Genomic DNA, 120,411 nt, shown 5'->3' with positions numbered 1-120,411 from the left:
CAACTATACAGCACAAATAGATAAACATGTCAAGCATAACAGAATCCACAGGCCCCATCTATTGGTGTCACCACCCCTCCCTGACCCCCTGTATATCTAAATACCCCTCCCTTGATGTACCATTCCATCCTTCCTGATTAATCACTGCCTTACGTACCTCACAGGGTATCAGCTTTATGACACGGTTCTTTGACAAACTGGTGAAAAAAAGTCGAACTGAATTGGTTTAAATGACCAAATGATGTATTCCCACAAGGCACAAATGTTGGATGTACACGTACATGGCACAAACGTTTAATGTATTCACACATGGCACAGAAGGTGCATGTATTTGCACAACCCACAAATATTTGATGTATACGCACAAAACACAAAATTTGAACCTAAGCCAAGTTCTCACAATACGAAGATATGAAATATAGGAGCGTCCATTTCGTAAAGTGATTGAGTGAGTTTAGTTTTACGCCGCACTCAGCAACATTCCAGCTATATGGCGGCAGTCTGTAAATAATCGAGTCTGGACCAGACAATCCAGTGATGAACAGCATGAGCATCGATCTGCACAATTGAGTGAGTTTAGTTTTACGCCGCACTCAGCAACATTCCAGCTATATGGCGGCAGTCTGTAAATAATCGAGTCTGGACCAGACAATCCAGTGATGAACAGCATGAGCATCGATCTGCACAATTGGGAGCCGATGACATGTGTCAACCTTGTCAGCGAGCCTGACCACCCGATCCCGTTAGTCGTCTCTTACAACAAGCATGGGTTACTGAAGACAATTCTAACCCAGACCTTCACGGACCCATTTCTTAAACAGCTGCACCGAAAGATGAACACAAACCATACCTTCAGCTGAACTTTCTTTCAGGGACGCACAAAAACGGAACATTATAAATTCCTGAAGAGCAAAAGGCACCAATTCCGCACCTGCCTGGCTTTGATAAAAAAGTATCATTAAAAGATGATCAACCGTTTAAGAGTTATGTGCCGGAAAAAGACCCTATCAGTTATTTGCCTTTGAAATGACACATCTAAGGAAATATGAATTTATCAAAAGAATGCATTTTTGTTGCAAAGTCTTATATATACTGAACACCTTATGAGCTTACTCTCATTTCAACGTGTTCGACGTGTTGCCATGGTACCGCGATGTATCATTTGTTATCAATTCCAGCCTAGTAGTAAGGATTCCTAATAGATAAGTTGTTCATTAGTTTGAGATAAAAAGAGTGAGTGAGTTTAGTTTTACGCCGCACTCAGCAACATTCCAGCTATATGGCGGCGGTCTGAAAATAATCGAGTCTGGACCAGACAATCCAGTAATCAACAGCATGAGTATCGATCTGCGAAATTGGGAACCGATGACATGTGTCAACCAAGTCAGTGAGCCTGACCACCCGATCCCGTTATTAGTCGCCTCTTACGACAAGTATGGGTTACTGAAGATCAATATTCTAACACGGATCTTCACGGGTCTTGAGATAAAAAAACACCCTGATAAGCAAATTATTTCAATAGTTGACTAGTAAATATATACACTTTATTACTCGCCCTTGGAAGATACTGCAGTGTAATATGTTTACGGCAATATTACACGAGTGTAATACCGCTAGACATATAACGTCACATTTATGACGTCACAATGATAACGCCTCTGTCGCAGTGGTATTAGACCTTGCTTGACTCGCGGAAACTTGATGAGGGTCATCACACTGTAGGCAGTTTCTATCAGTTTATGTTGGAGGGTAATAAACAGAATCCTAAACTCGCTTCCGTGAAATATCATTTGTATTAAACTCGTGAAAGATTTAGTATCAAATCATTAACTCGTTTAGTAAAATTAGTATTACACGGAAGGCCGTTTAGTATCCTCTAAATATTTCACGTTATGATTCTGGGCAGAGCCCAGTCGTTTCATCGATCTTCTGTGGTTTCAGAATGATGGCGAAAACACGGGACACAAACGCTCTTGGTCGATGTCAAGTTAGAATAGTATACATATAAATGCAAATAGAGAATCCCACCCGAGTGTCTTTTGACAACAAAAATGTCACCATGAGTTGATAAAGTAACAAATATCCGAGACTTGCCGAGGGCATATTTTACTTTTAACAACGAGTGTTGATAGATTTGATATCAGAAGACACGAGGGTGAGATTCTATTTATCATTCAAAAAAAACACTCTTCATTAGTTTTTAATGAAAACTGTACATCTCTGAACACAGTACTGCTATTAGACTTGCAGTACAGTGATGTCATGACATTGTGACGTCATCAAGTTCATGACGTCATAGCATTGTCAGGATATTGTGCAAAATCTACTGTCAAAATGATATCTCCTAGGAGATATCATCTGATCTCACACAAGCAATATCCCCTGTGAAACACAGTTTTGGGTGATAAATAATATTAAATGGCATGTATACATAATACATTGACACTGTTACAGTGATCTTTGGGCTATACGGCTATGGTACACTGTACATCAGTAAACTTCATTATTGACGAAATATAAAATGACAACCGATGATACCTCCAGATACGTATTCCTGTTTGTGTTGCTTCAGTCGTCACTGAAGCGTGCGTAAAGTTTCTTTCAAGGTCTTACCGTGAGTAACAAAATGTTATGTCTTGTATAAATGTTGATAATCATGACGTTTTAAAAATACTTGACGACATTGAACGACACATTTCACAGGAACATGCACACTTACTGGGAACAAAATGACAACGCATGTATCCGCGAAGATCTTAGCTAGAATTGGTCTTGAGCAACCTATGCTTGTCGAATGAAGCATTTCTGGGCCGATGTGGTTGCGCACTTTCATGAACCGACCAAAGGTGTAACCAGTTTAAGTTCGGACAACCAAGTGAAGGATCTCACAGCATATCTAGCACCAGAGTTCCATTCCTTTTTGTTGTAAAACTTCCAGCGTTTTCACGTTTGAACGTCTCTGATCACCCGTGAAGATCCCTGTTTGAGTTTGTCTTCAGCCACCCAGCTTGTCGTAAGAGGCGACTAACGGGATCGGGTGATCATGATCAGGCTCGCTGACTTTGTTGACACATGTCATCCTATCCCAACTGTTCATTGTATTTATCATGTTGTCTGGTCCAGTCCGCTGTCATATAGCTGGAATATTGCTGAGGGCGGTGTTAAACAAACGTACATTCTCTGGTAAGGTTAATGACAACTTGTGAAGTTTTGCTAATTTCATAAATTGTACAAATCACATGGACGGAAAAGGGCCGTTCTCATATCGTGTTCTTTTGAAATGCCGGGCTCCCCTTCTACCGGAAGCGGTCATATTGTACAAGCCCTCATATCCTGATGCAGCAGGTTCTAAACGTTCATCGCATTGGTAAAACACACGAGTTGACCCACAGAAACCTACAGAACCCATGGAAATAGGATCCTGGCACGCCCAAGGGACATAACCTAGCACTGGTTACGTGTGTATAAACCTCTTTTTCAGGCCACTGAGTATATATTTGATAATACTTAATAAAACTAACGAGATTTAACTGCATCAACGTTTTGTTTAATCACAATAAAACGGGTGAAAACAAGTAGATATTTTAACGTAATTTGTTTTGACGAGGCCGGGGATCAATTCACCGATTTTCTGCTTCCCAGACAGATGCTGTGTCCCCTCGAGATAGTATAATAGATATGATTCATGCGAGATCCGCAAAGCATGTCCGCCCGGAAGTGTACAGATCAAAGATACCAAATAAGATGGGCAATGTCAAAGTAGGTGAATCATCCAAAGTGTTAAAGATAATGTTCGACTTTGCTGTGCATCTGTGCGCACACACACACACAAGCACGACGCACACATGTTCCTACACGTCCATGTCCACACCCACCCACCCAACATACAAGGAGCGAACTATACGTAAATAAAATATGATTTTAAAATGTTAAAACACCACCAACAACAAATTGCGTAAAAAATATATAAAAAATTCCCCTATCAAAAACTCCTTACATCGATGATACCGTTCCTCAGTAGCATATTTACAAGTAAGGTGTAGTTACTGCACTGTCGGGAGTTTCAGTACGCACGTTCCGCGCGTGCAATATATCTCCAACACCATGGACATCGACGTTGTAACGCGGAAGATGGTGGGCACATGACTCTCCTGCGTGATTACTGCAGGAAACGGGAACTGTCGGCTTATGGTGATGATTGAAGTACATTGGCGACGTATCGGAAACGGGATATGACGCTCTGCGGCACTTCGTTGTGAAATTTGGGAGATGTGTTCTTCAATGATTTAATGACTGTTTGTGTGCGAGGATTTCTTCTGCAACAGTTGTGGACGTTCTTCTAATCAGATTCGGATTTTCTCTTGAATTGAAAAGGTATTGTTTATATTTATGAAATGTTATTACAACACCCAGGTAAAAGCAGTGGTCATGGTGTTCCTTACTGAAGGTCCGTTCATAGTTTATGGCAAGGAGGGGTGATTATGATTTTTATGTAGAAGCATGTACAATATAAAAGACAGCCCGAAAATTTGCCTACAAAGTAAAGTGACACCCCCTCCCCAACATGTCATGTACAAAATTGATGCCCCCCCTACCTTCCCAGAACAAAATGGGTGGAAACACCCCCCACCCTACCCCCTTTAAAATCATCATCAAAATCCCACAAGCCATAAACTATGACTGGTCCCTAAAATACATACACCATGTTCATCACTATGAAGGCCGAGGGTTGGATTCCCTTGGGGTACAATGTCATGAATGTGTGAAGCCCATTTCTGGTGTCCCCCACTGTGATATTACTGGAATACTGCTAAAAGTGGACTAAAACAAAACTAACTCACCCATCTGTGATTAGTGTGACGTCAGTGAAATTCCCAAATTCCCACTATCTGATAGATTAATCCAGTTATATAATACTAGCAGACACATGAATTTCTGGGTAAACCCTCCAATATACACTTCACTTTATGATGTTGAAAATATATCATGCTTTGTAAAGTATACATAATTTTAACTGTTTGTTTGTCAAAACCTTGAATTTAGAAAGAAATGATTTTCTGAATAATCTTTCTCATTTGTATTTAACTCATGAAGAACTAGGTTAGAATGACCCTTCAGTAACCCATGCTTGTCGTAAGAGGCGAGGGTGGTCAGGCTCGCTGACTTGGTTGACACATGTCATCGGTTCCCAATTGCACAGATCGATGCTCATGCTGTTGATCACTGGATTGTCTGGTCCAGACTCGATTATTTACAGACCGCTGCCATATAGCTGGAATATTGCTGAGTGCAGCGTAAAACTAAACTCACTCACTCACTAGGTTAGAATTGGTCTTCAGCTACCCCTACCTGTTGTAAGAGTGAGCGAGTGAGTTAATTTTACCGACACTCGGCAATATTACACTCACCTTTGGCTAGGGATAATCTTAAATTAATGTATGTGTAGACACAATGAGCTGAACAAAGGGGACAGCATGGCAGTGATGAGTAGTGAAGACTCCTCCTAAAACACCTCAAAATCAGTTTCTAAATAAATGGAATTTGCTGTCCCTGACCAATGAGGATCATGATTGAAGATTAAATCATTTTTATTAAAGGATCAAGTAATCTGACTGTTGAAACAATTTGAATCACATATTTAACATGTTTAATAAAACAACTTTGTTAGTCTACAAACTCAGCCTTCACGATGTGGCTTATTCCAGCAGTTAGTTGTTACCTTGATTACGAAAAGGCTTGTCTTAGCACAATACATGGCTCTAAATATAAGTATTAAACCTAGTTTAAACCAAGGCACAAGACTAGGAGGCTGTCACTCATTAAAGCAATTGATTGATGCAGCCTGTTGGGCCTTGTCATCTAGGGTCATGCAGTTCTCTGAATTGTGTCTCTTGTGTCCCCAGTAACCTATTTCCATGGGTTCAAATCCTGTTTCGCTTCAATTCTTGGTGTGTCACAACCAAACTCATACTCATGGTTTAATCAGAGTGGTAAATGCCTGTAATCAGAGTGGTAAATGCCTGTAATCAGAGTGGTAAATGCCTGTAATCAGAGTGGTAAATGCCTGTAATCAGAGTGGTAAATGCCTGTAATCAGAGTGGTAAATGCCTGCAATCAGCATCTCTTGGCACCTTCTTACTCTCAGTGCTAACATGTCATGATATGGCATTAAATCCAACTCACTCACTCACTCACTCACTCACTCACTCACTCACTCACTCACTCACTCACTCACTCACTCACTCACTCACTCACTCACTCACACTCCTCACTCACTCACTCACTCACTCACTCACTCACTCACTCACTCACCACTCACTCACACTCCACTCACTCACTCACTCTCCACCACTCACTCACTCACTCACTCACTCACTCACTCACTCACTCACTCACTCACTCACTCACTCACTCACTCACTCACTCACTCACTCTCCTCTAGATGATAGGTTCCGTTGATGAAAACTTCTCTGATTCTCTGGAGATAACTTCTTCTTTTTGAAGCTAACCTAACCTTAGCTCAACCAACTCCATAGTGATAACTTATATTTGGAAATCTTACTTAAATAATTTCAAACAAAAGCAGTTATGAAGTATTCTATATTTATGAGGCTATGCTGAACGCCCAATTTTTCCAATTCTTCATGATGCTTGTTGTAAAAAATATTTAAATCTCAGCAAATAAGAAATTCCGAAGATTTATATGTGTCTTTGCAAAAACATTTAAATAAGAAGCATTACTCAAGCACATTTGACATGGTCTTTGTATCATGTATATTGTCACAGTAATTCAGAAATAGTTTCCAATGTTTGAATTGGTCTATTGTTCTGAAATTCCTTAATATACAAGACAGTTGTCACAAGGTCTATGTATTGGCAAAGTGAGTTAGTGAGCGAGTTTGGTTTGTATCCATTGTACCCATGTGGGACATCGAACATGGGCCTTCTGTGTGACAAGATTACACTTTAACCACAAGGCCACCATCCTGCCTCTAAAATTTTGAATCCATCAGCCCAGAATTAAACCACAGAAATAATAGCAAGACTATTACCCAATACACAGAAACACAAAAAAAAATTTCAAATATTGTTTGAAAAGCATATTGTGGTATTCTGGTAATACTGTGCAGTCCTAGCTGTCACTGTGCATGTTTGTGCCTTACGAAAACATAGCATTAAAGTATGAAATTATTCTTTTCAAGCCCACTCTAATTTTATTTCCTGTTTTACGGATCCGCTGGTCGTATTATTTTACGAATAAGAACAAAATAAACATTCATTTTCCACGCTCAAAAATAAAATCTGAATATTTATATTGGCCAAAACCGTAAACGTACAAGGAAATATTATTTAGATTGCTTTTTGCATCATATACACTTCATAAATTGCCAAAAGTAAAATATTTGAAGGATTTAAAAGGAATATTACTTTGACTGGTGATTTTTTTTCCCTCCTGCCTTTAGGTTGTCCGTGGACAAAAGACCGTAAAACAAGACATAAAATTGGCCTGGCCTAATAAATTATATAAATCATGTAAAAATTAATTGCAATAAAGTTTACTGTTGATTGAGGAGACATTGACATTGTCCAAGTTAATCTGATACAAACTATTCTCCCTCCTGATACTATTCCAAACTTTATTGAATGTGTCCACTTCCAACACTACAAAAAAATAACTTTCATCTTATAAAAACAATGTAAAACATTATCTATCTTATCCAGAATCAACATCTCCTCTCAGTTCCCCACGTTCGTCTCAAACACTTTGGCCATAGGTCATTCAAATTTGCAGCACCAACCCTATGGAACAGTCTTCCTACTCCCATAAAAAATGCTTCATCCCTAGAAGCATTCAAATCGGGACTCAAAACCTTCCTCTTCAAAAAAGTCTACAACCTATAAGACCCGTGAAGATCCGGGGTAGAATAGGTCTTCAGCAACCCATGTGCTTGCCATAAAAAGGCGACTATCTTGTCGTAAGAGGCGACTAACGGGATCGGGTGGTCAGTTTCGCTGACTTGGTTGACACATGTCATCGGTTCCCAATTGCGCAGATCGATGCTCATGCTGTTGATCACTGGATTGTCTGGTCCAGACTTGATTATTTACAGACCGCCGCCATATAGCTGGAATATTGCTGAGTGCGGCGTAAAACTAAACTCACTCACTCACTCACTCTACAACCTATAACTGCGAAATATTCTCATGGTCATTTTGACGAATTGTCATTTCTTCCTCTTGAACTCTAGTGACTCTTTTATATATGTAGCTCTTTGAGCATGCTCTGGATGGACTATGGCGCTTAAGAAATATCCATTTATTATTATTATTACATTGGCCCTGTTTGTTCAAAGTAATACAGATGTTTATGACACAGGGTGGTATAAATGTTATAACGTAGCACCTGCCTTGTTGCAGCGGTTCTTGTTGGCGCTCTCCCCAAGTGTTATGACATAACACAATAGCCCAGCCATACATCAATGTGCATCTCATTGCAAACAGATGCAGAACACTGAACTCATCTTGCTATTTTCACAATGAAGGTAATCTTAGTAAATACAATTGCCATGGCAACAGTTTTGGCAAGTACATGAACTAGGGGACAGTGTAAGGGGATCTAGCTAGACCTAGTTAGGGTACATTCCATGTTTATATGGCTGTGGGTGGAATCTCATGAAAGTATGATATAATGTGATGGTAGGACATGCTAAGATTGACTACAGTGCTGATCAGAAATAAGTGACATTATCTGTGTGTTCTGAGGGTAGTGATAGGGATCTAGCTAGACCTAGTTAGGGTACATTCCATGTTGATATGGCTGTGGGTGGAATCTCATGAAAGTATGATATAATATGATGGTAGGACATGCCAAGATTGGCTACAGTACTGATCAGAGATAAGTGACATTATCTGCGTGTTCTGAGGGTTGTGATAGGGATCCAGCTAGACTTAGTTAGGGTACATTCCATGTTTATATGACTGTGGGTGGAATCTCATGAAAGTATGATATAATATGATGGTAGGACATGCCAAGATTGGCTACAGTACTGATCAGAGATAAGTGACATTAACATGCTTCTACTCAATCAGCTGTGTATTGTCATTCCAAGGGTCTGAGTGAAATATCTCACCTACCTCCTAATTGTTCTAAGAACAGACAGGGGTATCGGTCAGTGTGCTAAATAGCCACTGACCTGCTAGCCTGTGGCTAGTAAAAATCCAGTCAGGCCAGTAAATCTCCCCAGTCACTGGCCCGACTGGGTAGTGAATTTTCATGGGGTCATTTTGTAAATATATCACTCTCTCCGACTTGTAAAGTCATAATACACTTTGAAATCATGCAAGATTATGGCCTGATAAAAATGTTCATCATATTAACATATTAATGATGAAACCCTGTCATGCCAACAATATCTTATTTTCATCTATTTTTATATTCTTTTGCTCAATTTCTACATTCAAATTTCGGGCTAGTGAATTATTTTGTGGGCTAGTAACTTTCAGGCAAATATGGAAACTATTTCACACACTGGCCCATTGTTTATGGTGTCATAATTCAGTCTTAAGAGTTGCTTCCCTTGGGCACACCAAAACCCTGTGGTCAAGAGTCAAAATCCTTGTTTAATACATGTTTTGGTTAGTCGGTATCAGGCTTGTTGGTTAAACCAAAGTGATATACCTGACATTTGCATCATATTGGTCTTTCTTGCTTCCCTCTTTCCTCATCAAGCTGACCACCCTGAAAGATACTGCTCACTCACTCACTCTCTAGACTTTCCATAGTATTGTAGACTTGCTTGAGGGTTTTTCAGATGTTGTTTCAGGGTCTGTATAAGAGTGAGTGAGTGTTCTATTCTAGCAATATTGCAGCAATATCACGACGGGGACACTAGAAATTGGCTCTACACATTGTAGCCATGTGGGGAATCGAACCTGGATCTTCGGCATAACGAGTGAATGCTTTAATTGCTGGGCTACCTCTCTGCCCCCTGAAATAGAGACAAGGCCTCTTGTGATACAGCGGATCTATCACAGAATGAGGCAATGCACACTCCCTTATATTGAACAATGATTTAAGACTATGGACCAGTTTTGTGCTGAATGTGATCAGACTAGCTATGTTACAGCTGTTTTTGTTGTTGTTCCTGTCAAGTTTATATATGCCTATGCCAGACATTATGAAAAGGCAGGAATATATGCTATAAACGATTTGGTAGGCAACATGTGAACAGTTAAAAAATATGTATAACTGCAAAACAAACATGAAATGAATGCCCATCAAACAATTTGCAAAGCAAACATTTTAGAATATGCAGGAATTTCAAAAACAGTTAAAAAAATTGTATCTTAACAAATACCACACTAAATAAAAAATCCTGCGTACCTTTTATTCTTTACCTTTTACAAGATCTAGTAAACCCACGTAGAGGATTCAGAATATTTTATGATGCACTACAGACAACTGGAACTCAAAATAGAGAAGTAAATGGGATTCAGAAGTAATCTGATAATGATTGGAGATATGTCTATAAAATACCTTTCAGGGTGCGTGTTAATGTCAAACATCAGTGGTTTCAATACAGTGTTATATTCACAGGTGTCTATCAACTAACAAATTGCTATAAAAAATGAAACTGATTGAAACCAATGCTTGTACTTTCTGTAAAACAAGTGTCGAAACCATAATTGACATATTCTATGAAGGTGAAATTGTCAAAGAGATTTGGAATAATGTTCTTGCATGGATTCAACATAAAACAGGCACTCTTTTTCACTTTGATAAAAAGGGTGTTATTTGGATACCCTGAGAAAAGAAATGATGTGCTCAATCGCATCATTATAATCACAAAATACAATATTTTCAAATCAAGACTAGCAAATAGACATCCTAACATTTCACATATCAAAAAAGATGTCCAAATGTCTTGACATAGTGGACTATTCACTGTATGTTGTGAATGAGGCAAGTCTAAATTTTCTTATGTTCTGAATATCTGGTCTCCCTGGGGCTCCTTTCAATTTAAATGTGTTCGTTTGTTACTGTCAAAATTATATATATTCAGAGACTAAGCATTAGTCTATTTGACTTTGTACGAAAAAAGGGTGAAATAAAAAAAAAAGTCTATATATAACAACTTTAAGTTATTGTAATAATCAATTTTACTTTTCTCTGGAATATATTTTTGAATTGCATGGCTGATTAGCTACAGCTATATGATAGAGTTAGGTGGTGCATAAAGTTTTCTGAGTAGAGTAAAATTCATTTACAATAATCATACTCACAACAAATAAACAAATATAAAAAACTGTTTTTGGTCTTGGCCTGTAACAAATAGGGCTGCGCAGCGCAATATAACCGGTTTACCGGTTCAGACATGAAAACGATACGTATTGCGATACGCTGATCGAAAACCGGTATTTTGACATGCATTCGGAAAACTTCGTAACACTCGGAAATCTTCGGATATTTCCGTTTTTTTAATTGTTCTTTTCCCTGTTTCATTAGTGCCAAATGTTACTTACATTTTTATTTTGTCATGATTAAAAGTTTTGATAAAAGGTTTATCAATCATAGTGATTTTGTTGTGTTTTTGCTATAAAATCAAGCATTAACTCGTTATAAGTAGTTTTTGTTAAAAAAATAATCCTTGCAATATATTGCAATACATATCGCAATATATGCTTCCGCATCGCAATATATCACAATATGAAAATTCTCTGCAATACCCACCCCTAGTAACAAACTAGTTACAGTGAACTAAAAGTAGTTCTTATCACTGTAGTGTACAGTAGTATATAGTTGAGGGGTAGTTATTTTTGCTGCAGCCTGTATGCAGCTTGACATTCTGTTGCAACAGCTACCATAGTAAGGGAAGACCTGCCAAATAGTTTGTGTGTGTAGCGTAGATATTATCACAGCATACTATCATATTACATACTGCATGCAAGGTAAGCCATGTTGTCTTGTCCTTTCAGATAGTCACCTTTTGTTTCCCCTTTGTCATCTTTTGTGTTTAAGTTGATGAAATTGAAATGATCACTGGCCTGCTTGTAAGAGACTCAAGACATGTCTCTACATATAAGTGGTCTTGTATCCTATTGTGGAGATACACAGTCACCACTGAGCATCAGGAAGTCAAGGCACACTGTTGCAGATGATGCAACTGATGTGCATGTCAGAATCCTTATTTGACAGACCGTGAAATTTAAGAGCTACGGAAACCTTATTAACCAAGAATGTCGACTAATTCCAGTGGTGATAACATCTAGCAGTTCCCTCCCAAATGTTTGAAATTCTACAGCTCCACGTAACCTTTAACAATAACAAGACTGATATAGGCTTCTGCTAATATCCATTCTTGGAATCGTGCATTCTGATTGGTTTGCCATAGGTTCCAGATCTGAGAACAATGGTATTGTTGATGACTGTATTACAGCTTAAAGGTCACTTGCAACCAAAAAATCAAACATAATTAAAACACACCCAATTATCACTTATTCATGACATATAATATACATTGCTGGTTATGAAAAAACATAGAAACAAAATTATAAGCGTACAATTGCAAATCAAAAGTGCAATATTTTGTACTTGGGTTTACTTCCCTAGAAACGAAGCAGCCGGGATACCGAACCCAGTCAGAGCGGGTGGGTGTGCACTCAAGTGTAACTGCTGGTTCATTTGCAGGTACCCTCATGGCTCATTGCGTGTGTATATATAGAGATGCTGGATTTTGTAAATACATGCTCATTTTTTGTGTATAACATTTTGCAATCAACAGACATCATAACATGCCATGTGTACAAGTATCACACCTTGTAATTACATAATGTGACAGAGACCGAACTCAGGGCATAAATCAATGCATTTTGTTTATGGTTTATAGCCTGATAGGTGTTAAGTTCAAATTGCATGTGGTCAGTGATTGAAGTTGTGCATTGAATATTGTCATTAGCAGACAGGCAGGCAGACACATAGGTGTCAAGAAAACAGACATTGAGTTTTGTCTGTGACAACAACGTATCTATATCACAGTTAGAAATTCTGTCAACGCTAAATAATGACATTGCTTTTAAGTATCTAACTGAAAAAGTGACAGGGTAAGAAGAACGTGTGGTGAAATAGACAAATGAAATTATATAAACAGTTAAATCGGTAATCTACTGTCATAACATATAAAAAGCTCGCGCCTGTGAAATATCAACAAAACATTAGAAAAATAGCTCACACCAAAGCCTTCACTGAGTATTGACTGGACAACCCGCTTACAAGCTGCGCGAACCTATTTCAATGCGCATGTGCTATGAGTGCAGCCCAGCTCAGCTGTTGAAACCACTTTTTAGTGAATCGTTTGAACTCCGATTTTGTGCGGGTTTTTCATTGCGTTATTTTTCAACTTTATAAGTTGAATTTGCATTTTTTATGATTTGTTTTGGTAAGTCCATACCGAAAGGTATCAGAATCTGCAAAGTTGTGTTTTACGTTGCATGTGACCTTTAATAAGACAAATTTATTCAATAGCATTTTCTTGATATTGTATTACATAAAATCATTATAGAATTGTTGTTCTGGAAACTTTATATGATAATGTACATGCTACATAAAATCAGGTGGAGATAATGGTTTATCACTTTTTTAAAAATCAAATATGGTTTATTTTAGCATAAAAGCTTAGAAAACCAAATTAATGTACAGGATCCCGATCCACTACGCCATTCGTAAGCCTATGGTAACAAGAGTTACGACAGGTCTTAATGTTATGAACGCTTTGTTGATTGGGACCCATGTTTACAAAACGGATATTATGGTTTTGATGTATAATGAAGATTATGGACAACAACTTCTTGTTTATTGTATAATGTTGTTATCTATAAATTGGTAATCTTTGTTATTGACTCACCAACTTCTATAATGCTGATGATACACTTATGATTGATGTATAACATTTAACTTTCAGTGTTGCTATTTGTTCAATAATCAGCTGTTAAACCTCACAGACTTCACTTGACCTCAGTTGACCTCTCCTCACCTTCCTGACCTAAACTGCTCTTACCTCACCTGAACCCGTGAAGGTCCGGGTTAGAATGAACCTTCAGTAACCCATGCTTGTTGTTAGAGGCGACTAACGGGATCGGGTGGTCAGGCTCGCTGGCTTGGTTGACACATGTCATCGTTTCCCACTTGTGCAGATTGATGATCATGCTGTTGATCACTGGATTGTCTGGTCCAGACTCGATTATTTACAGACCGCTGCCATATAGCTGGAATATTGCTGAGTGGGGCGTAAAACTAAACTCACTCACCTCACCTCACCTCACCTCACCTCACCTCACCTCACCTCACCTCACCTCACCTCACCTCACCTCACCTCACCATCTCACCTCACCTGCATACAGTAAATATGTCATAACACGTTGCATTTCTAACCCCTTAGTGGTAATTATGAAAACAAATTATAACAGAAGACCCAAATGAATTCCACTCTGAGGACATGAAAAGTTATTCCAACCATGATATGAAATCTTATCATACTAGGGCCGAGCAGATGGTTGACAAGTCTTTGATGTAAATAATGAACTCAATAAGACAACAAATTGGCTTGTTTAAGTAATTAATTTTCCATGTGAGATGTTTGATGTGAGACTAAACAGATGTATTTACAAGCAGTTTGTGATACAGAGAAAGTGTTCTAACACAAATAGCCTGCCCTTTACAACAACTTGTAATCGGAGACATTTCTCGGAGGACTTAGTGGGCAATTCATCACCACAGGCATATGACCATCTCTTGACTTGGCAAATAAACTCGTCTCTAAAAACAGCCTCTCGAATTGCCAAGTGTAGGGTACAGCAATCAGCCTGCATCAATGTTGTAGTTTCTCTGTTTTCTGTTGAGAGGTAACGGAAAGCTAAGCTTTGTTTTATTTTGGGTGTTCAGAAGAGCATAGCTCAACAGAATCTGGTTTGAGAGGCAAGCCGTCAGGTGGTGTGTTGTCAGACAATGACATATTGCACGCGCTCAGTACACTGGTAGGCGAGTGAGGTGTATATGCCTCTGTATACCACGCCAGTGAGTAGCTACGGAAACTGGTTATCATAGATTCTCTATCACTGTCTTCCAACAGCAAACTCTACACACCAGCTGGTCTGGAAACACAAAACTAGGAATTATTCCAAAAAGGTAACCATTTGTTTGTATTTTACAAATGTTGGTGTATATTTTGGTGAGGCGTCAAAACAGCATGAGGATTGTTGGTTGTGAGTTCAATGTGCTGAGGAAACTATTAAGCCTGGGAAAAGTGATAAAACTATATTGAGTTTCATGGCAGCTATTTTTTCTGTTAGTATTTATTTTACAGTGATATGCCTGACTTCCTCGGCAATTTATTTTCTTCAAACTGAGGGTTAAAGAAGAATTTATGAATAGAAGAAGCAGCTGAATTGTGGGTACTGGTTATCAAGAGTTCCAGTGTCTGAGACTTTGCTATTTGTATTCCAGAAGCGCTGGTGGTGTACTGACGGATTCAGCAGACCTGATTGTCTTTACAGGTAGGATAAACATACAATATCACATAGGAATGATGTGTCGGTATATTGTTCAAATCGCTGACTTTTATTATTTATTGACATTTATTGACATTTATTGAAGGTCGAACACATACAACATAGGAATGACATTACAGTATTATATATGTTGCTGTTTGTGTTGTTTATTTGAGTTTCTTTAAGCTTACTTCAGGTTACTGTTCCAAAGAATATGACTTTCAAATATGAAGAGAGGATATTTCATATTTGAAAGCCATATTCTTTGGAATATATATCTCAAGATGGTTTTCGAATTTCATTGAAATTTCTGTTAGCTTCCTCCATTCAGGTAGGTGTCTTAAAAATGATCTATCATGGAGTGATTTTGTTCTTTCTTAAATTTGGTTTAAGCTTCCCCCAATTATCTTTTTTCTGAATGATTGGGGAATATATTGTGTATTAGGGATAGGTATTGTTTTTTTATTGAAAATTATTCAAATACATAGAATATTCTTAAAACATCTCACAGAAATGATGTGTTTTTGTAATTGAATATAGGATTGTTTGTTTTGTATCTTTATTGATGGTTATTTAAGGGTGCCTTTTATGAGCTTGGATTTCATTTTAGTATTATTACGAATATGTGATGGTTATGTTTATCTATATACAGACTTTCTTCTATATCTTCCGGGCTTGTGGGGCGGTGGGGTAGCCTAATGGTTAAAGCGTTGGCTCGTCACGCCGAAGACCCGGGTTCGAATCCCCACATGGGCACAATGTGTGAAGCCCATTTCTGGTGTCCCCCGCCGTGATGTTGCTGGAATATTGCTAAAAGCGGCGTAAAACCAAATTCAGTCAGTCAGTCCGGGCTTGTATTTTGGTAAACATACACTATAGAGACGTGGAAGATGTTGGAGTTGATTGATACAGAACCTGAAACAGTAAGACTATTATGATGTAGTTTATATTTCTGAAATCAGATTTTAATCAAATATATTTGTCAGTTTCTCTAATATGATCTGAAATTCAGAAAATAGATATTTGTAAGAATGATACAAAATTGCCACCATTTTCTACAAATGTACAAGTTTGGCATGGTTTATTTTGTTAATAACGAAAAAAAAAATAGTGGTAAATGAAACGATGTAATTTGTAATGTTTACTCAGTAGTGAAATAAGAACTATTCTTAATTCTGAAACTTTAAGATTTCATTTTAAAATAAATTTATTTATTATGTATTTGTGAAGCTTATGAGTTATTATGACAGCTAGGTGACAAAACAGAAATACTGAGATTGGTAGCAAACCCCATGTTTCCTTATACTTGGTCGTTTCTAAAAATATTACTGCACTTGACACAATGAGCATGGGAAGCACTTACGTAAGTTCAAAGGCAAAGAAGTACGTCTGAGCACATGGCCAGGGAAGGCGTACTATCAGGATTAGTTGTTTTATGACGAAAGACATCTTTCCACCAGAGGATATATTTTTACTGATGAAGTTATTATTTTTTAAAAATACAAAATTTAATGTACTGAAATTTTGAATTTGAGAAATATGTTTCATCTTTAGATGACTTGAACCTTCCCCAACTTGTTTCTTAAACCTTCCCCAATGTTTGTAGTTTTAAATATTGGAGACCTTCCTCTAAACAGGATAGATGTTACATCACATAGCTCAAGCGTCATAATGCTTAGTGTATATTATTAAACCCCATAGTGAACACCATCATATCCCAAACATACCATCATATCCCAAACATATCATCATGTCCCATACTGTACATCATTGTATCCCACAGCATGTCATCATATCCCATAGTGTAATGCATCATATCCCACAGTGTACATCATCATATCCCACAGTGTACATCATTGTATCCCACAGCATGTCATCATATCCCACAGTGTACATCATCATATCCCACAGCATGTCATAATATCCCACAGTGTACATCATCATATCCCACAGCATGTTATCATATCCCACAGTGTACCTCATCATATCCCACAGCATGTTATCATATCCCATAGTGTATGTCATCATATCCCACAGCATGTCATAATATCCAGTAGTGTATGTCATCATATCCCACAGCATGTCATCATATCCCACAGTGTACATCATCATATCCCACAGTGTACATCATCATATCCCACAGCATGTTATCATATCCAACAGTGTACCTCATCATATCCCACAGCATGTTATCATATCCAATAGTGTATGTCATCATATCCCACAGCATGTCATAATATCCCATAGTGCATGTCATCATATCCCACAGCATGTCATCATATCCCACAGTGTACATCATCGTATCCCACAGTGTACATCATCATATCCCACAGTGTACCTCATCATATCCCACAGCATGTTATCATATCCCATAGTGTATATAATCATATCCCACAGCATGTTATCATATCCCACAGTGTACCTCATCATATCCCACAGCATGTTATCATATCCCATAGTGTATGTCATCATATCCCAAAGCTTGTCATCATATCTCATTGTGTATGTCATCATATCCCTCAGCATGTCATCATATCTCATAGTGTATGTCATCGTATCCCACAGCTTGTCATCATATCTCATTGTGTATGTCATCATATCTTATTGTGTATGTATCATCATGTCGCATAGTGTATGTCATCACATCCAACAGCATATCATCATATACCATAGAGTGTCATCATATACTATGGTGAATATCATCATGTTTCTTAACATGTCATCATATCCCAAAGTGCATATAATTATTTCCGCAAGTGTACATCTTCATATCAAATAGTGTGTCATCATATCCCCTAGAGTATAATTATGATTATGTCACATAGTGTATATCATGATATACTCTACTGTATATAATCATATCCCATAGTGTATATCATTATACTGTATATCATAGTCTACCCATGTATTGTCATATCCAATTGTGTGCACCAATGATTAACAGTAACTGGTTTCTCCAATGACAAATCTGAAGTGAGTGAGTATGGTTTTATGCCCCTTTTAGCAATATTCAAGCCATGTCATGGAGGGGGACACCAGAAATGGGCTTCAAGCATTCTACCCATGTGGGGAATCGAACCTGGGTCTTCGGTGTGATGAGAAAATGCTTTAATCCACTTGGCTACCCCACCCCCCGTGACAAATTTTAAGCCTTTCAGAGATCTTCGAAATATTCTGTTGGCTCCTGATCTGTCAGCTTTCAAAACAAGTTACATAACCCAACTTATTTTCAACTTGCATGTGAAACTTTAATGTCACACTGTCAGTATTCCAGTCAAATCCTAACCAATCAAACTACAACTAAATATGTTAAGAAATTTATTCTCTGTCCCTCGTCTTTTGGATACCAGCCAGCTAACTCTTTTACCAATTTCCTGTAATATTCTTGTCAGTGTCATGATAATTAAATATGTCAACTAAAATTCTACATGATAGTTCACTTTGACGATTGTCTGCATGCCACTTCTAGTCAGCAGTTTATATTTCTGTCCCTGGCGCCAGAAGATCTCTTGTCAATCAAACTGACGCTAATATGCAGTTGGCTGTATGTGAAATATTGCCCTATTTATCAGATATGACAGTGTTGGTGCAGTTTGATTTTCAGGTCTACTTCAAATTGACAAAATGCAAAATAACTGAAATATTGTTATTGAAAACTTAATTGTAGACATTGAGAAACGATTTGTGTCTTCTGATTGTCTTCTGAAGGTTTTTCTCCTATTTACAGTTACATTTAACTATCCTTCTGGGCTGAATAAGTTTACACTTGAAAAATTAATTTGACAAACAAATTGCAAATGGTATAAAAATATACTTAGGCTGAAATCAGTTGTTACAAAAAATGAAATATTAAGGTCTCAAAACACAGGTATGACAGTATACAGTAAACAATATCTCCCTAAAAACATTCTTGGTTGTTTCCATTTTACCCACCAAAATTGATATATATTTTCTTTTGGTCAGCACTGTATATGACATTACTATGTAAGCATATTTTCCCGGCTACCTGATTGGGCTAGAAAAGCATATTGACACCAACCCAGGTCCGACCAAACGTCATATTGATTTGAGTTACTAAATATATATTTTGACGTCAAACTATGACGTCATTCTATTGTTTACATGTCAGAGTATTGTTGACAAACATTATTGGTTTGTAGTGAAAATAAAATTACTTTTCTTGACTAAATGGACATGTTTTGGTTTTTAGAAGCTTTTTTCGGTAATTACATAATAAAACAATAATGCACTGGTGAATTCGGTCAATACCTGTTTTAATGGACCCGTGAAAAGCAATATTGACCTCGGATTTCGTCCTCGGTCAATATTGTTTTTCCCGGGTCCATAAAAACAGGCATTGACCTCATAATTATGAATCGGTTTTCATATTGTTTTCAGTTTTTGAAAATCATAAAGATCAACAGGATTATTTGTTGGCCTGACTTTTCCGCTCGTGTTTTCATAGTTCCGGATGTAGCTTTAATTAACACCAACTGGTTTGGTCATTTCCTACCTCAAATACTGCGTGAGTGGTACAGAGTGGGGATTTCAGATATACTCTACTTGGGGTTTATTTTCCAAAACGTTTAGGTCTTGTGAAAAGAAAAAGAAAATGGATTTCAGAATTTTAGTTTTATTCAACTACTGTGATCATTTTAATTCTAAATCAGGTGGGCGGTGGGGTAGCCTGATGGTTAAAGCGTTCGCTCGTCATGCTGAAGACCCAGGTTCGATTCCCCACATGGGCACAATGTGTAAAGCCCATTTCTGGTGTCCCCCGCCGTGATTTTGCTGGAATATTGCTAAAAGCGGCATAAAATCAAACTCACTCACTCACTCACTCTAAATCAGGAATACTATTTTGACTTTTTATGTCTTAAAAATGTTTTTAATTTTAAACATTTCTATTCCACAAACTACATTGACGGTTTGGTATTGTCTGTAATTATTGATTAGAGTAGAAATACAGTGAGTAAGTATGGTTTTACGCCGCTTTTAGCAATATTACAGCAATATCACGGTGGGGAACACCAGAAATGGGCTTCACACATTGTACCCATGTGGGGATTCGAACCCGGGTCTTCAGCGTGATGAGTGGATGAATTAACCATTAGGCTACCCCAACACCCGAGTAGAAATAGATAACCGTCAACTAAAATTACAGAATTAGAATGTTTTAGTCTTGGAATGTAAAATCTGTTGAAGAAACAAATTTGTTAAAGGCCACATGCAACCAAAAAATCAAACATAATAAAAACACAATTATCACTTATTCATGACATATAATATACATTGCTGGTTATGAAAAAACATATAAACAAAATTATAAGCGTACATCAAAAGTGCAATATTGTGTACTTGGGTTTACTTCCCAAGAAACGAAGCAGCCGGGATACCGAACCCAGTCAGAGCGGGTGGGTGTGCACTCAAGTGTAACGGCTGGTTCATTTGCAGATGCCCTCACGGCTCATTGTGTGTGTATATATAAAGATGTTGGGTTTTGTAAATACATGCTCATTTTTTGTGTATAACATTTTGCAATCAACAGACATCATAACATGTCATGTGTTCAAGTATCACACCTGCCTGTCTGTGTAATTACATAATGTGACAGAGACCGAACTCAGGGCATAAATCAATGCGTTTTGTTTATGGTTTATAGCCTGATAGGTGTTAAGTTCAAATTGCATGTGGTCAGTGATTGAAGTTGTGTATTGAATAATGTCATTAGCAGACAGGCAGGCAGACACATAGGTGTCAAGAAAACAGACATTGAGTTTTGTCTGTGACAACAACGTATCTATATCACAGTTAGAAATTCTGTCAACACTAAATAATGACATTGCTTTTAAGTATCTAACTGAAAAAGTGACAGGGTAAGAAGAACGTGTGGTGAAATAGACAAATGAAATTATATAAACAGTGAAATCGGTAATCTACTGTCATAACATATAAAAAGCTCGCGCCTGTGAAATATCAACAAAACATTAGAAAAATAGCTCACACCAAAGCCTTCACTGAGTATTGACTGGACAACCCGCTTACAAGCTGCGCGAACCTATTTCAATGCGCATGAGCTATGAGTGCAGCCCAGCTCAGCTGTTGAAACCACTTTTTAGTGAATCGTTTGAACTCCGATTTTGTGCGGGTTTTTTCATTGCGTTATTTTTCAACTTTATTAGTTGAATTTGCATTTTTCATGATTTGTTTCGGTAAGTCCATACCGAAAGGTATCAGAATCTGCAAAGTTGTGTTTTACGTTGCATGTGACCTTTAACTGAACAAATTATAATAAAACTGGAAAGAAACATGAATTCAGTACAGAATGGCAACAAATGATTTATATTCCTCTGTATTTTGGTTATGTTGACATTTGGCTTAAAAGTACTGTTATCTTCTAACCTTCAGTTGTACATTGCCATTTAGGAAATATCAAGATGTGTATTTTGTGTATCAGTATCATATCAATACATCATGTCTGTAAATCAAATCAAATGCAGCAAATTATGCACAGTCCTGAGATAGCACGCCAATTTAGCAGAGCATCATGATAAATAGCTAAAGCTGGGCCTGGTTCGAGGGAGACCTGTTTGGGTCTACGTCTACCCAGCATCAAGGTCAGGTTTCTGTAGTGGGGAACACTGTTCAAACAAACTGGAGGATTGGCATTCATCGTTATGTGAATGTACAGGTGATTAGGGGTGACTTGCAGCATGTGTTCCTCTCATTCCTCAAACCTGGGAGGTATTCTTTGGAGAAACCCAAGGGGGTAGACTGATGTTTTGTCCCAGAAATAAGCTATCATATCTAAAAATCATATCTACAAAAGAAAAAGTATATTATTCATAGAGACTACAATGCTAAGGTTAGATGCTTGGAGCTGAGGTAATTTAGACTTGCCAAATCATTCTAGACTTGATTTGGACCCCTTTCTTAATTTAGTCTTGATGGATGTTAAATTCCAGAAATATGCTATCATATTAATTGTATCTACAAAATAAAAAGTTTATTTTCTAAAAGGGGCACAATGCTTAGATCAGATGCTTAGAGCTGAGGTAATCTAGACTTGCCAAATCATTCTAGACATGAGTTGGGCTCCTTTTTAATTAAGTCAATATGGATGTTTAGTCCCATAAATAAAACTATATCATATCTAAAAATCATATCTACAAAATAGAGAGTATATTATCCAAATAGAGAACAATGCTTGGTTTACATGCTTGGAGCTGATCAATCTAGACTTGACAAATACTAGTAGTTCTAGACTTGAGCTGGACTCCTTTGTTAATTTCATCTCTAGGGGGGCGGTGGGGTAGCCTAGTGGTTAAGGCGTTTGCTCGTCACGATGAAGACCTGGGTTCGATTCCCCACATGGGCACAGTGTGTGAAGCCCATTTCTGGTGTCCACCGCTGTGATATTGCTGGAATATTGCTAAAAGCGGCGTAAACCACACTCACTCACCCATCTCTAGGGTCTGAGAAGAAGCTGCTGCCAGGAACACAAAGACATATATAGAACTGCTGAAAAGAGAAATTGGTCACTGACTGTATTTTTCCATAAAATATGTTCAGATCAGAGACTGGATGTTGGTGTATCTTCGTCTCTGCTTACAATGTTTATGATGAGCTTCATAAAGCGAGTGATTGAGTTTGTGTTTACGCTGTTTTCAGCAATATTCCAGCAATATCATGGCAGGGGACACCAGAAATGGGCTTCACACATTGTACCCACATGGGGAATCGAACCCGGGTCTTCAGCGTGACAAGCTAACGCTTTAACCACAAGACTACCCTACCACCCTTAATGTTATAAAGAACTGACGGATATAACAAACTGGCCACCTGCTGTATGTTTTAGTTGAAATGCATATAATGAACTATGGTGTTCACAAATGAAAATTGGGGCGGTGGGGTAGCCTAATGGTTAAAGCGTTGGCTCGTCACGCCGAAGGCCCGGGTTTGATTCCACACATGGGCACATTGTGTGAAGCCCATTTCAGGTGTTCCTTGCCGTGATATTGCTAAAATATTGCTAAAAGCGGCGTAAAACCATATTCACTCACTCACTCACAAATGAAAATTAGTGGTCCCTTTATGTTTGTTATACTGTAGTTTACTAGATTGGGGAACATGACCCACAGACCACATGTTACTGGCCTTCTTAATGATGGTATCCCAACTGCATAGATCGATGCTATGTTATGTATCTGTAGCAGGGCGTGGAGTCATCCCACAGATGACACCACGCCCTGCTACATACTCCCCCGTCAGCAGAAGGCACGTCCCGAGCCGCATAGTTGGGTACTGAGACAAACTTCATCTTTGATAAGTAGCGGAATAAGGATTCCCCAAGTCCTCTGTACTATTTTTTGAAAGCCTATTTCGAGGACTTTACTTCCGAAGTCTGACTATAGTGCAACACAAAAAAGCCCAATATTTTAGCAGTTTATCTAGTTTACCACCTTTTCCAGTTCCATGATATTTCATCACTAATTATTTTCATCTGCGTTTCAACCAGTACCACACGCATGACGTGATCTCAGGGCAATATGGCCGCCAGTTGGCAGCCATATCTATTAGGGCATCTAACCAAAGCCACATGGACAGGAAGGGAAACAAGTCTCGTATCCGAGTCCACGTGGAAGTATTGCCGATGTGTTTTTTCCCTTATCTTTTGTCTGGTCATGCTTTCTGGATTTCCCTCATCAAAGAGTTACAAGGTGTTGTACCACCTGCGTTAAATGCAGACGGCCAGCTGCTCTATGAACCTGAGGAGGTCATCTTGCTGCTTTTCTCAGTGTGGGGTTATTAACTCGAGGGGGAATGTTTGGAGCAGTGGCAGGTATTTAAAAAAAACAGGAAGGTGTGGTATGAACAGGTGAATGTTGCGTTATTGAAAATACTTACTGAAAATTGGTTGGTTGGTTTAGGCTGCACTCATCAATATCCCAGCTATATGGCAGTGAAAATGGGTTGATTTTGGCATATCTTCTGGGTAAGGGCAGCCATTGATTTGAAGGGATTGCTTTTTGTTTTTTTAATTGATGTGTGAAAAAAACCCTCAGTTATGCATTTATTTCCGTTTCAGTTAAATATCTCAGTATGGTCATCATTAATTTTTTGTGAAGAAAGGTAATCTTATATCATATATAAATGCTTGATTAGTCATTTATATTTATTTCACTGGTTAAAAACCACCTTTTTCTGTATAGTAACTATGTTTTGTGAAAAGTGAGAAAATTGTAACAAATTTGAAATGTTACTCGACAAAATGCGGTCTATGCACTCTCTTATGATGAAAAATGCTTCGGGAACCTAAAATGAAGAAACAGCAACATGACTCTACCTAAAAGATTTTAAGGACAGACAAATCTTTTTTCAGTAGTTGGATATAAAGTGAAATCTAGATGTAATGAAGCGTGTGTTTGGTATGTACAAAGCATGAATTAGAATGATGATACTAAAGCAGAACTAACTCTCCTATTTCCCTGTCAGTTTTACAACCAGCATTCCCATGGAGAAGATTTTGTATTTTAGATTTTGTGTTTACTGGCAAAATATAATGCAGAAAGTATGTTCACAGCATTTTTGCTGATTAGCTAAAAAATATACAGGGGTTTACCTTGAGTTCTGTATTTGAGGGTCCCTGGGACTCATACTCTTAATTTTCAGGGTCCTGGACTACAAAATGGGGGTCCCAAACACTTAAACATTATTATTAATGCTTTGTTGTAATATTGTTGTAATTCAGTTCCTGTTATTGTATTGTGTATCATGATCATCACATTGTTACAGTAATTAAATTGCAAATAATACCATAACCAAGCTAGTAGCAAACTTATTATTATTTGATTGAAATTTTTGCAAAAAGTATTTGAACTTTTTCTGCATCCCTGTGGATGTGCTAAGAAATTTCGTTGCGTCCATTGTCAATTTGTATGCGTATAGGACGCATGATGACGCAGGTTCCTGTAAATCCCTGAATATACAAACTACTGATTAAAGGACCCAAATTTGACTGACTTCATGCACCCCCCATCTGGACCCCCCATCTGAACACCTCTTATGTAAGAAAGGTGTGTTATGGTTAGTGGTTGGGACAACAGGATCAAGGGCTTTGCATTGTTTCACGCCTTCTTTGCTAAGGTCATATCCAGGTTTATGTATATGATGGTGTCACGTCAAGTCATCAGTATGCTAGTTTCCACAAGACTGTAAATGTCACGTCAGGCAGTAGTAAAAGTAAGATAAAGAAAAAAAAGAAAAAATTATGTCTGAATAAAAGTAATTATTCCATTGTTGTGACAAAAAATGTTTCGGCTCTTTGACACCTGAACGTGACCAACTTAGAGAATGTTATCATTTATGATGTAGATTGTAGATATCATATGTTTATTAGTTGTGTCTTGCATATAATCTGGGTTGATAAATTGATGCTGTATTTAGGAGCTGTAAAGGATACATAAATATGACAACATATGACAAGATATGTTTATATGCTATGGTTTTCAGCTTTGCTTCAGGGAGGTTTCTGGGGCGGTAGGGTAGCCTAGTGGTTAAAGCGTTTGCTCATCATGCTAAGGACCCAGGTTCGATTCTCCACATGGGTAAAATGTGTGAAGCCCATTTCTGGAGTCCCCTGCCGTGATATTGCAGGAATATTGCTAAAAGCGGTGTAAAACTAAACTCACTCACTAAGAGAGGTTTCAGAACTCAAGTCATCAGGCCCTGTAGCTCACCAGCAATGTTACATCATTATCCATCCGGGGCGGTGGGGTAGCCTAGTGGTTAAAGCGTTGGCTCGTCACGCCGAAGACCCGGGTTCGATTCCCCACATGGGCACAATGTGTTAAGCCCATTTCTGGTGTCCCCCGCCGTGATATTGCTGGAATATTGCTAAAAGCGGCGTAAAACTAATCTCAGTCAGTCAGTCATTATCCATCCAGTTTTCAAGATGTGGGATAAAAATTTCTTACAAAGTCAAAAATAGTTATTATCACAGTCAAATATCATTTTCAAATTAGACATACTTATTTTTAGTCTAATATGTTTTTTGAATGATTGAAAAAACAACAACATATACTTTACAACTACAACTTCATTTCTCTTGTTACAGACTCTTCAGAATTTTCCTTTCCCATAGTTTAATTGGACAGGAGGATGCAGGGTACACCTTTCATGAAAGAGGGACATTAACAATAGGTTCTTCTGTGTTAGAAATACCATTGTGGAAAATATATGATTCACAACTTATTAAAGGGGTGGAGGGGTAGCCTAGTGGTTAAAGCGTTCGCTCGTCACGCCAAAGACCCGGGTTCGATTCCCCACATGGGTACAATGTGTTAAGCCCATTTCTGGTGTCCCCCATCGTGATCTTGCTGGAATATTGCTAAAAGCGGCGTAAAACTACATTCACTCACTCATAACTTATTATGACCGGCAAGGGAGTGGGTAAGCCTAGTGGTTAAAACATTCGCATGTCATGCTGAAGACCTGAGTTTGATTCTCCACATGGGTACATTGTGTGAAGCCCATTTCTGGTGGGTGACCATGGTATTGCTGGAATATTGCTACAAGCGGCATGAAACCATACTCACTCACTCATTCATTCACTATTACCAGCCAACCTTCACATACATATGTAGAGTTAGGGAATTTTACATTTAATTGCCTAAACTGACAGCTCAGTAAGCAACCCACTAACCTACACACCCAGGGCAGAGTAAGTGTTCTCTACAAGCTTGCGGTGGCAGCTACCTCTGTAAATGAACATTGTTTATTTTGTGCGAAATGTATCCGACTGGCCCACTTTCAAAAGATACTCAAGGTCCAACCATGTACTGTACAATCATAGTGTATGGATCATAGTGTATGGATCATAGTGTATTGATCATAGTAAAGAAATACAGAACAGAATTTGGTTCTATCCAAGGGTTTTTTGGCAGTGAATGTAATAAATGATATTATTTACCTTTACAATAGATGAAGACGTTAATGAATTACATTTAAACAGCACTTGATGAAAGACAAATTTGTTCGGCAGATATATTTCTCTTAATGTACTGTAGTCAAAAGAAAGTGGTACTTGTCAGGAGCATTGGTATTACTTTCAGGAAAATTTATTCATGTCTTGATCGCCATAAATACTTGAAAATTTCTGATGCGGTGTTTCACTCACTCACTCACTCACTCCTGATGTTTTCAATATTATAATGCCATCCAGTTCTGTGCGGAGATTTTGTGAAATGCAACAAAATTGCATCACAGCCATTTGGCTGAGATCAAAGTGTAGTGTCTGTTCTACCACTGTGTGAGACAGTGACCCAGGCAGCCATTGAAGGTCTCAGGTGAGAAATACTTGGCAAACATTCCCGAGTTGTGCTTGACGTAAGAGTTGTTCTCCATGAATGTTGATAGAGGTTAGATGTTGTAATGTGTGACCTTTACCAGGTTTGTTGCACTCTCAGGTAATCTTGCAGCATCCTCACTGTGCTGGGATGGAGGAGATGCTTGTCTTGTATATGAGGGTGAAAAAGTTAGCAACACAAGTTTTGAGTAACTGATCATTTCCTGCAATTGATTGGTATTAACAAAGTGATTGGATGTTTGATCAATTCTCAATGACAGTATTGATGATAGCATTGATAGCAGTGGTGATGACAGCATTGATAGCAGTATTGATGACAGTATCAAACACAATACTGATAGCATTGAATGCAGTATTGATGACAGCACTGATGACAGTATCAGACACAATATTGATAGCATTGATGGCAGTATTGATGACAGTATCGAACACAATATTGATTATCGAATCGAACACAATATTGATAGCATTGATGGCAGTATTGATGACAGCACTGATGACAGTATCAGACACAATATTGACAGCATTGATAGCAGTATTGATGACAGTATCAGACACAATATTTATTGCATTGATGGCAGTATTGAAGACAGCACTGATGACAGTATCGAACACAATATTGATAGCATTGATGGCAGTATTGATGACAGTATCGAACACAATATTGATAGTATTGATGACAGTATTGATGACAGCACTGATGACAGTATCGAACACAATATTGATAGCATTGATGGCAGTATTGATGACAGCACTGATGACAGTATCGAACACAATATTGACAGCATTGATAGCAGTATTGATGACAGCACTGATGACAGTATCAGACACAATATTGATAGCATTGATGGCAGTATTGATGACAGCAGTGACGACAGTATCAAACACAATATTGATTGCATTGGTTGCAGTATTGATGACAGTATCAGACACAATATTGATAGCATTGATGGCAGTATTGATGACAGCACTGATGACAGTATCAGACACAATATTGATAGCATTGATGGCAGTATTGATGACAGCACTGATGACAGTATCGAACACAATATTGATAGCATTGATGGCAGTATTGATGACAGCACTGATGACAGTATCGAACACAATATTGATAGCATTGATGGCAGTATTGATGACAGTATCAGACACAATATTGATAGCATTGATGGCAGTATTGATGACAGCACTGATGACAGTATCAGACACAATATTGATAGCATTGATGGCAGTATTGATGACAGCACTGATGACAGTATCGAACACAATATTGATTGCATTGGTGGCAGTATTGATGACAGTATCAGACACAATATTGATAGCATTGATGGCAGTATTGATGACAGCACTGATGACAGTATCAGACACAATATTGATAGCATTGATGGCAGTATTGATGACAGCACTGACGACAATATCGAGCATAACATTGATAGCATTGATGGCAGTATTGATGACAGCACTGATGACAGTATCGAACACAATATTGATAGCATTGATGGCAGTATTGATGACAGCACTGATGACAGTATCGAACACAATATTGATAGCATTGATGGCAGTATTGATAACAGCACTGACGACAATATCGAGCATAACATTGATAGCATTGATGGCAGTATTGATGACAGCACTGATGACAATATCGAACACAATATTGATAGTATTGATGACAGCACTGATGACAGTATCGAACACAATATTGATAGCATTGATGGCAGTATTGATGACAGCACTGATGACAGTATCACGGTATTGATGACAGCAATATTGATAGCATTGATGGCAGTATTGATGACAGCACTGATGACAGTATCAGACACAATATTGATAGCATTGATGGCAGTATTGATGACAGCACTGATGACAGTATCGAACACAATATTGACAGCATTGATAGCAGTATTGATGACAGCACTGATGACAGTATCAGACACAATATTGATAGCATTGATGGCAGTATTGATGACAGCAGTGACGACAGTATCAAACACAATATTGATTGCATTGGTTGCAGTATTGATGACAGTATCAGACACAATATTGATAGCATTGATGGCAGTATTGATGACAGCACTGATGACAGTATCAGACACAATATTGATAGCATTGATGGCAGTATTGATGACAGCAGTGACGACAGTATCAAACACAATATTGATTGCATTGGTTGCAGTATTGATGACAGTATCAGACACAATATTGATAGCATTGATGGCAGTATTGATGACAGCACTGATGACAGTATCGAACACAATATTGATTGCATTGGTGGCAGTATTGATGACAGTATCAGACACAATATTGATAGCATTGATGGCAGTATTGATGACAGCACTGATGACAGTATCGAACACAATATTGATAGCATTGATGGCAGTATTGATGACAGCACTGACGACAATATCGAGCATAACATTGATAGCATTGATGGCAGTATTGATGACAGCACTGATGACAATATCGAACACAATATTGATAGTATTGATGACAGCACTGATGACAGCACTGATGACAGTATCGAACACAATATTGATAGCATTGATGGCAGTATTGATGACAGCACTGATGACAGTATCGAACACAATATTGATAGCATTGATGGCAGTATTGATGGCAGTATTGATGACAGTATCGAACAAATATTGACAGCATTGATGGCAGTATTGATGACAGCACTGACCACAGTATCGAACACAATATTGATAGCATTGATGGCAGTATTGATGCAAATAGCAATGGCAGTATTTATTACAGTATGGATGAAAAAATGATGACAGTAGTGAATACAATATTGATGATAATATTGATGACAGTATTGATTATAATATTGATAGCATTGATGACAATAGTGATGAAAGTATTGACAACAGTATTGATCACAATATTGATGATAGCATCGACGACAGTATTGAATATAATATCAGTGACTGTACTGAATGCAATATTGATGATATTATTGATAACAGTATTGAGGTCAGTTTGTTAAAAGCATGGGGGAACATATCGAACATTGGGAACTGTATGGATGATAGTAGTACCAAAAGAATTACGGTAATGCTTTAAGTACTGACGAGAGTATTGGTTGAAATAGTGAGGTGAGGTGATATTGGGTTTAACGTCGTGCTTGAGAATATGTCGCTCATATGATGATGTGCATTGTGTGTATGTGTATGTGCGGCTGCTTGTACTAGCCCAGACTAAAGCTGGTTTTATAGTGCTAGTCCACTGAGATACCATGTGGAAATAGTGATGAGTGAAGCAGGAATACCCCACTCAGACACATTATACTGACTCCGAGCCGACCAGTCCTTGGTGGAAATAGTGGTTACAGTATTGGTGGAAGCTGTGATGACAGTATTGGTGGAAATAGTGGTGACAGTATTGGTGGAAATAGTGGTGACAGTATTGGTGGAAGCTGTGATGACAGTATTGGTGGAAATAGTGGTTGACAGTATTGGTGGAAATAGTGGTTACAGTATTGGTGGAAGCTGTGATGACTGTATTGGTGGAAATAGTGGTGACAGTATTGGTGGAAGCTGTGATGACAGTATTGATTTAAATAGTAAAGACAGCAGTGACTTAAGTACTAATGACACTACAGGTCACATGATTAATATAGATATTGATGATAGCATTTATGGCAAAACTGAAAGTAACTAGACACCTATTGTCCTTCTATTACTGTCAAGTACATGAAGAGAAAGTTGTGGTTTTTTTCCGATATTTCTAGATTCAACTGTAATCAAAATTACAATTCAAAATGACAAAATCCCCAAATTGCAACCACATCATTTCAAACACAATTGAGCGGATGTGAACGTATGAGATTTAGCCCCTCTGTAACAGGCAACACTTATGGTGCTTCCTGCCTGGTTTGTATTTTCCGTTATGGAGAAGTGGCTCTGATCCTACAGTCACTTGGGTATTCCATGACATATGGGAAATATACTACTCAAGTTAAGTTAAGAACACTTGTTTTTTTTTCAATATCACTATAATTAATCTTTTGTGGCAAAAAATTCCATTTTACTGTAGTTGATTGTCATGGAAAGAACGCCTGATTATTGATTTTATAGATAATTTCTCATGTAGTGATTAACTGGAATTATAAACATCTAGTGACATCACTCTATTGTCTCACCAGGTTCTCTTTTTACCAAGTAACCTCTGCAGGCAGTTGACCCGTGAAGGTCTGGGTTAGAATATTGATCTTCAGTAACCCAGGCTTGTTGTAAGAAGCGATTAACGGGATCGGGTGGTCAGGCTCACTGGCTTGGTTGACTCATGTCATCGGTTCCCAATTGCGCAGAATGATGCTCATGCTGTTGATCACTGGATTGTCTGGTCCAGACTCGATTATTTACAGACCGCTGCCATGTAGCTGGAATATTGCTGAGTGCAGCGTAGAACTAAACACACTCACACTCTACAGGCAGTTTTGTGGGCATTCTTCAAGAAATCCCAGGGATTTTCCAGAAATGCCCGCATCCCGGGTATTTTCTGATTGGCCACCGAAGACAAACTCCCCAATTTCTCTCTGCTGCAGGCTTACTTTTTCAAACAAAACCTGAGTCGGTTTAATCCATCACTAATATGAGTAAACCTTACTCATGACAGTACCAGGACATTAGACTAACGCTTTGTCTCTGAATATATCTAATTTTTATAGTAACAAATAAGTCTATTTATATTTAAGAGGAGCCCAGTAAGATGGCAGATTCAGAACCCAAGGAAATCTACTTGCTTCATTTAGGGCTTTAGCATTGTAGGGAGGGTTAGGCAGATGGAAAATAATGTGGTTCAGGAACTGTGAGACAGACTACCAGGACATGTGTTGTAGTGTCCCAGTCTTATTTCAGAATTGCAGATGAGTGAGTGAGTGAGTGAGTTGTGTTTTATCCAACTGCTAGCAATATTCCAGCAATATCATGACAGGGGACACCAGAAATGGGCTTCAAACATTGTACCCACATGGGAAATCAAACTCGGTTCTTAAGCCGGACAAGCGAACGCTTTAACCACTGGGCTACCCCACTGCCCCAGAACTGGAGACGAAGGTGAATTACCAGTCAGACAGCAACTGCAGAGAACCAATCCCAGTAACTAAACAACAAAACCCAACCTGCATTCATCATCTTCTAGAAACAGTTGTAATTGTGAGTTTGTCTTAGTGGCCAATGTGATATGCTAGTGGCCTATATAGGTGTAGACTACAGCAATAAGCATTGTTTACATTGTGTCACGCGATCATCTTTCATCCTCATCCTCGGTCTGAGTCCTGACATTTATGCCTACAGCCCGTAGTGTGGAGCATACCAAGTTTTTACCTGAAGCATACCAGGTTTGGGGCTGAAAACATTTCATTTGGTGAGCTGCCTAGTTTAGATTCTTGTATATTTACCTGTGTCTGTGCCTGAGAGGATTGTGTCAGCTGTGTCAATACATGGGGCTAAATTGGTAAGTTTTCCTTGTAGTGTTGAGAACTGTGTTTTACAACCCTGTGTTACTGGCGGATAGTAAACAAGAAACGGTGGGCGTGTTCACTAATTCATCACTTACATGACATGATGAAACATTTCTGTTAGTTTATTATTTTGAAAAATAATTTAATCTTGATAATTGTTTTTTTGTATATTGTAATTTGGAAAGGTTTGTTTTCTGTTTCGGTTGACAAATGGTTGATATATAATTGGGAGGGTTGTTAATGCTGTTCTGTTCAGATTATTCTTTACTGAGAAATGTATGGAAAACAACTTCTTTTATTTTGTGAATCCCATGTTTGGTACAGATTCTTGTACTGTTATCAGGCAGGAATAATTCCAAGAATCCGTTTTGTACTTCTCAACTTCTAAATGCCACTCAAAGAAGATTATTCTTTTAATGAAGAGTTAACAGAAATTCCTTCGTTGTCTTTTGATTTGTGTTACCATGGTTTGACAGTTATTGTATGGGCAGTTTGCCATGTCTATTTCTGTGAAAGAAACTAGTAGAGGTGGGTATTGCAGAGAATTTTCATATTGCGATATATTGCGATGCGGAAGCATATATTGTGATATGTATTGCAATATATTGCAAGGATTATTTTTTTAACAAAAACTACTTATAATCGAGTTAATGCTTGATTATAAGCAAAAACACAACAAAATCACTATGATTGAATAACCGTTTATAAAAACTTTAAAGCATGACAAAATAAAAATGTAAGGAACATTTGGCACTAATGAAACAGGGAAAAGAACAATTAAAAAAACGGAAATATCTGAAGATTTCCGAGTGTTACGAAGTTTTCCAAATGCATGTCAAAATATCGTTTTTCGATCAGCGTATCACAATACGTATCGTTTTCATGTCTGAACCGGTAAATACCGGTAAACCGGTTATATTGCGCAGCCCTAGAAACTAGATTCAGGAATCATAAAGACAAGTCACCTGTACTAAATAAGAGCGTCAACTGTACAATATGGCCTATATCATGAGCTCGTGTTGATGAATAACTATGAAGCATGATTATACCAATGTTCACACAAAGTGTGTGTATACTGATGCACCGAACACATGCAAATGCTATTCAACGGTTCATGGAATCATATGGGAACATGTGGTAATAGAGCAAGTCAAAATAGGGAAAAGCACAGACATGTGTTTCTGTCACTGATGCGCCACATGTCAAAATGTCCCGTAAAACGTTTTGAAAGCTTTACTGAGATAATGGAGTTGTATGACACTCTTTTAAATCTTCCACACTGAAGACCTGGATTCGATTCCCCACATGGGAACAATTAGTCTCTCTCACAGTCCATAATATTTTCCCTATTACCTAACCCTCCCTTTAGTGCTCAAGCTCTAAATGAAGTCTAGATTTCCTCAGGTTCAGGGTCTCTCTTGGGCTCCTTTTCAATTTAAATGGGTTTGTTTGTTACTATCAAAATTATATATATTCAGAGAGAGCGTTAGTCTTGAAGCCCATTTCTGGTGTCTCTCGCAATGATATTGCTGGAATATTGCTAAAAGCATCATAAAACCATACTCACTCACTCACTCCTAGCGATTTACAGAATCAGTGATGTCATAGGTACTTCTCATGCTTAGCATCAAACATATTGAAAGTTTTGCTGTGGTCAAGAATGTTGTAACCCTTATCAAACACCTTTTGAACAAGTGAGTGAGTTTAGTTTTATGCCGCTTTTAGCAATATTTCAGCAATATCACGGCACGGGACACCAGAATGGGCTTCACACATTGTAACTTTTGAACAAGAGTTGTATGACACTTATTGAAATCTTCACACACAGAGCACACTCGATTGCAGCTTGAATGTTGCAAACAGTGGACACTAGAGGCTGGAGATGCTAGAATATTGCTCAACAGAAAGGGAAAGTTAACTATTGGAAAGTTGAAACCATACCTCTTGCAGGGATTGCACAGACTTAAAAAAATTGGACATTTTATCCTAAAAGAGCCAAAAATATTTTAGCCATAGTTGCCAGTGATTTGACAAAAAAAGGCCCCAAATTTAGAAAAACTTGTCAAGATATGATTTTACAGGAAACTAGTACATAATAAAAAATACCCTGCAATGGTGTTAATTTATCTCTATTCTGAACCAAGACTTTCCCAGTGCAGCGAAGTAGGGTAGAGTTATTTTCCCTCTGATGGTCAGTAGTGTTGGGAATTGGTTAAAATCGCATAATTGACAATTGGTTCATTACAACCGATCAATCATCGAAAATAATTGGTTAGCGTCATTTATTAAATTTTCCAGGTTATTTTTGTTAATGCACAAAAAATAAAGAAAATACATGCAGTTCCTTGGGGTGTTTTTTGCAAATTGCACATCTTTAAAGGATGACTAGTATGTTAGGGACATAAATTTCTTGTCGTCTTTAAAATAAATTCAGTTGTGACTTGGAACGAGCATGTAGTGTTCATGAAATGTAACAGATAAAACCAACTGTGTGAAAAATATTGTTAATGCAAAAAGTGTTCCAGAATTGTTTGTGTTCGATTATGAGAAAACATGATCGATTGCTTGGTCGTTTAGTCACTGCAACCAATCTTCGATTTTTTCAATTAATCGGACCACCACTAATGGTCAGTCCTACATTTAACAAACCTTGTGTGTATTCAACTACTTATATGTAGTATGGGTTTCAATAGTTCATTAAAATCGTTGATAAATCCTTAAAAAGTCTTAAATTTGATGGCTGATAATCTGTAGGAACCTGTTTTGTCTTAGAGTCATTTTCAGCGAAACAGATAGTAACTCAATTCCCCACCACCAGGAGGAGTAAAAGATTCTACCAGAAATGTGAGGAATCAGAGATAGCAATCTGAAGCAGGGAGGAACGGTAGATAAGGATGCTGTTAACACAAGTACTTTCAGGTGGAGCACCTTCTTTCTTTGAAGGAGGCTGAGAATTAGGAGTTTAGATAGGTCTTATAAAACATTTTTGTGTCACTGTTGGTTATCTGTTAATGGTGGCATTACTTGCCTTATATCAGTAAATTTGAATTTCAACTGGTTCCAGTGTCATTGTTTACTGGTAATTACCAGTCTTTTAATGGTAAAATTAACCAAGGATCGGTGATTTGTGTGACTGTCTTTCCCAGGCCTGGCAGAAAACAGGACAGGACAGGCAAATATACATTTGAACTGACATTCAAAACATGTTAAAAAATATTCAACTTGCTAATGGTGTTTGCTGGTGACCTGTCGTATGACATAGGGCTGCCCTGGTCTATTTTTACCTCTATAGCCTGGAACCAAAGTGTATACATTATGTTTTGCTTTGCTTCGAGGTTATATCTAGCAATGGCACTGGAAGCAGATGCTTCTTTCAAGTTTGTTTGGTTTCAAACCGCAACACAAGCGAAACAAAACACAAAAGTGATGAGTCATAAAATTGACAAGGATACTATGTGTGCCAAAAAGTCTAAAACTGTTAAAACACAAATGTAAAGAATATAAGTGATATATGTTTGTGTGTGTTTCAATGGCTACAAGAGAAAACTGACTGCCAGCCTAAAGCAATGTACAGTGGAATGGCAAAACTTTTCAAGAACTGGATTTTTAACATCACCAGCACTTGGGACTGCTAGTATTAAAAGTTGAAGGAACTAGTGAGTTGGTTGGCCCAGTGGAATGTGTGTTTGCTTGCTGCAGGTGGTAGTCAGTGTTCTTTCACTGATGTGGTTAAATTCAGATTCAAGGTGAAGAGGGTTTAAATGTTGCGTTTATGATTATTGCCCATATGCATGTGTGTGTGTGGCTGCTTGGACTAGTCCAGACTCATTCTGGTTTTGTGGTACATGTATATGTACACTGAGATCCACTGCCATAGTTTAACCAAACTCACCAATATTATACAAACTGCAGGCTGTCTTTTGGTATGACACAGCTGGATATTAAACCACCATCTTGGTGTTCTCCAGACCTCCTGATCTTCACTGTAATCTGAACTGTATATGTTGGATACCTAACTCAGTGAGTGAGTGAGTTTAGTTTTGTGCTGCACTCAGCAATATTCCAACTTTATGGAGGCGGTCTGTAAATAATCGAGTCTGGACCAGACAATCCAGTGATCAGCATGCGCATCGATCTACGCAATTGGATACGATGACATGTGTCAACTAAGTCAGCGAGCCAGATCACCCAATCCTGTAAGTCGCCTATTGCATGGGTTGCTGAAGACCAATATTCCAACCCGGATCTTCATGGCTCTGTGATTAGAACCTACAATCATAGGGAAACAATGCAGAGCAAACTCTGGTATCATTGAGGACTCTGCCATCTGTGTCCCTAGCATAATACTCCCCAGGGATTTGAGATTGATAATGCGATGTGCCGTTGAGATTGACATCCAATGATCGAGGGAAAAAATACCAGCACCTTGAGCATGCACTAGTGCATGGATATGTGCGCTATATAAATATCCTATAATATAATAATAATAATAATAATAAAACAGAAATAACATGAAACATGATATCTATGGTTGATCACTTCTTGCTTGACTTGAAGTCACTGAATCTGACCTCCTGATCCATTTAGTAGTCTTGTACAACCAGCAGGGGTAGATTTGCTCAAGGACTGAATGCTAAGCCTGGATGCCTGTCTTTTAAAGGAGATAGTGAGTGAGTTTAGTTTTACACCACTTTTAGCAATATTCAAGCAATATCACAGGGGACACCAGAAATGGGCTTCTCACATTACCCATGTGAGGAATCAAACCCGGGTCTTCGGTGTGATGAGCAAACGCTCTAACCACTAGACTACCCCACTGCCCCTTTCACAGGAACAACTTGTTCTTTTTGTTTATATTTTCTAGAAATGATCATTTAAACTAATAACTGTACAAGTCTATTGTGGAACCTGGAACCCCTTCAGGATAATACTCCAATGAACAACAACTAGGGGTTTCAGATAACATCCTTGGTGTAGTGGATGGAGAATCTGCCTGGAGAGATGGTGGTTTGATCTGGCACTTACAGATGGTACTTGATGTTACCCTGGTTGGCACTCAGCATCAAGTGGATAAAACAAGTCCTGCACCCCATTACACAAAGTGTTACGACCACCTATGTTAGATAGGATAGGTTTGTACAACGGAGCCCTGGGCCTAGATTTTCAAAGCTCTCTTAGCACTAAGATAGTCGTAAGTGCCATACATTAACATTAACTTACGACTATCTTAGCGCTAAGAGAGCTTCGAAAATCTAGGCCCTGGTCAGTTCGGACTTGCCATAATATTTCTGAGTTGTGTAACTGATCTGGGTTAGAATTGGTCTTCAGTAACCCATGCTTGTCATAAGAGGCAACTAGCAGGATCGGTTGGTCTTGTCATCATATCCCATTTGCATAGATCGATGCACATGCTCTTGATCACTGGATTATCTGGTCCAGACTTGATTATTTACAGACCGCCTCCATACAGCTGGAATATTGCTGAGTGCGGCGTTAAAGAACAAACCAACTGATCTAATCACAGATGTCTATTTCTTGATTTGTCTGCACCATTTCTCACATCACTTAATACTTTCCACATTACTCTGCGGTACCGTGGTATAACTGAAATACTGCTCACAGAGGCGTTAAACCCAACCTGCTTACTGTCTAGAGTTCTACCAACTTCTAAATGCCAATGACAGAACCTTCTCCTGATGTTCAACCCTTTGATGTTGTTGGAAGTTCCAAGAATTACCTCCGCTGGCTAAAACTGACGTAGAAAGAAACCAGACACAAATGCTTCTATTTTTTACCCACTAACTGTTGCATGCTTTGTGGAGCCTTTAAATACTTGATTTGTGAAGTAACCCACTTTCCAGTGAAGTGTTGAGCCAGGCTGTTGGTGTAACAAGTTGCCTCCGGAGTGACATTTCTGTCCTGGTGAGAATGCTGGGTATATATAACTACATGCTGCTTGAGGTGTAGGTAAATAAACTGTGTATTCAATGAAAACAATTAGGGGGATGTTGATCAGGTGAAGATGATGTCGACAGGTTGTGTGAGGAAGACAGGTAACAGTGTATAGATACAGGTGAATCTTGGTACAGGTAAAATATAGGTAACATACAGGTGAATCTTTGTACAGGTAAAATATAGGTAACATACAGGTGAATCCTGGTATATGTATTGTCGGTAAAAGAGTATAGATACAGGTGAATATTTGTACAGATGATGTAGACAAGTTGCTTGAGGTAGACACAGGTAACAGTGTATAGATACAGGTGAATCTTGGTACAGGTAAAATATAGGTAACATACAGGTGAATCCTGGTATATGTATTGTGGGTAAAAGAGTATAGATACAGGTGAATATTTGTACAGATGATGTAGACAAGTTGCTTGAGGAAGACACAGGTAACAGTGTATAGATACAGGTGAATTGTTTTACAAGTAAAATATAGGTAACATACAGGTGAATATTGGTACATGTATTGTAGGAAAAAGAGTATAGATACAGGTAAATATTTGTACAGATGATGTAGACAAGTTGCTTGAGGTAGACACAGGTAACAGTGTATAGATACAGGTGAACCTTGGTACAGGTAAAATATAGGTAACATACAGGTGAATCCTGGTATATGTATTGTCGGTAATAGAGTATAGATACAGGTGAATATTTGTACTTATGATGTAGGCATTATAGGTAACATACAGGTAAAACATGATATATGTAATTTAGGTAGGTAACTGTTCAGATACAGGTGAGTTTTTACAGGTGTAGTAGGTAAAAGTGTGTAAAGAGAATTACCAATTAATCTAGGTACAAGTAACATAGACAACAGCACGTACGTCCAGGCAAATCTTTGTACAGGTAAAATAGGTAATAGTGTGCAGTCTTTACCTACATTATAGAGTATAGATTCAAGGAGGGTCTTTATAAGCTAGAAGAACAATAGCAGATCATGTCTTTCACGAGAAAATTGGTACATTTAGTTCAGTGCTGTATTTTGTGCTAAGCTCATAGATAGCATTGTAGAGTTGGCTGGTCAGACATACAAGCTGTGAGGCATGAATGGTGTCTGGGTTCACATCGTTGATATTTTGACCTGTGCCAGGTGGAATAATCCCAGACATTCAGCCTCCTGACCTACAGAAACAAGACCAGTGTAGTTTCATGTGGGGGATCATCATGTGCCAATACAGCCTCGGCCACACATGCTGCTTTCTCAGTGGAATCCTCATCCTGGATAATTATGTATGTCAGCTTCAGCAGGTAGGGCCACTCAAGTGTGGTGTTACTGCCCCAGCTAGACTAACAACTAGTCTCTGAAATGAACATATTTTACTGAAAAAAACGTTCATAGTAAAAAAATATGGTATATAATAAAAAGGAGCCCTCAGACTTTCTTCATTTTCAGCCTGAAGCTGAGGAAATCTAGACTTGCCACATTTTCTAGACTTGCATGGGCTTTCTTGGATATATTTGCTTCAGGGTCTGTACGAGAGACTATGCCCCAGCCATCTTGGGGAGAGTGTGGAGAGGTACTGTCTGTATCACACACCACCAGACCTACAGCGGTGATATCAGTAGATAGGTGATACTGTCTGTATCATACACTACCCTACCTACAGCAGTGATATCTGTAGATATAGTCCGTTTGGCCCAAAAGCGGACTGATGAATTGCAATCTAACTCGAAATCTACTAAACATATAATACTCAATGAAACACTGATCATAATTAATACATCAGACCAACTCTGTGATTTGTTTGCAGGATTTATGTCCTAAAATTAAAAAAGTTGTTTAACAACCTATCATTAAAATTTTGACACAGTTCACTATTTGTTACGAGGGAGGACTGCAAAGAGAGGAACAGCCAGGTGTACGCGGAGCACGTGCACAAGTGCCGACAAAGTCATTGATTCATTTACCTAGCTGTGCCGTATCCATCCTTTCTCGCACACCTGACTGTCCCTTTCTCTGCACTCCTCCCTCGTAACAAATATTGAACTGTGTCAATATTTTAATGATAGTTTGCTAAAAAACATTTTTATTTTAGGACATAAATTCTGCAAAAACTATAGGTGCTACTGCCTGTATCACACACCACCAGACCTACAGCAGTGATATCTGTAGGGAAGTGATACTACAGCAGTGATATCAGTAGATAGGTGATACTGTCTGTATCATACACCACTAGACCTACAGCAGTGATATCTGTAGAGGTGATACTGTCTGTATCTTACACCACTAGGGTATGTTATGTCCATTGTTCTGGCAGGTTGATTTTCTGCGTATCAACCTTCTATCTGCACGTGCAGAGGTTAATATGTGGATAACAACCGGGTATGTTATTTGGCAGCTGGACTGTCTAACCTGGGGTAGATAAGTCAGACTTCGGCTTCGCCTCTGTCATTGACTTATCTCCCCACGGGAATTTTGGACATCGGTAATTTTTCAAATATTGTTTCTCGGCTTCGCCTCGAAACAATATTTGAAAATTACCTCTATAAAAGTGTCAAAAGGGTGTGAATACGGCGATACCGTCCAGGTGCCAATCTAAAATAACATGAACAAGATTGTTTTTACATTTATTTAATTGTGAAATTTACAACGCAGTTTTCGATGAGAATCTGGTGCCTGGGTTGTGCTGCCGCCAGCGTGACGGTGGAGCTAGAGGTTGCAGAGGTGGTCTTGGTGTGTCCCTGGCCTGGCCTTGATACGGTCTCCGTTGACTCTCCAATCACTCCCAGTTGCTCGTCATTCAGTATGGCGTTTACTGTGGCTTTCTGGTCCTCACTGGTTCTGGTGTAACTGCGCACACCTGTTTGAAAGGAAATTGCATCAAATTAGTATATGTAACGTATGTAGTTAGTCTCAACATTACGACTTTAGTTTTAAACAAACGAACATGCTCCACTTAAATTATTGTTTTACTGAAAAGTAAATACACACTTGTGACGCTCCTGTGTCCAGTTCGTTCCATTATCAATGGTTCGCTAACCCCAGCCTGGTACAGTCGGGTTGCCGTGGTAACCCTAAGTGAGTGGTTCGTCTTGTAGCCCTTTACACCAGCCTTGTGACACATTTCAGGGACAATCTTCTGTAGCGTGTTGTGACCCAGTGGTTGTCGGCTGTACCTGAAACATGGGAGAATTTGTAATTTATAGACTCTGGCCAATCCAATACTGAACATTGGGTGTATTGCATGTTTTTAATAAATACTTTTTATTTTATTTTTATTTCTAACAATAAATCTGCTATTCATTGACATGAAAGTGCTTTTAAATCAGACGGCTGTAATATAATGTTACGTCTCCATGTAAACAAGAGCTTCTACACAAATGTGACTTCATGTATAGGATAAAGTGTATACTCTAGTTTGAACGAATGGTCTGGTTTGAATGTGAAATATTTTTCATTTCGCTGATCAAAAATATTTATTTTAACAATATTATGATGAATATTTGGATATGAATGCATCTCTGACATTGTCACATTAAAACATGAAGTTGTAAACTCACGAAACACTTACCAACACTTATCTGTCGGAGACTGAAGAGCTTGAAGATACAAAGCGTCATCATGGCGGCCAGGAGGACACAGTGATAAGTACTTCTTAAACAGACGAACATGACATCGGGCAGGATTACTACCTGTGTAATGTTCGATCTCTTTAGGGGTAACTCTTCTATGCTTCAGGCTCCCTTGCACAGTTTTAGAGTAATCTTCCCGGTAACACAAGTACTCGTGTCCTTCAGGACTCGTCTTCAGGGATATTTGTGAGTTTTTGTGCTTTAGCTTTCTGTGTTCGTGGCCACTACGAAGTCCAAAATGTTTGCCATTCAGGTAAAGCAAGGTGTTCACCAGTACTCGCGGGTTCCGGTCTCCAAGTTGACCACTCCTCCATAGCAGCTCCTCCTCGTCAACACTGATAGCTTCAGCTTTCTTAACGCTTTGTCCCAACCCCTTACGTGTCAGTCTTTTCATCTCTCCATCAAGAACCTGGCGGAATTCTTGAACACATCAGACTGGAGAAATTCAACATTTCGTTTAGAAACAGTCTTTATGTATGATTGTATACCCATAACTATTTGAAAGAGTGAATTTGGGGGGTATTCACAGCCATCTTTTTTTCTAACTTCCAGAACAAACTTTGACATGAAATAAGCTAGCTCGTCAAGTCCCATATTTTCCAAAACAGTAACCGGTTTTCGTCCTTCCCCCCTCTGATTATTTACGGCGATAGCCCTGGCAGTAAACGTGTTGTACGCCCATTTATCCCGTCGCTGGGTGTTAGTAGGCACAGAATCCAACGCACGTTTCTCAATGTCACCATCATTGGCTTCATAAAAACGTTCTGCAGTTTTACCTTCTTGAACTTCTTTTTCAATAATTTGAGCGGCTTCAAACAATTCAAAATCGCTATCATTATAAATATGGCTTGCCTCCACTTCTTGCGACGCCCGACAAAGCTCGTCGTCTGAATTCATGTTGCACAATGATTTCTCTTCCCAAAACCAAGTGTACACGTAACCTTGGCGGTGCAGGAAACGCCCGTGCAACAAGCGATGGACGAGTCCATTCGGCGCCCACGTGGTGTAAGTAAGTTAGCACCCCCCTCTGCGGGTGATATGGATTCAATGAAATGCGTTGAAATCCATATCACCCTTGAGGAGGGTGCTAACGTATACATACACTACCAGACTTACAGCAGTGATATCTGTAGAGGTGATACCGTCTGTATCACACACCACCAGACCTACAGCAGTGATATCAGTAGATAGGTGATACTGTCTGTATCATACACCACCAGACCTACAACAGTGATATCTGTAGATAGGTGATACTGTCTGTATCACACACCACCAGACCTACAGCAGTGATATCAGTAGAGAGGGGATACTGTCTGTATCATACACCACCAGACCTACAGCAGTGATATCAGTAGAGAGGTGATACTGTCTGTATCAGACACCACCAGACCTACAGCAGTGATATCTGTAGAGAGGTGATACTGTCTGTATCACACACCACCAGACCTACAGCAGTGATATCTGTAGAGGGGTGATACTAAAGCAGTGATATCAGTAGATAGGTGATACTGTCTGTATCACACACCACCAGACCTACAGCAGTGATATCTGTAGATAGGTGATACTGTCTGTATCATACACCACCAGACCTACATCAGTGATATCAGTAGATAGGTGATACTGTCTGTATCATACACTACCAGACCTACAGCAGTGATATCTGTAGGGAAGTGATACTACAGCAGTGATATCTGTAGGGAAGTGATACTACAGCAATGATATCTGTAGGGAAGTGATACTACAGCGGTGATATCTGCAGAGAGGTGATACTACAGCAGTGATATCTGTAGAGGTGATACTGTCTAATATACATACACCACCAGGCCTATTGTGTAGATGCGTGTGTATGCATCATGATCAGTGTATTGCACTTGATCAGTGCATGCTCCTCAAATTTCTACTTTGTTTAAATGTCAGTGAAACTTTGCTCAGGAGATTGACATTTATTTAGAAGTACCTGTGTGGCATGTAATGTCTGCAAGATATTTCCCTGTTGTACAATTCTTTTACTGGAGACCCCTGTACTTGTAGATGTGTGTGTACTAAGTGTTGATGTAGATATATGTGCTGGATGCAGGGGGAATCAGGCCTGTAGTGTTTCATTGATGAGGACAAAAGCAGTCATATTCTGGAAGTACCTAGAATTCCAGCGACATAGCAGGGAGGTTGTGGTGCACTGCAGATGGGACTTACCCAAATCTTTCAGACACAAGATATTCTGTATATTGGTACATGCTACAAATGGAAAAGCCAAGTGAGTGAGTGAGTTTAGCTTAATGCCACTTTTAGCAATATTCCAGCAATATTGAATAGTTAAAATGGTTAGAAACAGCTCAAATTTTCATTAATTTCATAATTTCAAAGATAATGCTCGGAATCAAAGGAAGAGATAACAATCCTATTAACTCCATTGTCAGAGTTTCACTCTGTGGGTAAAAGTTTACAAAAATTGTAAACTTTTACCCAAAGAGTGAAACTTTAAAAGGACAATATTAAATTTCAAATGTGTAACAGGGAAACAGAAATAGATGATATCAAATACAAAGAACCCGAAGATCTCTACATGAACACCTGAGACTCCCCTGATGTTGAGTAGTGCCTGCTTGAGTTGCTGTGTAGCCTTTGTGTGTAGCCTTGCTCCAAGGCTGTACTGAGAGTTAAGTCCATGCATGTATAGCAGGGGCGGATACAGCTTTTTTGAGAAGGGGGGTCACACTATTGAGAAAAGGAGGGGTGCACACTTCATTTTCACCCGAGTTTCAATGGTCATTTAACAAACTTTCAGCACAAAAGGGGGATGCGCACCCCTGCACCCCCCTCTGGATCCGCCTTTGTATAGTAATTCTATCCTTTAAAGAGTCAAGTCTAGATAAGTGGACAGTAAGGACCCCAGTCTGTTATTTATATATATTTTTTTAGAAATTATCATTTAAACTGTTAATTATTATCTAAGAGACTTGTGCAAGTCTACCTCTGTGTAGTACATACCAGCATCCTGAGTGAATATCCCAGCAGGAGTTGCAGCAATGCAAGGACTGGTGCTGGTATATATAGTGACACATGGTCTGGCTAAATGATCATTGACAGCATATGTTGATGGGGTTAACTGGGGTACAGTCAGGCTGGCTGTAGTCTACACAAATACATGGCTATTTTAGGGTATGGATCTATGACATAGCTGACTGAGGCCCTCTCTGGAGAATAAGACACTGCTTATGATGATGTAGTTGTGCAGAGCACTGAGTGAGGCACTGTTTGGGTTTATAGAATATTGTCATTAAGTCTTCGTGTAAAGCTATGTCCCTTTGTGGCTTTTATATTATCCCAGTTATCAAGTTTGTTTTGTCTGTTTGGTGCTTAATGCAGCACTCCGCAATATTCCAGCTATACAGTGGCAGTCTGTATATAATCAAGTCTAGACCAGGCAATCTGGTGATCAACATCAGGAGCATCAATTTACAGAATTGGGATACAATGACATGTATCCAGTTCTAACCTCACGGGTCCCTATTATCAAGCTCTATCCATCTGGTGGCTCCCTAATATCAATCTCTGTCCATCTGGTGACTCCCTATTATCAATCTCTGTCCATCTGGTGGCTCCCTATTATCAAGCTCTATCCATCTGGTGGCTCCCTATTATCAAGCCCTGTCCATCTGGTGACTCCTATTATCAAGCCCTGTCCATCTGGTGACTCCTATTATCAAGCCCTGTCCATCTGGTGACTCCTATTATCAATCCCTGTCCAACTGGTGACTCCCTATTATCAAGCCCTGTCCATCTGGTGGCTCCCTATTATCAAGCCCTGTGCATCTGGTGACTCCTGTTATCAAGCCATGTCCATCTGGTGGCTCCCTATTATCAAGCCCTGTCCAACTGGTGACTCCCTATTATCAATCCCTGTCCAACTGGTGACTCCCTATTATCAAACCCTGTCCATCTGGTGGCTCCCTATTATCAAGCCCTGTGCATCTGGTGACTCCTATTATCAAGCCCTGTCCATCTGGTGGCTCCCTATTATCAAGCCCTGTGCATCTGGTGACTCCTATTATCAATCCCTGTCCAACTGGTGACTCCCTATTATCAAGCCCTGTCCATCTGGTGACTCCCTATTATCAATCTCTGTCCATCTGGTGGCTCCCTATTATATAACCCTGTCCATCTGGTGGCTCCCTATTATCAAGCCCTGTGCATCTAAAGACTCCCTATTATCAAGCCCTGTGCATCTAAAGACTCCCTATTATCAAGCCCTGTCCATCTGGTGACTCCTATTATCGAGCCCTGTCCATCTGGTGGCTCCCTATTATTGAGCCCTGTCCATCTGGTGACTCCCTATTATCAATCTCTGTCCATCTGGTGGCTCAATTATCAAACTCTATCCATCTGGTGACTCCCTATTATCGAGCCCTGTGCATCTAAAGACTCCCTATTATCAAGCCCTGTGCATCTAAAGACTCCCTATTATCAAGCCCTGTCCATCTGGTGACTCCTATTATCGAACCCTGTCCATCTGGTGGCTCCCTATTATTGAGCCCTGTCCATCTGGTGACTCCCTATTATCAATCTCTGTCCATCTGGTGGCTCAATTATCAAACTCTATCCATCTGGTGACTCCCTATTATCGAGCCCTGTCAATCTGTTGGCTCCCTATTATCAATCCCTGTCCATCAGATGACTCCCAATTTTCAAGCTCTGTCCATCTGGTGGCTCCCTATTATCTGGTGGCTCCCTATTATCTGGTGGCTCCCTATTATTGAGCCCTGTCCATCTGATGGCTCCCTATTATTGAGCCCTGTCCATCTGGTGGCTCCCTATTATCCAGCCCTGTGCATGTGGTGGCTCCCTATTATCTGGTGGCTCCATATTATCGAGCCCTGTCCATCTGGTGGCTCCCTATTATCTGGTGGCTCCATATTATCGAGCCCTGTCCATCTGGTGGCTCCATATTATCCAGCCCTGTCCATCTGGTGCCTCCATATTATCCAGCCCTGTCCATCTGGTGGCTTCCTATTATCCAGCACTATCGATCTGATGACTCCCTATTGCTCTCAAACCTACATATACACTCACAGTTCCATCTGATGGAGGTCAAGAGATCTGTTGCATGCACTGACTCCTTATAGCTAAGTGTGATATTCTGAGCCATGCTGTCAGTAAGTGTGTATCTGATGTTTATTTTCATCTGTCCTTTTCCGATTAGTTGTAAACACATTTGGTCTCCTCATGTGTTCATGACAAGTGCATGCTCCCATCATACATTGAACTTATACAAGCTCAACGTCATCATCAACTTCAACTCCCTCACATCAACGCTCACTGCCACCAAGGCACATGTTATGAGACTTCTACAGAGTATACATTCATTTTCATGAAAAGGTCTAGATTTGCTTTCAATATTTAATTGGATCATTGGTGGTCCAGACTTTTAAGGTTTTCAATTCACTGTTGCGATCTGCATCTCTGTGCATACTTGAAACCTGTGAACATGGGTTCAAATCCCTGTTCGCCCAGATTATTTTTCTTGCTCTGTCAGCACCATGTACATGTTGGTGGGCTTCTGCAAGGTGGTAAACACCTGACACCTGCATCACTTCCAGCTTTCATCTCTCAAGTTGTTTACACTCTAGGATTATTTTTTTCTTTTCTGTATGCATTAAAGCAAAGCAGCACCAGTTTTATAAGCCTTGTTCTTTAATCAAGAAAACTTGGTCAACAACATGCAAGCAAATGTTATCATATATTGCAGAAGGTGTCTATTTGCTAAGTGTTTGATCAGTATTTTAGAAGTTGGTGAGTTAACAGCTATTATGAAGCATATGCAACTTTATGGATGACAACTTCTTGTTCATTGCATAGAGCGACGTTTCGATATTCTTACACCATTATGAAGCTAATAAACACTTTTTAGCTTGATAACGGTATAAGAATCTATATTAAAAAATTGCCCCATGCAACAAAGAAGAATTGTATTTTTATTTTTTATAAACAAGAAGTTGTCATGCTTCATCATTTGTGTCTATTTGCTGTTCATTGTTTAAAATACTTGAGACATTTACTGGAATAAGCCATAGAAGTGCCTTATAATGATTTAATGGAGGCAGTACAGACAGTTTCAACATGTCAGATTACTACAGTCTGTTTGCAGTGAAAACGTACCGATGAATTTCACTTTAAACAAAAAAGTAAATCAAACAAAGTGAAATTAGAAGTACGAATCCTCATGATTTTACCTTGCCAATTGAACATTTAAATCTCAGAATTTTATTCAACTTATGATAAAAGTTGTTTAACAAACGATCATAGTTTCAAATCGCTATTGTTGGTTTGTATTACAAGGGGGTATGCACATTAAATGAAACACTGAGAAGAAGTAGGGTTGGTCTAAGATAACACTCATCACGTACTGCACGTGCATTTGTATCACTGTTCTAATTACTGCGTTTACAAACCAATAATAGCGATTTGAATCTATGATCGTCTGTTAAACAACTTTTATCCTGTTGAATAACATTCTGAAATTTATATGTTTAATTGGCAAGGTAAAATTATGAGGATTCGCAATCTTAATTTCACTTTATTTGATTTAGTTTTTTGTTTAAAGTGAAATTCATCGGTACGTTTTCACTGCAAACAGACTATAAGTGAGGGTACAGCTTTCTGGAAATGGGAGTCTTAATTCATTTGGCCAAGTTTGTTTAGCAGTCATATTTTGGTAAAAATAACCCACTTGATTAAGAAAATACGAATCCTTTTATACTGAGTGAGCATTAGGGCCACAGGAAGATGGGTAGGTCAGGAGGGGGCAGGTGAGATACTGCAGGGCTCTATCTGTGTAACAGGGCCACAGGAAGATGGGTAGGTCAGGAGGGGGCAGGTGAGATACTGCAGGGCTCTATCTGTGTAACAGGGCCACAGGAAGATGGGTAGGTCAGGAGGGGGCAGGTGAGATACTACAGGGCTCTATCTGTGTAACAGGGCCACAGGAAGATGGGTAGGGCAGGTGAGATACTACAGGGCTCTATCTGTGTAACAGGGCCACAGGAAGATGGGTAGGGCAGGAGGGGGCAGGTGAGATACTACAGGGCTCTATCTGTGTAACTGGGCCACAGGAAGATGGGTAGGTCAGGAGGGGGCAGGTGAGATACTACAGGGCTCTATCTGTGTACCAGGGCCACAGGAAGATGGGTAGGTCAGGAGGGGGGCAGGTGAGACACTACAGGGCTCTATCTGTGTAACTGGGCCACAGGAAGATGGGTAGGGCAGGTGGGGCCAGGTGAGATACTGCAGGGCTCTATCTGTGTAACAGGGGTACAGGAAGATGGGTAGGGCAGGTGGGACCAGGTGAGATACTACAGGGCTCTATCTGTGTAACAGGGCCACAGGAAGATGGGTAGGTCAGGAGGGGGCAGGTGAGATACTACAGGGCTCTATCTGTGTAACAGGGCCACAGGAAGATGGGTAGGTCAGGTGGGGGCAGGTGAGATACTACAGGGCTCTATCTGTGTAACAGGGCCACAGGAAGATGGGTAGGTCAGGAGGGGGCAGGTGAGATACTACAGGGCTCTATCTGTGTAACTGGGCCACAGGAAGATGGGTAGGTCAGGTGGGGCCAGGTGAGATACTACAGGGCTCTATCTGTGTAACAGGGGTACAGGAGGATGGGTAGGTCAGGGGGCAGGTGAGATACTACAGGGCTCTATCTGTGTAACTGGGCCACAGGAAGATGGGTAGGTCAGGAGGGGCCAGGTGAGATACTACAGGGCTCTATCTGTGTAACTGGGCCACAGGAAGATGGGTAGGTCAGGAGGGGGCAGGTGAGATACTACAGGGCTCTATCTGTGTAACAGGGCCACAGGAAGATGGGTAGGTCAGGTGGGGCAGGTGAGATACTACAGGGCTCTATCTGTGTACCAGGGCCACAGGAAGTTGGGTAGGGCAGGTGAGATACTACAGGGCTCTATCTGTGTAACTGGGCCACAGGAAGTTGGGTAGGGCAGGTGAGATACTACAGGGCTCTATCTGTGTACCAGGGCCACAGGAGGGCGTGTCAAGCGAGATGCTCTGTGTGATACTAACAGAGCAGCAGCTTCGTCAGTGGTGAACTACCTGTACATGTGCATGTCTGGTTTATGTTGGATGTAATCAGGTGATCCAGGTGGGGCAGGTCTGAATTACACCCAGCCACCTTGATTCTCCTGGCTCCAGTACACGACTGCCATTGCTGTTTACACAGTGTACCTGTTGACGACATTGCGCTGTAATTATAGACACACCACTCTCCCTCCTTTGGATTAACTGTTACTTTGTCGGGGGAAGGTGCCAGCTGCCAGGTACCGTGTGAACAGGTCGGCTGGCTCCTGTGAGGCCAACAGCGACTATGTTTGTGTTTCTGTTGTGTGTTTCTTGCCAAGAAATCAATGGTGTATTTTTATACAGTCAAAACTTTGTTGTTAGGGAAGCATCATTATTGTTTGGGTTTATTGTGGAGAGGGAGGGGATTTGTGTTAGAGGCTGAGTATATTTTGGATGCTGCTTCAAGATGTTACAATATTCTTCTGTGGATGGATGTACAATGGACAGAATATCAATGGACAGTTCAACAACTGTCATTACTCATCCTTTCTGTTACTTACTTTCCCTTGGATAAGTGAGTTAATATCAGCAATTTTGCAGTTATTCGCAGCTTACCCTTGGATAACATGGGTGGTCTCAAGAGCCAAAATTATCTATGGTAGACCCAAACATTTTCTGTAGACCAGAGTTTTTATGTGTTAAGTACATTTTGAAATCAAGTCTAGTGTTTATCCCACTAAATGATTCTTCTTCATATTGGTGATCATATTCAGAAGATCATTTTTGGTGATCATATTCTGAAGGTCATCATTGGTGATCATATTCTGAGGGTCATAATTTGTGATCATATTCTGAAGGTCATCACTTGTGATCATATTATGAAGGCCATCACTGGTGATCATATCCTGAAGTTCATCATTTTCTTTTGTCATTGCTTGAAACCAAACATCTTGGATTCAGCAGTAGTAAAGGCCTGATCGTCTTTCATATCAAAGGAAGGGGTAAAGGTGTGTGTGTGTGTTATAATATTTACACCACTCTAACATTTTTTTATGATGTTATTTATTCATCACTGAATTCGAAATGTTTGAACCATTTGTCTCTTAAGAAAGGCAGGATACTATATGGATGACAACCTATTTATTATATCATTATGTGACAGTTTGGTATAGATTCTTATAGCGTTGTCAAGAAAGAATGAACTTTTAAAATGTCAGTCAAACAGATAATTCATCTCTTGTTGAAGATGTGGGGTTGAAAATTCACAGATTCTACTCTGTGCAATATTTTTGTCCCAAAGAGAGGACTCAGCATTTTCCATATGCATTGGCAGCCCTGAATACATATATTCTTGGCAAACACATGGCCTGCTGGGCTATTCCACTGCACTCCAAGAAAATGTCCATTACTTTTATCTTGAGTCTAATTCTCATGGAGAAAGTTATTTGTCTAGTTTGAAAATAGTTTTGATTAAGTTGTGTTTAGTCTGTTTTGGGTGTCACATGAAGATGGTCATTTTGACAAGTGCTGGCTCATGAGAAGGTAAACAGACTTTCAGGAAGTGTTTCTTGTTTAAAAAGTAGACAATCTGAGTCTGTAGAATGATGGGTATTTGGCTATTACGCTAGACTGAGTCCACCTAAGACAGGCATGGTGTCTTCAGACAGCATTCAGCAAGATAATCTTCTGTGATATATTTGTTACTCAGGAAGAACATATTCAAATAACATTGCAAGGATTTTAACTTAGTGATGTGGAAAACTGTATATAGCTCAACTATTGTAAGGGATAATAGTCTGTGTGTATGTGTGTATCTGTGTGATTGTCACTCCACAGTCAGAAGTATTGTACTCACATAAAACAGAAACGACAATCCAGTGATTGATATTATGAGTGAGTGAGTATGGTTTTGCATCTCGTTTAGCAATATTCCAGCAATATCATAGTGGGGCACAGCAGAAATGGGCTTCACACATTGTACAATGTACCCATTAACCCGGGTTCGATTCCTCACATGGGTACAATGCGTGAAGCCCGGTTCTGGTGTCCCTTGCTGTGATATTGCTGGAATATTGCTAAAAGTGGCATAAAACAATACTCACTGACTCACCCATGCCATCCTGTAGCTAGAGATGTTCTGTGACCACACCATACTCAATACTCGCCAGCCATTGTGGATATCTCATTTCCAGCAGTCTACCATTTCAGCATAAGAGCAATTTTGGATACACTGTGTACTAAGACAAGAGCCCTAATTAACTCAGTGCAACACATTTACCAGTTCTTACTGAAATGCTTTTGTACAAATTTTACCATTTATTTCCAAACCAGATGATTTACAAATTGGTACTTATAGTTATAATATTCTGAGGGCAGATCTTTGTTTCTGAAATAATTGAGGTGCACACTGGGTAATTGATAACACCTTGTTCAAGGACTGATTCAGGTTACAAGTTAAGTGTCTGAATTATCAGGGAGGACGGAATGAGCACTCTCATGGGATCTCTGCCAGTAATTGGTTCTCTGGATCTTTTCATGACTTTTACAAGTCACTATTACAAGCAAATGAGATAATTGTGATTATTTGATAATAAAGTAAATTATATTTTTTTAGGGGAGCTCAGACGTATCTGTAAACGGATTGACTTGGAATGTGATATTTTGGGAAATCATTGTCTTTGCACTTTGGTTCAGTAGCTTATTTCAAAGTGATTTCTGTCTTGAACATGTAAAGACAATGCGTTATTGTTGAATTATGAAATATGTTTTCAGCTTTTTATGTTCCTTGTTATTAATAAATACATTTCTTGCATAACAAATGACCCACCCAAAGTATCACAAAAGCCAAATAATTCTTATAATTCTGTGTTTTACAGAGACAAAATCATCAACATTTAAAAAAAAAAAAAAAATTCATAAAAAAAATCTATTAGGACACTGTACCATTAGGTCAATGACTGTCACATGTTGTTTTTTTCCTATTTTGCCTCTTACTTTTAAATACTGACAAAGGACATATTGTGTAATAAAACAAAACAGCCCGACTCTCAGCAAACTTATTCAAATATGCCCTAATAGGGTAAGTGAGGAAAATGCAAACCTATATTGTTTTTTAGTAGTGATACACAGCATTTTCACTGTCATCCGAATGTTTCAGCCCGAGTGACTAAAGCCGAGTGATATTTCAAGATGGCGGAGGGAGGCTGTGCAACATGCTCCAGATACATGCTCATCATCTTCAACTTCATCTTCTGGGTAAGATTAACTTTAAACTGAAAAGATCCTTTTCATCAGCAACTGGGAACAAGGTTGGATGACATGTTAATTTAGATGAAAAAATGTCCAGCCTGTAGAAGGAAGGTTGTATACTCTAGGGTTGCGCAATATAACCGGTTTACCGGTATTTACAGGTTCAGACATGAAAACGATACATATTGCGATACGTTGATCGGAAACTGGTATTTTGACATCAATTTGGAAAACTTTGTAACACTTGGAAATCTTCGGATATTTCCTTGTTTCATTTGTGCCAAATATTATTTACATTTTTATTTTGTCATGATTGAAAGTTTTTATTAAAGCTTAATCTAGCATAGTGATTTTATTGTGTCCTTGCTTTATAAATCATGCATTAACTTCGATTATAAGTAGTTTCTTGTTTAAAAATACTTCTTGCAATATATTGCAATGCATATCACAGTATATGCTTTCGCATGGCAATATGAAAATTCTCTGCAATACCCATCCCTAGTATACTCCCAAATAATATAGAGCATTTAATTTGGCTGCACACTGAACAGGGGTAATACTTTGAGATACAGATACAGTATGTATTGTAATATTACTGAATGAAACTACTTTCCTAATGGTGTTGATCACTAGGGTGTAAATGTTATATATAGGATTAAAACTTTGTCGGAAAAGTTCAAATTCTTGTACTTTTTTTTGTCCCATCTGGAATTTGAATGAGCACTCTCAGAGTGAGCACCTAATTCATACAAGGTCAGTGATCTAACCTCAGCCACACTAGAAACTGGAAGTCAGTGACAACTGGTAGTCCAGATTACATACTTTCTGTACTCCACTGAAGAGCGTAAACAAGCATGGCTCCCATGGCCAAATGCACATGGGTTACAATAATGTCTTCCTTCTATGATGATGAATACACTGAACAAATTTGTCACGAAAGCTTGATTTTAATTTTATTTTCAAAACAATATTCACAACCATCTTATTACGGATTACAGAGTGAGTGAGTTTAGTTTTATGCCTCTTTTAGCAATATTCCAGCAATATCATGGCGGGGGACCCCAGAAATGGGCTTTATACTTTGTACCCATGTGGGGAATCGAATCGGGTCTTTGGCGTGACTGCCCCTCCACTCTGAAGGAAGACCATATAGGTCCTGGGGCTATTTATGATAATGACACATAATGGCTGGCATTGTCATTGTCCATGTCATTGTGCTGCTGACAGTGCCCACAGCGTGTGTAGAGGTGTACTTTGTACCGATGTAACAGTCCATCTAGACACAAGCCAGAAAGTCTCTACCAATACACAAGCCAGATAGTCTCTACCCAGACACAAGCCAGATAGTATCTACCCAGACACAAGCCAGATAGTATCTACCCAGACACAAGCCAGATAGTCTCTACCCAGACACAAGCCAGATAGTCTCTACCCAGACACAAGCCAGATAGTCTCTACCCAGACACAATCCAGATAGTCTCTACCCAGACACAAGCCAGATAGTCTCTACCCAGACACAAGCCAGATAGTCTCTGCAGACACACCCAGACACAAGCCAGATAGTCTCTACCCAGACACAAGCCAGATAGTATCTACCCAGACACAAGCCAGATAATCTCTACACAGACACAATCCAGATAGTCTCTACCCAGACACAAGCCAGATAGTCTCTACCATCAAATGACTCTCTGTAATGGCATTGGATATTTGGAAATCTGTGAACGTAAACACTGACACTTCTTGAATTGCCACTCAGTGAGAAGACACAGAAGTTAGTAGTTTGCTTTGAAGTGGAATAAACACTTTGAAGTGGAATAAACACCAGATGGTCATTTTGTATCAACATGTTCATGTTTTCTGATATCTGGTAATGTTCCACTACCAAGATCTGCCACTGTAGTGAACTCTAATGTCCCTGCCAAGGGTGTGGTTGGTTTGCTGTTTAACGCTGCACTCAGCAATATTCCAGCAATATTCCAGCAATATGCAGTGGTCTGTAAATAATCGAGTCTGTACCAGACAGTCTAGTGATCAACATCATGAGCATCGATCTACACAATTAGGATATGATGACATGTATCAACCAAGTTCAGTGAGCCTGACCACCCGATCCTGTTAGTCGCCTCTCACGACAAGCATGGGTTACTGAAGACCAATTCTAACCCGGATCTTCATGGATGGCTTCACTCCGGCACTCCCAAAGTTGATATACGCAGCACTATGCCAAGGGTATAGAGCATGTGTAAGGGTTATCTCTATATAGTGAAACCTTGTTAATCCAGACCCTGATAATCTGGAAAGCCTCACATTCTAGATCGTACTGATGAGAATAATTGTCCAGATACAACAATCAATCAGTTGTGATAATCTCCCAAACGATGGGATTATGTTATGGCCTATTTGTTCATATTACTAAGCTGCTGACTTTGCTAGGGGTGGGTGAGTGAGTGAGTGAGTTGAAGGTTTACGTCGCATCGGCAATGTTTCAGCCTGTAGCGACAAGAACAAGTATGCAAACACATTTTAATTATAAAGTTCAAATGGGTTTCTCAAAATACATGCTTCTTCAATACTCAATTATCCACAAAGAGAAAATGTCAAAGCACCAATTTAAAACCAAGCAATTTGTCTCACACATTACATAGTTACAATTTATGATACAGATCAGACTCTCTCAAGTAGTTCACAATGAGATGTCCTCCCATGGTGGAAAACAGATCTTTCAGATTATTGCTTCATAATGTGAGTCTTGCACCTGAACAGTCCACACAGCCAAGCAGAGGTGCTTGTGTACAGCTGTACTTACAGATAATTCAGCCAGCCAATTATATGAAGCGATGGTAATTATTATTCAGATTAGACATTTTTCGCTCTTCAAATTCAAATTCTTTTATAGTTCAGTAATAATCATAATACATGTACTACCGACTGGCTGAGTAATCAGAGTTCGCCAGTGTGTGGTGTTCAGTTGAAACAGACTGTAGTCAGCTCACCATTAATCTGTGACTAAAACAACATTCATCCAAATGGCATGGCGGGAACAGACCAGGCCTACAAAGCAGCATCTCTCTCGGTGACCATGATGTCATTAGTTAAGAATTTTAATCTAGATGAGTTCTGTGGGAGCTTGGGGGTGTGGGGGGTGGGGTGTGTGTGTGTGTGTTAGCCTAGTGGTTAAAGCATTGGCTCGTCACGCCAAAGGCCCGTGTTCGATTCCCTACATGGGTACAATGTGTGAAGCCCATTTCTGGTGTCCCCCGCTGTCATTTTGCTGGAATATTGCTAAAAGCGGTGTAAACCCATACTCACTCACTCACTCACTGTGGGAGCCTGGTAATTCGGGTCGATGAGGTTGGATTGATAAAAGAAGCTCATATGTAATGATCATTTTTTCTCTTTTCAGAAGTAAGGCTGGTGGCCAAAATAACATAATTAATTGAAGAAACTTGTTTCTCTTTCATTAGATATTATGTACCAGTTAGCACTTCAGGTGAAATAAACATTTAAATTATCTTTTTTTGTTCAATTACCTTCCTGATATAAACTACACAAATAATCCTGATTAAGCAGATAAAGTAATGCATATAATTTTCAATGTTTCCATCAGAATAGTATATTTTCATACTGGTCCCGTCAAGATTGTGAGTACAAATGTCTGGGATAATGGTTGCAATACTGCCCATGTGACATAAAGTTTTAGCTCACTTAATCACTCTGACCCATGAAGATCGTTTTAGAACTGATCTTCAGCAACCCATGCTTGTCATAAAAGGCAACTAACAGGATCGGGTGGTCAGGCTCGCTGACTTGGTTGATGCATGTCATCAGTTCCCAATTGCGTAGATGGATGCTCATGCTGTTGATCACTGGATTGTCTGGTCCAGACTCGATTAATTACAGACGGCATAAAACTAAACTCACTCACTCACTCTGGGTATGTTTGTTATAAGAGAAAAGTGAATAAATCCAATGGTCAAACTCACTGACTTTGCTGATTTATGTCATTGTATCCCACTTGTGTTAATCGGTGCTCATGATGCCAGTCACTGGTTTGTCTGGTCCAGACTGCTGTCATACAGCTGGAATGTTGTTGACTGCAGTGTTAAACTACACCAAACAACCTTATATATGGATTTAGAGTTTGTGAATCTCTGGTATATTTTGGTAATGGCAACTCTGAATTGTACGCATTGTGAACGTAACTAACATTAAGTACTGTATTTACATTGTCAATATACATACAACGGGATGATATCAATGTCTAATTTGTGTTTTGCAGGTCTCAGGAGGCGCTATTCTTGGGACAGGAATATTTGTCTTGGTGTCAGATGAAGTGGATAAGTTCCTCAAGTCCATTGATGTCGGGCTGCCCGTAGGATTCTTGTACACGGCAGCGTATATTATGATAGCCGTGGGATCGTTTGTGTTCTTTGTGGGATTCTGTGGCTGTTGTGGTGCTGTGCGGGAAAGTGCCTTCATGCTGGGAATTGTAAGTTTATCAAACGGTTTAGTCGCTTGTATTAAGAAAATATCTTTATTGCAGGTATCTACTCATAAACACTGGAAAGAATTGTGAATGACCTGTTAATGAGGCAATTCTGGTGCTACCACTGTTGTAAGTCATTGTTAAGTGTGGAAGTTACTACGAATGGAATCCTTGACTGACAACCCAAGTAGGTGTAACCAATTGGTGGTTTTAATTCATTAAGTCTATTATTTCCTACTTGGGGGTCCCACCTTTTTTGCATAAGATCCAGGGTAAAAGTTTTGATAGTTACGATCATGATAGCTGTACAATTGTTGTAAGTGTATAATAGAGTATGGGGGTGAGTTTGGTTTTACGCGGCTTTTAGCACTATTCCAGCAATATCACAGCAAGGGACACCAGATATGGGCTTCACACCTTGTACCCATGTGGGGAATCGAACCCAGATCTTCTATGACGAGCGACCGCTTTAACCACTGGGCTACCCCACCGCCCCGAGTGTATATTAGAGTATGGGAGTAATGAGCACCATGTGGGGAATCGAACCTGGATCTTCTACGTGACGAGCGACCGCTTTAACCACTAGGCTACCCCACCGCCCCGAGTGTATATTAAAGTATGGGAGTAATGAGCACCATGTGGGGAATCAAACCTGGATCTTCTATGTGACGAATACCGCTTTAACCACTCAGGCTACCCCCGCCGAAAGTGTATATTAGAGTATGGGAGTAATGAGCACCATGTGGGGAATCAAACCCAGATCTTCTATGACGAAACGACCGCTTTAACCACTGGGCTACCCCAATCACCCGAGTGTATATTAGAGTATGGGAGTAATGAGCACCATGTGGGGAATCAAACCTGGATCTTCTACGTGACGAGCGACCGCTTTAACCACTAGGCTACCCCACCGCCCCGAGTGTATATTAAAGTATGGGAGTAATGAGCACCATGTGGGGAATCAAACCCAGATCTTCTATGTGACGAGCTACCGCTTTAACCACTAGGCTACCCCACCGTCCCGAGTGTATATTAGAGTATGGGAGTAATGAGCTCCATGTGGGGAATCAAACCCAGATCTTCTATGACGAGTGACCGCTTTGACCACTGGGCTACCCCAATCACCGAGTGTATATTAGAGTATGGGAGTAATGAGCACCATGTGGGGAATCAAACCCAGATCTTCTATGTGACGAGTGACCGCTTTAACCACTCAGCTACCCCACCGCCCCGAGTGTATATTAGAGTATGGGAGTAATGAGCACCATGTGGGGAATCAAACCCAGATCTTCTATGTGACGAAATTTGACCGCTTTAACACACTAGGCTACCCCATCGCCCTGAGTGTATATTAAAGTATGGGAGTAATGAGCACCATGTGGGAATCAAACCCAGATCTTCTATGACGAAGCGACCGCTTTAACCACTGGGCTACCCCCGCCTGAGTTTATATTAGAGTATGGGAGTAATGAGCTCCATGTGGGGAATCAAACCCAGATCTTCTATGACGAGCGACCGCTTTGACCACTGGGCTACCCCACCGCCCCGAGTGTATATTAGAGTATGGGAGTAATGAGCACCATGTGGGGAATCAAACCCAGATCTTCTATGTGACGAGTGACCGCTTTAACCACTCAGCTACCCCACCGCCCCGAGTGTATATTAGAGTATGGGAGTAATGAGCACCATGTGGGGAATCAAACCCAGATCTTCTATGTGACGAGCGACCGCTTTAACCACTAGGCTACCCACCGGCCCGAGTGTATATTAGAGTATGGGAGTATTGAGCACCATGTGGGGAATCGAACCCAGATCTTCTATGTGACGAGCGACCGCTTTTAACCACTGGGCTACCCCAATCGCTCGAAAGTATATATTAGAGTATGGAAGTAATGGGCACCATGTGGGAATCAAACCCAGATCTTCTATGTGACGAAGTGACCGCTTTAACCACTAGGCTACCCCACAGCCCTGAGTTTATATTAGAGTATGGGAGTAATGAGCACCATGTGGGGAATCAATCCCAGATCTTCTATGTGACGAGTGACCGCTTTAACCACTAGGCTACCCCCGCCCGAGTGTATATTAGAGTATGGGAGTATTGAGCACCATGTAGAATCGAACCCAGATCTTCTATGACAAGCGACGCTTTAACCACTAGGCTACCCACGCCCGAAAGTGTATATTAGAGTAATGACCACCTCAAAACGACGACTGTTGTAATGCTGTGTTAGAGTATGGAAGGTAACATCATTGTAGTGCTATGACCAACAAAGTGTCTGTTAGAGTGTGGGAGTTACGATGACTGTATCCCTTAGATTGCTTTGTAGATTGGATCCAAGTTGCAAGTGGATTGGGTGGTCACTGTATAGCTGGAATATTGTTGAGTGTGGCCTTTAACAACAAACAAAAGCACAGAGCAGGCTTTCTGTTGTGCCCAATGCATGGGTAACCACATGAGCTTGTTAGTGCAGAGTTCAGTCCCTTATCTGTGCTAGGATCTGCTATTTCAGTTCTGTGACTTGGCTTTTCAGCACTGTGCCTGTCCATTTACATATCACTTTCAGCCTCTCCTCCTATAGTGAGGTGACATATTACTCAAGAGAAGTTAAGAACACACAATTTTGTCATGAAAGAGGGGTGTTCTTTATTTTCTTTTGAATAGTATAGGTGAGGTGAGGTGAAATGGGGTTTAACGTCGCAATCAAGAATCTTTCGCTCACATGATGACGTGCATGCACATGTGTGTTTGGCTGCTTGTACTAGTCCAGACTTAAGCTGCTTGTATAGTGCTAGCCCACTGAGATACCATGCTGCAGTGAAGCATGAATACCCCTCTCAGACACATTATACTGACTCCGAGCCAACCAGTCCTTGTTGTACCCATTAATGCCGAGAGCCAGTCAGAGACCAACAAGTACCATGGTTTAACGTCTTTTGGTATGACACGGCCGGGGATCAAACCCTTGACCCTCCACTCTCTGGGCAGACGCTCTAACCACTACACCATGGAGGCGGTCTTTGAATAGTATAGTTTTAATACAGGTGATAGTTGCAATACAAAGGGGGACACTGTTACAGGGTGTCAGTGGATGTTGTATTTCAAGAGGAGTAACTCCCTACTCACTCACTCACTCACTCACTCACTCACTCATACACCTCTGTTTCACCTGACTGTTAACTATATTCCACTGATTCTTCCCCAAACCTACATCCTGGTAACATGGACGTTCTTGTTGCAGTACATCGGCTGTATGGCGGTAGTGATGTGTGGTGAGCTCGGAGCCGGCATCTACGTCGCGGTGGAGAAGGGATATGTGAGTATAGACTCTGTCGTGCACATTTCTGTGACAAACATATTCATCAGTTGTGGCAGCCATCTTGGATTTTTGTCATAAGAATATTCCCTGCACTATACTTCAACCAAACTGAATATATTACCCGTAACTATGATGCCTAACAAACATGATTACATGTATACATATGGCTTATGTTTATAACAAATCACAGGATCTGACATCCTTCCAAACAGCTTATTAAATATTAAACACCTTAACCACTGGGCTAGTCCGTCACCCCAGGAATGTAATGAATGCCATTCCTGCAGTAATACAAATCTGGCATTACCCCAGATCAGTAACTGATTCATCAGGTAAAATTCATTTGTGAAATTTTGGTTTCTATTTTGAGATAAATAATTAATTCTGTGCAACATGGATAATGTTTTACATGTTCAGGGTTGTAGCTACCTTTATAAAAAAAACAACAAACGGGCTTACACATGATTGTTGCTATAAAGGTTGGGCAAAGCCCTCAATACTATCTGAATATATAGCTTTGCAACCTATCAGGCTTACACGTAAAAATTGACTTGCTACGCGTCTGATGTTTCACAAGCCATGGTATTCATAATGTCGTGATCTGCAGCATGACATGGTTGAGAGTGCATCTTCTCGGAGAGTGAAAGACTATTCACTATAGACAAACTTAATGGAATCCAACTTTTTTTTATTTCTTGAGTGTTACGTTTCCATACAGATTCTTGTACCGTTGTCAAGCAGGTACTGGTTGCTCAATCCTCGGAAAGACCTTTCTCTCCTTGCCAGGTGTTTGGCATTAAGGGAAAACGCAGACTGGTCGTCTGTAGTCGGTACATATTGTCTGAGTCAGGTACCCATGTTACACTGGGGCATGGTATCTCAGTGCATAAGGGGCGGTGGGGTAGCCTAGTGGTTAAAGCGTTCGCTCGTCACGCCGAAGACCTGGGTTCGATTGCCCACATGCTCTCAAACTCACTCACTCACTCACTCATTGCACAAGCACAGTAATACTGGTGTAAGTCAGAACTAATACAAGCAGCAATACACACATCTGCATGTCGCCATTGTAAGTGAGGTAATTTTTAAGGTTTTACCCGTGTTAAAGGTTCTGTATAACTACATTCACACTTCATGCACTCATATGTTGTGTGGGGCGGTGGGGTAGCCTAGTGGTTAAAGCGTTGGCTCGTCACGCCGAAGACCCGGGTTCGATTCCCCACATGGGCACAATGTGTTAAGCCCATTTCTGGTGTCCCCCGCCGTGATATTGCTGGAATATTGCTAAAAGCGGCGTAAAACTAAACTCAGTCAGTCAGTCATATGTTGTGATGCTTTACCTCTTCTCAAGTTTCACATGTCCTGTTTCACATATTACAATTGGAAAGTCGAGGTCATTCACACTTCATGCACTCATGAGTGAGTGAGTGAGTGTGGTTTACGCCACCTTTAGCAATATTCCAGCAACATCACAGCAGAGGACACCAGAAATGGGCTTCAAACATTGTACTCATGTGGGGAATCGAACCTCGTCCTCAGCATGACAAGCAATCACTTTAACCACTAGGCTACCCCACCAGCCTTATATATTATGAAGTTTTACTTGATTCACATGTCATGTTTCACATATTTCAGTTGGAAAGTGAAGGTCAGGGGGGTGCTGATAGACACGGTTAAGAACTACACAGGGGCAGGCAACTCTACCATTGACTTCCTACAGATTGAGGTGAGTGTTGCACAGGGGCAGACAACTCCCTACAGATATATACAAAATTCTGATACACTAATTTGTTGATGCGAGTGTTACCCAGGGGCAGACAACTCGACCACTGACTTCTTACATATCAAAGTGTGTTAAACAGGGGGAGACAAATCTAGTCGTGAAACAGCAATCTGACTACTTACATACAGATATTTGTTTCCAGGTCAAAATAAGTTTTTGTACGAATCACACATTCATGAAGTTTACTTCAGTGAATAATGTACAAAATAGCACTACATCTTGCTTATCGTTGATACAACAATGCGTACCATATTTCCACTAATAAACACCTGGGCGCTTATTTTTCCAACACCTGGTGTTAATTGTAAATTGCAGCTTCAACGATTACATACTATCCATGAAACTGTGCCATGTGGAGAACTGGAAGTTATGACTAAAGGGACCATACCTTAATAAATATATTTTTGGATCAAGGGAGAATACATTTATTAAAACCGTACCCGGTGCTTATTAGGTGCCCGACGCTTATTACAGACTCAACACTTATTAGAGGAAACATGGTATATCAGTGTTGTGTGTTTATGCAATATGATACATGATTTGATATGTTTATTACTAAATCTACAAAAAATAGTCAGTAATGCAGAAAATGTCACTACAACTTGTTTATTGTCAGTTAGACCTATGTATTGTGGTGCATATTTCCAGCATATTACACACTTGACCAGCACACAAACAGATGCAAATAATAAGTCATCTAAAAAGCCATTTGTTTTTTCAGGATTATGTTTGTTTTTGTCAATGGTTAAAATAAAGCAAATAGACTGACTCAAGTGGGTAAAATGTTCTGAATATGCAAAGAAAACTGTCTGAGGGGAACGCATGAAGTACATGGTGATCTAGACTACCAGTTGTCTGACTTCCATTTTTTAAGCCTAAGTGGCTGTGTGGGTTAGATCATTGACTTTGTGATCTGGCGATTAGGTGCCTCATTTTGAAAGTGTGGGTTTGAATCCCAGGTGGAACTCTCCCCACCCCCACTGCCCCCCACCCACCCACTGCCCTCCCAAAAACAAGTATGAGAATCTGTACTTTCTGAGAAAGTGTAATTCAAATATTAACATTTGTTACATTTCTTGCATCATTTGATATTTGGTGACATGTTATCTGCAGTATAGACTAATGCTTAGTCTCTGAATATATATAATATATTAATTTTAATTTGCTAATGGTAGCAAACAAGCACATTTAAATTGAAAAGGAGCCCTAGAGAGACCAGAGATTCAGAACCTGAACCTGAGGGAATCTAGACTTGCTTTATTTAGGGCTTTAGCACTGCAGAGAGGGCTTGGCAGTAGGGAAAATAATGTGGTTCAGGGACTGTGAGACAGACTATCTGAAGTAATGCAGGCAATGCAAGTCATCAATACCAAAACTCAAGCCCCCAGCGAGACACATGAGGGCATGTTTATGAGCTGATGTTGTGCTCGGTGTTTCAGTTCAACTGCTGCGGGGCTGACAACTACACAGACTACAGGAACAGCGAATGGGTGTTGAATCAGATGCCACCAAAGGTTCTTCTTTTTGTCAATTTATGCCAAATATATTTATCCTACATCTGACAATGCTTCCACCTGGTGGACTATATGATAAATGGGACGCTTCGCTCACATGTATTCATACACAGTTCCTAACGATATGTCATTGAGTAAAAATCACAGCAGATAAGAATATTTAAAAATAATTTTGTAAGCTTTCTGCAACATTTCAATATTGAGTCATAATTGGTAAGCCACTGATGATATATGTTCATGTTCATCCTAAATATCCTAAAAATGTGAACGAGATAATTAGACGTGCATGATTGAACAGTTCATAGTGTAAACAGCCCGATCTGGAGTGTCAGACTGGAGTGTCAGACTGGAAGGTTCTTTAAACTCTGTTTTGGTGTGACTTTGTGACAAATCTGTAATTACCAATGTTATTTCCTTCAGCGGTATGTGCCCGACACATGCTGTCGTGGAAAGGGTCAAGATGTCAAGTCTCACAAGCCAGCTAACGTGACTATTTGTCGGGAGGAGGCGGAGCCTGGCAGCCCCATCCAACCAGAGGACAGGACTCAGCTGCAGCAACGGGTGCGTTTGATTGAGAGTTGTCATCATCTACCCTTATAATATAACTACACCACCATGCCATTGTGATAAATTTGGTGAACCTATTCGCCACTGAAGTTTCCAAAGTGAACCTATTCACCACTGAAGCTTCCAAAGTGAACCTATTCACCACTGAAGCTTCCAAAGTGAACCTATTCACCACTGAAGCTTCCAAAGTGAACCTATTCACCACTGAAGCTTCCAAAGTGAACCTATTCACCACTGAAGCTTCCAAAGTGAACCTATTCACCACTCAAGCTTCCAAAGTGAACTTATTCACCACTGAAGCTTCCAAAGTGAACCTATTCACCACTAAAGCTTCCAAAGTGAACCTATTCACCACTGGAAGCTTCCAAAGTGAACCTATTCACCACTGAAGCTTCCAAAAAGTGAAGCTTCCAAAGTGAACCTATTCACCACCGAAGCTTCCAAAGAATTCACCACTGGAAGCTTCCAAAGTGAACCTATTCACCACTGAAGCTTCCAAAGTGAACTTATTCACCCACTGAAGCTTCCAAAGTGAACTTATTCACCACTGAAGCTTCCAAAGTGAACCTATTCGCCACTGAAGCTTCCAAAGTGAACCTATTTGCCACTGAAGCTTCCAAAGTGAACCTATTCACCACTGAAGCTTCCAAAGTGAACCTGTTCACCACTGAAGCTTCCAAGTGAGTGTGAACTTCCTATTCACCACTGGAATTCAAAGTGCCACTGAGCCAGCTTCCAAAGTGAACCTATTCACCACTGGAAGCTTCCAAAGTGAACCTATTCACCACTCAAGCTTCCAAAGTGAACCTATTCACCACTGAAGCTTCCAAAGTGAACCTATTCACCACTCAAGCTTCCAAAGTCTTAATCAATCTAATCAGCAACAAAGTGACCTGAGAAGTACTGGGCTAGAATTGATCTTGAAAAATTCCATGCTTGTCATACCAGATGACTAACAATGATGGGTGGTCAGACTCACTGACTTGGTTGACGAATTATCATTTCCCAGTTGTGTCGATCATAGATTATGATGTCCAGCACTGGACTGTCCACTCTCTGGGTGACAGACAAGGGCCAAGCTTGATATTTGCAGACCACAGTTATACAGCTGGAATATTGCTAACTGCGGCTTAAATTGACAAACAAAGTTGACAATTCAAATCATGGTCACTCTACAAACTTAGCTGACAGTCCATTCACCTAGAGCTTTTAAAAGAAAATACATGTATGTAAAGGAAATAGTTAGATCAATGAAGTTTTAGAGAAGCTATGAAACCTGTTTCAAATATTGTTATAAGTGAGTGATAACATGATGGTTAGACTTGTAATTACTTTTAATGTCGCTAGGAAGATGTTCTGCCGTTATGGGTTGATTTTAATGGATTATTCATGATATGGTACAAGGTCAGATCAGCTTCTTTTAAAAGCATGGTGCTCTTTGTGATAGCGCAAACAATTCCCGAAGAATTTAGTGTAGTAGATGTACTGTTTTCATCTCAATATAAAATATATAATATAATTCACAATACTTTCTGAAGCACCCTGGCTCACTGATATATCTGTTCTCCCTACAGGAAATATTTAGTTCAGTAGATGTGTTATCTTTCTCAAAATATATCTGTATAAAGTTTTAAATATGCTAATGTTATGATGAAAAATGGGGATGCACAATCTTCTTTCTGAGTGAGTGAGTTAATATATAACGTCACATCGGCAATATCTCAGCCATATCGTGACGATTCTTTCTGAAGCATCCTGAGTCACTTATACAGTGTATACTGGACCTGTGAAGATCGGGTAAGAATATTGATCTTCAGTAACCTGTGAAGGTCTGGGTTAGAATATTGATCTTCAGTAACCCATGCTTGTCATAAGAGGCGACTAATGGGATCGGGTGGTCAGGCTCGCTGACTTGGTTGACACATGTCATCGATTCCCAGTTGCGCAGATCGATGCTCATGCTGTTGATCACTGGGTTGTCTGGTCCAGATTCGATTATTTACAGACCGCCGCCATAAAGCTGGAATATTGATGATTTCAGCATAAAACTAAACTCACTCACTCACTCAGTGTATACTGAGTCACATGGTAATTTGTTTGTTTCAGGGCTGTTTTCCAGCTATCAGAGATTGGATTGGCAGTCAAAGCATCATTTTGATATGTGTTGGCGTTGGAATTGCATTGATACAGGTAATTGTCACCTATACTTGGAATGCAAGGTGTGAATGTTCCACAAAATTCATCAGTACAATGATACAATGGATTGGTTAGAAATGCTTAAATCAAAAGTACTGTAGCCCTCATTCTAGTCTGTCTCACAGTCCCTGAACCACATTCATTTCCCTACTGCCAAGCCCTCTCTGCAGTGCTAAAGCCCTAAATAAAGCAAGTCTAGATTTCCTCAGGTTCTGAATCTCTGGTCTCCCTAGGGCTCCTTTTCAATATAAATGGGCTTGTTTGTTACTATCAAAATTATATATATTCAGAGACTAAGCCTTAGTCTACCCTCATTCCTGTGTTGGAGGGGCAGACAGGGAAGGGAAGTAACTCTTCACCCATTGATAGTTTAACAATTATCTGAGTAAGAGAACTGAGAGTCAAGGAATTTTGTACAATATTGACTTCGACTTTCTTAATCATTATAGCTAAGGAAAAACTGAATAATCAACTCACATGAATGTAAGCTTTATTCAAGGCATATTGGTATAATATAAATGATTTTTCATAGTCGAATAAACTGATGACCCATTGTATATTTTGATATACAGTTTGGACTAAATATATTCTGAACCCCTGTTGACTGATGTTTGGAATTCCCCTAGCCTATAACTGTCAACAAAAGACCAGTGTTGATTTTAAGATAAGCTATGGCCGTCATATTGGATTCTTTAAGAAAGAATTTTAAAAAAATCAAGTGAGCTCATCAGGTACCTTGAACTCAAGAAAAGTGCTATGCACTTAGAAGCTAAGTGAATGTGACTTAAGAAATACCATACTACTTTCATTTGGTTGTTTGAGAAACTTTATTTGAGGATTGAAGAATTCTTCAAAGGAAAGGTTTAAGAGAGTCTTAAGAAACTTTGTGAATACCAGTACCAAATCTAAACTCTCACATGTGTCACAATATAACATTTAGTGACAGGTGAGTGACGAATCATTCTTTGACTAACTGTTAAAATGATGAAAATGTTATTTTCTTTTCTTCAGATACTGGGCATAATATTTGCAGTATGTTTGTGTCGGAACCGATCGGAGTACTATGATTAGAAAGACAGACCGAAAGAAGATAACAAGTCGAAAACCACATGAAATTCCAGGATAATATATAGAATTACACTGTTCCAAGCTTTAGAGGAGGCTAGACAACATAACCAGGCTTCCAGAAGAACCTATGTGGGATGTGTTACCTGTTCATTGAGGGAGTCAGTAGGATGTGGCTCCCTCTCATACACCCCGCCCATAGAGCACTGTCGCCCCAGCCCCAGGACACTGTCACCCAACACCCCTGTCGCCCCACCCCCAGAACACTGTCGCCCCACCCCCAAAACCCTGTCACTCCAGGGATGTGGCTTCCAGTCAAACGCCCTACCCCCAGAACACTGTTGCCGTAGCTCCCAGTCACCCGCAATACCCGCCAAACACTGTATTGTCCTCCTGGTTTCCTGAATTATTATAACCAGGATATATTAACATGGAGTAGGAAAGTATTTAACAATGGTAAACATACACTTTGAGGTAATTTCCTTGGCGTGGATAGCATGTTTGTTTTCCAAGTAAACTAGAGTTACATGCCCTTGAAAATAGTTCGGCAACTAGACTATTTCTTTCTCTATGCGCTTTTGCGCTCTTCTTTCAGGTTACGGAAAGGGACAAGTCAGCCATTTTATACAGCCCTACTAGTCATCCTTACTAGTCAGCCGTTCTAGTCTGCCCTACTAGTCATCCTCACTAGTCAGCCGTTCTAGTCTGCCCTACTAGTCATCCTTACTAGTCAGCCGTTCTAGTCTGCCCTACTAGTCATCCTCACTAGTCAGCCGTTCTAGTCTGCCCTACTAGTCATCCTCACTAGTCAGCCGTTCTAGTCTGCCCTACTAGTCATCCTCAATAGTCAGTCGTTCTAGTCTGCCCTACTAGTCATCCTCACTAGTCAGCCGTTCTAGTCTTCTGTAAATATTGATGGTGTTAAGTTTGGGTTTTATGATATTTCTTTCCATGTTAACTATTCATCCCAACATAAAATCTAACAGAATGCTAGTTACACATTTGTGTCAGTATTTTGAATTATTTTGTTATATTGTGGTTGTAAATCCTTTGTACGAAGTTCAATTCTATCCTTTATACATATCGACTATGAAAGAATAAATGCAAATGGTATTCTATATTTGGAATTTAGATTGTTTATAGTTTTATTATAGTTAAAGATTAGTTTATTTGTGTGTTATTGTTTTGTGAATGTGGAATGGGTGATGTCCACTAAAAATGACAATACTGAAAAATGTTACGTTATTTTCATGCAGAGAAGCATATTTTCATGAAATGAAAAAAGTGTTTAAGCTAAAACTTGTATTGACAAGTTAATAAACTAACATGCAACTACATGAAAGTTTGACACTTGGCCAGAATAGATATCAGGGGTTCAAAAATCCCATCGCCCGATGCCCGGGACAAGTCAGTTTTCATTTCGGGCAATCAGATAATGGTATCTTACTTGTCCGTGGGCTACTAGATAATTTCCACTTATGGTTTCAAACTGCAAATAAACTTTGATTTAATTTCATATCTGCTCAAAACGTAGCTATTAAATTTTGCAATGATAATAAAGTAGAGTTATCTGTTATATTTATCACTTTACAATAAATAGTCCAGTAAACATTAACATCAAATACCATGTTGATTTCTTCTTTCATAATTACATCATCATAATTATGTCATAAAATCAGGGCAAGTGGAAAATTAGTCAGGACAAGTTACTTTCTTAAAGTCACTTGCCCTGTGGCAAGTGGCTTTTTAACAAAAATTTGAACCCCTGGATATACTCATGGGAAAAAAAAGGTTTACTGCTGAGATCATGTTGTTACAAAGTATGATGTTGTAAGGATGGATCTCCTTTGGTCAATTTTTACTGTTTTGCTGGTAAAAGAATTCTTTTGTGACAGCAAATTGTACATTTTTGTTTTTGTAGGTATATATTTGTTAACTTGTGTTTTTCTAATCAGTTTTGCTGTGTAGCAATAACTGAATGGCTGATATTTGTGTATATAGCACAGATCTGAGATTTAGACATGTTTGATTTAACAAGAACATTTTATTGAGTAAGATTTATTAAATGAAATGATTTGCTGTTGACCATTTTTATTGTTTTGTTTCTGTTCATTGTGTATATAGTCTGTCTGTCCTATGCATCTCCTGAGGCAAAGGTGTCCACTAATATTTCATAAAAGACTTAACGTTTTTCTTTCAAGACTTTTGTTGGGTTCATCATGGCACCACCCAATGTAAAGCAAGAGTTGTGCCCGATTCCATGAAAACACAATATTAAATCAGAATAATCTTATTTTGAATGGTTGCTTTGTTTGGTTTGTACTTTAACACCGCACTCAGCAATATTCCAGTTATATGGCGGTATTTTGAATGGCTTCACAAAGATGGCAACTGGCACTGAAACTGATGTCAGTGAGGTAAGGAAAAGGTTTGACACAGACTATCACAGTAAATAAACTTTGTACTGCTTAATTTTGCCTTAATAATAAGAGGACCCTGGACTATGCAGTATCACTGCATATCACAGTATGATGAAATGCTCAGCATGGGTCATCTAAAAATAGCATTACGTCTCAGTCACTGAAATATGCTAGAATGCAATAAAATTTGTGTACATATTACGTGAAGGACTTGGTACTTGAATGAGTTCATTGAAAACTTTAAGATTTGGAAAATATTTGTCTTTGCTGAGCTGAGCCAATTAAGACAGACTGATGTTTTAAGGATTTCATAGAAATGTTCTCTGATCAGATTAAGGATATGTGCAGTAATGGTCTCTTTAGCATGTCCTGTTTTAGGATAAAAGAATTTGGTACAGTTTAATGGACACTCTTGGCTCTGGAAGATGAGTTTTGTGGGGATAAAGTTTGTATAACAGTCTGCAGTCTGCATTTACCAAGTCAAGTAGCACTTGTTCATCATTTACCAAGTCAAGTAGCACTTATTTATCATTTACCAAGTCAAGTAGCACTTATTTATCATTTACCAAGTCAAGTAGCACTTATTTATCATTTACCAAGTCAGGTAGCACTTATTCATCATTTACCAAGTCAAGTAGCACTTATTCATCATTTACCAAGTCAAGTAGCACTTATTCATCATTTACCAAGTCAAGTAGCACTTATTTATCATTTACCAAGTCAAGTAGCACTTATTCATCATTTACCAAGTCAAGTAGCACTTATTCATCATTTACCAAGTCAAGTAGCACTTATTCATCATTTACCAAGTCAAGTAGCACTTATTCATCATTTACCAAGTCAAGTAGCACTTATTTATCATTTACCAAGTCAAGTAGCACTTATTTATCATTTACCAAGTCAAGTAGCACTTATTTATCATTTATCAAGTCAAGTAGCACTTATTCATCATTTACCAAGTCAAGTAGCACTTATTCATCATTTACCATCTACCAAGCTTGCTTGCTTTACTTGCTAGAAACTCTGTAGGCAAAAAGATATACATTGTTATGTACATAAAGAAATGCCTTCAAAATATAAACAGTTCAAGCACAGCCCATTTTACTAATTAAACTGATGTTTATATTTTTTTCATTTCCATTCTTCCAAAGTTTTGGTGTGTGTGTTTTCTTCACATCTATGAATTTATCCCATATGATTTAGCTGTCTCAACATATTGACTGAGTATGGAGGGTGTCATTCTCAATGTTTCAGCATGGTTAATGTTGAACTTAGTGCCTTAATTACATACTACTATTGTTACAATGTGTGAAACCCATTCCATCATGTAATATTACATATATGCATGTATATATGTCCTCTCATCATATGCCATCTATTTTGATGAGTGTAAACATACTTTGTTGAGTAATTTCATTAAATGCTAATTATACACATACCATTGTTAAAAATGAAGACTTTTAAAAAGGATGGGAGGGGGCTGACTATGTGTGTGTATAATTTAGGCATTAATTTCATTAAGTGGGTACCCGGTAGGAAGTTATGGTAATGAGTGTTAACCAAGCAGCTTCTATAACTGACTTATAATTACAGCCACTTTGGGCAGTATTTATTTCTCTACATAGTATCATGTTTCATAATGAGAAGATGTGTAAAAGGTCTTTATCAAATTTTTCCCCATTTTATTCATATTTATTATACAAGAATAGGAAACATGGTGTGGACATCGTCAATAATGATCTAACATTTTATGTGTCAAAAACTGCTGGTCAACATGGATTTAAAAAAAAATTTAACAGCAGTGAGTTGTCAGGAACATCAAAATGACATTTTATATCTGTCCTTGCATTAAAAAAAACATTTTTGAAATTAAATACATGTGTACATAATTCTACTAAGATGGATTAACCCCTGGGTGATACAGTTTACATAGTGATAGAGCATACAAATGGTGATTGATAGTTTAATCTCATAAAGAGTGAATGCATATTAATTGGTGCTTTAAAATTAACATTTGACCCCAAATACATTGAAACAAAACGTGATGTGCATATTGTTTAATAAAACTTAACGAAAAAGTTTGGGATCGTGAACATTTGGGGGATATTTTTTTATAATTGTGTTCCTAATCTTCACTCCAAAAATTATCCTCACAAGTATTTATGATCTCTAACTACTATTTGTTTTGTATATATTGTTTATTGAACCTCCACAGGTTTTATTGTAAGGATTTGTGTCAGACATTTGTCTCCCTGTTTGACTTAAAGTAGTTTGGTTTTTTAATAAAAATGTAACTTTCAAGCTGTTGTACACGTTACCTATGAGCATTTGAACAGAGTAAGTCAGCTGTGACTGATGATGAAAATGTTCTAGGTGTCAATACTTGAGGTTTATATTCTGTGAACACCCACCTGAAATAAAACCATTTGAAATAACACCTTCTTAGTTTTATTGTTTATGAAGCGGTGGGGTAGCCTAGTGGTTATGGTGTTCGCTCATCAAGCCGGAGGTCTGGGTTCGATTCCCAACATGGGTACAGAATGTGAACCCTATTTCTGGTGTCCCCTGCAGGGATATTGCTGGAATATTGCTAAAAGCAACGTAAAACTAAACTCACTCACTTACTCATTATTTATGAGGGGAATGTGTTCATTGGAATTGAAATTCAAAGAAAATTATTTGGCCCTGAACTTATCAGGTATGTTTAGAACATGCCTTTCAAAATCCACTCTACTGAGATCAAATTATATGACAGACAGACATTTTTAATTTTCTCTTTTGCCATACATTACATACAGCCTTTAAAAGGACTGGGCTAAAATGTGTACAAGCCATTCCTTTTGATTTGGGAATATCTGTAAACACTAAAATACATATAAAAACCACAATATACAATAATGTATTGCAGTATATAAAACATAATATGATTTGTTTAAACACTTTTTTGTTTCGAAGAATGTTATAATAGTGTTTGACACATAGTAAAATGAACTCAGTTTGATGAAAAAAGCACAAAAATATATTTGCTTTTGAAAGGACACAGGGCGGTGGGGTAGCATTCGCTTAAAGCATTCACTCGTCACGCTGAAGACCTGGGTTCGATTTCCCACATGAGTACATTGTGTGAAGCCCATTTATGGTGTCACCCGCCTTGATATTGCTGGAATATTGCTAAAAATGGCATAAAACTAAACTCACTCACTCTGAAAGGACACACATTCTCAGTTTGTATGAACATGTACATGTATGAAAAAACAGATTTCATTTTCATTATAACGATTGTGGCACATATGTAACAGAAATATTATGTAGAGTGGAATAATGACAAGAACTTGTAATGGAACCATGGGATTTATTGGCTCTGTCTTTCATTGGTATACAAAGATCCACACACAAGAAGTGAGTGTGTACCCTGTAACATGATAAAGTAATCCTTAATACTGGTTATACAATTACCTTGCGCCATAATCGTCCTTTGTCTATTGTGTAATGTCAAACTACTCCCTTTCCCAGCTGTATGGCGGTGGTCGGTAAATAATTAAGTGTGGACCAGACAGTCCAGTGTTTGACATCATGAGCCTCAAGCTATGTAACTAGTATACAGTGACATGTATCAACCAAGTCAAGCAAGTCTGACCACCTAATCCTGTTACAAGCATGGGTTGCTGAAGATCAATTCTAACTGGATCTTCATGAGACCTGGCTGTCATGCCCATTCCCAGTCCAATGTTCCATTTCAAATACATGTAATTAAGAAAACAATAATGATGTGTTTTTGAAAACACTAATGTTCTTCTTGTGTCCTATGGACTTTGATTCACCCTCTGCTGCTCTCAAGGCTACTGCAAGCCTGCCTTTCTTTGTACCTGAGTATTTCCTCGAGAACTTCTTTGTATCCCAACCTTCTGGCAATGTCCTCTGCAGTCTGTCCTTTACTGTTCTTGAGGCTGACGCCACATCCGCAGCTAATTAACCGTCTAACCACGCTCACACTTCCATGAGAAGCAGAGGTGTGTAAGGGTGTATCATTCCAGTCATTTGGGATGTCCATGCAAGCTCCTGACTGGATCAGATGACCCGCAACCTGCGCATATCCTCTGTGGCAAGCGTCATGCAGAGCTGTGGATTTATCGACATCCTTCTCATTAACATCTGCACCCTCCCGTACCAAGCAGCACACAACATCTTCATGGCCACCCCAGGCAGCGTGATGAAGAGCTGTTCTACCACAGGCATCTGGTTCATTAATTTTGGTGCCATTTTGAACCAGGACATGAATCACGTCTATCTGACCTTTTTCAGCAGCACAGTGTAAGGCTGTCATTCCAAGAGTGTCCTTAGCATGGATGTCCACTTTATGAACGAGCAGCTCAACAATGTCCTTATGTCCATTCCCTGCTGCCAGAGACAAAGCTGTTTTCCTGTTCTCATCCACAGCTCCCATGTCTAGGTCAGGGTATCGGCCAGCCACAAACTGGAATGCCTCTGTTGATCCATACTCACAGCACCCTAGGAAAGCATGCTTCAGCTCATCATAAGTCAGTTCATGTTTGCTTGCAATGAACTTTAGAAGTTTGGAAGACTTACTGCTTGTGGACAGATAAATAAAGGCCTTTCTGGTTCGGCTGTCTTTCCAGGAGAGTAGTTTAGGTATACCTAGTTCCTGAGACAAGCATGATATATACTCTGCTACAAATTTGTCACATTTAAAGACTTGGTGTGAGAGAACCATCAGAAGATTATTCAACTCTGTTTCTTCAATAAACCTGTCGAGCAGCTGGTCTACTTGGTCACCTTGTATTTCAATTTTGGGGGTGAATTTTGGGGAGTCCTGTTCCTCTGCTGGTTGGGTGTTACGAACGGTGACGAATTTGTTCACAAATATGAGAGGACACTTCTTAATGAGAAATTCTGTATCTCTGCATCCCGTGACATAGACAATGCTCCAGTGAATTGAGGGATGGCTGATCTGCAATGTATTGTTGCGATCAACAAGGTAGCTGTCCACTAAAGAGTCTGCTGCCTCAACTAAGTCTCTTTCTTTCAGTGATGCTTTCGACACCGAACCTCCATTCTGCAGTAGAACATAAAACAATGCCCTTGTGTGCTCATCTAGGATTAGTTTCTGGGTGGTGAAGTTTAGAAACACAAGTGGATTTGAGAAAAACTCTAATGGGTTGCTGTGGGCATCTTTGATGTCTGCAAACAGACGACAACAGTGGGGAAATCCATGTACAGTGGGCATTTGGCAAATTCTTTCCACCGTTGTTTCTTCGTTGTTCAGCTGAATGGATCGTCGAATCAAATGGCATCTCAAAATATCTTTCTTCTCCAAATCGCTCAAGGGGAAATGCTCCGAAATGTCTACCATCACGTCCTTTTCTTGGAACGCATATGAAAATTTCCCAATATGTGGCATCGCAGCTTTGAGCACATAGTTTCTTCCGGTTATGACAACATGGAACTTGGTATCGTCATGTGAACTTCTACTGCGTTCAATTCTCTTGTCAATATCGTCAAGGACATACAGCCAATCATCCAGAGAACTCACATCAATGGCTAAAACTCCAAATATGTCATTCATCATCACTGCTGTCTTGGGTCCAAATTCGTTAATGTTGTAATATTGTTCCGGGGTTTTGATGACTATAGTATCATAGTCTTCGTCTTGAAAATGTTTCATCACAAAATAAGCCAGGATAGTTTTGCCCTCTCCAGGACACCCTGTTATTATCGTCCATGCGTGTCCCTTGTGCAGGTTCTCAATCAGCTTGCGATAGGCCTTGGTTCGTACCATGTACTGGATGGCTTGATCAACCTCACTCCGGGACCGGGCTGTAACAGACATACAAACTTTGCTGATTATCCTAAATAATAGGGGCGGTGGGGTAGCCTAGTGGTTAAAGCGTTGGCTCGTCACGCCGAAGACCCAGGTTCGAATCCCCACATGGGTACATTGTGTGAAGCCCATCTCTGGTGTCCCCCGCCGTGATGTTGCTGGAATATTGCTAAAAGCGGCGTAAAACCAAACTCAGTCAGTCAGTCAGTCCTAAATAATAACCTTTAACCACCACAAATACATGTGCTCATATCTAGTCTGTCTCACTGTCCCTGATCCACATTACTTTCCCTACAGCACCCTCTGCAATGGTTAGGTCCTATTTGAAGCAAGTCTAGATTTCCTCAGGTTCTGAATCTCTGGTCTCCCTGGGGCTCCTTTTCAATTTAAATGGGTTTGTTTGTTACTATCAAAATTATATATATTCAGAGACTAAGCGTTAATCTATATGATATCGTGAATTGTTTTGTCTCTATGGATTTTAAGGGAAGTGGGGATGGAAGATACGTCAAATTGTGTATTGAAACCAGACATTTTTCTGCTACAGCCGCCAGACCAGGCTCCCGATCCACAAAGCGTTCGTAGTACTAGGACATCCGTTAGCCTATGATATACAATAGAGTTACGACAGGTCGTAACGTTACGAAGGCTTTGTGAATCGGGGCCCAGATATTATATACACATCGGCAAAAGTCACGCACCACTAATTATTAATAAGTCATTGATTTCGGACGGACTGTCGTTCATAGTTCATCCCAGTGTAGAGACAAGCTTTTTGCGTAGTATTAGCATAAAAGCTTGTTTTATGAATCACGTGAGGAAGGGGGCACCCTCATAGGACATAAACAGCTGTTTACTGTAAAGCAATATTGATGGCGATATTCAATTTTGGATTGATATCTGAGGTAAAATGAGGCCGAAATTGTCCATAGGAATAAGATGGCAAATCGCTGGTATGCGTACAACATGGATGTCATGTCGGGTCGGGTAGACAGTTGAATATCAGCCATGCAACCATTAGCAGACTGGTTGCAAAAACATGGTGACACCGGAGACCTGAAAGGCAGGGCTGGGCCAGGATGGCCAGGCGCAACCCGTTGATCAACAGTGTTCAGTTACGGAACCAATGGCGGCCACACCAGAGAGTCTCCACGAGCACTGTGCGAAGACGTCTCCATGCTACTGGTCTTGGGGCAAGACGTCCTGTTCGAAGACCCATATTGACCCCTAGACACAAAGAAGATCGTGTACATTGGTGCATAGCAAGGCAGAACTGGAACAAGAGTTCATGGCGAAAGTCGGTTCTGCAAGTCACTGATTGTCGTTCGAAGGTATGGCGGTCACGAGGAACAGCTTACAGCCAGCCTAGATTTCGGAAGCTCTCTCAACGCTAAGATAGTCGCAAGTGCCATACATTAACATTAACTTACGACTATCTTAGCGCTAAGAGAGCTTCGAAAATCTAGGCCCAGGAAAATATCCAGGAGGAAGTCACCTTTCGGTGGAGGTAGCGTCATGGTGTGGAGTGGCTGTTCTTTGATTGTAAACTGGATTTATTAATCATCCATGGGAATCTTAATGGAGAGCGGTAGCAAAATGAAATCCTGAATCAACATGTGGTGCCTCAGCTTGACAACCATGTTCTTGCCAGACGCGCAGTGTTCATGGACGACAATGCCCGACCCCACTGCGCACGCGCTGTCCGCCAGTTCTTTCGAAACAGTACAATTGAAGGATACCATGGCCAGCTCGAATCCTAGACCTGAATCACCTGGAGCATGTGTGGGACATTATGGGACGCAAGATCAAACTGAGAGATCCTCCCATGAACAATCTGCAAGAATTATCTCTGGCTTTAGAGGAGGAGTAGCGTAGGATACCAATGACGACATTGTGACGACGTGTCAGAGACAGAAGAGACTTCACTTTGTAAAACTGTAATGTGTCTGCTGTATGTTTGTTGCAGAAGAATTCTGCTGCCGCTGGAGCCTCTGGAGGACAATACTTTTGCGTCGTTTGAATCATCTGGTTTTAATGGTCATTAAATGACATCGTTAAAAACATCGTTGTATCAGGTTTTAGCAACACATGTCCCATAAAATGCCCAAGAAAGACAAACTCCAGGAAATAATCCATAGTAGACACGTTGCAGATGATTATACTTTTCATAGTAGTGAGTGAGTTTAGTTTTACGCCGCACTCAGCAATATTCCAGCTATATGGCGGCGGTCTGTAAATAATCAAGTCTGGACCAGACAATCCAGTGATCAACAGCATGAGCATCGATCTGCGCAACTGGGAACCGATGACATGTGTCAACCAAGTCAGCGAGCCTGACCACCCGATCCCGTTAGTCGCCTTTTACGACAAGCATAGTCGCCTTTTATGACAAGAATGGGTTGCTGAAGACCTATTCTACCCCGGATCTTCACGGGTCACTTTTCATAGTAAGCTGTATGTAACACAACCTTTATATATAGTGGGCGGTGCATGTATTTTGCTGAGGTGTATATTTAGAATCATAAGCAAAAAGCAAAACGTAATGTTGAATTACCGAGAATATTTCCAGACCCAATATTCACGTGTCCTCCAATACTGATGATCGGAGGTCCCCCTGAAGAGAAGGAGTAAGTCTGTTGGGAGGTTGAAGCCACACATCCAGGATCTGAAGAAATAAATAAATAAGGGGGAAAAACAAACAAACAATGAACAAACAAATGAAAAATGTGAAGAAAATGGTGTTACCTTCACGGCACTTAGAGGGGTGGTATGGTAGCCTAGTGGTTAAAGCGTTCGCTCATCATGACCAGAGTTTGTTTACCCACAAGGGTACAATGTGATATTGCTGGAATATTGCTGAAAGCATAAAACCACACTTACCCACTATTGCAGTTATTGAATTTATAGTAATGGTCGTGCGTCTGTTTGTACTAGTCCACATATTGCTAGCCCAATGAGATACCATACCGCAGTTTAGCATGGATACTCTGTTCAGTCACTGCATACCAATTCGGAGACGACTAGCCATTTTTAATCCATTTTATGCCCGCAGTCAGCCATCGCAACAGCAAGTAATATCTTTTAGCGCCTTTTAGAATGACGCGGATCGAACCACTGGCATCCTGATGTTGATTACTGGATTGTCTGGCCAAGGCTTGATTCTGTAAAATCACCACCATATAGCTAAGATAGTGCTGAGTGTGGTGTCAAATAACAAACAAACAAACAAACTGGCCCCCACTCTCCGGAAAATGCACTCTGCACTCCAACCACGGAAGAGGTCCACAAACGAACGCACTCAACTAAGTGGTTGAGGAACCAACAAATGAACGAATCTGTCTTGCATTTATGTTTAATAACGAACAAGTACCATCTTCATCTCGGGGATGCTGATTCTTTTGGTAAACAACCGTCTTTGGAGCACTATCGGCGTTGTCTGCCATGTTTGATGTCTTGTTCCATGTGATCCGAACATAAATTCTTGTCTTTTATTTTCTGCAAAATACAATAAACAGGGGAGGTAGAGAAGATTAACCTTTCATTGTTTTTCAAGTGTAAATAATCGAGCCTGGACCAGACAATAAAGTGATCAACACCATAAGCATTGATCTACTTAATTGGGATACGATGGAATGTGTCATCCAAGTCAGCGAGCCTTACCACTCAATCCCGTTAGTCGCCTCTTATAATACTCATGAGTTAGCAATTCTAACCCGGAACTCCATGGGGCCAAACCGATAAGAGTAGGACCGTTATGGATACAAAGCAAGTCTCAGGAGGATGTAAAAACCCAGTTATAACAAACCTACTAACTGATGAAAATAGATGTAAGGGGATGTGAATCGCTGTACGTAGTTGCGTCCTTGGTCGGACAGGGATCAGCTGGTCAGCTGGAATTAATATAATCGTATGCTAAATATTTCATCATCAGCAGCTTGTTTCACCACAGACACTCAACAAAGAACTGCACCACGCGATTTTCCGCCCATGTCAGCGCTTACGTGTGTTGTGCCCTAAAACCTACAATGGTCTTAAGTGCACAGTAATCATAAATAAACATGAGTGGGCGGAGCTTATGTGACCACGTCATACGTGTTTCGTACGCACTACTTCTCTCAACATACGTGCCATAGGTAAACACAACACTGATCACTTCAGCGTTAACCCGATCTCTCTCACATCCATAAAGACGTTATCATGCCTGCCACTTAAGCAGATATATCAAAAATATATAGTTTATACCTGAAAGCAATTTGAAAGTGAATTGGCTATGATTTAAACCAGGGTTGAGGCTAGAGAGAGGTAACTCCAACACTTAGACCTACCCTAAACCTGTCCACCAAATCACTGTGGTTGGAACATCGGAATTCTTTCCCTTGACAGTTCGTGGTTACAAGTCTAGTTTCCACAAGACAATACCTTGCAAGTAGGTTCATTAACGTTGACAAATGGACGTTGTATGCCGTGTATGTAACAATAAACGAAAGAAGACAAAAGTTACCTCCTGCGAGTCTTGTGCACAATTAATATAAACGTGTTGGCATTTCCCAACTAAAAATATCTACTTCCTGCTATGGCTGTACATATGACCTCGATGACACGGGTGAGTGATACTGAGTTCAGAGTGGTCACTGGTTATCTCCCTTTATTACGGTTTACCTGTCTCTGTCATAGCTGGATACGTGGTTCGTGTTTCGTGACACGTTACTCGCAATCGACCCTGGAAAATAACGATTACTTTTTCAGATCGAACATAATTCGTATCCTGTCTACACAAGCTCGATCACTGTATGTTCGTCCCTAGAGTGTTCGGGGGTCTTAGGCATAGTTTGTTATGTCCACGGTTCAGACACAACGGATGTTACAGACACACGGTTCAGACACAGAAGGTCCCTCATGCCTACAGCTTAACTGAGATGAGCCCTTAAGCACAGCTTATCATGCCTACGTTCCAGACACAGCTTTTAATGCCTACGTTCCAGAAACACCCGTTTCAGAGCAAACAGCTTTTAATGCCTGGGTTCCAGACACAGCTTTTAATGCCTGTGGTTCCAGCAGACAGAGCTTTTAATGCCTACCGTTCCAGATGCAGCTTTTAATGCCTTTGGTTCCAGAACAGCTTTTAATGCCTACGTTCCAGAGACAGCTTTTAATGCCCTTAAACAGAGCAGAGCCTTCCAGACACAGCTTTAAATGCCTACGTTCCAGACACAGCTTTTAATGCCTGTGGTTTAAACAGAGCAGAGGCCTCAGACAGAACTTCCCAAGCCTACAGTCTAAATAGAGCAGAGCCCCCATACGTTTATTCTTTTTTAGTCTTTGGTCTAAGCAGAACAGAGCCCCCAAGAAGAACTTTCCATGCCTTCGCTTTAAACAGAGGAGCCTCTGATGCAGCTTTAATGCCTACAGTTTAAACAGGGCAAAGCCCTCAGACAGAACTTCCCATGCGGTTTAAAAAAGAGCAGAGCCCCAAAGGCAGCTTTTAATGTCTACACTTTAAACAGAACAAAGTCTTCAGACACCGCATTCCGTGTCTATAATTCAGCCTCAGCATAGCCCTCAGACAGGACTTTTTATGCCTACGATTTAAACACAGCAAATCCTATTCTCATTAAACTCAGATCTCATTTCAGGTTTGCTTTTGCAGTAGCGATAACCGGAATTTGATACCAATGCGATTGCAGCTGAGCTCTCGGACACAGCACCTGTATCCATGTTGTCTTCATTTTAATGGGGGCGGTGGGGTAGCCTAGTGGTTAAAGCGTTCGCTCGCCACGCCGATGACCCGGGTTGATTCTCCACATGGGTACAATGTGGATCCCATTTCTGGTGTCCCCGCCGTGATATTGCTGGAATATTGCTAAAAGCGGCGTAAACCACACTCACTCACTCAGCACTCACCTGCTATGAAGTAACAAAAATTAGCTCTGTAACGTCGAGAACGAAAAAGGTTGTTATTCATAAAAAGCGTCATGTATACACATCCTTCCAACTTCTAAATGCCAGGGGCCCGTGAATATCCGGAGTAGAATAGGTCTTCAGCAACCCATGCTTGCCACAAAAGGCGACTATGCTTGTCGTAAGAGGCGACTAACGGGATCGGGTGGTCAGGCTCGCTGACTTGGTTGACCCATGTCATCGGTTCCCAATTGCGCAGATCGATGCTCATGCTGTTGATCACTGGATTGTCTGGTCCAGACTCGATTATTTACAGACCACCGCCATATAGCTGGAATATTGCTGAGTGCGGCGTAAAACTAAACTCACTCACTCTAAATGCCAGGTTTCAGTTTGTAAACTACAATAACCCACACTAAAACAATTCTGAATATGTTTTACTCAGTGATCACATTTATAGCATAATTTATGCATATGTATAATAAAGGTCATATTAGTAGTTTTAGGTTCTATGAAGCATTATGTAAGGGATGAAGGTGAAAATGGCCCTAAATCTCTTAGGAAATGGTCGTAGATTTTATTTACTCTTTGCTAAGCTATTTCTAATCTGTGTCAAATGGTCTCGGTCATAATCCCGTTAAGATCCCGGTTCGAATTGAACCCACGCTTGTCGTAAGAGGCGACTAACGGGATCGGGTGGTCAGACTCGCTGACTTGGTTGACACATATCATCGTATCCCCATTGCATAGATCGATGCTCATGATGTTGAACACTGGATTGTCTGGTCCAGACTCGATTATTTACAGACCGCCGTCATATATCTGGAATATTGCTGAGTGCGGCGTTAAACAACAAGCAATCAGTCAATCCCGATCATAATGTCACTTCACATTTTCATTCGTAGTGGAAGCCTCTGACTGCCCCTCCACCTTAAACTGGATATCACATCACAGCCTCCACGTGTCTAGTGGTAAAATATAAAAGCAAGCTTGGGAAAACAGTATTCCAGATTGTCACTGTACATTATCCATAAAAATTGTCTTGAAGAGAAAAACTATAAAATGAAGAGATTTATGTACGATGCATTTTGAAAAGGCTTAAAAAGTAGATCGTCATAAATATTACAATCAATTAAAACCTGCGCTTTACATTTAGTTCCAGAAATAAAACATAACATTTAGTTCCAGAAATAAAGTTATCAAAATATATACTTACATTAGATACATAAAATGCAATCCAAATAGAGCCCTGAGCGACGCTAAATTTGGCCTGAGGGAACCCAGACTTGCCAAAACCATCCCAGAGGGAGCCTGTGGACTGATAAACAGGCTGATTCGGAGATCTAAAAGATAACTGGGGAAGCATCTGTCGACTTGTTTGCCGAGAGGTCTCACTAGTACGGACATTATATTTAACCGGCTTGCCTCTTTAGTCAATGCTATTTGCCACCGAGTCCAGATTACTGCAGTGTCTAAGGATATGGAGGAATTGTCTTGGTTAATTTTTATTAAATATCAGACACACATCTCAGTCACGTGGTCGCTGTAGATGATGAACTAATGATTATGTTAATAATGATAATAATGATAATAATGTAATAATGTGATAGTGGCACATTATTGTTCTAGGTCGCCACACACAGCTTAATTGTAAGTGGGTGAGTGAGTGAGTGAATGAATGAACGAACGAACGAACGAACGAACGAACGAACGAACGAACGAACGAATGAATGAATTTATTTCTTCCAGATAAATCCAGTGATTCTCAAAACATTGCAGTTATGAAATGAAATAATTACGGAACAAAATAATCAAACACGAACATATCACAAAGAGAACGCTGTCCTTCATATATACAGGCTATAAACAGAGAGACATCTTGGTAATATTATCACAACAGGTTGTACAGGGTATCTTTTAGTTTGTACAAGCAGGTGAAGGTGTTACAAGGCGAGTCCAGTCTTTTGTCAGTGCAGCTGCTGTTTGTTCGTGACAACAAGCTCCAGGCCATAATAAGAGCAGGGCAAGAGTCTATTCTCTCGTTATGGTCAGCGTACAGGGCGGGTCATCTGGACAGAGCGTGTAATTATGAAGGCGGAGAAGCAACACACAGACAGACAATGAAGTCAGTGAGACGCTGGGAAACATGTACGAAACAGAATTAGATGGAACAATGTTATGTGTATATACATGTATGTGTGAATGTATAAGAGTATTTGTCTACGAATGTGTATTCATGATAAACAAAATTCATGACTTTTTTCAACCTGTTTGTGTGTGAATGTTTAGCAGTATCATTGAACAGGGACCTGAGAAATTGGTTTTGTTTTCAATCTTATATTTCACTGGTCAGTTTTGTCTAATAGTGATCCATTTTGGCCTGAGAAATGGGCGGTTATAACCATATTTGCTGGTCCGTTTCAGGTTTGTCCAAAGCGTTGAACTTTCTTAACATGGATATACAAGTATCTTCTGAAAAAATTATGGATAACTCTTCTGACAAATGAATGGATTTAACTTCGTTTGTTTGTGAGGGCGACGTTTAGATACAATTTCATAAATGTGTCAATATTGTACTTGATACTTTGAAAATGGCACTCAAGGAGATCTTCTTCCAAACACACACGCACGCACACGCGCGCTAATTGAACAAGGACATGCTCTATTGTGGGAATTTAACCTGGTGGTAAAACTGTTCGGTCGTTATACCCAAGATCTAGTATCAATTCCACACAACAATGTGTGTAAAAGGTGTGATATTGCTAGATGTTTGGTACCCGTGAAGATACCGGTTAGAAATTATCTTCAGTAACCCATGCATGTAAGAGGCGACTAACGGATCGGGTGGTCAGGCTCGCTGACTTGGCTGACACATGTCATAGTATCCCAATTACGTAGATCGATGATCATTAGATTGTCTGGTCCAGACTCGATTATTTACAGACCGCCGCCAAAATATGAAATATTGCTGAGCGCGGCGTAAAATTAACTCACTCACTAGAATTTTGGTAAAAGCGGCGTACAACCATATGCAATCCCATATTCCTTAAAATTAATGAAATCGCGGTTAAATCCAGTACATAATGTCATTTCAGTTTTATGAAGAAAGGAGTCCATTGGTGCTTCAGTCTAATTCTCCGTTTCTTTGACAAACGATGATATTTTTTTCATAATCAGAGAAAGGTCAACAACCTTTCTCCTGCCTTTCTAACTGACTTAAACTGGAAGGAAATATTTAGTCTTCCTAAACAATGCTGTAGAGATATCAAGCTACAAGATTTCCAATATAGATTTTTGCATCGCATTATATACACCAAAAAGGAATTACATGTATTTAAAATGAAGCTGATCGACAATAGTATTTGTCAAAGATGTAACAATGAAAACGAATCGATTGTGCACGTATATTTTGAATGTCCACAGGTTAGTCATTTTTGGTACAATCTGGAACAATTTTTGAGACAACATCTGTGTTATGAGATTCAGCTTAATCTTAAATCCATCCTCTTTGGTATCCAGGGGACCGCAAACTTCAAACTGGTGAACCACATTCTTTTGGCCGGAAAAAGATATATATACATAAGTTGTATTAGAAATGAATCTCTATCTTTCAAATCTTTTACTGCTACCTTGAAAGAAATTTTTAATGTTTAGAGATATGTTGCTAGAATAAAAAACCAACTAAATGAATGTATGAGTAAATGGCTACCACTACTCACAACATGGACCGATGTGTCATGACTCTTCAACAAGCTTAAAGTAGAATTTTGAGATCGCGAATTACAATATGTGTCAATCCACGGATGGGAAAAGATATACATATTTAATGCATAAGCTGTATTAAAAATGTAATATTGACCCTAAAATCCTCCATCGCTTCTTTGAAAGATATGTTGCCAAAATGAAAAACCAGCCAGACGAATGTGGAGTAAACGGGCGCCCATTACACAACATGGTCTGATGTGTTATGACTCTTCAATGTATAAAATTTATGATCTTTGTGCAGTACTACTTGAATGTATCTACTCATGTTTGAAGACTGATGGGTTGTGAACTGTCAACATGTATAAGCTTGTATTAGGCATGACATCTGTATAATAATGTATGAATGTTTCTACCCCTTGGTTACCCAGAAGGATACGGTGCTGTTATGAAAACGAACCAAATGAACCCAGGAGCAAACAAGCAATATTACTCATAGCACCGACTTACCTAATTGCTCAAGCTTAGACGATCCGCAATTATACAACTTTGTTTGGATGATATTCGTATAAAACGATTGTAACAAGATATGTCACCTGTCAACATATATGACTTTTGCAAAAAGTGAATGTACCAACTGATGTGAATAAAAAATGTGGAAAAAAATAAAAAATAATATTGAACCATCACACTCACAAAATAAAAAAAATAAAAAAAATTCTCCGTTTCTTTGACAAACGATGATATTTTTTTCATAATCAGAGAAAGGTCAACAACTTTTCTCCTAGGTGGCATAAAATTAGTCACTGTTAAATATGTTTTGTCTCAGACAAGAGGTGGACACCGTGATACCAGTCAGTGGTACCGTGATTTCTCCACTATTATGATTATTTGTGTTAAAATCTGATTTTCTTGGCATCATTCATTTTAGCTGATCTCTCTGTCTCTACACAAAGAACCACAGGATATCGACAAAATTTACTTCCGTGTTTCCCGTATTTCTAAAAATAAATATGATGCTTTATTTATTGGACCAATCGACTGCGGAGTTTCTGCATCTCATTAAGTGGAGCGCGCAAATTCGACAACAGTCCGCCATTTTCGTATGGAAATTTGTTGCCGTGCTTTAGTAGATTTTTTTTGTCAGCTCACATATTGAAAAGTAATTATTAAGTTCGATTGCTACTTCAAGGTTATGGAAGGTCCAGTGAAGCTGAAAATTGACGATCGGGATGTCTGAAGCGCAGTTTGAAAGGTTTGTGTGTCATTCTTTCGGCGAACGACATGGGTCAGTTTCTGAAATTTTGTGCACGGGGAGTGTTGTCAGTGCATTTCAAGGATAACATGGATTACCACCGACGAAGAATGCATCGTCCATGTCTCGAATGAAAGGTCTTAAAAACAAGCGGTTGTTTGTGTCATATGCATGTTATAAGCCAAGCTGACCTTGGCCTCGACTATGCCAGGTGCGTGGACGGGTACACATTGCACGACCTGCTCTGCGGGGTGTTGCCTCTTTGTTTTCATTTCGTGGTCAAACCTTCTCTTCCTTCGGACATTATTAATGCCACATGTATCAACAGCTTGATTGTGGTAACTCTTTATATTGGTATTTTGCAAGTTTCACTTCACCGAAATCGACATTATTGTACCTGTCATTGTGGCGGCAATCTCTTTGAAGTCCTGACGTAACCTTGAAACGTCACAATGCATATTTGCTACGTGTAACATTCGGCGCATGTAAATATTCTAATGCATTGTTTTAGAATAAATATTTTGACGTAATAATGACGTCATATTTATTCAGGATCATATTTGAAGTATTCTAAGAAGATGTTCATGTGTACTTATTGAATTTGCGTCCAACATTTCATGAACCATGTTGAATTATGCACAGTACTTCAACAGGAGGCCTTGGTTTGTTTATTGACACATAAGATAATCACTTTCTGTTGCCTTTTGGCCCTTATTATTTTGGATGTTCAATAACATCGAAGGAGTTTATGATATTGGATGGAAACTAACTCTTCATCTCTGTGTAGAATGTTAGAATGTATTTTGGTGGGTGTGATTTACTTGCCTAGTCTACTGAAGTGAATTGTATTTTCTGTTCCATTAGTAATGAGGAAGCTGTTTCAAATGAAGGCAGAGCCCAGCAAAGTGCAATTGTCTTCTAGTTCAAAAAGAAATTTCCAAAACTGAGTTATGCATGTGAAACTGCAACAGTTAAAATATCTTGATTTTGGTACCATATGGATCGGGACAGATCAATTTTCTAATGACATTGATAAATAACTCTAAATCATTGATCAATTGTCATGGCCTTAGAGGTGCAATTCTCAGATTTTATTGTCAGAAAAGCTCTTGACATGCTTGAACTATTTCATGCATGCTATTTGTCTAAGTTTTGAATGTTTATCTGACCATTGTAAATGATATGTAATATTTAAATTCCTGGGCGTAGATTTTAGTGCTAAGATAGTCGTAAATTAATGTTAATGCCTGGCAGATACGACTATCTTAGTGCTAAGAGAGCTTCGAAAATCTAGGCCCTGGGTCCCAATCCACAAAGCGTTCATAATGTTACAACCTGTCGTAACTCTATAGTTTACCATAGGCTTACGAATGCCGTAGCGCTATGAACTCTTTGGTTGAAAGGAATCTGTATTCCTCCAAACCTATGATAATTTTATATCAGTTTCAGGGATTTACCTTGAGCCCTATATTTGAGGGTCCCTGGGACTCATACTCTTAATTTTCAGGGGGTCATGGACAACAAAATGGGGGTCCCAGACACTTAAATAGTATTATTAATACTGTTAGTATATTGTGTATCATGATCATCACATTGTTACAGTAATTAAATTGCAAAATACCATAACCCAGCTAGTAGCAAACTTAGTGCTAACTTATTGTCACTTGATTGGAATTTTACAAGAAGTATTTGGACTTTTTCTGAGTCCCTGTGGATGCACTAATCAATTTTATTGCGTCCATTGTCAATTTTTATGTGTATAGGACGCAGAAATTCACGTCCTGTAAATCCCTGCAGTTTGATGTGCTACATGTAACAACTTGCTAATTTAAATACAAAATCAATCGTCTTTGTATTGAAAACAATGCACATATCAGAGATATTTAATTAAAATCCCGACTTCTAATTTCCTCATCTGCCCAATTTCCAGGTCGAACAGCCGACAGTCCCTGAGCAGTGACGAGGACACCGATGATGCGGAGCCGCTTGACCATGACTATGATCTGCCTCATGTGAGGTGGAAGAAAGCCATCAATAAAGGCAGGTGGACAAAAGAAGAGGTATGTTCATTCATTGTAATTTGTATTATGATGATGATTCATTTTTTGTGAAAATGAAATGATGAATATACAAGACACTATACAGAATGATTTTCGAGTTATTATAGATTGTATTAATGCATGTTCAGTTTGACAATGTATAAAAATAAGTACATGCATGTAATACTATACATCTTACTATATCGTGAAGACCAATCTTTGATTCCCCACATGGGTACAATTTGTCAATCCCATTGCTGGAATATTGCTAAAAGTGGTGTAAAACCCCAACCCACTCACTCACTAGGAAATGATTCACAGCAACAAGATTACCATGGTTGACATGGAATATGTGTTCAGTTTTAAGCTTTTAGTGTCACTTTGTGCATTGTAATGTTACTTTAAACCTATGTCTAAATGTCCAACAATTCATGAACATCACATTCTTTGGGCATTTCATTCAATAACCGAAAAGTTTACGATAAGTTGATTAATGCAAGCAATGTCACATGACTTGTATATTGATTATCTTCCTGACATGACTAATACTGTAAAGGATGAAGAATCACCCACGTTGACACAGTTGGTATATTGATTTGTCTAGACCAACCCGTGAAGGTCTGGGTCCGAATTGGTCTTCAGCAACCCATGCTTGTCGTAAGGGGTGACTAACGGGATCGGGTGGTCAGGCTCACTGACTTGGTTGACACATGTCATCGTATCCCAATTGCGTAGATCGATGCTTGGATCGATCATTGGATTGTCTGGTCCAGACTTGATTGTTTACTGACCACCAGCTTTTAGCTGGAATATTGCTGAGTGTGGTGTTAAGCAATAAACAACCAAACAAATATGTAGACCAGCTCATAGGCCAAATTCTGCAGCTGTCTGAAACAAACGTCAGTAATAGTTCCCAAATTAAAACCGCCACCATATATCTGGAATATTGCTTAGTGCGGCTTAAAACTAAACTAACTCACTCCCAAATTGAAATAAAAAAATTGCCCACTCCCTGGGATTTAGTTATTATGAGCAAGCTGTGCAGGGGCTGCAGCCATGATACTGTGTAGATGAGTCTATTACAGTCTGTTTTAATAAGAACTTTGTTACTGATGGAACAATTCATGTTTTGAAGGACGAAAAGCTCCGCAAACTTGTGGAAGTACGAGGCATCAGTGACTGGAAAGCCATATCTGAATACTTCACTGATCGCACCGATATCCAGTGTCAGTACCGGTGGTATAAGGTACTCAACCCAGACCTCATCAAAGGACCTTGGACAAAGGAGGTGAGACATGTCACTGGAACAAATATGTTGTACACCTAAATATGTAACTATGAACTATTCTATGTTCAAGCAATCAATCAATCAAAATATAGTCCTATATTGTGCTGGAAGCCAGAAATAAATTAATGCTCGAAAGCCCTTTTAGTCATGGGCAATGGTAGGCTTTGCTGAACAAATGGTTTTCAGTAATAATTTAAAAGTGTTTTGTTGATTGTCGATCAGAGTTCTGGTGATAAATTATTCTAAAGATATGGTGTAGATATCTGAGAAGCACGATCTGCAAATGTTGGCACGTTTTTCCAAATTATAAAAAGATATATAGAGTTTGCCTGTTTTTGATAAAGTTGTGACCTGGGAACACAGTAAACAAATTAGTTGGGCTGAACCAGTGGTGTGCCCCTCCATTGTTCTCTGACACTGGCAGCTGACACAGATCTGGCTGATGTCAGTAAGCGCTTCGTTACCTCAATAGCAGTGTTAATTACCACAGCTGAGGGATTACTGTTTGCTTTATTAGCATGACCAGCGTTAGGTCATCACTGAAACCAACTTTGTCATGCACAGAATGTCATGGTAAACTGCCTATTCTAGACTTCTTGCTGGCTTCAATCTTGTCTAACACATGTGACGTCATTTTTATGTGTAGCTGACCTTGGCTAAACTATGCTAGTCAACATTTGCTTAGGTAGTTGTCTTTAGTTGAACGTGTGACCCTTAGCAAATGTTTAGTAGGATATGTGGATATTCTCTTAATTTTTCGTTGTTCTCGATGTGATGTGAAGGCAGTTTTGATATTTCTCAATGATATGTTGTGATGACAGCAGGAGATTTAGCAGCTTTTAGTACAGGATATTGTATACCATATTGATTTGTCCTGTAGAATAAGTATAAATAAGGTATTTGATTCTTTTAAGCTTCAGGGCAAAAACTAAGCTTTAGATATTGTCAAGTTTGTTAGCTTTGTGTGAGGTCCATATATAATTGTTAAAAACAAGCATGACTGTTGTATGATAGGTATGGAATTACCTTGCTTGTATTGTGTTGACCTGGCTTGTATTGTGTTGAACTGGCTTGTATTGTGTTGACTTGGTGTATATTGTGTTGACTTGGTGTGTAGTGTGTCTACCTGGCTTGTATTGTGTTGACCTGACTTGTATTGTGTTGACCTTGCTTGTATTGTGTTGACATGGTGTGTATTGTGTTGACCTAGCTTGTATTGTGTTGACTTGGTATGTATTGTGTCTACCTGGCTTGTATTGTGTTTACCTGACTTGTTTTGTGTTGACTTGGTGTGTATTGTGTTGACCTAGCTTGTATTGTGTTGACTTGGTATGTATTGTGTCTACCTGGCTTGTATTGTGTTTACCTGACTTGTTTTGTGTTGACTTGGTGTGTATTGTGTTGAACTGGCTTGTATTGTGTTGACTTGGTGTTTTGTGTGGAACTGGCTTGTATTGTGTTGACTTGGTGTGTATTGTGTTGAACTGGCTTGTATTGTGTTGACTTGGTGTGTATTGTGTGGAACTGGCTTGTATTGTTTTGACCTGGCTTGTCTTGTGTTGACTTGGTGTGTATTGTGTCTACCTGGCTTGAATTGTGTTGACTTGGCTTGTTTTGTGTTGACCTAGCTTGTATTGTGTTGACTTGGTGTGTATTGTGTTGACTTGGCTTGTATTGTGTTGACTTGGCTTGTATTGTGTTGACTTGGTGCGTATTGTGTTGACCTGGCTTGTATTGTGTTGACCAGGATTGTATTGTGTTGACCTGGCTTGTATTGTATTGACCTGGCTTGTAATGTTTTGTGTTGAACTGTCTTGTATTGTGTTGACTTGGCTTGTATTGTGTTGACTTGGTATGTATTGTGTTGAACTGGCTTGTATTGTGTTGACTTGGTGTGTATTGTGTTGACTTGGTGTGTATTGTGTTGACCTGACTTGTATTGTGTTGACCTGGCATGTCTTGTGTTGACTTGGCTTGTATTGTGTTGACTTGGTGTGTATTGTGTTGACTTGGCTTGTATTGTGTTGACTTGGCTTGTATTGTGTTGACCGTGTGTATTGTGTTGACCTGGCTTGTAATGTATTGTGTTGACCTGGCATGTCTTGTGTTGACTTCGTGTGTATTGTGTTGACCTGGCTTGTAATGTATTGTGTTGACCTGGCTTGTAATGTATTGTGTTGAACTGGCTTGTATTGTGTTGACTTGGTGTATATTGTGTTGACTTGGTTTGTATTGTGTTGACTTGGTTTGTATTGTGTTGACCCGGCTTGTTTTGTGTTCACAGGAGGATGACAAGGTTATTCAGCTGGTTGGAGAGTATGGCCCTAAACGTTGGACACTAATTTCTAAGCATCTCAAAGGCAGAACTGGAAAACAGTGTCGTGAAAGGTACATTTTGTATTCAAACAGATCTTGGCATGTCTGTATTCATATGAAAACTTTGTGGTTGCCTTTCTTAAACTGGTATATGGACTTATGGAAATCATGTTGAATTTCATCAAGATCTTTGTTTCACGGTCAACACCATGAGAATCAGGAGTGAAGTACGAGTACATACAGTTTCACTAATTATTGATTGAAGTTAGCAGAAATGTCGGGTATTGGAATGAAAGATTGTGTCTGAATGAGATTGGGATATAAGTTATGGGGGATAACCTTAGCTGAAGTATTTTAGTCTGTGAGTCGTCATGGTGATATGTGTCTTTTCTTCTCACAGGTGGCATAACCACCTCAATCCTGACATCAAGAAAACTGCGTGGACAGAAGAAGAAGACAGACTGATTTACCAACTTCATCGTAAACTTGGCAACCGCTGGGCAGAGATAGCCAAATATCTTCCTGGACGGTAAATATCTCCAAAATTAAGGATAACCATATTCTATGGATAGTCAACTTCTTAATGATAGGCACTCATCAAGAAGTTGACTGTCCATAGAATTTGGTTTTCCTTCATCTATATAACTTCTAAAATGCCTCGAAAAGAAATCTCCAAAATTGAATGCTATGTTCATGTCTAAAATATCAAATCAACACAGGGTACAATGTGTTAAGCCCTAGGTTGTTCCTCGACATGATATTGTTGCAATACTGCTGAGAGCCACTTAAGACCATACTCACTCACACTAAAGAAGTAACCATTGTCCCCAGTGTAAGAAGTGTGACACAGATAACATTTCTTTTACAGGACGGATAATGCAATAAAAAACCACTGGAATTCTACGATGAAGAGAAAGTATGAACACGAAGAAGCACGGCGGATAAATAGTCCGGTTCAGATTTTCACGCACCCCTACACTCCAAGTACCTCCAACAACCTTCAAGGAATTACTCCAGTCCAGCTTTTTCCCAATGATGTAAGTGATACAATATCTGTTGCTTAAGTATGAGTAGACCTTAACCTTTGTTCATTATCAAACCATTACAGTGGATTAATGAGTGTTATGGGAAATCAGATTCTTTATGTGGATATTTATAACCATCACAAAGGTTTACATTGTCGTATGTTCCGATACGATACTTCAGATGGGACAGGATACATCGTTGTTTAACTTTGTATGTTGCCAAATTCGCGATATCTGTCAAGAAAAAAGACTTACTTTTGTTTGATGATTAAAATATATGCTTACTTACTTTCCCTTCATAAGTAAACGTTTCTGGTGTCCCCCGCCGTGATGTTGCTGGAATATTGCTAAAAGCGGCGTAAAAACCAAACTCAGTCAGTCAGTCATAAGTAAACGTTTTCTCGGAAATTCTTGCGTCAAGAACAAAAAGCAAAAAAAAAAAGGAACTGTCAGACTGAGTGCTACCATGTTATTAACATTCACAAAGTCCATGTACAACCCTAGTTATCTCGTTTCCGAATGAACATTGAATAACGCTGGTGAAATTTGATGAAATACTTTGAAATGGTTTTGTTTTGATCTGGTGTTTTATGGCTGGTGTTAGAATTAAAGATTTTAGTATTGTGATACGTATCATATCGCCACCCTTTTATCAGGATTTGTATCGTATCGCAGCTTCAGTGGCAATATATCATCGTGACTAAAATTTTAGTATCGTTATGTATTGTATCGCAGGTTGTATGCTAACACCAGCACTATTTGCTTTATTCTCTTTTGTTAATTGTTCAGATTTCTTGGATTAGTGTATGTAACGCATGGTTTTATAATGGATAATTATAGTACATACTGAGACCTGTCATTTTTGTTTGCAGGTTGTCCCCAAAAATGTTCCCTTGAATGGAGGTAGGTATAATTGTTCACATAGCCTGATTGTAGTACCATTGCTTGTTGAGACCATGAAACATTAGGATTATCCTACCATTCCTGGTTGAGATAATGTGGGCTTTGAGTTGCTCTGAAGTTGAATGACCCCAGTATTATATTTGTCGTCACTGAGATGAGTGTGGTCTGTGGTTTAATGATCCCATCACTGTTGGAGGTCATGTAGGGATAGAGTGACTGCAGCAGTATATTTCAGTTCGGGGTGGGTATGGGAGTGAGTGACCCCAGCATTGTGTTTGGGTCACTGGGGTGGGTATGGGAGTGAGTGACCCCAGCATTATGTTTGGGTCACTGGGGTGGGGTTAGGTTGTGGCTTAATGATTCCAGCATTATGTTTGGGGTCACTGGGATGGGGTGGGTTATGGTTTAATGATCCCAGCACTGTTTGAGGGCACATGGGGATAGAGTGACTACAGCCCTTTTATTTGAGGTCAATGAGGGGTTGAGTGGCCCGAACCATGTTTATGTTTCTCCATTTACCTGCAGGTTATGTGTCGTCTGTGACTGGAGGTCAAGGTTGGGTGCAAAATACTGCACCTTCGGCATCCAGTCAGAACTTGCAGGTGATCTCACTGCAACCCTCAGACAATATTGCAACTCCTCTCAAGTAAGTCATCATTTTCACCATATCTAATATTAGTATAACTCCACAGTCCGAAAGTATTTACAGCAAACCAAAGCAAACCAATATCCAGGAGACTGTACTTCTACTCATTCCCTGTGAGGACATTGGCTTAGACCTTGACCCACCAGACTTTGTTTTGTTAGAGGTTTGGATGGCCACCACTACAGATATATCAGTATCTAAACCGTCTGGGCCAGACACAGTCATTTTCCATGTAGCAGGTCCTGTAGCAGCTATAAGTACTTAGGGGGCGGTGGGATAGTCCAGTGGTTAAAGCGTTGGCTCGTCACGCCTAAGACCTGGGTTCGAATTCCCACATGGGTACAATGAGTGAAGCCCATTTCTGGTGTCCCCTGCCGTGATATTGCTGGAATATTGCTAAAAGCGTCGTAAACCCAAACTCAGTCAGTCAGTATAAGTACTTAGAAGTAGTAGCAGCCCAGTTGATAAAGAGTTGGTTTGTCATGCCAGTGGCCTGAGTTTTATTTGGCACAAGTAAACCCTGTCTTGGTATTTACCATGCTGGCTGCTGTGATATGGATGCAAAATGTGCTTGAAGATGATTTGTAACTTCATTCATGCTATCATGCAGCCTTAAAAAATACCAGTTCTTGTGCAAATCTTTTGTCACTGTTAACGCGATATCTCATGAACTGTTGCACCCAATGTCTTCAAATTTGGTGACAGCCTACATTGGGGGATTATGCAGACACCAGTCGATTTGGGTGACCTTGACCTTATTTTCAAGGTCACCACGACACTGACCACTTTTCAAACTGTTGTTAACGTGATATCTCATGCACTGTTGTACCATGTGTCTTCAAATTTGGTGACAGCCTACATTGGGGATTACGCAGACACCAGTTTATTTAGGTGACCTTGACCTTATTTTCAAGGTCACCACGACACTTTTCACACTTTTAACTCTTGTTAACGCGATTTCTCATGAACTGTTGCACCCAATGTCTTGAAATTTGGTGACAGCCTACATTAGGGGATTACAAAGACACCAGACGATTTGGGTGACCTTGACCTTATTTTCAAGGTCACCACGACACTGACCACTTTTCAAACTGTTGTTAACGTGATATCTCATGCACTGTTGTACCCAGTGTCTTCAAATTTGGTGACAGCCTACATTGGGGGATTACGCAGACACCACTGTATTTAGGTGACCTTGACCTTATTTTCAAGGTCACCACGACACTTTGAACACTTTATAAACTCTTCTTAACACAGCATCTCATCGACTGTTGTACCCAATGTCTTCAAATTTGGTGACAGCCTACATTGGGGGATTACGCAGACACCAGTTGATTTTGGGTGACCTTGACCTTATTTTCAAGGTCACCACGACACTTTTCACACTTTTAACTCTTGTTAACGCGATATCTCATGGACTGTTGTACCCAATGTCATCAAATTTGGTGACAGTTTACATTAGGGTATTACACAGACAGCAGTTTATTTGGGTGACCTTGACCTTATCTTCAAGGTCACCATGATACTTTGACCGCTTTTTAAAGGCGATATCTCATAAAACATTGCACCCAATGTTTTCAAGTATGTTGACAGCCTACATTGGGTGATTATGCAGACACCAGTCATTTCAGGCATCTTGTATGTGACCCAAAAATAAAAAGTAGTAAATATAGATATTCCATTCTTTAGTGAAAAATGATAGAAAACGGGGACATTATCCTGAGAGTTACATCAGTGGCAAACACTTCCCAATCGGCAGATCGATGCTCATGCTGTTGATCACTGGATCATCTGGTCCAGACTCGATTATTTACAGACCATCACCATATAGCTGGAATATTGCTGAGTGTGGCGTAAAACAAAAACTCACTCACTCACTATTTTCAATGTAACCATTGCAACTCACTCTGAGATTCTATTGTCTTTCAAAGAATATTCTGCTGAAATATAATGGGCTCCCAATCAATAGCAATGTATTGGGTATGAAGTTATCCAACTCTTTGTCTTTTCTGAATGCTATTCTCGCATGTTTACAGAAACTTTGCCAATATGGCAGATGCCATGATGGAAGTAAACACTTTTGGAGGTCTGTCTTCTTTGGACCTCATCAATGGCCTAGAATCCCAAACAGGAGTAACCCCTATTAAGTTCACAAGCCTGCAGAAGAAAGGGTCGACAGGTGAGAGTCAAACTTTGCTGGTGACAAAGTATCCATTAAATGATGCCATATATCTCACTGGATTTTCTTACTCCTGAAACCACTTTTGCAGGGATGGAAATTAACCAAAAATGTTTGCCTGGGCCCCATTTCACAAAGCTATCCTAGAGCTACGACTGTTGTAAGTCAATGTTACAGTATAGGAGGTACGATTGCTACGAGAAAAGGCTTTTGAGAGCTCTGTGAAATGGGGCCCTGGACAGTATTGATAACATGTAGACCTATCCTCCCAAAGACCTGTGAAGTTCCAGGTTAGAAGATTATATTGGTCTTCAGCAACCCATGCTTGTCGTAAGAGGCAACTAACAGGATCAGGTGGTCAGGCTCGCTGACTTGGTTGACACATGTCATCGTGTCCCAATTACTTAGATCGATGCTCATGATGTCAATCACTGAATTGTCTGGTCCAGACTTGATTATTTACAGACCGCTGCCATATAGGTATAGTTCCTGCATATTGTCTGGCTTTGTCTTCAGGTTTGAGGTTTGATGGTCACTCTCTCGGCAAACTGAAGAGCCCGGGCGGTCTGATACCAATTACCTCCCCTGTAGCTCACAAGCTCACAACACCTCCAGCCATCTTGCGCAAGAGTAAGCGCAGGAAACAGGTTAGTTTTCACATTTTTCATGCAAAAATGAATTTAGTGTTAGTTTTTCAAATGCCACAATACGATATGTATCTTGATACACAAGTAACGGTACAATACGTACCTATATATGTATCCTCATACTCAAAAAACAACACAAGCGCCACGCAAAAAAACGTTTTCTTTATTGTTGGAATTTATATGTTGGCTGTTGTTTTTAATGAACATACTAAAATAATTGTATGGGGTTTGCCAGGTAAGACAAGATTTGTGTACCGTATATGACCGTCTATAAGACGACCCCATGGATAAGACGACCCCCAAACTTGACCCTTAAAATCAGTATCAAAGTGGTATGTTTCGTGCATAAGTCGACCCCCTGCGATGGGGTCCTAATCGCGGCAAACACAGACCACAGACAACTGGCAGTTACCAATAATTATAACTTTGGTCCACATTATTCAAAGAATTCACTGTCATATATATTGTGTCTACTCACGGATCGAAACGAAGTGTAGTTGACAGAAAATGCATAATATAGCTTCTCTAAATATCGTATTTATTGTAGCAACCAACTGGCTTGCTTATTTTACCCCATTCAACAATCACGAACTGATTACCGCCTTGTTTTCCATTGACTGCTAGTTTACAGTAACATCGGTAAAAATGTGTGAATTTAAATGGCTTCCGTATTTTACCCCATTCCATGTGCTTACACAATGCTTGGATATATTTCTTTGGGTTAAATAATAGTATTCAATCAATAGAATTCATCCCGTTATATTATTGTGCATGTTTGAACTTGTTCGCCGGGAAGCGCGTGCACAGCTGATTGCTATTTCCGGCTTTGTGTACGATGCCGAGACAAATACGCACGGTAATCTTAATTAATTTATAGAGCAAAAACTGTAACTAAAATTACACAATGCTAGGATATATTTCTTTGGGTTAAATAATGGTATTCTGTATTATATTTTACTGATGACTGCGTCAGAATTCGTCCCGTTATATTATTGTGCATGTTTGAACTTGTTCGCCGGGAAACGTGTGCACAGCTGATTGCTATTTCCGGCTTTGTGTACGAGACAAATACGCATGGTAATCTTAATCCCTGCAAATAATACAATGCCCAGCAAAACAACTTATAACTTAAAAGGTAAATAATCTTGTCTAGTGATGTTTAATTGCAAATTTGACGTCTCTACTGACAAAGTCGTCTTCTGTTGTTTGTTCACGCGAAGTTATACGATGTTGTTTTCTTACCCTGGAAAAAAGTTTGATGAAAGCGTAACCCATGGATAAGACGACCCCCTTCTACCGACTGCTTTTTTTGGTCCTCAAAATTCGGCTTATAGACGGTCATATACGGTAGATAATATAGTTCTTGAGCGATAACCAGCACTACCGGTGATGTGTTTAAAGGGTTACTTATTTACTAAAAAGGAAAAAATGACTGTATATGGTCATCAGCAACATGTATATATCATGTATCATATCAAAGCCTATCATGTTACACTGTACATCAGAATGTTCTATAAAGAAATAGGGGCGGTGGGCTAGCCTAGTGATTAAGGCGTCTGCTCGTCACGCTGAAGTCCCGGGTTTCATTCCCCACATGGGTACAAGGTGTGAAGCCCATTTCTGGTGTTCCCCGCCGTGATATTGCTGGAATATTGCTAAAAGCGGCGTAAAACCAAACTCATTCACTCACTTCAAAGAAATACTACAGATATTGTATAGAATACCGAACCAGTAATAAGGAATTGCTCTATATTTTTACCAAGTGTTGATATTTGTAAATCCTGAACCTTGACAAGAACATTGTTACCTTTGAATGGTCCTTTCTATGTTTGTCAGTGTTTTGATTGTCTGAGGCTTGTTTCCAGCGCAACATTCGTCCCCGTGAAAGCTACGCTATCGACAAGGGATATGGTCATGTGGTGCCAACATTTCTTGTCGCGGATGAGGACCATGATACCAATGAGAATGAGGAACCGTTTGGTCTGAGTGGCATTAAATCTGAGCCAGAGACACCAACAGGCACACCCATCAAAAACTTGCCATTTTCTCCGTCACAGGTGCGTTGTGATTATATCTACCAATTAAAAATGGTACCATTATTACTGAAATAGGCCCTAACAATCATAACTGAAATTAACATTGGCATCCACAAACTTCTTCTATATTTACTTGGGGTACAAGTGGTTCAGTTGTCTTTGTTGCAATTCCCTGTGCAGAGTTGCTTCCCTTGGACACCAAGGAACCTATGATTGTGAGTCTGAATTGTGGTTCACCATTTATATAGGTTAGTCATTCCTATAGCTGTGGAGGTGGTTTTCACCACATTAGTAAACATCTTAGACCTGCATTGTTTTGGGCTTTTCTTCTACATCAAGCTACATCATCTTGACATGATATGACAGAAATATTGTTGAAAGCAGCATTAAATACACCCACTCACTCTGTGTGTACTTCATTTGCAAATACTCGCATGGTCTTCAAAGTTATGCACAAGTAGTGACATTACGATTATCCAGTATTCCTGATGACTACTTTTTGTTTCAGTTTTTGAACAGTCCTGAAATCCCCTATGGCAATGGTAAACTGACCTCTACTCCTGTCGGCCATCAGAGTCGGAGCTGTACTTCTGGTATTGACACTCTGAGGACTCCTGTGATGAAAGATACAGACAAGTGAGTCGAAACCCTGCAGTATCCATAATACATAGCCACGAATAGCTGCAAAGTTGCTGATGCGGCTTAAAGCAACATTTATGCACTTACCATATGTACACTTTGAGATGGTCTTAGGTTAATGAGTCTTATGACGGAGGTACAGTAGAACACGGATATAACGAACTCCAAGGGACCAAGAAATTTAGTTCGCTATATCCGTTGTTCGTTATTCACATTGACCGCCATCTTGCCGTTTTATAATAAAATTGAAATAATACAACTACAACTTAAATAAATTTATTTTTTAATGAAAATGCAAGCTTACATTTATAATGTCCAGATAAACCACGAAAGAAGCAAAAACTGTAGCGATCTTTTTTCCATTTGTGACATGTCATAACATGCCCGTGCCTCTTTCTTCTTTCTCCGATTCATTTTTATGTAATCAGGCTTTCCGTTCGTTAACATGACACAACAACGGGAAATACCTCCGTTTTCGAAGCTCCGTATGAATAACATGCGAGGTGAATCGCGTGTGGTGTCTGGTATCGTTCGACAGCTCTGGAACATCAACAATATCACTGTACCCTTGCGAGAGTATTTTCACAGTTGTAAAAGCGATTTTATTGGATAAAGATTGGTTTCTAATGACGCTTTTCGCCACAGTCTGCTATAAGGATCGTGGATTGGTCAAAATCAGACACGCGTGACCTAAGGCAGCCAATCATACTCACGGCAATGGATACCGCCCTCGCCAATCCGAAAACTTTCGCTTTTCATAACGTTGTGGCCGATTATTCGCCTGGCGCGTGTTGAATGGGTTAAACACGATATGTTTGTTTTGTTAATTAATTCATGACCATCAAACAATGTTGATTCACCGCCAACAAGATTGATGTATACTGTACCGCTAAGTGGCTGAGCTGACACTGAGTTTGCTAATCACGTCGTTAATTGGATCTTGGGGGGTAGTAAATCAGTTCGCTATAGCCGTTAATTCGCTACTCACGAGTTCGTTATTCACGTATAATTTTAATGATATTATAAAGGACTGTTGACGGGACTTTTAAATTTGTTCGCTATATCCGTTTGTACGCTATATCCGTGTTCGCTATAACCATGTTCTACTGTATTTTCAAAGATAGGTTTTATACCAGACAAGTGTAACTCTGTGGGATTCCATTTGAAAATGGTCCTCCGCATCTACGCTGGCCGTAAGAAGGCACCTAATGGACCTGGTGGTCTGGGTTGGTTGTTGGTTGATAACGTGCCCTTGTACCTGACCATGTGGATCGTTGCGCAAACGGTCAATCACTGGATTGTCTTGTCCAGACTCTATTCATTACAGGCTACTAGTGTTGGGAATTGTTTAAAATGTCATAATTGATGATTGGTTCATTACCACCGATCAATCATCGAAAATAATTGGTTAGCGTCATTTATGAAATTTGTTAATGCACAAAAATATAAGGAAAAAACGTACTCAATTTTGTTGATTTTTTTTTGCAAAATTTCACATCTTTAAAGGATGACTAGTATGTTAGGAACATAAATTTCTTGATGTCTTTAAAATAAATTCATTGATGACTTGGAACAAGCTTGTAGTGCTTATGAAATGTAACAGACAAAACCAACCTTGTGAAAAATATTGTTGATGAAAACAAGTGTTCCAGAATTGTTTGTGTTCGATTATGAGAAAACATGATCGATTGCTTGGTCGTTTAGTCCCTGCGACCAATCTTCGATTATTTCAATTAATCGGACCACCACTACAGGCTACTAGTGAGGTGAGGTGAGGTGAAATTGGGTTTAACGTCGTGCTTGAGAATATTTCGCTCATATGACGACGTGCATGCGTGTGTATGTGTATGTGCGGCTGCTTGTACTAGCCCAGACTGAAGCTGGTTTTATAGTGCTAGCCCACTGAGATACCATGCCGCAGTGAAGCATGAATACCCCACTCAGGCACATTATACTGACTCCAAGCCGACCAGTCCTTGTTGTACCCATTAATGCCGAGCGCGCCAGGCAGGGACCAACAAGTACCATATTTTAACGTCTTTTGGTATGACGCAGTCGGGGATCGAACCCGCGACCTTCCGCTCTCTGGGCGGACGCTCTTACCACACAGGCTACTAGTACTATCATAAAGCATTATAGTGTCAGGTTAAACTGGAGCAAACTCCGAGTGTGCTCATATCTAATGTTAGATTGATTATGACTTTACTTTGCATGCATTCTAGCTCTGCTTAGTAACATGTTTCTGTGATATCGTTTCATCAATATGTGCACGTATTTTTCACTCAAATGACTTTAAAAAACAGGAATCTTAGAATCATGAAGAAAACTAATTTGTGTCATTCTCTATGAATGGTGACTGTACAAAATGTATTGGAAACGCAGTTTGACAAAAGGAATTCAAACGTAGTTGTCATTGGTTTCATTGCACAGAAATGTTGCCCTTTACCCTATCTATCTTGCCAGAAGCAGCGATGGAACTAGTGAGAAACAACATAGTCATTGAATGTGTATTTTGAATGTGTTGAAAGCTCACTGATGACAACTATATAGAATGAAAGACATAGGATATAGAGGATATTATATGAGTGCCCATGTCATGCTATGTTTATGACACGAGTGCCTATATATTTCCTGTTGGTATTTCCTGAGCAAGAGCGAGGAATATACCGATATTTAGGCATGAGTGTCACAAACATAGTATGATATGGAAATGAATATAATATTCTATTTATTACCCAAGTCGTCAATTTGAGGAAAATAAACCCAAATCTACTTTCAAACATAGGCTGGCTAACCGCTGATGCTGCATGTAGAACACAACGTCATAGAAGAAACGGGACGTCATAGCATTGTTCGTGATGTCACGTCACCATGACAAAGTGATATTTTGCCCTAGGGTATCATATGAAAAGTATGAACCACGATATTTTCGCCCTCATATGTAATAAATAGGGATGGGTATTGTGAAAATTTTCGTATTGCGATATATTGTGATATGTTTTGGGGTATTGCAAGATGTATTATAATATATTGTGAAAGTGTCACACATGGTTTAAGGTAATGAAATCAAAGTTTTGTTTCTTTTGAAACAATGCCACTGACCACTGTCAGGACTCAGATGTTATTGTACAAGAGATCAGCTGAAAATGTTTCCAAATTGAAGAATTCGCTTTAAAGTTTGGAACTCGAGAAAAAGCGTCTGCCGTTTTGGTTTGTTTATCCCTGCAACGAGTGTTTTGTTATATGGTTTAAAAGTCAACCAAATACAATTATATGACCAATAAACATTCTCAAAACTATTAATGTATAATAATATGAAGGAAATACAAATGTCATTAGTATGTATTAGTGGGGGTCCGATTAATTGAAATAATCGAAGATTGGTCGCAATGACAAAACGACCAAGCAATCGTTCATGTTTTCTCATAATCGAACACAAACAATTTTGGAACACTTGTTTGCAGTAACAATATTTTTCACAAGGTTGGTTTTGTCTGATAGATTTCATTAGATCTACAAGCTCTTCCAATTCATGATTGAATTTATTTTAAAGACTCCATGAAATTCATGTACCTAACATACTAGTCATCCTTTAAAGATGTGAAATTTGCAAATGCATTTTGTGCAGTTTGCAAAGAAACCGAAAGAACTACACGTTTTTTCTTTATTTTTTGTGCATTAAGAAACATAACTAGGAAAATTTGATAAATGACGCTAACCAATTATTTTCAATGATTGATTGGTTGTAATGAACCAATCATCAATTATGAGATTTAAACCAATTCCCAACACTAGTATGTTTGACTACATAACAAAAATTACCGAACATGGTCACGGAAATTGCCGATTGTATCGGCAGAACCGGTTCGCAAAAAGGGTACCGCAATATATCGTATTGTGGACTTCGGATTGCAATATACCGGTTAACCGGTATTATGACCCACCTCTAGTAATAAAGAAGGATATCCTTACCACCAGCTTCACCAGAATAACAAACTAGTGCATGTGTCTATCACTGAATTTGTATTCGGTGCCAACTCTTGTGTTTCAGCTCTAAACTGAATACCCCACATCTGAATCCGTCTCTGCTGGACGCCACTCCACGGACACCGACTCCCTTCAAGAATGCTCTGGCAGAGATAGAAAAGAAGGCTGGGGCACAGAGACAATGGGTTGGTTATTTTTCATTGAAGTTTGCAGTAATGCTCATAAAGTTTGTTTACAAATTCAGTTTACAGTATTCAGTTAAGCCTCAACATGTGCTCTGCTCACAAAAACAATGGTTGTCAGGCAATTTTCAGGGTAAGTGGTCATGTTACTTCTGTTGTAAGACATAAACTTCTGAGCCCTGGAAACCCTCTTTCTATACTTAAGAAAACAGAATCAATATGTTTTTTTCAATGCAAAATAATTTTGAATCTGTTGGTCAAAACCTGTCATTTGGCATCATGTTTAAGGTAAGTATGTGAGATGGTTTTGATATCATTTGTAGCAGTATGACAGTTTGGGACACTGAAAATGGGCACCAAATGATGTATTCTCGTTGGACATGGAACCAGTTGCTTTTGCATGACAAGAGACACTATAAGTCCTAGGCTGCTGAAATTCCTCAATATATGCAATATGACTTGCTTAGGTTACTAATTCATGCAACATTACCAGCCGCAGACTTTGTTCCGGTTGCTAATGTCACAGTATATTTACATCGTTATTCTTAAAATATTTTTTTATTTTTTAAATATAATTTTTAACAGTATGTACCTGTATAGATTACCAAACAATTATGTGATACATTGTTGTACTTGTGTCCAGAGCCCTGGTCAGTTAGTGGACCTGGGGGAGATCCTGAAAGCAGAATGTGATACTGGTTACGAAGGGGACCTGTCAGCTGGGATGACTCCATTGACCCACTCTAGACACTCCAAGAGGAAGCCAAACAAAGAGGTAGGAAGAGTTACTGCCCTTGCATAGATCAAACCCCTATTTTCCTGATTGCTGTGTTTATTATATCCTGTAAAGCTTACACTATCAGAGGCCCAGATAAGCTGCCGGGTATCCGGGTAAAATACGCATAGAAAATTTCCAATTACGCATTGAAAAATAATTGTTGCGTACCAATTATGCATTTAAAATGTTAGATACAAAAAGTTTAAAACAAATGCGTACAGAATATATTTATAAAAATCGCTTGCGTAATGAAAAAGTTGTACTGTTAGTATAGGACTGGTGTTGTACTGTCAGTATAGGATGAGTGATTTTTTATGAAATCATTTCCATTATATTTAAGTTGGTTTTGATTAGGTATGAAATAAGGCAGAACATACCTGGGGCCTTATTCTCGAAACGTTCTTAGCCCTAAGAATTCTTAACTTTGATCGTAGCCAATGTGTTAAGAATGGGCTTAAGAAGTTCGTAGGTCTACGAACGTTTCGAGAATAGCTAGCCTGCTTAGTAAACTTACTCAATGACATAATACTTAGGTGAGTAAAATGACTGAAATATGTGAAATACGCACATTTGAAAGCAGTGGGTAACGGAAAATGAAATACCCACTCAAAATTCATTGTACTGAGGAAACACCTTCAGGAGAGCTGTTAGGTGTATTTCACTGAACTTAATATGGATTTGTGAATTACTGTGATTTCCATGATATTTTCGTATCACAGCATATACAGCACAACCGCGTTCGGCAGTCGTTGGAGGAGAAGTGGTCGACAGACAGGGACAAGTTCAGTGTGTCACAGTCGCTGTTGATGTCTCCAGAGACTCCAGTAAGTTGTTCTCATTCCCTGTATCTCTCCCTGATGTCTCACTCTCAGTTTTCTCATACCCAATGTCTGGGGCGGTTGGGTAGCCTAATGGTTAAAGCGTTGGCTCGTCACGCCGAAGACCCGGGTTCGAATCCCCACATGGGCACAATGTGTGAAGCCCATTTCTGGTGTCCCCCGCCGTGATGTTGCTGGAATATTGCTAAACGCGGCGTAAAACCAAACTCAGTCAGTCAGTCAGTCAGTCATACCCAATGTCAAATGCCTTGTCCAGAATTTAGCAGTGTTGGACAGTCATCGGTCTAATATGTTTTCATCAAGACCAGTAAAATGATATGGTGGACCATTATTTTTCCTTATCCTGACTCATGCTCTTTTGCTTGTCTTCTTCTTCTTGCGAACATAGTGGAACACTTGTATCTCCTTATTTGAAGCTCCCTTCAAAATAAAATCACTAATTGGTACTCACCACGAGTTGCTCCCCTTTGTTTCCCCTGGCGGGAAAGGTGTCGCCACCCTCTGGCCATGTGCTTCACTCTCTCCTTCTTCGCCCAGTGAGCAGGATGTGAGAGCGCCTCGTGTCTCCTTACACACCATATCCTTTGATAATCTCTTAGTTTTTACCTCTCATAGGTTACTATAGAGGTATAGCTAGTATCCTTTACTATTTGTATTGATTAATTATCGATTTCTACCGTTTATTCACGTGTATCGCGGATTGTTCAGCTAGCTTTACGCTGATGAAAATCTGTACGATTTGTAGATTACGCTTTTCTGCCTCCGATCCACATGTAATATGCCCTAGTTGTTCTACCGCGGTAATGCGACTTAATTCACGCTTGCAGTTACTGCATTAATTTATCTCTTTCTGCATTTAATAAATATCATCTTTGCGCCTTTAAGACGCGGCTGCAGATAGATCACGCAAACAAGGGCAAACATGGCAGAGAGTCCAGATATTCCATCCAGTCAGCTGCTAGCGATCGACCCTCTCCGCCTGGTGTTCTGCTAGAGATCCCTGCGCGTAGAGGAACGTGGGACGCAGTCCGTTACCTCGAAGAAACGACCGCCTCCCCAGACATCCCGCCATTGCAGACCAAGTCTAAGAGGGCTCTCATACCGCCGCCTCAACGCAGATTGAGGACACCCAGGGCAGCTTAGACTTCCAAAGGAAAATCTACGAAGACAGCAGAACTTCTCAGCCGAGATCGTTCCAGCAGCAGAATTGGGTCTCTACGATGATCTGCCGATAATCATCCCCGACTTACGGCAGAAGAAGCGACCGGTGTCAGCGACTATGACTTCTGCAGAGATCACCATGCAGCCTGATGCCTCTACACCGATCACGCCAGACGCTATTCATGTGACCCCATCGCAGAGAAGACGCCGGACGACTTCGGCTACAGATCATCCCAGAAGACATGATGCAGATTATGAACATCATGGAGGACCACTACAAACTGCAGAAGCAGGGTCCGAAGTTTCGCGAAGGCTCCAACGTAGACAGCACCCCAGAGGCACCACCCGTCAACGTAGCAGCCAAGACGATGTCACCTTCGCGAAGGAAGTCCCGGACCACCTTGACGAAGGACCTAGATGTACAGCCTTCGCGATGGCGGGATAGATCATCACCATCTTCGATTTCATCTCTAGATATGGACTCGGACCATCAGACATCACGGAGGCCTTCGCGAAGGTCATATCATCGATCCCCCGACCGAAGTAAATGAAGCTTCGCTAAGGCATTCGCTGGAAGGACATATGATTCCAGATCCTCATCATCTAGAAGAACATCGAGGGACTATAGAAGAGCTTTCGCGAAGCTATCAACGCTCACCTCACAAGTCTCCCGAAGATCATCCCATAGACGATCTCCACTTCGCTTCATCACCAGGTCGATCAACCCGCCAGATCTCCACATAGAGCGCGCACAAGTCAACTAGATCGCCACAAACCTCATCAGATATACAGACAGCTACACGCAGTCCCAAGAGCATCTACAATTTGTTAATGATGATGGTATTGAGGATGATGGAGGAATCATATTTTCTGATGCAGAGATACGGTATTGGATGGTCAATAACCTAGATCTCACATCACCATCTAAAAGTGGCAATACAGCGCAGACGATTTGATGAAGGAAGACGATCCAGATGCAATCACTCTACCCCGATCGACCCGATTATGCAGTGCCACAGAATCTAGATGCAGCTTTCCAGAAAGCTACGAAAAGTTCAGACACCACATCTGCCCAACTTTCATGCCAAGAAGTTCTCCACGATAACATGGACTCCTTCTACAAAGCCCAGGACATCGATGAGAACTATAAGATCATCAGCCATGTAAAGAACAAGATTTACAAGATGGATGATCGCAAGTTGGCTCATATAGAAACCATGACGAGACGATGTTCTTTGGGTTAAATAGATCTAGGACGATCAATGAGACTCTTATTACTAGATTCCGGATTCCACGACGGAAGATGATAGAATGATTTATTCTGCCTTACTTATGCAAAAGAAAGATCAGCAGTTTTTAACGGATCATCTTACATCTGTTTCAGCAGCATTCGACCTTAGCTCGCCGCCAAGGCCTCCTCGCTTCCTGTAATTGGGGAGAACTTTACAGCCCCACTTTATACAGCCCTGGTGGCATACAACATCCATCTTTGACGGAGAAATCGACAAAGTCGCCAAGGAAGTCTCTAAGGATTCCAGGGAAGTCCTTATGATTAAATCGATGGACACACTAGCCAGCGCCATTGGCCAGACTTCACAAAGATACTCAGGCAGATCTAAGTTCACGGGCCTACAAAGAGCAAGAGACAGGAAGATAGCCAGCTCTAGAGGTAAAGATTCTTTTCACGCCCATATGGCAACTATAGAGGAGGATCAGGAAGAGGCAGGACACCCAGAGGTTCCCGCAACTATAGACGCTGAAACACAGGTTCGAACGACTGGAGTCTTCCACCCCAGCCGCTCCAGTACAGCCAGCACAAGTGGGTGGATTCCAACTACACTGGGAAAACTGGGGAATATTGCAAGACCCTTTACGCCTCCAACATTCTTCAACACGGATTTCAGATCCCACTACAGGCTAAGCCTCCGCTGACAATCAAACCCCCCAAGTTCGATTTACAAGCGCAACAACTACCAAAGATAAGAGAGGCTGTTTCATCACTCCTATCCAAACAGGCCATAGAAGTAATAGATCAAGCAAACGTCGAACCAGGTTTCTACTCCCCAGTTTTCCTAGTTCCCAAGAAAAACTCCACGGAGAAATACAGACTCATCTACAACATGAGCTTTTTCAACAAGAATTATCTACGAAACCACCGGGTTTCAAGATGATACATTTACCTCAGTTACGCCAGATGATTCGGCCCCTATGGACTACATGGGCAGCATAGATCTACAGGATGCCTACCTGCACATCCCCATTCATCCCGATTCCAGGAAATACCTACGATTTACTCTAGAAGGGCTACATTACCAGTGGAAAGTACTCCCATTCGGAATATCATCAGCCCCCTGGCTATTCACGAGGATAACGAAACCGATTATCATATTTCTACATCGCCAAGGGCTACGCGAGCGCTTTACCTCGACGACGGGATACAAGTAGATCAAGATCCACAGCGCCTCAAACTACAGTTAAATTACATCATAAAGCTACTAACACAACTAGGTTGGTTAGTAAACTTTACGCAAGTCGGACCTAGTACCATCGCAAGACCTGCAGTTCCTAGGTATTCGATTCATCACAAATCGCAACCGTATTATGGTACCAGAAGACCGCTATTCAAGATACAACAGACCATTCCACCAGCTCTACTCTCTCCGCTACCACTCTCGACAATGGCAGAGCCTACTAGGTCTTCTCACATCAGCCCAAGACATGACTGTCACAGGCAGTTTACAGTTACGCCCCCTACAGGTCCTCATCAACGACATCTCAACGATGTACAACCATTCAGTCTACCAAACATCTCAGACCTCATCTACTATGGTGGACCAAGAAATCGAATGTCTGCGAAGGGATTTGTTTAGCAGAGCAGGAATACAAAACCCATCTGTATGTAGATCGCTGTTACTCCAAGGTTGGGGAGCTCATCTCACCAACCACACGATATCAGGATTATGGAATCAGCAAGAATGCAAACTCCATATAAACAGTCTAGAAATGAAAGCTGTAATCAACGCCATTCTACATTGGAGCACATTTCTACAAAATGCGATCTAATGATCCATACAGACAATTCGACAGTGGCGTTTCTACATAAACAAGCAAGGCCCAACGAGATCGATGAACCTTTTGAACCTAAGCTTTCAACTGTTCGATTTAATACAAGATCTAAATCTACATGTCAGAGCAGTGCACATTCCCCGAGCCAAAAATATACTAGCAGACTTCTCTCGCCTCATCTACCATCACCCGACAGAGTGGATGATCAACAGGGAAATATTTGCACAGATAATCAAGCAATTAGGAGCTAATAGACCTATTCGCCACGCCGATTCAACAATCAGCTACCGACATTCGTGTCACCAGTCCCAGACCCCAAGCTTGGGCAACGGACGGATTTAAGTCTATCATGGAAGGCCTCAACGCGACGCTGCTTTTCGCCAGCAATAATACCTCAAGTATTACAGAAAATCAGACAAACACAGAGCCCATAACTCACTTTGGTCGCTACCTACTGGTCGGCCAGAACATGGTTTCCACACTAATTCAAGAAATCGGTCAACCAGCACTGGAGCTACCCAAGCGCCAAGAAAACCTGTTAATTCATCCTCACACCAAACAAGTGCAAGGAAACCCAGGAATGTTCCAACTACACGCATTATGGACTGTATACAAATGTGTTTAAACAAGAGAGGATATTCTGCCAGGGCGGCAAAAGCAGTCACGCTTTGCCTTACGCTACTCAACTCAGAACTTGTATGACGACAAGTGGCACAGTTTCAAAATTATGCAGCAAAGAAAGGTTTTACAGCAAGAGAGGCTTCTCAACCTCAAGTGGCAGACTATTTGTGTTACCCTGCCTAAAACAAACATTTAAAAGGTTCAACGATATCAACATATCTTGCCGCTTTAGTTCTGTAATCACCATGAGAACGGGTGTCAAATTAACAAGATCTCCAGAGTTACTGGCCTTACTACGAAAGCATTCCGATTGAGGACCAAAAGCGGAAGTTCCACTTCCAGCTTGGGATTTGAATGTAGTGTTACAACACCTCACGAAAGTGAGGTCTATGAACCGTTGGAATCAACAACTTTTGAATTTCTCTCACAGAAAACACTGTTTCTGCTATCTCTAGCCACGGCAGCAAGAATGTCTGAAATTCACGCTCTGGATTACGTAGAGGATACAGTTTGATGACAATCATAACACAGCGCACCTCGGATTAAGATGGGATTTCATCGCTAAAAATCAACTGCCAGGTCAACCAGACAGATTATTCCACATCCCGGCGCTTATCCTCTATTCTCGATCACAAGATACACAAGACCTATCACTGTGTCCAGTAAGAGCTCAAAGTTTATTTTTTAATGACGATCCAAAACAAGGAGACGATTTCTCAAACGCTTATTCATCCCCTTATCGCCTACTTAATCAAACAGAAGTGTCACGGACCACAATATCTATTTGGATAAGGACTGTCATTCTCCCGCGGCCTACAAGGCAGCAGGCTTGGACCCACCAACAGCATCAAATCCACATGAGATCAGGGCATTGGCCTCCACCCTCAGCCCTACATGGTAACTGTTCCTTGAACACGATTATGGAAGGATGCTATTGGAAATCTAACATGGTATTTGCTAATCACTACCTGAGAGACATCACTACAGAAGATGTCTCTGGCATTCACCATTTCGACCACTGGTCCTCGCCAGCAACTGACAGTCCCTCGAGGGCGTTAAATATTATCCTCACAAGATTAATATGTATTTTATACATACTTATCTAGCTTATAACTCTACGGAGTTTTAGGGCTATGTATATATGTTCAGCTTAAGTTATTCAACCTTAAGCATATACTTTTGATATATTCAATTTCAGTGCCTCTATCAGAGTCACATATATATATATATATATTATATGTATTGTTCAATATATTCATAATGTAATTCCCCTTTAATGGCTTTATATAACCTATGGTTTTTATACAGGAAACATCCTAAATCTAAGCCTTCATGAAGTTCCGTGAGGGGATATTACAGTATATCTATACAAAATCACTAATTATAAATCCAAAGTATTCTGTTACTCCCACCTCCGTTCCGTAGGATGCTACAAGCAAAAGAGCATGAGTCAGGATAAGGAAAAATATGTAATTTTTGGAGTAAAATTGATATTTTATACTTATCCTGACTCATGAGGTTAGCCCTCCCATCCTCCCCACATAACACTTTGGATTTCCCTGTAAGTCCAAGTGTTGGGCTCGCAAAATCAGGAGAGAGTGAAGCACATGGGCAGAGGGTGGCGACACCTTTTCCCGCCAGGGGAGACAAAGGGAGGCAACTCGTGGTGAGTACCAATTAGTGATTTTATTTTGAAGGGAGCTTCAAATAAGGAGATACAAGTGTTCCACTATGTTCGCAAGAAGAAGAAGACAAGCAAAAGAGCATGAGTCAGGATAAGTATAAAATATCAATTTTACTCCAAAAATTACATTGTGTTATTTGGGGACAAACAAAGTAATTTAAGTTTGTATATCTCCTGAATACCGTGGTTACTTCCTTTCCTGTTTTGATTATTATATGGCAGCGGTCTGTAAATAATCAAGTCTGGACCAGACAATCCAGTGATTGACATCATGAGCACTGATCTGTGCAATTTCAATGTGATTACTTGCATTGATCAAATCAGTGAATCTGACCACCTGATCCTGTTAATTACCTCTTACAACAAGCATGGGTTACTGAAGATCAGTCCTAACCCAATCCCATCTTTGAAGTTAACCAGTATCATTTTATTTCTGCCGTAGGAGTGGAAATAACCCATTGCCCGACGCCCGAGTCCACTGTTTTTTTCTGTCGGGCAAGCAAATTTGTATATCACACTGTACCGGTGTCCAGTTGATATTCCAATGTTAATTATGTTGTTTCTTTAAAAAATCAACAAGAAAACGGTCGGTATAGTGGAAAAATTATCAGGGCAAGTGATTTTACATGTGCCACTGTACCGGAGTACACTAGCAATTTTAAAGTTATTTCCACCCCTGCTGCCATTTGGTAAATATTAAGCAAGTGGATTTAAAATGAAGTAATACCTTTTAAAACCCTGAACTGAAATACTGTTCAAACTTGGCGTTAAACCCAATTCATTCACTCACTCTTCCAGAGCAAGTCCCTGCTGGGCGACACCAGTCTGCTGTTCTCCCCGCCATCCATTATAAAGGACACTCTCCCAGAGGAAGTTCTCGATGTCTTTGCTCTGCCTAAATCTCCTGGATCTTCGGTATGTACCTTTTATGCATTAAGTCGTTTCTAATTCCTTGTTGATTAGTTATCATCTTTATTATTGTCTTCATTTGCCTTTTTGAAGACTGTGAACTTATTAGATGTGTTTGTAGTTCCAGGTAAAGAAAGCTAAGAAGTCAAGCAAGAGAATCCAGTTTACTGATATTCCAAGTAAAGCTGTGGTGAAGGTAAATATGTTCAACTGATAATGCCTCACTGTCATTGTTATGAACATGTACCGAGTCAACTCTTATTTCTTACATTTCTGGTGTCCCCCGCCGTGATATTGCTGGAATATTGCTAAAAAGCGGCGTAAAACCATATTCACTCACTCACTCACTTATTTCTTATAGTTGTAGAATGTCATCAGAAACAACTGTTCTTAGACTTGATTATTTTCCTCTAAGACAAAAGAACATAACAGATATATATCAGTAACAAAAACTAATGCTGGATCTGTTTCATAGGTTCGCGCTCATTCTTTGTTAATGTTCAAGTTAATGACTGTTTCTATGTATTTCCCCATTGTGTTCATCAATGCTCATGATGTTTATCACTGGATTGCCTGGTCAAGATTAAATACTATACCGGTTAGGTTTAAAATTGCTTTCTTCAAGCAGCTTCTCAATACAGTTGACCCGTGAAGATCCTTGTTAAAATTGGTCTTCAGCAACCCATGCTTGTTGTAAGAGGCGACTAACATAATCAAGTTGTCAATCTCGCTGAAAAACGAACTCAAACTAAAACAAATGGTCTTAATTCAGTGTTTGACTTTCCTTTCAGTTGGATGCTAACTTTGAACGAGTGGCTTGTGGAATGACTACTGACCAGTTAGAAATGACGGAACTAGCTAAGTCGTATGTGACGTCTCTGAAGCCACGGACGCTGATCCTCTAGATAGTGCTATGTGGATGTTTGTCAGATACAGTGAGTTTCCTTGTGATGGCGGACTTAACAGGAACAGATAAATCTACAGATGTTGTGATTGTGTCGGCATAGTTCGATTCCCAGGGAATTTCATCTGTGGACGTTATCGCAATAAGCTGTGTAAAGTTCTTGTGTGTCATTGAAGTCAAAAGGAAGAGAATGTGTTCATTTGAAGGCTAAGTCAGATTGATGGACAATAACCTTACCTATTAGCTTTGGCCGGAACTCTAGGCGTGACTTGATAATATTTGTTGGTTGTCGCATTTATGTACATATATAGTCGTTTCCTTGTATAGTGCCATTCTTCTGTTACGAAGAACAACACAACTGAAGACAACTGGTTCATTTTGGAGACATAAACAAGAATTTTAAAAGTTTTAATTTTCAAAGTTCACCTGTGATACGCTTGAAAAAGAAGGCCGTTACTTCTCAATACCATCAGCTTTGTTATTATTTATATTTTTATGGATGTGTCGTGAACTGTGCGAGGTTAACAAGCAAGTCTTTAATTTTGGAATTTTGAGAAAAATACTAAAAGCTGTGACATTTACTGCTATTCAGTGTTGCTGAAAGTAAGCCCATTAATTTCATTTGTGTTCATTTGAATACTAATTAATTACACTTAACACAAAGGCAATACATTATTCAAAATGATCAAATTTGAGTGTTGGAATGTTTCGATATTTGTTCAGACATCTAGTCAGTGTCATTGCTTTCATAACATCAGTTAGGTGCTTTCATGAAATCATTTCGGTGCCTAGACTTACTTGCCTCATTTACGACCAACTTCTACATTGACGTTAACAATTTAAAAAAATATAAAAATGACATGACATTGCAATATATTTGTATAAAAAGCCTGAATACAAAAGTAATTAGACTTGAGGCAAGTTTTCAATTAAATTTTCATTCCAACTGTCAACAAATTCAAAACTTCAACATTCACCCATACAAACTGAGTATTTGCTTGTTACATCCTCACTGACTATATTTACTTGTTGTTGTTTGTACTTGTGTAATAGACTAGTATAAGTATAACATGGTTGTAAAATTTGAAAAATATTCAGTCCATACCAATCATTTCATGTATGTGACCTATTTTATGTATGTCATGTCACAGTGACTGATCCTACAGACAAATTAATTGTATGTTAGATAAAGGTCAAGGTCAGTGTATGACCTTCTGAACTTTTGACCTTGTCACAAGTTATGTATGATATGTTTTTATGACAATGTAAATACAGTTTCTGTCGATGAATATTGTGATTCAGCAAGATTTCACTGGCATGTCGAGGAATTTACAGTTATGTTTTGTTACGTGAATCTCAGTTGAAGTTGAACATTTACTATGTAAACTTGAAAGTGCACATTCATATGTTATTCACAAAACATGAAACAAATACAGTTCTAGTCTGATTAATAGATGCAGTTAGAGTGCTTGTTTGAAACAGCTTGTGTATACTCAGCCTGATCAGAATTGATTAGATAATTATTTTGAATTGAGTTCTAGTGTAAATGGGCTTCCCTTCATTCAAGTAATCTCTTAAACTTTGGATGTATTTAAGAATTTGATTGCCTGAGAAAGTAGTGGTAGTTTCATCTCTCTTAGAAATGAATGCTTGGTCTAGTATTCTGTTTGCTTGTCTTTGAATGAATCTATTTTTCATAAGGCTGCTTTGGAACATTTCGAAATCATTACGTGAAGTGCTAAAAGCAGAAGTTGAGTTTACGTCGAATCATTTAAATCTGTAAACTGATTTGTTTATTGTGAATGTAATGTTTGATTTGTTAGTAGTTAGTTTATTTAAAACAAAATTTGGAGGCAGAAAAATTTGGTATTGGAACGTTTTGATGAGAAAGGAGCGTCTATATGACATAGGGTTGCCACACAATCATTAACGCAAACACCTGTTTTTAATGGTATTTCTTTTGATATTTAGCATTCTTAAAAGGAGTTTGAATGATCAGTTGACTGGTTTGTGAAATGTTTAAGAAATTTCTGTTTCATTAATCTGATTGCATGAGGTTTTCTATCTGCAGTTGTCCCATTAATATATGACAAATTCTCAAGTGCATGCACAGGCATGGATAAAGTTTTTAATATTTAATTAAACATATATCTGATGGACTAAGATCTTTGAATTGAGTTAAAGTTTGATAACCATTGGCTGATTTTCTCTCTGCTGGTGCTACAATGTTTATTGCATGTTGATTGCTGTCAATCATTCGTCTGTAACTGTCAATCAAAGTTGTCACTGCCAGTGATTCCATTGTCTCTTTATACCACACTAATGATAGCCAGAGGTCCATTCTTATGTTAGTGATATGCAAGTTGGTCTAGTAAGCTGATATATTGTCTGCGGTGTATAAAGTGCCTTATGTGGAATGTTCAGATTGTGTTCAGAGCTGCAAGATATATCAATGTTGATGAAGATGTATGTGTGCTCTATGTCATGGATCGGATGGGCCACAACATCACTTGTACATGGCTTCAAAACATTCATTGTCGATTATAATGGCATATATTTTTCTAAACTGTTCCTGCTATTTGTAAACTTTTGTGTGAAGGAAAAATAGAAGTTGTTCAAGTGCCTTCTGACCTTACCATAAGCTAACATGCTAAATAATGATTTGTATTTTTAAACTAATATTTGACTTAAAGCTGTTGGATAAATGGAACCATTATGAAGTGAACTTGTTGATGTTTGATGGTCCAGTGGATTTGGAGTTGAGGTCTTGAGGTATGGGTATTGTGAAATGCAATGCAGCATGAAGATGCCTTCACAATATGCTGTATCCAACATGGTGGTCACCTCATGAAGCAGCAGTCTGAGGTTGTCATGACAACTGAAGTCTAAGGCTGCTTTCTGAAAGGGATGATTGTGGACTAATGGTTGTGTTCTGCATGAATAAAGATTTCATACTTAGATTGATTGTTGTTTTTCATGATTTTAAAATGTAGGGTTTCATACTTCATGTCATCCTCGATAATCTCCAGGGTATACGTTACGATCACTCTCCACTATACCCTGGATGCATCCACGGCTTGGCCCGATGATTTTATTACCTCCCTTTGCTGGCTTTTTATCCAATCACAGGTGTCTACGCTGGGAAGTTGGGCAAACCAATCACAACACTTTCGCTTCTTAAATTATCTAACCGTTTAAATTTGGCAACACAATTGAAGCAGAGGTACACTGAAAGAGGTAGAAGTTCTTTCATATATTTTTTAAAAAAAGTTTCAAATCTGTCAATTTGTCTGTATGATTTCCCAAAAAATCTGAGTGGCATTGCGAACAAACGTTTGCGACATTGACCGCTATCTTTGTTGACACTGGCAAGCTCAGGTAACGGCGGCTTACCTGATTGGCTAGTGTGAGAATGCGCAGCCAGCAATGGAGGTAATATAATTATCGGGCCAAGCCGTGGATGCATCCAGGGTATAGTGGAGAGTGATCGGAAGGTATACCCTGGAGATTATCGAGGATGATTTCATGTGTGGATGAGGGTTCCACTAAGGGCTTATTGTGGCATGCTTTGATGTTGACCATCTGATCAGCTTTCTATTGGAATTGGTTATTCCTTATAAAGTGAATACAGCTTCCACTATCAACCACCAGTGTGCCTGTAGTCCTCATTACCATTGTAACATAGCCTACATACACCTCATTAATGTCATTAGAATAGTGTACCCATCTTCAGCAGAAAATCATAGCAAAAGACCATAATAACGGTGTTTGCTTGATAATTATGTGTAACTACACTGAAACATCGCTCATATTAATCAGGGGCAGATGCAGCTTTTTGAGAATGAGGGGTTGCAAAGTTCATTTTCACCCGTTTTCACAAGAGTTTAAATGGTCATTTAATAAACTTTCAGGACAAAAGCTGGGGCGCGCAACCCCCCTCTGGCTCCACGTATGTTAATCAGAGGCCCAGATAAGCTGCGTATCCGGGTAAAATACGCATAGAATTACGCATTGAAAAATAATTGTTGCGTACCAATTACGCAATTAAAATCAAATGCGTACGGAATATATTTATAAAAATCGCTTGCGTAATGAAAAAGACATCGATTGCTATCAAGTTGTACTGTTAGTATAGGACTAGTGTTGTACTGTCAGTATAGGATGAGTGATTTTTTATGAAATCATTTCCATTATATTTAAGTTGGTTTTGATTAGGTATGACATAAGGCAGAACATACCTGCTTA

At 39.7% G+C, this 120,411-nt stretch overlaps 4 protein-coding genes across 9 annotated transcripts; 3 read left to right on the top strand and 1 right to left on the bottom strand.

Moving 5' to 3' along the window:
• Positions 1–4,087: 4,087 nt before the first annotated feature.
• On the top strand, positions 4,088–70,577 carry LOC124262295 (tetraspanin-8-like). The gene is made up of 10 exons (XM_046696783.1): positions 4,088–4,374; positions 15,500–15,549; positions 54,184–54,281; positions 58,555–58,764; positions 62,004–62,096; positions 63,727–63,804; positions 65,301–65,375; positions 65,796–65,936; positions 68,049–68,132; positions 69,150–70,577. Exons 3-10 carry the CDS (start codon positions 54,216–54,218, stop codon positions 69,207–69,209), a joined length of 807 nt encoding a protein of 268 aa, XP_046552739.1. The 5' UTR covers positions 4,088–4,374; positions 15,500–15,549; positions 54,184–54,215; the 3' UTR covers positions 69,210–70,577.
• Positions 24,143–31,570, top strand: LOC124262288 (dentin sialophosphoprotein-like). Its single transcript, XM_046696774.1, has 4 exons — positions 24,143–24,342; positions 28,171–29,499; positions 29,673–30,538; positions 31,266–31,570. Exons 1-4 carry the CDS (start codon positions 24,143–24,145, stop codon positions 31,568–31,570), a joined length of 2,700 nt encoding a protein of 899 aa, XP_046552730.1.
• A 4,381-nt stretch (positions 70,578–74,958) lies between the features above and the next one.
• Positions 74,959–82,050, bottom strand: LOC124262293. Of its 4 annotated transcripts, none has more exons than XM_046696778.1 (5): positions 81,964–82,050; positions 80,883–80,957; positions 80,833–80,849; positions 80,017–80,127; positions 74,959–77,458 (listed from the first exon to the last, which is right to left on the bottom strand). In XM_046696778.1, exons 2-5 carry the CDS (start codon positions 80,903–80,905, stop codon positions 75,441–75,443), a joined length of 2,169 nt encoding a protein of 722 aa, XP_046552734.1. In that variant the 5' UTR covers positions 80,906–80,957; positions 81,964–82,050; the 3' UTR covers positions 74,959–75,440. The 4 variants fall into 4 exon arrangements, with proteins under 4 accessions (XP_046552734.1, XP_046552736.1, XP_046552735.1 ...); XM_046696780.1 differs by lacking the exon at positions 81,964–82,050 and adding an exon at positions 81,882–81,959; XM_046696779.1 differs by lacking the exon at positions 81,964–82,050 and adding an exon at positions 81,788–81,957.
• Positions 82,051–88,141: 6,091 nt separating this feature from the next.
• LOC124262275 (myb-related protein A-like) lies at positions 88,142–119,126 on the top strand. 3 transcript variants are annotated; one of them, XM_046696762.1, is made up of 18 exons: positions 88,142–88,317; positions 90,248–90,377; positions 91,492–91,644; positions 93,929–94,032; positions 94,361–94,489; positions 94,829–94,997; positions 95,858–95,888; positions 96,414–96,534; positions 98,571–98,713; positions 99,230–99,360; positions 101,226–101,417; positions 101,905–102,032; positions 106,087–106,207; positions 106,848–106,979; positions 107,702–107,806; positions 115,152–115,268; positions 115,384–115,458; positions 116,054–119,126. In XM_046696762.1, exons 1-18 carry the CDS (start codon positions 88,295–88,297, stop codon positions 116,165–116,167), a joined length of 2,118 nt encoding a protein of 705 aa, XP_046552718.1. In that variant the 5' UTR covers positions 88,142–88,294; the 3' UTR covers positions 116,168–119,126. The 3 variants fall into 3 exon arrangements, with proteins under 3 accessions (XP_046552718.1, XP_046552716.1, XP_046552717.1); XM_046696760.1 differs by lacking the exon at positions 88,142–88,317 and adding an exon at positions 88,367–88,528; XM_046696761.1 differs by lacking the exon at positions 88,142–88,317 and adding an exon at positions 88,877–88,979.
• The last annotated feature ends 1,285 nt before the right edge of the window (positions 119,127–120,411 follow it).

This window comes from Haliotis rubra, unplaced genomic scaffold (assembly GCF_003918875.1).
Source record: "Haliotis rubra isolate DU_JTF1 unplaced genomic scaffold, ASM391887v1 Scf83, whole genome shotgun sequence".
NCBI classification, from domain to species: domain Eukaryota; kingdom Metazoa; phylum Mollusca; class Gastropoda; order Lepetellida; family Haliotidae; genus Haliotis; species Haliotis rubra.
The sequence above is the reverse complement of the archived record's forward strand: the minus strand, read 5'-3'. Positions and strand labels throughout refer to the sequence as shown.

Coding starts and splice junctions, on each gene's coding strand:
- LOC124262288 (XM_046696774.1), top strand. CDS start 24,143: ATGGACAGGAAGGGAAACAAGTCTCGTATCCGAGTCCACGTGGAAGTA. Junction 29,500..29,672: donor AGCACTGACGACAATATCGA/GCATAACATTGA, acceptor TATTGATGACAG/CAATATTGATAGCATTGATG. Junction 30,539..31,265: donor TGATGGCAGTATTGATGACA/GTATCGAACAAA, acceptor CTGTGATGACAG/TATTGGTGGAAATAGTGGTG.
- LOC124262295 (XM_046696783.1), top strand. CDS start 54,216: ATGGCGGAGGGAGGCTGTGCAACATGCTCCAGATACATGCTCATCATC. Junction 58,765..62,003: donor GTGCCTTCATGCTGGGAATT/GTAAGTTTATCA, acceptor TTCTTGTTGCAG/TACATCGGCTGTATGGCGGT. Junction 65,937..68,048: donor GGACTCAGCTGCAGCAACGG/GTGCGTTTGATT, acceptor TGTTTGTTTCAG/GGCTGTTTTCCAGCTATCAG.
- LOC124262293 (XM_046696778.1), bottom strand. CDS start 80,905: ATGGCAGACAACGCCGATAGTGC. Junction 77,459..80,016: donor TGGGTCTGGAAATATTCTCG/GTAATTCAACAT, acceptor TGTCTGTTACAG/CCCGGTCCCGGAGTGAGGTT.
- LOC124262275 (XM_046696760.1), top strand. CDS start 88,485: ATGCATGTTATAAGCCAAGCTGACCTTGGCCTCGACTATGCCAG. Junction 94,998..95,857: donor TCCAGCTTTTTCCCAATGAT/GTAAGTGATACA, acceptor TTTTGTTTGCAG/GTTGTCCCCAAAAATGTTCC. Junction 99,361..101,225: donor AGAGTAAGCGCAGGAAACAG/GTTAGTTTTCAC, acceptor GCTTGTTTCCAG/CGCAACATTCGTCCCCGTGA.